The 144,179-nt window shown below is 46.4% G+C and overlaps 1 protein-coding gene across 1 annotated transcript; it reads right to left on the bottom strand.

The window, feature by feature from the left end:
- Positions 1 to 66,407: 66,407 nt before the first annotated feature.
- Positions 66,408 to 139,330, bottom strand: KLHL11 (kelch like family member 11). Its single transcript, XM_069634499.1, has 2 exons — positions 138,764 to 139,330; positions 66,408 to 71,511 (listed from the first exon to the last, which is right to left on the bottom strand). Exons 1-2 carry the CDS (start codon positions 139,225 to 139,227, stop codon positions 69,930 to 69,932), a joined length of 2,046 nt encoding a protein of 681 aa, XP_069490600.1. The 5' UTR covers positions 139,228 to 139,330; the 3' UTR covers positions 66,408 to 69,929.
- Positions 139,331 to 144,179: the final 4,849 nt, after the last annotated feature.

Below are 144,179 nucleotides of genomic sequence, written 5' to 3'. Positions count from 1 at the left end.
GTCGATACAACGAGACACTCGGCTCCCCAGGACGTCCTGAAACATGTCATTGTTGGTTCTTGGTTTGTCTTTCGTCGACGAAGGGTAGGCACTCGGCCGTCTGGAGGTTTGGTAATCCCTGCCTCTACGAGAAGATTGGGCCACACGCCTGTAGCCTTGGGACGGGTAGGAGGGTCTGCTGAAACCTCGGTCTCTAGATGACCCAAACCGGGAGTTACCAGAAGCCCCTCTGAAAGGGCAAAAGGAACGAAAATTCCTACCACTCAGGAGGGCTCCAAGTGACCACGCCGTGTCAGTATCCTCTTTCATGCCCTTCAAGGCCTCATCAACTTTTTCACCGAACAGTTGTTCCCCTTCACACGGCATATCCAAGACTTTATATTGCACCTCCGGTCTGAACATAGTGCACTTGAGCCAGGTTTGTCTACGTAGAACTACGCCATTATTGATTTGCTTAAAACCGGACTCGGCTAGGTGAACGGCGATGTTTATAGCATGGTTAGAGGCCTCCTCTCCTTCCCGTACTAGCAACATGGCGGACTTTCTATGTTCCTCGGGCAAATGCTCCAAGATAGGAGCCAGTCGGTGCCACATTTCCCTGTCATACCTAGACATAATCGCCAAGGAGTTGGCTGCTTTAACTGTAGTCGCGCCGACGGACAGCACCTTCTTGCCGAAAGCGTCCTGTCTCCTGGCCTCGTTGTCTGGCGGGGTCGTGCATTTATGTTGAGACCTGGCCTTTCTAGCCACCACCGCCGCAGATACCACCGACTCCGGCGAAGGTTGAGACGTCAGGCACTTGGGAGTCGATTACGGAGCCTTGAACTTCTTCTCCAAACAACCTTTCACTGCCGGTTCAGAGAACGGGTGACGCATGGTCTTCAGGCCCTCTTGCCAGACATGGTCCAAAATCGGGATGGCGAATATGGATTTCCTTCTCTTGCCCATATGATCAAAAAGAAAAAACAATCCTTTTTCTCCTCTTAAGGGACTAGGCCAAACTCCGAACATGCCTTACTCATCATGGCATGGAATGCACCCACGTCGTCAGGTGGTGATGGCTGCGTCGGGCTTCTCAGAGCTTCCATCTCTGCTTCAGAGTCCCAAGTTGGGTCCCTTGAGGGGGATAGTGAGATGTCTGAACCTGATCCTTCACGGTCAGAGTCCTGTAGTTCTCCTTCTTGTGGGATAGGGCAATCTTCTGCCGCGTGGGAAGCGGCCGTAATCCTGGTTGTCGAGCGAGGAGCCGGGCCCGGCTCATCGACGAATGGCGTAGACTGTAGCCGTGCCGGGGCCCTAGGCTGGGGCATTTGTGTGTCCAAACGCTGTAACAGCTTCTGTAGCGTATTTAGCACCTCCAAGGACAGAACCGCCTGGGGGTTCAGTAATAACGAGGTTGTAGGGATGGTACCCCCACCCAAGAGTGACATCGCGCTGGTCGGCTGCAGCCCCAGATCGGTTGGGCGCACGACCGTGTTGCGTTCCTCGTCAGCCGACGAGATGGAGAAAGTCGCCTCTGGTTGAAGCAGGGCCTCCGGCGGAACGGGATCGAAAACCTCCGGTTGCCATCCCATCGACGGGACCACCGTCGACGATGTTTCCTACCGTCACAGTCCGAAACGTGGGAGGAGCCGCCGATGACGCAGGCGTCGACGAGCGGGTCGTCGACGAAGCCAGTGGCGCAGGGCCTTGAGGTGTTCCCGCCGCTTTTGGGGCCGACTTGCTGGCCGCAGCCTCTCGACTCAAGGTAGACTTATGACGGTCTCCTGAGGAGGATTTAGATGGTTCTTTTCTCTCCTTTTTAGATGAGGAAGAAGAAGACGGCGTCTTGTGTGAAGAGGAGGCCTTCAAATGTTTCTCCGAGGGTCGTTTTTCGGCAGACTCCGAGGGTCGTTTTTCGGCAGCACGTGCCTTCTTCGTCGGGGGTTCCGACTTACTTCTTGAGGCCGTGGAGCCCACCTCCGATGCCGGGTACGCACCCGCCCCGTCATTGAGCCAATCGACAAGGCGTCTTTTTCGATCTTTGAGGGTTTTCTGGGAGAAACCGTGACAGATTTCACAAGTGTCCGTCGTGTGGTGAGGATGAAGGCAGTAAATGCAGTCCATATGACTATCCCCTTCGTACACCTTCTTAAGACCGCATGTAGCACACGGATGAAACAACGCCTTTCCAGACATTCTCTTGAGAAGAACAAACAGTCGCAGAAGTAGAAAGTACAACCTAACCAAATACAAGATACGCAAGGTAATCCCACCACTTAAATCGGGAGCCGCGGGGCGGAGCTATATATATACACCTCAACGTCCTAGGGGCACCGGCGTGCGCGGCCCAAAACGACGTAGATAGGACACAAAAGTGTCGGAATTTTTCCTATGGAAAATGTCTATATAACTTACCGAGGATTTCCAGCCTGACGACGGGGAATATTGTAAGCATGTGAATCCATGAAAGATCCAATGCTGGAGAAATAGGTTCAATGGATTCAATTAAAAGAAAGGCTTAGACATGCATTCAACTGATCATCATAAAGCACAAGAACTAACAAGTTTAGCGTAATCACTAAAAAAATGTGGACAAGTATCCTGTTCTGCCTCAGAGCAACAAGAAAAACAAACCCACGTATTTCCCATGTTACAAGTCATGCACTAATGACATGAATGTGGGACCATTTTGCTACCAAACGTGAAACCGTTTGAATTCAACAGTACTAGACGCGTCAGTTGTTCACCATCTAAAACTATTTAGAACAAATGGCAATTGCGCAGCAATTCAATAAGCATTCATCCTAAGTGACCCAATCCGCAATAAAGCTATACGGCTGTAAGGTACTACAAGGTGAGCCACACCAAGATAAACGCCTCCGGCAAAGGCTATGTCAGCGGAAATAAACAACAATTTCTTATGTGCTGCTTGCTGTTTCTAAACACTGCATACTCAATCCCTTCATACATTTCAGGGATGTCATGCACATAAATCTCAGTCCGCTAGCATAAACACAAAGAATGTCACTTGCCTGCATATATATATTTTCAAGTCGCATATACTGATTCATGAAAGCAACAAACTCTTAGACTATGAACAGACAGCTGAACGTGCCATGCGATCAGAACTTTCTCAAGGCACTTCCTCGAATGCGCGCACAAGAATGCGCGCACACACTGATTTTAAAGGGGGAGTTGCTGAGAGAGCAAGGCGGGGCCAGTTTAAAGGATCTGCAACAAACAACAGGAGTGAATGTTATAACTTGTAAGAGCTCGTAAGGGCTCGCAGAAACTATCAGTCCGTTAAATGTCCATTAGGGTCCGTAACATGTTGTAGCAATAATTATGTACCAGTGAACTTCCAGCAAACAAGGACTCCAGAACTCCGGGGCTCCAGCAGCGATCAGCACTTTCTCAAGGCACTTCCTCGAATGCGCGTCAGGGTTTTGCTCTTCTTCCACATTCCAAGTATCACTTGCTTGCTTGTGATAAAGAGGTTCAAGTTCCGACCGGGAAACTAGTTTCTTTCTTAAATCAGTATAACATGGTAGTCTGAGAATGTTCCCGTTTTGTCTTACTTAAGTGTTCAAGGTTAGTGCAACAACTCTCTTCATACAATGTAGCATGGTATTCTGGTGATCTTTCGGTTTGAATTTACTAGAAGAAGTGTAAAAGTTCAGAGGTAGAAATAGAATTCCAGGGTCATTCAAAGCATTGGCAGGTGGATTTTTCTCCCGATGCCGTGATTCCTAGGCTACAACAGAGCTTGAAATTAAGATTGGATAAGCAGGAGATAAAAGCAGCTCCTGGGAATGCAGCATTAACCATTAACCAGGCGCTACCACTAGAGAACAAGGAGCTGGTACATAGTGTTGCGCAAATGTAACTTCCACACAAGATACAAACATTTCAGGTTGTCAATCATTTATGACCCCTTATGCTTTAAATGGTGTATAGATGTGTGCTAATGTTTATTTCTAGATTGTCCCAAATGTACACAGTTATATTCACATATGTGCGTTTCGACATCCGCTGGCCGGGCAGTCAAAAGTAGCTCCCGATAGCTGTTACAGTCAAGCTAACCAGGGTCTTCAAGGCTGCAAGCAGGAGCTTCCAGCTCCAATTTCAAACCCTGAAATATGCCAGTGAGCACGGGTAAACACAACATGCACAATAGCACACAGTAAAAGATTAATCAATCGTGCTACTATGTCAATGATGTGAGCACATTGCCAATATGCCCGACCCAAATGCAAACCACGGTTTGAACAGACACTTCAGTCAGTCGAAGATTGATTGTGAAAGCAGAATCTGCAAGTTAATCAATTCTTGATCGCCGAAAGATCTTTCAGCCAAAGTATGTGTGTATGTTGGAAATGGAAGAGTAACCCTGCACCAGGTTTCATAGAAAAGGACCCCCTCCCCCGCACGACTAACCAGGAAAGGGAACCAGCCCAGAGATTAATCTAGGATCCCCACAGGCAAACAATAAATGCTAGCGAAGGTCAAGAAATTCTAGCCAACCCACTACATAAAGCCATACCTCTAAGGAGTCAGATGAAAACTTTAGCTAAATTGTTTAGTGTATAAGGGTATCTCTTATGATATCAGAGGCACCACTGGAACAGCTACCACTTACCTGGCAACCTCTGAAAAGACCTTGCCCACAGGAACAAGTGGCGAAAGGGAGCAGATACAAAACCAAGCTGTGATGCACGCCAGGCTGCACACGAAACAAGATGGCGGGCCAAAACAGGGAGGACCAACAGAACACAAACCGCAAGTAAAGGACCCCAGTATAAAGGAACGATACATGGCATCTATACAGCCCGACGAGCACACATGAGGCATACTCCTTTGTAAGGTTTGAACCCATTAATAGGACCTTTGTGGAGCCAAGAACAGCGTGACCGAGGGATCCACTCCTGTTAATACGCTGTACGGGGATTGAACCCTTCATAGGAACACAAGACCTTACAATTGCAGAAATTATGGCGGTTATGTTACTATGCCCAGATTTGAGAAAGGCTCAGATAAGCCGAAACACGCGTCATCTGTGAGGGCAGTTTGTTAATGGACAATTAAAGATTCTAAGTTACTACAACTTGCCACAAGTCCCCAGGAGTCTCTTCCTTTATTTTGTGCATATAAGGGGCTCATCCTTTCCCCGTCACCTACTCCAGGAGACGTGACAACAGCTTGAAATATCATTTGTCAATAACATTGACAGCACAGCAGTAACAGTCAAATATCTGTCGCCGGAGGAAGACCAGTCCTAGGGAAAGCAAACCTTTTGTTCATTAATAGGGCCTGTCCTCTTGATCATATAATATGATAAACTCTAAACTCCCAAGCCACATCAGCCTGTAAACACATAAAACATTTCTGTGTGTGTTTCAACTATTGACTTTGCTAGCATTCTCTTTTCAATCACAATTGAACTATACAGAACATGTAACGCTCACCTGATTCCCACGGAGGCGCAGGTCTGGCTTCGAGTGCTGATGCTTCTTCAATGGTGAAGCGCAGGACTCTGAAGATGGACAGGAAGGGCCCTCTACTCTGGCTTCTCCGGCTCGCAGGAATATTCCCCTGTGCGTGAAAAGGGAGTATTACCTACTGACTGAGTTATGATCAAGCCTCCCACTCTCTTCCAACCCTCCACGATACCCTTCCACGATTCCCCGTGAAGTCTCACCTTAGGGTCAGGAAGGATGAGCTCTCCATCCTCCTTCTGATGCAGGGGCGCGTTGAAACCCAGTTACTTCACTGGATTGAGGATTGTTGAGAGTTCAGGTAAGCTTGATTATTCAGGTAAGGCTCTGTAAAAGTTCTGTTGCAAGTTCAAAAGTCCAAGCTTAATAATAATGTTCATTGTCTTTTTGCAGCAAGCGCTACTGCTTATGTCTTTTTTCCCCTTAGGGGCCGGGGTTCGGAATGCCGGAGATATGGCACCGACCCGAAGTGAAACGTGCAGTTCCAGTTCCAGTAAATGGCAGGTTAGTTCTGGATGAGCGCTCGGGAACTGACTTTGCATACGCTCATTCAATGTCTTTGTCTTTTTTCCCCATAGGGGCCGGGATCCGGAAAATGCCTGGAAGCGGCAAGACCCGAAATGAAATGAGGTAAGTCTTATTCCCTTCCTTCTCTCACCTCTTATTCTTGTCTTTTTCTCTAGGCTCTGCGAAGTGGCTGTGTATCCGGATGATCGCTGCTGTAGATGGAGGAACCCAGGAAAGGTGAGTGAAATGCAGCGCTGCAGCGATCGTAACGAAATGCTTTTAAAAATAATGTCTTCCCTTTCAGGATCGTCGGTGATGTCTCCGTGGTGCAGATTTAGCTGGTAAGGTCTCTTGTCTCCCTTTGCAGGTGACCCAGGATGCTGACAGGCGTGGCTGAAGTCCAGATGCAGGAGCTGACACGGTGAGCGTCCAGCTGCGAGGAGCAGAACAACGCGAAGCGTGAGTTGCTGATCGGGTGTGGTTTAAATAGCTTTGGAAGAAGTCCCAAGTGTGTATCCTTCCTCCGATCAGGTATGTATCCTTCCCCGACCACACCCGGGTGGAAAGTAGTCCCACAGGTAAAGTAGTTCCATTCAGGCCTCAAGAGGGCCTGGATGTGGCAGCATGGTCTGCATCAGGTAAGTGCACATGAAAACACTTGAACACATGTCTAGCTTTATGAGCCTGGCACCTAAGGCGCCAGGACAGAGGTCCAACATGAGCCTGGCGCCTAAGGCGCCAGGACTGCGTCCAAAGGGCCCCAGCTTGGGCCCGCTGGCACTCCCCTGGGGGAAATGATGCCTGCCTCTGGGGTCGCTGGGTCGGACCTGGCTCCTTGGAGGTAGGCATCATGACAGTACCCCCCCCTCAAGGCCCCTCCCAAGGTTCTGCCCTCCGGGGGTTTGGGCTTGTTCGGAAATCTCCGGTGAAACCTTTGTACTAATCGGGGTGCGTGGACATGGTTACTAGGCTCCCACGATCTCTCTTGAGGTCCATATCCCTTCCAGTCAACAAGATAGAAGAGTTTCGACTTTACCACCTTGGAGTCTAAAATGTCTTTAACTTCGAATTCTAATTCCCCTTCAATTTGAACTGGATCTGGAGGCTTGGACAATCGGGTTCCTGGTTGTACTGGCTTCAAAAGTGATGCATGAAAAACTGGATGAATACGCATGTTGGACGGTAGATCCAGTTTAAAGGCCACTGGGTTGTTTATAGCTTTGATGGGATAAGGTCCTATGAATCTGGGATTGAAGGTTCACGGGCCCTTGAGGGGTAAATGTTTAGTTGCTAGCCATACCTGGTCTCCTACTTGGTAAGGAGGAGTTTTACTTCGGTGCAAATCGGCGTTTTCTTTATACTTTTTCTTGGCTTGCTGTAAATGAGTTGCAGCTTCTTTGAAGGCTCGGGTTATTGTGGAATGCAGATGATTTACTGCGGGCATTTCCAGGGTCAGAGGTGGATCTAGGTCAGAGGTCCGAGGATGGTGACCATACAAAGTATAAAAGGGGGTTTGTCCGGTTCCAGAATGCACTGAATTGTTGTATGCATATTCTGCGATCCAAAGGATGTCTTTCCAATTTAACTCGGATTGGTGTAACATGCACTGAAGATATTGCTCGAGAGTCTGATTGGTTCTCTCGGTTTGTCCGTCGGTCTGGGGGTGGTGGCTGGTGGATAACCGCACATCTATTTGTGCTAGTTGGCAACACTTCTTCCAAAAATGTGAGATAAATTACGATCCGAGCCTAATATGGAAGGGAAACCATGTATGCAAACTATATTCTCCAGGAATTCCTTGGCCAAGGTGGAAGCTGAAGGCAAACCCTTTAAAGGGATAAAGTGGGCCATTTTGGAGAATAGGTCCACAATTACAAGGATTGTGTTGTAACCAGCACAAGGAGGCAGATCTGTTATAAAGTCCATTGACAGGGTGTGCCATGGCGCCTGTGGAATAGCCAAGGGTTGAAGTAGGCCGGCTGGCCTTTTCTTTTGAGCCTTGTTTTGGGTGCAAATTCCACAAGACAGTACAAAAGACTATGTCTTTTCTCCAAGAAGGCCACCAGAAGTGGCGTTTGATTTTTTCCTCCGTTTTAGCGATACCAGGGTGTCCTTCCATTAAAGATTCATGATGATGGGCAATAACAAGTTCTTGCAATTCTTTACTTGGCAGAAACAACCGCTCCTGGAAGTAGGGTAAGTCATCCTTAACGGTGTAATGAGGACCCTTTTGACTCCATTCCAGTAAGGTTGAAGAGTCTAGAAGTTGTTTTACTTGCGTTTGGATATCCTCAATAGTTTGCAATGAAGTTAAGCCTAAGATTCTTTGCTCAGGTATGATGGGCACAGGTTCTAAGCTCGAATTAGGTTCTTCCATGCCAATCCGGGATAAGGCGTCCGCTTTTCCATTCTTGCAGCCAGGGCGATAGGTAATTACAAAATCAAATTCCCCAAAGAATAGAGCCCATCAGAGTTGTCGTGAAGATTGAGCTTTTGCCGTTTTTAAATACTGTAAGTTTCTAGTCCGTAATTACGGTGATGGTGTGTCTTGCCCCGAGAAGGTAGTGACGCCAAGCCTTGAAAGCAGATTTGATGGCCAGTAACTCTTTATCGGTGATTGCGTAGTTGATTTCAGGAGGAGAAAATTTTCTGGACCAAAAGGCCACTGGGTGTAGTTGGTTAGTTTTTGGGTCTCTTTGCGACAGGACAGCTCCCATGGCCGAATTGGATGCATCGGTTTCCACTATGTACGGGAGATCTGGGTGCGGGTGCTTCAATACAGGTGCAGAGGTGAATTTGGTTTTCAGGTCCTGGAAGGCTTGTTCGGCCTCAAGAGTCCATTCGAAGCGTTTGTTTTTCTTTAGAAGAGCGGTGATGGGTTGGACTGTTCGGGAAAATTCCGGAATGAATCTTCGATAGAAATTGGCAAAGCCGAGCATGCTCTGAACTCCCTTCACCGAGCTTGGAGATGGCCATTTGAGGATGGCGTCCACCTTTCGCGAGTCCATTCGGACTCCTTGAGGTGTCAGGATGAATCCGAGAAACTCAACTTCTGTGGTATGAAAAACGCATTTTTCGAGTTTTGCAAATAATCTGTGCTGGCGCAGTTTCTCAAGAACTGCCCTAACATGTTTTCTGTGATCAGATTCTGAAGAAGAGTACACCAGGATGTCGTCAATGTAAACAATGACACAGACATCGATAAGTTCCCGAAGAACATCATTCATAAAGTACTGAAAGGCGGCAGGTGCATTGCACAAACCGAAGGGCATCACCTGATATTCGAAGAGCCCAAACTTGGTGCGGAATGCAGTCTTCCATTCGTCGCCTTCTTTTATGCGCACCAGGTGATAAGCTCCTCGGAGATCTAACTTGGTGTACACACAAGCGTCTTTCACCTGGTCGATAAGCTCAGGGATCAAGGGCAGAGGATAACGATTCTTAATCGTTATTTGATTTAGGGCGCGATAGTCTATACACGTTCTAAGGTTGCCTTCTTTTTTCGGCACGAAGAACAGAGCTGAAGAGACAGGAGACTTGGACGGGCGAATAAAACCATTGGCTAGGTACTGATCTAAATACTGACGCAAATGCAGGTTCTCAGGTTCCGTAAGAGCATAAATCCTACAACAAGGTAGTTGAGCATTGGGTACCAGATCGATTTGGCAATCATAAGACCGATGGGGAGGTAACGGGTTAGCCTGTTCTTTCTGAAAAACGTCTTGGAATTCTTGGTATTCTGACGGTAGCTGTACAGGGGTGGAAGTTGCTGAGGCTAGACCCATAGCTGGATTTCTTAGATAACAAGTTGGTTCACAATCAGGAAAATGTATCTTCTTTGCTTGCCAGTCAATTCTGGGATTATGTGTTTCTAACCAAGGAATTCCAAGAATTACTTGAAATTGTGGGGCCTTGATCACATCAAACACGATTGCTTCCCGATGTCCATCCTGACCCACCAGTGTCACTTCAACAGTGGAATGCGTTACAGGCCCTGAGGCTATTTCGGTTCCATCTACTGTAGTAATGACATCTTGGGTTACTTTCGGGCGGAGAGGAAGCTTAATCCTGAAAGCCAATTCACGGTCTATGTAATTTCCAATAGCTCCACTGTCGATGTATGCTTTTATAGCATGCAACTGCTGAGGCTGTTTTGGGTCCACGAGCACCATTAGCATGACAAAATGCGAGGTCAAAGAGTTAGTTTTCAAGCTCGCCAAGCGGACCCCTACGCTTGCCGGGCTAGGTCGTTTCCCGAATCAGGTGTCGCTAATTCGTTATCAGTAGCTCCAACCACCTTCTTAAGTGGTTTAACTGGACAATTTCGAAGAAAGTGACCGGAAGTCCCGCAATACAGACAAAGTTGCATTTGCCGCCTTCTCTCTCGTTCTTTCTGCGTTAATGGTCCTTTAACCCCACCGATTTGCATAGGTTCAGATACGTCGGTACTCTTGGAGTTAGCGTGGGTTTTGATCGGTGCTCGGTTTTCATACTTGAACCGATCTGCTTTTCTATTTTGAAGTCTGTGATCAAGTTGAACCACCAAGTCAATGTAGTCTGCTCAGACCTGGGGTGGGTTTACTATCTGAGCTAGAACATCCTTAAGCTCTCCGCGCAGGCCTCGGTGAAACAATGTGATCCTTTTGCTTTCTGGCCATCCAGTTTCCACAACCAGTCTGTTAAAGGTGGCTATGTAGGACAGAAGATCCTGATTACCTTGTTGTAAGGATAGCAGTTCGTTATCAAGGGCCTGTCCTTGAGAGTGTCGAGCGAACAATCTTTCCATGCTGGCCTGGAAGCCCTGAAAATTCTGGAGAATGGGATCATCCTGATTTACCAATGGAATAGACCAATCGGCAGCACTGCCACTGAGGTAAGATAGTATAAAGGCTACCTTGGTCTGGTCGTTAGGGAAGGCTCCGGGTCTGCATAGAAAGTGTAAACGACATTGGTTCATAAAGACGGCATATTTCTTGGGATCCCCCGCAAAACGTTCAGGCGGGGCCAAAGGCATGTGTCCAGGTAGATTAATTTGTACCGGGTTACTCAAACCCATTGATGTGGAAATGTCTCCCGAATTAGGTAAAGGAGTGTGCCCTGCCTGGGCCTGTAATAACCTTTTGGCTAGGTCATCTGTTCTTTCCTTGGATAAGATCAGTTCTCTTTTGAGAGCGTTAGTCTCCTGGCGGGCTGAGTGCACCTCTGCCCGTAATTCCCCCAAAAGCTGGGCCAGCTGGTCAGTCTCGGAAGTCTCCATAGCGCCCGGGTGGGAAATTGTGGGTAGGCTTCACGTTCTGTAACGCTCACCTGATTCCCACGGAGGCGCAGGTCTGGCTTCGAGTGCTGATGCTTCTTCAATGGTGAAGCGCAGGACTCTGAAGATGGACAGGAAGGGCCCTCTACTCTGGCTTCTCCGGCTCGCAGGAATATTCCCCTGTGCGTGAAAAGGGAGTATTACCTACTGACTGAGTTATGATCAAGCCTCCCACTCTCTTCCAACCCTCCACGATACCCTTCCACGATTCCCCGTGAAGTCTCACCTTAGGGTCAGGAAGGATGAGCTCTCCATCCTGCTTCTGATGCAGGGGCGCGTTGAAACCCAGTTACTTCACTGGATTGAGGATTGTTGGGAGTTCAGGTAAGCTTGATTATTCAGGTAAGGCTCTGTAAAAGTTCTGTTGCAAGTTCAAAAGTCCAAGCTTAATAATAATGTTCATTGTCTTTTTGCAGCAAGCGCTAATGCTTATGTCTTTTTTCCCCTTAGGGGCCGGGGTTCGGAATTCCGGAGATATGGCACCGACCCGAAGTGAAACGTGCAGTTCCAGTTCCAGTAAATGGCAGCTTAGTTCTGGATGAGCGCTCGGGAACTGACTTTGCATACGCTCATTCAATGTCTTTGTCTTTTTTCCCCATAGGGGCCGGGATCCGGAAAATGCCTGGAAGCGGCAAGACCCGAAATGAAATGAGGTAAGTCTTATTCCCTTCCTTCTCTCACCTCTTATTCTTGTCTTTTTCTCTAGGCTCTGGGAAGTGGCTGTGTATCCGGATGATCGCTGCTGTAGATGGAGGAACCCAGGAAAGGTGAGTGAAATGCAGCGCTGCAGCGATCGTAACAAAATGCTTTTAAAACTAATGTCTTCCCTTTCAGGATCGTCGGTGATGTCTCCGTGGTGCAGATTTAGCTGGTAAGGTCTCTTGTCTCCCTTTGCAGGTGACCCAGGATGCTGACAGGCGTGGCTGAAGTCCAGATGCGGGAGCTGACACGGTGAGCGTCCAGCTGCGAGGAGCAGAACAACGCGAAGCGTGAGTTGCTGATCGGGTGTGGTTTAAATAGCTTTGGAAGAAGTCCCAAGTGTGTATCCTTCCTCCGATCAGGTATGTATCCTTCCCCGACCACACCCGGGTGGAAAGTAGTCCCACAGGTAAAGTAGTTCCATTCAGGCCTCAAGAGGGCCTGGATGTGGCAGCATGGTCTGCATCAGGTAAGTGCACATGAAAACACTTGAACACATGTCTAGCTTTATGAGCCTGGCGCCTAAGGCGCCAGGACAGAGGTCCAACATGAGCCTGGCGCCTAAGGCGCCAGGACTGCGTCCAAAGGGCCCCAGCTTGGGCCCGCTGGCACTCCCCTGGGGGAAATGATGCCTGCCTCTGGGGTCGCTGGGTCGGACCTGGCTCCTTGGAGGTAGGCATCATGACAGAACATTACTGACTCTTGAATGCGTTATGTGGTGAATATGTTCATTAAAAATCTAAAAAATGGATGTGTTTAGAAAATACATTTATTATTTTCTATGTGGCATGAACAAGAGAAGCGATTGCCTAAGCAACAAGTGTATCTGCTAACCTTATCCCGTTTGCTACATTGTTTTTCAAAACAAATCCTCTTGCTATGCCTTAATGAATGCATTGTCACTTTATCAATATTGCTATTACATTGTACATAGCAATGTCCTTGCATTATTATAAATGGAAACACCACAAGTCTGGGCAAACATTGATAAAACACTAACCAAAGTTGGATAATTAGGACAGGCTGACAGTTTAAAGGTTTATGAAAACAAAAAGCAGTCTCATATCATTTAGAAAAGCCCATCTTGTTGAAACATGCAAGTTCATATGTATGCGACCAAAGATGACAAGATTGGCTTCAATTCATATATATACAAACAAGATGTTCTGTTTCACTGTTCCTACTGGTTACATGAATTGCATCATTATCAGTTATAATGTGATTGGCTTAAAGGGAAACAGGGCCTTAGCCTTTAAAAAGAAGCTGTGTTTGCAGCCTGGAAAAAGTTCTTAAGATTTCACTGAAGGCTCAGCTATGCTGAACCATGAAAGAGCAGGATGCACACAACAGATCTTGACATGCGTAGGTAAGATAAGCAAGCAGAGTAAATGAGTAGGCCACCACTGTAATTCTAGTCTTTGTACCTAATTTGGCCAAGTCTTGCTATCATTTTCTGGAGGCAAAACTAATTTGCAACGCTGAAGTGCTTTTGAAACGAGCAGCAAACAGCCTTCAGATGCCTTTACCCTGAGACAGTTAACTGCTCCTGGGGCAACAATTTGGCACTTTGCAATTTTTTTGCCAAATTCTCATTTTATGACCGTTTCAATACTTTGGGACCTGAAATAAGCCATTTTCACCCATTTTTTAAACATAACTATTATGGGACACCACAGTGTATTTTGATTAGGTTAGACTTTCAATCTTCCCTGGGCTGGTGACACACTGAGTTTACGGTGGTACTGAGTTTCAATACTGTGTCCATTTATAACCTGTTGCCCCTGATACTTCTTTGGCCAGGATAAATGGATCCAACAAAGCACAGAGGACGGGAGATTGGAATACTTTGCATGGGGAATTTAATATGTTTTAAATTACATCTTTTTGATCCGTGGGTTTCAAGGACTGATCTTTCGGGGACCCTGACATGGAAAGGGGCAGGAGAATGGTGGGAACAGAGGTTTAAGAGTTCCATTTTAAAGGATTAACCTTCCAGAAAGATGTAATCCAGTCTAGAGCAGATTTGCAAAGCCCAAGCTCTTGGATGCGGAGGAGGAACGAGGGGTGGTAGACTGTGTCAAAAGCATCCAAAATATCTAAATAGATTAGAATAGAAAAGAGTTTGGAGTAGTTAGTATCTAAAATGACCACCCTTCCATATTTATTATGGACAGTGCATAATTTAGGGCATTGGCTCTATGTAAATGTCCATAACAGACACTAGGCCTCATTACGAGTTTGGAGGTAGCCATGCCCTTTAAAAGGCATGGCTACCCCCAAACCCGGGTCCGGGTTCTCTGAATGGGGAAATACCAGGCCATTCCGACCTTGGAGGGCCCGGTATTTCCCCATTCAGGGAACCCGGACCCGGTCCATCCCCATTCCCATTTGAGCCCACATAGGGCTCAAATGGGAATGGGGAGCATGCCAATGACGGGCCCATTAGCATGCTGGGCTTCTCGCGGGACCCGCTAAGGACGTCTGGTAAAACCAGGCATCCCTAGCGGGTCCCGCGAGCTGACCTCTTAATGGGAAGGTAAGGGGTTAACGGCTCTGGCACCTTTACCAGCGCTGTTAACCCCTTACCGCCCTCCTCGTAATGAGGCCCACTGTCTTTAATTTCAGTTGAGGGTGCATTTACACAGACTACTGGGACCTGATTGGGCTGAAGAAATGGCAAGTAAGCCCCATCATGAGAGGCACTTCATTGTCAACCATTTTTAACAAAGAAGTGCTAAGAACTACTGAGGACGGTATGAATTCTATGGATCCGATTCCATGTACGAATCTTGCTGCAACAAAAATTGCTGTTCCAATACATAGCCGACAGACAACTAATCACCTACCGAAAAATAATGCATTATCTGTAAAAGACATTTTGGTGCACCACTCAGACTATAAATTGGAGAAGAAAAGTTTATTGGCCACTCCACAATTTCACTCTCTCTGGTGCTGAGCAGTCTGCTGTTACTGAGGCAATTTGCCTGAGGTGTCGGCCCACCTCCCAAATTAAGGGCCGAGCAAAGCGAGAGTCCCTTAGCGAAGGCTGAGGTGGCGTTATCGACAGGGTCAGCCCACCACCAAATGGCATATTGCCATTATCACCCATGTAGATCACTACATGTGTGCCAATGGTGTCTTTTAAAAAAGAAAATTAAAACACCTTTGCAGCATGGCCCGGTGCAGCGCACTGCTGTCAGTTTTCAATGACATCGAGAACGAACTTCGGGGAAAGCACTGTGCAGTGCCGGGCAGCAAAGGTAAGGTTCTTTATCTTTTCTATCATTTTTAAAAATACACAATTAGCACCCTTATAGGGAACTACTCGGGTGTTAAGAGGTGAGTAGGGGGAGCAGGAGAAGGGGTACTGGCAACCCAGGCTGCTCAGAACACAGGCTTGTACCATACAATACAGCCCACAATCCGAGCATCCAGATTTGTCAGCACCTCCTGTCAGGGTGCAAATGGAATTTTAGGAAACTATAGAGAATTCTGGTGAAAGTGTTGGCATCACAGTTCCAAGCCCTCTATCATCTATTGGCGTCACTTAAGATTATGCAAAGACCTCCACAAGACCACCAACACTTCACTCTTGAATACTAGTATCTAAATCCTTCTAGACCATCACAAACATGGCTTGTGTCCCTTCAGATTCTATTTATTTAGTGCCAGATAATCCTGTGCTTTCTCCTCCACTGTATACTTCCGGAGAGGACTGCAATCCCTATAAAAACAATCAATATTACAAATGCACTGCAATAATAGATATTATTGAAGTTGGAGGACCCTCAGTTTTACACTTATTGATACAAGTCATTTATAATGCGCCTGTACACAGTGTTTCTAGGTGCGACAAGACAAGATTGGGAAGACAGAGGGAGGACAAATCTTACTAGGCCTAGTGTCCTTCAGAACATGCAAATGCGAGGGGGGAGGGGGGAGTGCCAGGGGGAGGCAGGGGAGGGGGCAATCAGGGCAATATTACTCTGAGAGAAAGAGAAAGAAAAAGGAAGGTCTTGAGCTGCTTCCAGAACCTCGGGTGGCCCAGCTCAAGTTTGAGAGGGGAAGGGAGGCCATTCCAGAGGGAGGCACCTGCAGAGGAGAGAGATCTACCACCCACTCTCTGCCTGGAGAAGCATATGACCCTCAGAAAGTTGGAGTTGGCCGAGCAAAGGTCTCGAGAAGGTAGGTGCTTGGAAGTGAGAGTTGGATGTAGTGAGGGGCCCCAGCCTCAGAAAGCCCTATGGATGAAGTAGAGGATCTTGAACTTGATCCTTGCAGCCACCGGGAGCCAGTGGAGAGAATTCTGGGCTGGACAGATACAATCCCTGGGCTTGAGGCCAAGGACAAGTCTTGCAGTCCTGTTCTGGATTAGTTGCAGAGGGCAAACAGTAGAGGAAGGCAGATTGAGAAAGAGGCTGTTTCAGAAGTCTAGCCTAGAGAGAACCAGGGCTCTGGATACAGTATGAGAAGGTAGAGATGAGGTGGTCCAAGTAGACGTTGAAAAGTCAGAGTGAGAGGTTAGAGCCCTGGGGAACAGCACACGTGGAGAGAGAGGTGGTGGAGAGACAGGACCCAAGTTGGACCTGGAAGGGTCAGTCCAGGAGGAAGGAGGTCAACCAGGCCAGGGCCTGATCCATGATGCCCAGGTTCTCACAGAGACGATTAATCAGGATGGCATGAATGGCCGTGTCGAAAGGAGAGGAAAGATCAAGGAGGATTCGGACAGAAGGAAGGCTACAGTCAAGATTAGTGAGCAGATCTTCACGGGTGTTGTTCAGAAGAACAGTTTCCATGCCTCTGGCTGCTCTGAAGCCAGACGAATGGTCATGGAGACACCCATTCGATCCAGTGTGGAGAGTAAGCTGGGAGATGGCAAGCTTTTCCAGGGGTTTGCCCAGGAAAGGCGCGATAGTGATTGGGTAGCAGTTATCCAGATAGGAAGGATCGGTGGAAGGTTTTCTAGGAGGGGGTGCACAAGGGAGTGCTTTAGGGGGAGGGGAAGTTCCAGGGGCAAAAGAGTAATTGCAGAAATTTGCCCAGGCTGGAGCAAGGGTGACAATGTGGTCCTGGATGTTTCTGGAGGAGCAGGGAGCATCTGCTTGGACGACACTTTCATAGATCAGACTGGTCTAGAAACATCGCCAGGTGAAATCAGAGTGAAAGAGGAGAAAGAAGGAGAGAAAGGAGGCAGCCAGGGGTGGGGGGGGGTCGAGAGAGGAAGTGGACAGAGGAGAGGATGCCCTGGGTTTTAGTGGTGAAGTGAGAGGCCAGAGCCGTGCAGAGGGCCTGGGAGAGAACTGGGAGGTGGAGACTGCAGTAGGATTGGCCAGCTCCTTGCTGATTTTGAAGAGTTCGGCCGGGTTGTTAGAGGCCTCAGAGACGAGGGCTTGGATGTGGGATCTCTTCTTGGACAGGACAGAGAATCTGTATTGCCTATGCAGCAGGCGGCAGGCCAGTTTGCCAGAGGATGCCCCTGATGCACTCCACTTCCTCTCTTGACGTGAAAGCAAGCTTAATCTAAAACACCTTTTCTTTCATATCTCATGTGGCCTGTAACCAGTGAAACAATACAAATAAGAGATTTTTCACATCTCATGCGGGCTGCAGCCATTCATACCTGAAGAATGTTCAAACATACAGCACAAGTTTTCACAGAAGGATAATGTGCACACTTGCTAGAGGGATATATTCTTTGCCATACCAAGGTCCAGGAAGTGTCACTTTCCTGTTCTGGCAGATGAGCAAACCACAAACAAAAAAACAGCCTGTTTTAACTGCACACCAGTAGGTGCGAGCGTTGACTTCACACCATTTAGTGTTATAACTGATAAGGATTCAAGAACAGGAAATTGGCAGACACGGACAGAAGCATTGTGCATGTCCACAAGGTTAAGTAGTAACAAGTGAGAGAAATGTCTCTTCACAAAGCCAAGGGCCATATAGTACAGTGGGGACATTCACTGGATGGGTACAAAGCTCACTGGAGGTGCGAAAACCCACCTAATGGAGTTTTACATAGGAGCCGTAAACTCAGCGAACACAGTGACACACTTGCTTAGGCTTTACTCTTCCAGATCACAGGTATGACGCACGCAAACAGGGAGGGAAACCAGGTTCTTTCATAGATATAAGCAAAAGGGGAAGAAGAGGAACAACAGCAGCAGACGTGTCTGTGCATCGAGGCCAGAGGGGCTGGGGAAGAAGGCAGGACAGAGGAGTCCAGAGCAGCAGCAGGAAAGAGACAGCCGGGCCCAGCTAAGCAGAACACAAACCCCAGAAGGCGCAGTTACATTTGAAGAAGATACGGCTCTAAACGTGAATGAAGGATGCAGGCTTTCCGAGAGCATTTAGACTGATGGCATAGCATAGCTTCATGAGACATAAAGGTTACACATGCTGTTAGTTTATCTATTCAACATGATCTTTGCTCACATGGCAATCTTGTTCATAGGTGAGGTTATATTATATCTGCTTTTGCTTCAGCCTGTTTAATGAAAATAAGAGCCCTCAGAAGATAGGGGGTCATTAAATACATCAACATGATAACTCCTGTGTGAAGTGTATAATTCAAAGTAATGTGTCAGAGTGGTATCTCTTGGAGTCCAGAGTCCAATAACTTTACAATTCCTGGCTGTATATGTTTAATCATGTTGGTAAGCACACAAACCTAGGCAGGCATGTCTTTTAGCGCTGAGACACAGCCTAGGGTGAGTGTCGACATGAAATGACTGATGGTCAAGGGTCTATTTTCATAGCCTCAAACTAGGTGGAAATAAGAGGCTCATGGTCATGCCTAACTCGTAGGCAATCAAGTCAGGTGGCACCTCACGCAGATGCTGACTGTAGCATTGCTAATAATAAAATAACCTCATGCCCCAGTCACGATTATCTGGGGGAGACTAAACGAATTGCATAGATTGTTGCTTGCATAGCTTGCCCAATGCAAACGCATTACATACTAATTGGATTCAATGGTCAGCATCTCAACATGCACCAGATGTAAAATATCATAATAAAGCAGAATTGCAACGAATGAGTGGATTGCCTTGGACAATGGGTACAGAGACAATGGATACAGAGCCAGACACCTCACTGCCTTACAGATATTTTTCCAAATAATTTACTGCGATGGCTCCGCCATACCAGCCGTTGGAACACGTTCCGATATGCTGCTCCATGTGCAACAGTGGTATGATATTTTACACAAGAAGTATTTATACCCAGTGATATTGCAACAAAGCATCTAGGAGACTGCCCAGACTGCTGAATTGCATGGATTGCTGCTTGCATTGTGACAAGCCGACCCAGGGAAGCCCACACTAGTAGTCTCAGATTCAGATTACATTGTCAGGGTTTATAACAATGATTTGCATTGGTGGATTCAGAATGACTTCAGAGACATTAGGCATAAATGTGCTCCATGTGCTCAGCAACTGCAATGGATGAGGAAATAAAAGAAGCTTGTTTAGGTATTATACCTAGGCCGAAAGGTTTCCCCAAGTAATTACATTTATGACATTGAGAATAATAAAGCAGTAGTCACAATTCCTATGACAAAGGGGGATCCTATTCAAATATTAATCCCCAATAGAGCAGACATGGAAAAGCTAGTTGCAGCCACACATGCTGAACTTGCATATACCCATTGTGGGGTTACTGCAACTGCACAGTTACTCCTTGATCAGAATTGGTGGTCAGGACTAAGGCAACAGGTTAAAGTATACATAGCAAACTTTGACACATGTCTACAGACAACTGTGGATCATAGTAAAAAACCTAAAGAGGCTCCTTTAAGAAATGCAACCTCTCCTTTTGAGATTCAATATCTGGATCATATATGTACACTACCAGCAATAAAGAAGTACAAATATATTCTAGTAATAGAGGATTCTTGCACTTGGTTCACCTGGATGATTCCTCAAAAGAGAGAAGACTGCAAATAGATCATACAGACACTCCAAGGTGTAGTAGCCATGACAGCAACTCAAACGCTCCATGCTGATAATGGTCTGGCTTTCGCAGGGTGGGCTCTGAGAAAGGCCTTAGAGGCTCGAGGATCCGAGATGCACTTTTCTAAAACCGTCTCATCCATAGATGGAATGGGCTCCTAGGAAGGGTGAACCACTGAATAATGTTGTGCCTGACTAAATGCATCCTTTCAGTGGGGGTTGGGGGGTTTACTGGGTAGACCATGTGCATCTAGTTAGCAGAAGTTTAAATAATTGACCACGCCAGTCTCTATGCAACGGTAAGACTCCACTTGAACTCTTGTTTGGGAGAAAAATGTTAGGCCTGCTCGGCACACTCTCCCCCTCTCTGGGCAAGAGCAACTGCTGGCGACAGCGCTGCCGAGGGAATCCCTCCAGGTGGAAGCTGCTGAGGCTAGGTCTTGAGACCACTCTCAAAGCAGGAGATTGGCTCTTGGAGAAGATCCATGATAAAACTCAGTTTAGCCCTTCCTACAGACCAACAGTGCAAGTAATCAGAGTGAAAGATTCCAGAACTGCTGTCTGCCCACAATACCACCCAAGAGAGGTACCAAACAAGTTTCTGTGGATCCCCAGAAACCCGCTCCAGATGGTTACTGCAATGTGTCCATGCAATCCTCCACTTCCAGTTGAGGAGCCCGCCCGCAGAAGAAATGGAGATCGGCGTTCAAGATGAGGAATAATATGCCACTCTTGACTACAACTCCACAATTCAGGGAAGTACTGCAGGTCTACCAATTTGGAAACCGAAAGCCTTTCTAGTTGCTAAAGTAATGAAATCATTCTTTTGGACAGACTTTCTGAAACGTCCTATATAATGCTGGCAGTATATTTGCTTTTACTGTTGCTGATCCTCGCTGTGTTTCTTATCTCACCGACTTCGGGGCAGTTTTTGAGCAAAGTTTCTACTCCACCTGAAAGCAAAGAAGTTGTTCTAAAGCCTTTAGGTTCTGCCCACATGTTAGAGAAAGAGAGAGCTCCATGAGCCAGGAACTCCAGCCTCAATACAAATGTTTCCTCCAACCATGGGTCATGTGTGGATGCCATTGTTCAAAACATTTAATGGCCCAACCAAGCAGCTGCAAGTTCACACTTTCTCTGTGATTGATGAATCCAGACTGTTTGCACCCAGTAATCCTGTGTCCAGAACACAGAGAACTGTTAAGAACTAGGCTCCAGACATTTGCGCAAAATGCGTCGTTTTATGTTTTTGATGATGTTGAGGACCTCAATGAGATGGGATCCCATGTGTGTTATGTGCAATATAACAACGCATTTTTACTCGTCAAGCATGAGCCCATCCTGTGACCCAAATTCACTTTCTGGGAACACTGTGCAGTGCCTTTTCAAACCGATAGACCTGAATTCCAAGCACAGTTCCCATACATTTCACTGAGACCATACCAAGCAGGAGATTACATGTTGGAAAACCAATATAAATTCCCGAAAGACCCACATGATGCACAGCACATGTAAGTTGCAGATTCAGTCGTTTTTGACAGGGAAAACTTTTTCAAGCATGACTGAACAAAGATGGTGGGAAACTGTCCCTCTATGGTCTACTTGGGGTCAACGGATATGGCAAATCAAAGGTGTTCACAAATTAGACATGGCATTTAGATTGCCACATTTTATGTATTTTTTAAATTATACGCAGTTCCAGACCACTTGCAGTAATAGGAACTTGAGCTTCTACCCAGAATGGAAGAGGGAAGAAGGTGAGTTCTGGAGTGCGTCCTATCGAGAAGAAGAACGCAATGGCAACAAGCATATTACCTATGCATCAGGGAGGCCTGTATTATGGGTAGTTCAAGCAAATGAATGCAATAAAAGAAAAGCAGGAACCAGTGTGGGCCCATGTAGGGCTTGGAATTCCCATAGCACTTACCTGACACAAGCTAGATCAATAGGTAAGCTGTGCCAAGGAATTCTTTCGCAGCATCACCTGAGTGAGGTGATACAATCTCTAGATAACTTCATAAAAGAGGAGAATTGGACAGCTACCATGAAGTCAGCTACAGTTCTGAGGCCATCACAAAGTGTGAGGTGAGAATCGTCCATAACAGATAGAACTTACGCTTGTCACAAGCAACAATGCAAATCCTGCAGAATGAAAGTGAGGCAGTGCGGCTAGGATTTCATGCATCAGATTCGAATGATCAAGCGCTAGAGCAGGGCTTCTATGCACTAAGAGTTGTCATTACAGATGTAGTGAGATTGGTTCAAAATGACCGGTCTATGATTAGAAGTGACCAGGAAGCCGCAGTAAGTCTTTCTATGGTAACAGATTTTCTGGACACTGTTAGCAGAGGAGTCCCAGACTGGAATGTAATTTCATGGCCAGAACAAATAAATGCACTTAACTTGTTCAAGGTTGCAGTACGCCAGGCGATGTCAGGCTCTATGTTCATGTTGCTTAGTGTACTTGCAAAGAGTTGTGCAGCATCATCTGCCTGGGTACCAGGCTTGACTAACTGGATTGTACATGGTGTGTTAAATCTTCCCTTACAGACAACACCTTCCATGGTAAGTAAGGAACTGCATTCCTGGGGTAATGTGAACTTGGTTGATGACACTGGATAAGGGAAGACTATGTTGTGGTGTATTCACATGCATGTGTGTCCCCTTCAAGTCCCGAAATGACACTGTACTCATTACGAGAATGCAAAGGCTCTATGCGCATAGTTTGTATGCATGCTGTGCCAGTAAATTCCTGGGACAGTAACACTAAATGCACACTTCATATTGCACCAATTGCATTTTTTCACAGTCAAGTACACAGCTGATCTAATGGCTCATATCTGGTGCAATTTAATGAGTCCTGTTGTCATGTTGCGATGGGGATTCCAACCCTGGTTACTTTGAGTATACAATTTAAGTGCTGTGGGTTTATTCTGAATCTACCTGGGCCATGCCAATTCAGATTCCTACACTGGCCGAGTTCCAAAATAAGACAATTGAGCTTGCGTATGGCACGACTGCAAAACATGAGTCTAAAAGTAAGCAGCAGAGAAGAGTCTTATCTTGAAGCACACTCCACAGTGGTCAAACAAATTGCATCTCTACTAACCTGCGAAGATACAATGAAGAGGCCATGCACTCTTTAATTGACAGCTCACAGTTGACAGGGCTCAATACTTGTTTTTCTGTGGTTACCATGACAGCCACAAAAGGTCTTCAAAAAAGGCTGACACGTTCATTATAACACCGACTTATTCACCGAGTGCTTGGGGTTGTGGACTGCTGCTAATATTTGGAACATATCTTTTGTGTTGCTGTAGAAACTGAATCATGAATATTCGCAACATGAAGAGCCTTGAAGCAACTTGTTTTCGGTTTAGAGCTGAGCTATGCAGATGCCTTGGGTACCAACAATGTGCTAAATTTCAAAAACATTTAATTTTCTCATTGATCAGGAAGAAGTTGACGGTATCAGTTATTGGCAGATGCATGGTGTGTCCCAAGGAATCACTTCTTGCCAAGAACATGGGGGTCAGAATAATCATCCAGACCTGCATTGTGGCATACCAGACTGGTCAAAACGTTGTCTGTGCACATAGATGTGTGGGGCATCCAGAGATTCTTCCCTCAAGTGTTCTACTGCGATTACATTGAAACCCCCCCCCCCCCCCCGGAAGCCACACCTCGCCATGGGCGCATGTCAAGGAAAAGGAAACCGCTCAGAGAACGACAAAAGCAACAACTTAGTCCAGATGTCTCCCGTGAGACCAACACACCGGAAAAGGAAACAGCTCAGCCTCCAGTCGCAAAGCCGGATTCAAGCCAGACACAAGATGAAACATGCCTACTCTCAAACCCTGAATCCCAAGGAGTTTCCACAGGCGAGATAAGTGATGGATATTTTTGGTTCCAGGAGCGCATGGCATAGTGAGCCAAGCCCATGCCCTTGCAGAAATCTGACATGCACATTTTGTTTCCTTCACCGCTTTGCTTCCTAACGCACATCAAAAGGTTAGCAGCAAACCCTTAATTCCGAAAGCCTGAAATTCTGTGAAATCCACCACTGCTGGCATCACAATGGGGGGCAATAGAACTGAAAATATACTGCATTATACCTCAAGGTACAAGTCTGTGCCCACAGCATATGAATGTATCAGATGACCTCCACTTGCAAATCACTGTGGGTAACAAAAGGTACTCACATATTAATCTACTTCAAAGAACACCAATTTAAACTGTGGACTGTTTACATGTGTGGTCACGCGCTCAAGGCCACACAGTCTAAAGCACATTGGGTCAGAAAGTCTGGGGCCAAGCTATGCTGGTTAATCGCCAATAGATTCTCAAAGAATCCCTTGTTCTTCCTTGAAACTATTGCCAGTAAGGAGTTTGAATTAACCTAAATACATGCATTAATTCATGCATTCTTAGCTAGGTCCAGTTACAATATATTGGACTTCTGAAATACCTCACTGTTAAATACATGTATTCATTTATGCTTGTGTTGGCCATAACCGCTAACTGTTCTGAAGTGCGATGCAATTACTTATTTGATTTATTGTAGCACCTGTATTTATCAAGCAACTCATTTTGCATGCAGTAATCAGTACTCACCAGTGCTAGGATGCGTAGGCTTTATTTTTTCCACCAAAACAGGAGGCCTGTTTTGCAAACATAGCTCCTAGAAGGGTTAATGACAGCTTCACAGTGCTACAGATCTTTGATGTATGACATCTGTCTTCAGGGGGGTGACATGAAAACAAGCCTAATTTAAGACAGCTTTTCACATCCCATGCGGCCTGCACCCATTGATAGCTGAAGAATGTTTATCAAACATACAGCATACATATTCACAGAAGGCTAATGTGCACAATTGCTGGATGGATATTCTTGGCCTTACCAAGGTCCAGGAAGTGGCGCTTTCCTGTTCTGGCAGATGAGCAGACCACAAACGGAAAACTGCCAGTTTTAACTGCACACCACTAGATGCGAGCGTTGACTTCACACCATTAAATGTTATATCTGATAAGGATTCAAGAACAGGAAATTGACAGAGACGAACAGAAGCGTTGTGCACATCTGCAAGCAGAGGAGGGAGAAGGAGATGGCAGAGTAGCCAGAGAGATGCCGGAAGGAGAGATACAGTGAGTGCTAACCCCACTTTTGCCCCTACCTAGTCAGTCTCAGAAGGTTGACTGCTGCTAGCTTCCTGCTTCCCCTGCTGACACTGACAGACGCCATCTGGAACTGCACCTGTGGGATTTGTACTTAGCGCCTCAGGGTCCTTCGCCAGAGGGGCTTCCCTGTGAGTGTCAGTAATAAGGTGTTCAGGCACCAAGTGGTGCAGAAGCCCCAATCAGCAAGCAGAGATGTAGGCTGAGCGAGGAGGGGAAGCAAGGGCAGCGGGACAGCAGGGAAACAAAAGAGTAGCAGCGCAGCAATAAAAACAAATTTTGTTTCAAGTAAAACAAAAAATGGGAGCGCTCTGCTAGATGAAGCCACTCAACACTATCCTGGGATATCAACCCAAGGGCCTGAGCTGCAGAGTATTCCACCAAATACCATCCCTACTGACTATAACCTCTTCCTACGTTTAGGTTGTTGAGATACTGGATACTCAGGCCGCCACATCGTGCATCAATTATTTTTCTCTGAGTCTTTCATTGATTGTCACTTTATTCGATGCAGAATTTGGTCGACTTGGTTATGACCATCACCTTGTATAGCAAACACATTAATGGCAGTACGTGGAATATCTGCGGCAAACAAACACACAGCAGCTTACTGCATGATCACAAAAAAAAACAATTGTAAGCATAGCCAAAGGAGTGGTGAATAAGTCTGTTACTTGGTAATGGCTCCCCTCCATCCTACAATCTAATAACATGAGACGACCCCAATTGTTTTAACCTAATATTTTGGAACACTCAAGGTTATCCCCACTTGTTTGGAGACAATGGTTTTATTATGAGTTGCCAGTGAATTTAGTATTGTTGCTCTACATGAGACCTAGTTAACGGAAGACTAAGGATTGACAGTGGAACTACAATCCAGAAGGCAGACATCAAAGGCAGTAAGAGACACCCCAAGGGTGGCCTCTTAAGTGCCAAGAACTCTTCTTTGATTAATATGGAGGTACCCTTAGAATCAATACTTGCTGGTATTACCTGTTTATCAATACAAATATATGATCCACCTGGAAGCTCACTAAACTATATATTAATCTCCCATGTTAAAGATTTTTTATTTTTTTTTATTTACTTGTATATAATCAAGAAACAGATTTTTACAAGGACTGATTTCAGGTGAAGCAAATCTCGTTTGCAGTTTGAAGAGGTTTGTCAGCAATATAAGCCACAGATTCAAGTTTCTCTCGTTGATGGATCAGCGACCGTGATGATTCTTGTCTTTTCGATTGCAAGTTTTAGAAGTTTGGCGGCTGCCGTGTGCCATCGGGTCTTTTCGCCATTGATGATTCGATTCCACCAAATATCTTCGTTTCCTGCGAAAGAGGTGGCTGTCAGAGAGCTAAAGTAGGCGATTCTGGGTTGGTGCAAGGCGGGGCAGCACATTACTAGATGCCTTATTGATTCAGTCTCTTCAGAGTTTTGGCAGAGTCTGCAAAATTTTTCTTTAGATCTCGATCTAATGGCTAAAATTTCTTGTGTCGGTAACACGTTCAAACGAGCTTTCAAAAAGGTTCTCATGAGTGATTTGCTGGGATATCTTTTGCAGTAAGCCATTGGCTCTTTCAGCTTGTTTGTATTCGATGGCAGGTTGACTGGAAGTTTATATGAAGTCGCTTTGTCGATGGTAGAGATCCAGTCCCAACAGTCTAGTTTGGTTTTGACCCTGGTAGGGTTGTTCTTCAGATCCTCTTCCGTACAGGCAATTAAGTGGAGTTTTTGTTTTTGTTCCATAGCCCACTTGTTCATGAAGTGGTTTTTGCCTATTTCAATTTCTTCGGCTATCATGTGGTAGATTTCCAGGCTGTCTGGGTGGATGACTTTCCTGTAGAGCTGTAAAGTACTGTGATCTACCATTGCTTTGAGGGATGTAAGGCCAAGTTCTCGTCTTATTGGCGCTACTGGTGTCGAATTGGGAAGTCCTAGGACTGCTCTCCAAATTAGACCTTCGAGTCTAAGCCAAATATGAGAAGGAATTGCTGGTGTGGCGTCCATGCCGTACGTTAGAGAAGGGATAATTTTTGCTTTGTAAAAATTGATTGCTGGCTGAAGTGAAAATTTGCCATATTTTCGATCGACAGCTTTTAGTTGGGCGGCTAGGTTCTTTGCCTTAGCCCAAAGGGTTGCTTGCATATTCAGGGCCTTCTTTGTAGTATCCAGTTGGACTCCTAGATATTTAAATGAGTCGACCACTTCGATTTTTGTCTCGCTTAGATGCCAGCGAAAACGATCTGTCTTTTTGCTCCCTGGTTTTTGCAGGATCATTATTTTTGTTTTGGATTTATTGATCTCGAGGTTATTGTTGATGATGTAAGTTGTGAGATTATTTAGTTGGCGTTGCAGACCGACCTGAGTTTGGTCGAGTAAGATCAGGTCGTCCGCGTACAGGAGTCTGGGGACCCTTGTAGAGCCTATTTTGGGCGGAAACGACCGTATCTGTTCCTGGCTGTCTTTAAAATCACCGAGGAAGGATATAAACAGGGCGGGGGCCAGCGGACAACCTTGCTTCACTCCGCGAGATGTTGGTATAGGCTTCGAGGTGAGGCCTTGATTGTTTAGCCAAACCTTTATGCTAGTGTTCGCGTGGAGACTGATTATTGGTTCCAAGATGTTTTCCGGGCAATGCCAAGATCTCAGTTTCGACCACAATTTGGGCCTGTCCACTCTGTCAAACGCTTGGGACAGGTCGACGAAAGCTAGGAAGATTTGAGGGGCTCCTGCTAAAACTCTTTCCTTTAGTATATTCAAACACATTATGTTGATGCTCGTACTTGCATTTTTTTGAAATCCTGTTTGCAGGAAATCGAAGCACGTCGAGGTAGAGGTCCATTTCTGGAAGTGTAGAAGGAGGAGTGAAGCGAACACTTTCCCGATGAAGTCGAGAAGGGCTATTGGCCGATAGTTCAAGGGGTCCTCTCTTGCTCCTTTCTTGAAGATCGGGACGACCACAGCAGTCGTCCATGAGTCCGGAATCGTTCTTTTAACCTGACAGAGTTTGAAGATTGAGCTAATGAGGATTGACCATTCCTCCGGATGTTGTTTTAGATCGAGGTTCGGTAGGCCATCGGGCCCGGGCGCTCTTGATGACTTCAATTTTAAAATTATGGACTTGATGTCACTAATGTCAGTCAGGTCCACCCAGGTTGGGGGCTCTGAACGCTTTGTTTCTTCAACATAGCCTTCTGTTGGATGAAATAGGTTCATAAAGTGGGATGCCCATTTTTCTTCTGGGATTGGATTTATCATGTGCGAGTTTGGAAACTTGCTAGATTTGTTGATGAGTGACCAAAAATCGCGAGATTTTTTGTTGGTGAGAGCCTTCAGCATGTCTTCGGCATCCCGTTGATAAAGGCCGCTTTTTTCGTTTCTTAGCCATTGCCTGAAGTTCCTCGTTTCTACGTTGAGGGCTTCCCAATCTTTTGGTAGGTTTGATGATGCTGCCACTCTTTTCAATTTTCTGAGGAATTTCCGTTTAACTACTAGGGTCGGATTGTATTTATGGGTGTGTTGTTTATTTTGAATTTTAGAGATCTTCCCTGGTTTTTTGAAAGCCAACAGAAGGGGAATGTAGCTTGATCTGGCCACTCTGTAATGAGATGCGGGTTCTGAGGTCAGGCTGGCAAATTGGTCTGTTAGTTTGCGGATGTCTGGAGCAATCAATCGAAGACGGGTTCGTTGCGAATTGGTCTCGATTTGAGTTTCATAGAGTTGCGCAAAGGTCTCTTTATTTCTGCAAATCAGGTTTAGTAGGTTGTGATCACTGTGCTTTGTTTTAATGACGTTGAATGACACTAGGTTGGAGTACACAGGATCAGAAACGAAGATATAGTCCAGGGTGGCTGATGACGAGCCACGTTCCCAGGTTGGTATCAGGGCGTCGGGGTCTGATTTGACGGCTGAGTTAAGAAGGTTTCTAGATTTCATAATGGCGTTCCAAGCGGAACCTCTATCTGATGCGGAACAATTGGTAAGATCACGTCTGGTTGTGACGTTAGCTGTAGAGCAGTTCGCATTAAGGTCACCGCAAATCACAATGTTCGAAGATTTATATTTGATGGTGATTTCGTCGATTGTGTTGGACATCTTTTCACACATGGTCGCTGAAGAGGTCTTTTGGGGGTTCCAGTAGACGTTAATAATTGCTACCGAGTCCTGGGTTATAGGATTGATTGATGAATTTTCGGTGTTCCAAGTAGTCAAAATGGCCAGAATTTCATAACTGCGGGCAAGGACTTTTGTGATGGTTATACCAGATCCAATGCGGGTTGCTATTAGTAGTCCCGACGAAGGGCGACCCAATGGTCCTTTAGAGGCTGGGGATATTTCAATGCGGTAACCGTCAAGGGCCGGTTTTTCACATAGCCACGTTTCTTGAAGGCAAATGATGTCGTACGGACTCAGATCTTGACTGTCAGACTTAGTAAGGTGGACGTGGCCTCTAGTGTTCCATGAGGCAATGCTTATGTTTATTCTCGACGATAGTTGCTGCAAAGATTTGGATGTGGGTGACGTCTCTACAACGTCGCCCAATGGTTGCTATTTCTTCACCCCTGGAGTCAGGACGTTGCGGAACCAGTTCCATTTGTTTACCTTGGCTGAATTTTCAGGCTCGTTTCGGGTATGCTTTGTGGTATTTCTCGAGGTTCTGTCGATCGAAGGAGCCTCTTTGTTGGCGTGGTATCTCGGCCGTGTAGTTGCGGAGTGACCATGATGCCGTTCAGAATTGTGTTTTTGTCTACGATCTTCACTGTGCTCCACTCTCTCCTCTCTCCTTGAAGTTAATCTTCGGCGTGTTGTTGTAAGGCGACCATCTGAAGGTGATCTGTTTGACGAGCGCTTTTTGGATGGTGATATTGGGCTTCTTCCCCTTCTTGCTGATCGATAGAGGTCTTCAGTGCGTGACTTGAATCTATAGTTTTTTTTCGGAGACATTCTGTAGCTATCTTTTAGTGGATCTTTGGGGATCAAGGAGGGGATCTCGTAGAGGTTGAAGCCCAGTAGGGCTAGTTCGGCAAATATGTCATGTTGTAGATTGTCCAGTGCAGATTTTTTGATGTGTAAGTAAGCCTTCGCTTGATTCTTTCTGTGGTATGGTTCGATTAGTGTGAAATCGGCTGATTGTAAGTGCTGAAGAGTTTTCACCTTTTTTAGTGTTCTCAAGACCGTGTTACGGTTTAAGATCATGTACCGGTCGTCGGACGTTTTTTGTTCGATTTTGAACAGACGGGTTGGAGGAGAGGTCTTCCTACTCGAAGTGACACGGTTTTCCAATCCCTGTCTCAATATGCTCGGATTCAGGTTGGTACGGTTTGATTCTGGAGATGGTGCTATTGAATGGTTCGAGATCGTAGTGGCCAAAGGAGGCTTGTTAATTTTATGGACGATTGGGATTGACGTGGTGGATGAGATCTTTTCAGTTCTGGTGGCTTGGCTCGGTGAGGGACCATCAGTTTGGTCCAGATGTTGGCTTATGTTCATCAATGAACTCTGGGCCAAAAATTCGTCGGCGGATTTTGGGGAGGAGGAAATACAGATGACTGAATTGTTTGAGCTTGGTTTTTGCTGTGGTGTGGTTGGTATGTCTTTTGAAGATTCTTTTTGTTTTGTTCTTACTGCCATCAACGGGTCAAGGGCCGATACTGTTTGAGCCGCGGGGGAGAACGTTGCGTTTGTCGCAGAGATTTTTAGCAATGGTTTACTGTTTATGCTCTGTGTTGTCTTCTGTTGGTTTTCCTCTGGTCTCTGATATTTGGGCACTGCTCGGTTTGATTGTGTATGCTTTTCCGTTTGACTTTTGAAAATCAGGGCTGGTTGTGGAGAAGGTGCCACGATTTCTGTTTGGGACTCTTTATCTAATGCTACTGGCGAGGTTGCTTTGAGACGGTTTGAGAGCTCTTCTAATCTACTCAGCTTTGAGTCCAACATCGCGCTCTGTTCTCTGTTTCGTTGTTCAAGGGCTGTTATGAAGCCTTCGATAAATATCATTTTGGTGTGCATCATTGCAGTAAGAACGTTGCTGTCCTTCAGTGAGTCGTTGATGGCTTCGTAAAGCTTTCCAAATGGGGCTAAAGCTATTGTGATTGCAGACATGATGACTGGGAGGTCAGGTTTTTTCAAAGGTGATGACTTTGCTTCCGAAATTGTGATTTCGCTCAATCTTCTATTTTTTGGCGGGGATCTGGATCGTGGGGTAGAGTGGGGCAATGGGTCTGATGGTTGTTGGAGGTCATCTATTTGAGGAGAGACCTCGTCTGGACTGAAAAGGTGATCTGCCAGAGGTCGAGTTGCACAGGACGTCGGCGGTGTATTATTTCCCAATTTGTGCACTCGTATGGGAGTAGAGGAGGTTTGGTTAGCCTGAGGACCCGGGGGTTTAGGGGAAGGGTACTTGCTTACTTCAATGATGTTGTATTCCGTGGCTGAGGAGGGGTGGGTGCCCCTTGGAATCGGGCTCGTTGGATCAGTGGTCGCTCCCTTTGCTTCGGAGTCTTTATTCACGGGGACGCCTGAGAGCACTTCGTTAGAGCCATTTGATGTTTGCCTTTGAGGATCGAGGGTCACTTTGTGTGGATCTAGAACAGCGTTCGCTTCTTTACGTTGGGGGACCTCGTTGTTTGGGTTGGTCGGAATCTTTTTCGGCGTTGGTTCGCAGCTGGGCGGACTAGTAAGGTCACTTTGAACCATTCGTTGGTTTTGAAATGGTAGTTTGTACTGGCCGTGGGTTGGAGTCCCCGGCATTAATTTTCTTGCTTTGTTCATGGGTTGGAGGTCCTGAATGGCCTCCAAGATTTCAGCATCAGAGAGTTCTTTCGACTGGTCCAGTTTCCTTTTGAATTGTTTATTTATGAAGTCTTTCAGTGCACTGGACAAAAGGGGGGCGGGTAGAGTCCGCTTCCCTGTTTTCGTTTCTTTACTTGTTTTTTTGTTCGCGCTTATTTTAGACTTTTTGTTTCTTTTATTGGTTTGTTTGCAAACTTTCTTCGGATCGGGAGTTTTAGGATCGGGCGTAGAGTCGGTCTCTAAAAGGATGTTGGGGTTGTCTGACCGCCTTTCCGGGGTGAGAATAATGGAAGTAACCCCCGGTTTCAAAGAAGGGGATTTGCTGGTGACGTACAACGCTGCGTCGACTGTTTCCACATTGAACTGTGTAGGTATGGAATCCCAGTCGGCTGGTGGGGGGGCCCAAGTGGTCCGGAGAAGGGCACTGTTACTTTGCGCTAGGGATGGGGCGTGGACTAGTGCCTCCACTTCAATTGTCGTTGTGATCGTAGCTGAGGTTTCGTCCGTAGAAAGGAACTTTGTAACACCCTCCGGAGCAACACACATGGTTGGGGCGGAGGATTGGTCTGACTGAGCGCCGGGAGCTGACGCCGTAATGATGTTCAGGTGCGGCTTGGCGAGCTCCTGTGTCGAAGAGCTGCCGCGCTCATTTGAAGGCCCTGCCTTAGCCGAAATCGACTCGCTCCTAGAGAAGCCGGTCCCAAAGCCCTCGCCGCTGGCGGGCGGTGCAGGAGCCTGGCCTTGCCGTCCTCCGACAGCCGAAGCCAGGGGGTCCCTCGTCTCATTTACGAGACGGTGGGGCAACGCCCGCCAGGCGGGGGATGGGTCGCAGAAGGAACTGGAGCGGGGCGCCGTGTCGATAGGGCAAGAGATCTGGCGGGCCTCCGTTTGTTGAAACGCTGCAGTGGATGACAGCAGACCGTAAGTCCTTAGTGCGGGGGAGGACACGGGAAAGGAAGAAGGTGAAGGTTCAACCGTGGTACCGGTCTGTGTTGTTTTAGTCCGCCCGAGGTTGGGCACTTCGTTTGCTGGGATGGGTGTAGAACCATCCACAGGATTTGTGGGGTTTTGGGGATCGTTTGATGAATGAAGTACGGCGTTAGATACTGGGATCGTGGCGCCGGGGAGGTCTACGAAATTTTGGACCTTTCGGTTTGTGTGGTTTAGAGGCCGGCTCGGAGGAGGTGCGGAGCCGGCCGTATTCGCCTTGGGCGCTGTGGCCAGAGTGCACAAAGAGATGTTGTTAATTGCCATCGAAGGGGGCCTGGGCTCCTTTAGTTTATTTGTGCATTGCATTAATTTGGCGTTCTTACCATCAGATGTTTTTGAGGAACTCCGTAGTACTCGCAAAGAGGCCTCTGAAGTGAAATCTGTTTCGGACTGTACAGGAAGGATTACGCTTGTGCCGGGGGGCTCCATGGCGCCTGCAGAAGACTGCAGACGACTGCTCACCCTCAGCTCACGCTCCGCTCACCGCTCTGCGGTGGAATGGGTGTTTTTAAGCTCCAGTAGAAAAAAGAACAGGGTAGAAAGACTGCAGACGACTGCTCACCCTCAGCTCACGCTCCGCACAGTAATTTAAGAGCAGGCTGCTTGGTACTATGCGGCCGACTGACAAACTCTGCGATTGGCTACTGAGCACGGACCAGACGTGTCGCATTAACGTGTTGCAAACAGAATACTGCACAATCCAATACTGCACATATATGATCCACCTGGAAGCTCACTAAACTATATATTAATCTCCCATGTTACAAAGATATTGGTGTTACTCTGCTCCTCACCAACATTTGGAACTAACACATTTTAAAGTCAAGATACCCACGGACCACTGCCCTTATGATGGGATTTCCACCTGTGCACATAGGCAAACTGCTTATGATGTTCAAGGTATTGCATGCCTAAACTACTAGGCTCTTTCAGTCGTTGTATGAACTTTGCTTTGGGAACTGACCTGGAAATGTTACTAGAATTTCCTCTATCGGCGATTCTACTATTGATCACATATTTGCTTTCCACAGAATCTTCACACATTGACTTGAAAATGTTACCTCATCATGAGAGATCATTTCCCACCGCTTGCCTTCTTTGGTCTTTCCCAACCCAAGCTCAACTCTGATAGAATTGGGTTCTTCAAAATCCCCGACAGGTAATAGAATTAGACAGAGCTACCAAAATCTTAACAAGGCCAATTCCATTCTTGCTAATCGTGAAACAAAATATCTGCATTTGAATAGTTGGAGGCTAGTCTCCAACTCGGGAATGGGCACTAATCAGGTATTGTTGGCAATCAGCTCATCTGGTTTTATGGACAATTATACTCATGCTGCTAGCAATAGCCTGAATGAATTGTTTAGCGTAAACCTGAAAATATATAAGTGGCCATTTAAAGTGGCCAGTAGCAACAGAGAACCTATCAATACTGACAGAAGGTCACATCATATTGGTAAAGCACTGCATTCACACTCTTTTGATCATGATATAAGAACCTTAGACGGGACCTGAGTTTACATGGAAAGTGCCCTTTTAGCTGTCTAGTCTAGATTACGTTAGTGTCAGGATCCGAGTCTCCAGACTCGCAGCACACCCGTTTGTTTCTTGTGGATCTCTTCTTGGAGTTCACGGGTTTCTTTTTCCTGGATGAGCGAGCCTTGTAGAGGTAAGGTCTAGAGTCCTCTAAATCCAGTCTGCTGAGCTACAGCGAGCACACAGGTTCTGACTCCCGGCCGCGGCGGCTCCGGGACTTGGAAAACGTTCAATGTTCCTGAGAGGATACGGGAAGGGAACGAGGCTCTGAATACGGATGTCGAGAAGGGGAGAGGAAGGAGACCCGGAAGGAAAAGAGAACGGGCACCAAAGATTAAGGAGTAACGGCTGGGAAACTTAGAACACCACTTGCCGGGACGAAAGTGCAGGCAAGCAAGCGTTGAGACGTGCGGAAGCGCGGGGTGCGTCTGTTTTCAAGGAAACATGTGCATGAATACAGAAAGACTAGACTGTGCCTTTTCCTGGCGTCGGCCATGTTGAACGGAGCGGAGTAATGGTTATTGACTAAGGGACCAGGCAGACCAAAAGGGTCGATATCACTGATTCATGACAGCTAGGGCATTTAGAACTAGGACGTTTCAATCTCATAAATGGCAGAGTTATCATCATTCAAGAAAAACATTAATGGTGGCAAGCACATACCACAAGATGCAACACCACACAGGCCACCTGGACACTTGTCAAGCCTTCTGCTATTTCCTTAGCCCTAGTGGGGGGTGCTTCTAAGAATGAATCAGAATAATATATTGGTGTGACCATTGACCGTTAAATTACATCTGAAAAAGAAAATCAACAACAGAAAATGTAACAAAACTGAAATGTGAAGTGTGTCTAATCTACAAGCTAGGGGGTTTGGTCTCGATTAAGACTTCAGTCCCATGAACCTGGCCCCAATGGGCAAAAATGCCTCAATTATGATGAATCCGTTCTTGTGGACACAACTGTTACAGGGCTTGTTTAGTGCCATCCATTTTTCAGGCATGCTTCCCAAATCTTGGCACAAAAGAATTATTGATCCAGTTTGCTAAGATTTTTACACAAGTCTTAATTAGCTGGATAATCGAGCATTGGCTTACAACATCATTCCCGTTAACCAGACGGGGTTCCACAAGGGTACTGGTATTTATGCGGATGTTTTGGCCCTGGTATTCATTGTGGAAGATGCAGCAACAGACTCCGCAGGGTTCGCAATTGAGATTTGTTGAGCAGGAGCTAAACCAAGCTCCAGGTTGTCGGGCATCACCCTGTAGGCAGGAGCTACCACAGGGGAACCAGGCGCTACCAGAGATACTACTTTATCTTGTCCATTTTGTATGAACCATTTTGCTTGAATGTGTATTATACGTGTTCTAATTCTTCATTAGTATTGTCAAATACTCAGTCAATGTCACATCTATGTGTTTTAAAGGCACCAGTAGGCCCTAGGAGCCAAAAGGTAGCTCCTGGTAGCCGTTGGTTTCAAGCTAACCAGGCTCTACTATGCTAGAAACAGCAGCTAAATAGCTCCCAGCTCCCCTCAATTTCGAAGCCTGCTATGTATGTCGAATACATTGCTTACAGAGCTGCCTTCAACATCGTACAGCAGGAGGTCCCAAGACAAAAGCTGCATAATCGGTGTATACTTTCAGGCCTCCTTAAAATGACGATTGCACTGCACATAGGTACCTGTGTCAAAGTAAGAGTGCCTCCTCATCTCGGGAGGATAGCTCAGCGGCAACATGCTCGCCTTGGAAGCAAGACGAGACGAGCAACACCGGTTCGATCCCCGGGTCCGCGCTTAGAAACCTCTGGGTATTAAGCACGTTATAAATAACCTATCATATCTTTCTGGGAAAGTAACCAACTCCCTGCAGACATTTGTGGGATTACAACAGGGCTCCAACCTCGTCCTATTCTAACTATCTTTCTGTTTTACTAAATAAGTTGATCAACAAGGCATGTGGCCCACAAATTGGGCAATAAGAGAATACAGTGGCATAGTTATGCAGATGACTTGGCGCTGCTGGTTTGTGCCCTCCCCACCCGCACCTCCCCCCCCAAAAAGCCCTCAGCAACAACTCAACATATAAAAAACACAGCATCAAATTATTTCGCCTGTAAAAATGGCCAAACCATTAATTTAACTAAAACCAAGTTCGTAATTTTTTATTATGGAAAAAATAAACTGAACAAAAAGTATTCTTGGAAAATTGGCCCACAAATCCTCAATACAGTTTTACAATAGGACTATTTAGGAGTACCAATTGATGATACAACACAATAGGTGGATGGAGGGAAAGCCTTTTAATTAGTGAAGTCAGTAGTTGGTGCCATCTTACTGGAACTGACCCTATGAACACTCTTTATTTGCACTTAAAAAGAAATGTTTGCACTTGATACTAGCCAGCCGGTAACCTAACAGCAAATCCTTAAGTAGAGAATACCTTCGCAATCCCCAATGACTGGGAAACGTCCACTATACATGCATTCGTTTTCGGACAACTGGGATCATACGTAAATATTTTAGACTAACATTTAGGGCCAGATTCATAGAATCCAGGGCAGAAGCAGCGCAAGCGCTGCGTGCCAAGAATGAGCGTGCGCCACACGTGCACCTGCCGTGCTTCAAACCAGCAATTGCGCGGCACGCATATTCATGGATTTCCCGAGGCACCTGTAGCCGTGGCGCAATGAACAGTAAGCAGCGCCAGTAACACCCCCGACACAGCCCGTGCGCATAAAAAAGCCAGTGAAACGCCAAACACGGTGCAAGGCCCAGCACCATCCATGGCCCAGCACACATTCCCACCCCCCACATCGTAATTGTGTGAAAAATCGGAGCGTACCCCGCTTGCACCAGCCAAATGGCGTAAAAAAGGGCTGCACGTACCCCGTGCACCCCAGTGAAATCGCACACCCCGCTCGCAACAGCCAAATCGTGCAGCAAGGGCCGCACGTACCCGAGCAAAATAGTGTACCCTGCAAGCACCAGCCAAATCGCGTGGAAAGGTGCACGCCTACCCCAGCGAAATCGCGTACCCCGCTTGCACCACCCAAATCGCGTGGGAAGGGCCACACATACCCCGTCCACACCCCAACAAAATCGCGTACCCAGTCCACACCCCAGAAAAATGGCGTACCCAGCTTGCGCCAGCCAAATCACATGGAAAGGGCTGCGCGTGCTGCCTTCAGCTGAGAACACACCCCGCAGGCAACCCACACCACATAGGACTCCCCCAATCACCCATGACCATACCCTGCAGCAGCCCACACCACAAGGGACACACCCCCTACCCCCCCAACACCCATGGCCATACCCCGCAAGCAGCCTACATGGGACCACACCCCCACACCACATAGGACCCCCGCCCAATCACCATGTGTTTTTTTTTTTTTAAAGCGCTCCCACAGCCCGTGGGCATCGAGGCGCTGTTACAGGAATAGTTTGGTTTTTTTTGGTTTTTTTAGTTGCGTAATTGTTATTTTTTTTGTCTTAGTTGCGTATTTATAACGCGCTTAAACACCCAGAGGTTTCGAAGCGCGGACCCGGGGATCGAACCTGTGTTGCTTCGTGTCGGCTTGCTTCCAAGGCGCACACGTTGCCGCTAAGCTATCCTCCTGGTTGCCCCTGTGTGTCACGTACCCCATTTTCAAGGTCATACATGTTCCTCACATATGCATTTTATGTGTTGCTGGGTGCCACAGCGTACCGCAGGACATTTTTTACTCACACGTGGGCTACCGAGCGGTCACGTACACGTTGATTTTTGTTTTTGTGGTGCCCGAGCGTTGTACAACCCAATTATTTTTTCACCAGGGGTCAGAGCCTTACTTTACTACAGTGATACGGTTTCCATCACATACCCAGCCCCCTCACTCCAACTGCCCAGGACAATTGTTGGCTGCACCTCGCATTGCGCTAGTCCATCAGTACCATGACTGGGAGAGCAACAAGAGGGAAGGGAGGCAAAGTTGGGCGACCTGCCAGAGGTGGCCAAGGTGGCCAAGATGGGCGACGTGGCCAGGGTGGCCAACGTGGCCAGGGTGGTCAAGCTGACCAAGGTGGTCCACGTGTTATGTTATTTTTGTAGAGCGCACGCTCGCCGAAGCATCTTGGTGTTATGAAGGTGAGCAACGTGTCCAGGCCCATGCAGGGATACATCCCCAGCACCTGTGGTCCCAGACAAGCAGTGCCATCTGCTGTCCAGAGCAGCCAGGGTGTGGAAGCTGCTGGGGCAGCTGCAGCTACCACCACCCAGGCTCGGGGTCAGCCAGCCCAGACTGTAGTGATCCCAGCCCAGGCACAGGGTGACTCAATGGCCGATTTCCATGTCCTGAAGGCTAGGTCACATGTGGTGCAGGGTCCTGGCAACAACACCCAGCTACCAATAGCTGCAAGCTGACCTTCTGTAGTAACATCAGTGGCTGATTCCATAGGCCAGTCCACCTGTATTCCAGCCCCTACTGACCAGAGCAGTACAAGCCACTCAGGGTCTGCACCACCTCACAAGCGGCAGAAGCATGCTTCAGCGGTACAGGCTGTGTCCCCAGACATGGCACAGCAATCCCACATATCTAGAAAGAGGAGTTTCTGTGATGAGGAACTGGACATGCTTGAGGACCAAGTGTTGGATCACGGCGTGACATGCTGGTACAGACGCCTTTTCAGGGTATGGCCCACCGGCAGTGCCTCGCGGACCAGATCAGCACCTTGGGCCATGAGAGGCGCACAGCTGGTAATGTCGTGAAGCACTGGAATGACCTCCGGCGCCAAGCAAAAGACAAGCTGTCTGCCAAGTTTGCCTCTGCTCTGGTGACTAGTGGTAGGTCAGCACCAGAGGACGATGAACTCACTGGACATGAGGAGATCGCTAGTGATTCCATTGCAGTGGAGCAGGTCAAAGGCGTGGGAGACCTGCCAATGTATGAGGCACTGTCCGGTGAGTGGTGATGCGTGCGTGTCCAGGCCATGTGTATGTTGCTTGGGTGATGCGTTAAGATTGTCTGCCAGTTCAGGCTACATTGACATGACTGCCATGTGTGACCCATCTGATGTAAGACTGATACGTGCGTGTTGTCATGCAGACTGCATACAAACCATGTGCTGCACACAGAGGCAATCCTCATCACACCTGCTTCCTCCTTCCATGACACTCTGTCCAGCGTCTCTTGGCCCCATTCTTGCTCCAACCTGTGGTCGCGGATAGCCTGTGATGATATTCCACTCAACACTCGCCTTCTATCGTCACATGACTGACATCTGTGAGGCCACCCTGCAAGCTACTCCTCAGAGGCATTCTTCCTTTCCTCTCCATCCCCCAGCAGCTCACTGTCTCCAGAGGACTGGTAATTCCTTTGGTGGACTCCTGCAACAGGCTTTACCAGGATTTATGAGATTCTACACTCTTCCCTCTGCAACTTTGCAAGACCTAGACTATGTGGAAAGTCCTTTGGGCTTGGTGCAAGGCAACTGCCTAGAACTGTGTTAATGGCACAGGCTCAAAGTGGCTAGGAGTATTCATTCCTGAACCCTGTGCATTCTCATTAAGTCCCTATGGGTCCTGGGTAAGCAATTCCTTCTACTCCATCTCCAGTATTTACGTCCTTCTCATGGTCTTTCATCATCCCTTTCATTCTCCCTCAGGGTGAGTTCCTCCTCATGGAAATTAGTTTGTGGTTCTCGTCTGTGTTGAGCTGGGCCCTCCCTCTGGTACAGCCTCCCTGCCTCTATGTAACTGGAGGTGTAGCTTCTCCGGGTCTGGAGGCACTTCTGATGCTTCCTCATGTGTTGTGCTTTCTGTCCTATTCTGCCCTGCTGTAGTCCCAGATGACTGAGCCACCTGCCCACACTGTCTGCTACAACACGTTCTGACATGCATTATACATGGCTGATGAACAGTAGTATTCAACTTCCATCTGAGGCTGGCTGACCGTTCTGGCATGGCTATAGTACGTGCCATCTGTGTATTGGCATCAGTCATTTTTGTGGAAGGACTATGCCAGTGACATGTTTGTGTGTGATACAGGTGATACGCTCCATGCAATAGATATGTTTTTGTTGCCCTTTGACATGCATCCATGTCTGCTTTCAGGCTCCCCTTGAATTTCATTGACATTGAGTGCGCAAGTTGGTGTCATGCGACATGGCAGGTTAATGTGTTGGCTGACAACATTGTAATGCCCATGTGTGTGGCCTTTGCTATTAACATGTGTATTCATGTCTCTTTTTTGCATTTCTGCAGGTGACAAGTACACCTCTGAGGACTCCTATGCCTCTGGTGCTGAATCAGACATGGAACCCTCATTGCTGTTGCAGGGGAGTGATTCTGCTCTGGATGTTGTTCTGTCCCAAACACCTGCAGAGGGGTAGACCCCTCACGGAGCCAGTCAGTGTTGATATGTCCGTCTGTGGTGGTTATGGCTGCAGGGTCACACTCCACATTATTGGCTGCTGTTCCTGGGGCAGCTGATCAAGGGAGGAATGCAGTCCTGCAGCCACAGGCAGCGCCAGCGCAGCAAAGGCCAGATATCCTTGGGTCCGGCAACGCTGTGGCCGTGTGCCAGTCGGAAATACTGTGTGGGAGCAATCCATGTATACTATTGCACAGCAACAGGGGGCATCATGTGAGATCTTGGCACAGGGCATAGATAGGGTGGCCAGTTCCATGCTCCCCCCCTGAAAGACCGATGGAGCTCCAGCAGCAGGCATTGCAGTCCACATGCCGCTCGCACAGGCTGGACATGTCAGCCAGCAACAGGGGCCAACGGGCTGAACTGGGGGCTCTGCGCACAGCTATAGTTGCTGAGGCCCACAGGGCTGCCCTGAGGGAAGAGAATACCTCCCTCAGATCTACTCTGGCTGCACTCGAGTTGGCCCGCAGTAGACTGGCAGAACAGCAGGTGAAGCAGGTGATGCACATCGTCTCTGTCCAACTCCATGCAACCCGTGAGGTCTTGCAAGCCGAGATCCGCGCATCCCGTGACATCTTGCAGGCGGAACGCCATGCATCACATGAGGTGCTGCATGCGGACCTCTGGGGCATCACGATGCAGAATCAAACCTTTCAGACCCAGATGCTCGCTACCATTGAGGAGCAGACCAGGGCTATACATGGTCAGCCTCCTTTACTACGCGCACACCCTAATGCTACACCAGAGGGTGACGAAAACATTGACAACTCTCCCACTCTATGCTAGCCGTGCAGGCCATGAACCCATGGAGGGCTTTTTTTTTTAACTTTATTTTTTTGTCTATTGTGCATTCATGTGACAGTGTGTTGCTGTGTGTGGCATCCACTGTGTGTTCCAGCTGGGCCCATTCAGGCTTGTCTCATGTTAGTACACACCTTGTTTGTGCCTTAAGGTCCAGACACATATGCCACTCCTGCTTCCCATTTCCATGGGCTTGCAAGGAGGGCAGCGTGTGAAAGTAACTTACACAGAGGCATAGGCCTTCCATCAGTTCTGTGGTCAGCCTGAAGTCCGACCTGTGTATACACCCCTAGCGGGGATTCACGATTGCTTGTCCAGTGCATGGTTAGCATACCTTTTTGTTTGGACATTGATTAATGTGCATTTTTTCATGTGACATCGTCATGTATTACCTTGACTGTCTCCATTATTGATGCCCTTCCTGCTGTATGAGTTACCCTGGCCCTTTAGCCAGCCGAGACCCACTCAAGATAGAAGGGGTCCATATTGTAAGTTTGTCACTTTGAGGCACTTGTGTTATTGTGATTAGTCACTGTGTGACATTATCACTGTTGGTTCCTGTGTTTATGATACGTTATGCTGGAAGGTGGATGTTCATGTGTATGATTTCACTTTGATGTGCGAGTTATTTCTGACCCAGTTCCATTTGTCAAACGGCCCTTTGTGACAGTAGCGTTGGTGTTGGCCATTTGTCACTTTTGACATTCAATGGCATGGTGTGGCAATTGGGTGACATGAAGTTTGGGTGGGTTTAGGTGCCATGGCAGGATTTAGATGTGCTGTTTTCCATGGGGTTAGTGACATACAGCATCTTCAATGTGTTCCTTTTGTTCACACAGGATTGGGTTAGTTTAAGTAGCTAGGGATGCACACAATGTAGCACTTCCAAGGACACAGGGTGGTAAGGTTGGGACAGTTGATTGTCCCTTTGTCATCGATTGTCACCTGGAATGTGCCAGGCCTGTGTGCACTCCGCAGGGGTGGGATTTTAGGTGAAAAATTGCACCACAAGCTAGGTACGGGCTGCCTCGCCACGTGCCCTTTCCCCTCCCATGCACAGCAGCCATGCATGTGGTTGGGGATGTGGGGGCACCACCATGTCCACCGGTACACCACGCCGTGTTGCAACTTTGTGCAGGACACATGCTGCCACAATGATCCTGCACACTACTGGTGGTGCATATAGTAGCTGTCCACCGGAGTGGTCAAGGGAACGGAAGTGTGACTTTAGCACTCCGAATGTCCGCTCCACTATGGCCCTAGTTGCAATGTGGGCTGCATTGTATCTTACCTGGTGTGGTGGGATTCCGTATTGGCGTCATCATGTAGCTGCTCAGAGGGTAGGCACTGTCCCCAGGGGAGGTGAGAATGGTTGTCATTAGTTGGGGTTGTCTATTTCTCTGTGTCTAACATGCATGCATGTGCACAGGCATTTATACTCACCAATGAGCCATGTGTTGCCATGCCTCCCAGCTTCCAGGTCCCGGTGTAAGGGTGACATTCTGAATATGAAACTATCATGGGTGGACCCTGGATAGTTGGCATATACAGAGGTGATGATTCCCTTGGCATCACATACAACCTGCACGTTGTCGGAATGGCAGTGCTTGCGATTCCAATAAATGTGCTCTGTGGACATAGGGCCACATGGGTGCAATCAATGGCACCAAGCACTTTGGAGAAATGTGCAACCCCATAAAGTCCGGGACCACAGCCTGCCTTTCTGCAGTTGTTCTGGGCATGTATATGTGCCTGCAGACTGAGGCAGCATGACTCCGTGGGCTGTGAAACACAACCCCCACCCCCAACTATAGCAGTTATCCGCTGAAATGACCCAGTGCCCAAAAAAATGCAGTACATTGAGCACCTTTTCCAAGGGGCTCAGTGCTTGGGAGCACAGGGTGGATGAGGTGAGGTCATCCTCCCAATCAGTGACCAGGTCTTGGATGATATGAGATGGAAACCTATACCTGCCATAGACCTGGTTACCAGGCATCCCAAAAAGGCTGGACCAGGGTAAAATAATTTTTAAAAATTAAAATGCGGGTCCTCCTCCTCCTCCTCCTCCTCCTCCTCCTCACAATCACCGCTGCGAGGAATGGTACATTGGTTGTAGCTGTATATGCGCGTTTATGTTTCGCGCATGCGCTTTTTATGCATTGTTTTAAGTGCGCAGTGACACTTACGCCTGCTTTCGCTTGGCAGACTGTGTGGCACTGGTGTATTGGAGACTGTGAAGCACCTCTTGAGTGTGGAAGTATCATATGGATTCAGAGAATGTTTAGCATATGGCAAGCCTATAACTACAACTGGTCACTCAGGGTCAGTATGGCAAGGTTATTTTGGTGGAAATTATATCACACTAACATATCATATGACTAAAGTCTGGTGCACATTAAGTCAATATTAGATTTAATTACATAATTATATATATATATATATATATATATATATATATATAGAGTGCGCCCCGCTCCGCTTTCGTTTTTGTCATATCTCCAGGATTTCTGGAGGGTGTAATCTTCAGAATCTGATAGGGTGCTGCACCGGGGTGACACATGCCCTGCTTTTGAGTGCCTCACTGTAGGCTACTCCCCCCCCTCCCTTCCCCACTGTGGGATTGGGTGTGAGCTTGTTCCTTGCAAACAAGATGACTACAGCTACCAGAAGTCCTTAGCAGCAGAATCATCATTGATTGTCAACACCTGCACTTGCTGTGAGCTGCTAGTTAAGACTGCCTCCCTGATGATGTGAAGAGCATAGAAACCGGTAGGAGGAGAACACCAGTGGCTGAGAAGGTTTACTGTGCAGGGAACTGGAGCCTATATATATATATATATATATATATATATATATATATATGATACATTACTCACCGTAATCGTATTTCTGATGCTTGTATCTGCTTAGATTCACATGCTGTGCATAGGCCGACATCTAGTGGAAGCTGCGGAGTATTACAGTTTGTTTTTCGAAACTCGAAAATGGGCGTCGACACAGGGCGTGCCAGTAATAATATCACTAGTGTGACGTCCACTGTTCCCAAGATCCCTCACGCGTCTAGGATCCTCAGATTGTATTTTTTCTGACATGAGGTAGCATGAGGAGTAGCGCGAGTACAGATAATCCAAGCAGATAGATAGACAGGTAAGACTACAAGCAACCATGCGCCTTCTCTCAGAGGGGAGGAAGGGTGGGTCGCATGTGAATCTAAGCAGATACAAGCATCAGAAATACGATTACGGTGAGTAATGTATCCCTTCTGAGGCTTGTGGAATCTGCTTAGATAACATGCTGTGCATAGATTAGCAAGCAGTACCTGAAGAAGGAGGTGGGATGTGAGAAGGGTCATGAGCAAATAAGTGTCTTAGAACCGCTTGTCCCACTTGTGCATCTGCCTTGGAATGGGTGTCAATGCAGTAATGCGGAGTAAAAGTGTGAATAGAGCTCCAAGTAGCTGCTTTGCAAATGGTGTCAAGGGGTACATTTGCAATGAAAGCCAGAGTGGCCCCAATGCCTCTAGTAGAGTGGGCTCTTGGCGTGAAAGGCAGAGTTTTTTCAGAGAGTGAGTAACACAGCTGGATACAGTTAATAATCCACTTCGAGATGGCACCTTTAGAGACGCGATCCCCCTCTCTGCCTGTAGCTACGGAGACAAACAGTTGATCTGTTTATCTTAGCGGTCTGGTTTTATTTCCATAGTAGAGGACCGCCCTACGCACATCTAGGGTGTGTAGTTTCAACTCAGCCGAGGTTTGAGGGTCCTGGAAGAAAGCCGGAAGCTCGATGGACTGGTTTACATGGAATTTTGATTTAAACTTAGGTGAGAACCTAGGGTGTGTGCGTAAAACCAGTTTGTCTTTATGTACAGTAAAGAAGGGATCCTGCACTGACAGAGCCTGAATTTCACTGACCATTCTTATAGAAGTAATAGCTACTAAGAAGGCCGTTTTATAAGTCAGGTGTTTGAGACTGCTTTTATGCATGGGTTCGAAAGGGGGTCCCATGAGCTTGGCTAGCACCACATTAAGGTCCCACCCTGGTGGTGGGTTTGAAATAGGAGGGTGAAGTCTCTTTACTCCTTCCATGAAGGCTTTAACTACTGGTACTTTCCACCACAAGACCTTGCTATGGGAAGTGGTGTATGCCGACAGGGCTGCTAGGTGTACTTTGTGAGTTAAAAACCAATCCTGCATCTAGCAGGTGGAGCATGTATGTAACAATAGTGGAAGGAGTGCAATCAACAGGGTTGATTTGTCTACTCTGGCACCAGATAACGAACCTCTTCCACTTGTCAAAGTAACAGTGCCTTGTGTTTGGTTTCCTAGATTCCTTTAGGATGTCCATACACCTCTGTGGTAAATTGAGATGTCCAAACTCTATGACCTCAGGAGCCATGCTGCCAGGTTCATTGAGTTGGGTTGCTGGTGCACTGTTTGACCTTGGTGCTGGGACAGTAGGTTGTACCAGGCTGGACGTTTGATGGGCTCGCACAGCGCCATCCTGCGTAGGTGTGGGAACCACGGTTGTCTTGCCCACATGGGAGCAACTAGGACGAGCGTCATCGGCTCCCTGTTCATCTTGTTCACCACTTTCCTGATGAGGAGTTGGTGGAAAAGCGTACGCAAACATCCCTGACCAGTTCATCCACAGGGCGTTCCCCTGGGAGTCTGGTTGGGGGAACCTGGATGCAAATCCTGGGCATTGTCTGTTTTCGCTTGTGGCGAATAAGTCTATAGTGGGGAAACCCCACAGAGAAGATATCTTCTACGACCTCTCTGTGTAGAACCCATTCGTGTTCCTCTGGGAGGGAGTCTCTGCTCAGAGCATCCGCTAGGGAATTGAGCTCCCCTGAACATGTTGTGATGACAGGAAGATGTTCCGTCTGAGTGCCCATATCCAGATTTTCTGGGCAAGCTTGGACAGATTTGGCGAACGAGTCCCTCCTTGCTTGTTCAGGTAGAACATGGCTGTCGTGCTGTCCGTCTGGATTTGCACTGACAGGTTTAGTGGGTGGGGCTCGAACGCTTGAAGCGCTCTGAATACTGCCAGAAGCTCTAGCAGGTTGATGTGGTTCTTGGCCACTGAGGGAGTCCAGAGACCCTGAGCTGTGTGGTGGAGATGGTGAGCTCCCCACCCCGTCAGACATGCATCGGTAGTGACTACTGCCTGTACTTCGGGATCGTAAAAGGGTTTCCCCTGTGCGAGATTCTCTCTTGTCCACCAGTGAAGGCTTTGTACTAGTGTTGGCGAAACGACCACTAGATCGTCCCACTGACCACTTGCCTGAGACCACTGTTTCGCCAACCATTCATGCATGGGACGCATGCGCAGGCGCGCGTGGGGGACCAGGTAAATACATGACGCCATCATGCCCAGTAAACGCATTGCTTTGCGTACCGTTATTTGGTGACCGGACTGATAATGCGGAATTTACAGTAGTATATTCCGAATTCTTTCCTCTGAAGGAAAGGTCAACCCCTCTTGAGTATCTAGGATTGCTCCTAGGAACTGTTTGGAGGTGCTTGGCACCAGGCTTGACTTTTTCTCGTTGATTGAGAAGCCTAACTCGTGTAGGAGGTCGATAGTCCTTTGAATGTTTGTCCTGCAAATTACTGGGGGTTTCCCCCGTTATGAGCCAGTCGTCCAGATAAGGGTACACCGGGATTGCCTCCCTGCGTAGGTGTGCAGCCGCCACCGCCAGTACCTTGGTGAATACCCTTGGTGCTGAAGCTATCCCGAAGGGCAGTACCTTGAATTGCTAGTGTCGACTGTCCACCTTGAAGTGCCAAGTACCTTCTGTGCGCTGGGAACATGGAAATAAGCATCTTTCATATCCAAGGTTGCTATGTAATCCCCTTTTTTAGGAGGGGGATTACCTCTTGTAGCGTAGTCATACGAAACTTTTGGGGCTTGGCATACTTGTTGGCAGGCCGTAAGTCCAATACTGGGCGCATTGTCAAATCTTTCTTTGGCACAAGGAAGTAAATTGAATAAATACCCTTGTTTACCTGGTGTCCCGGGACGAGTTCTATCGCGTCCTTTTCTAGCAGAATGGCGATCTCCTAGAGGAGAATCTTCTGATGTTCTAAAGAGTGTACTCTTTGTCGTGGAGGATGGTTCCGGGGACGCTGCAGTAGTTCTATACAGTACCCTGTGGATACTGTTGAAAGCACCCATCTGTCTGATGTGATCCCTTCCCAAGCCTGGGTGAAGTTGGAAATGCGTCCCCCTACTGGGGTTGCGTGAGAAGGGACCCTGAACTGAGCGTCACTGCTTTGGTGGAGGCGTGCCGCCTCCTTTGCTGGGGCTGCCTCTGCCTTTACCACGACCTCTCCTATTACCCCTGCCGTAACCCTGGGTAGACTGTTGGCTGTTGTTCCACTGTGTACCCTGCCCCTGGGAATAGTTAGATCCTCTCTGGGAATTGTGGCCGCGTGGGCGACGAAAATTACTATTCCCCCTCTGGTTAGGGGGTTTATTGGTTAACTGGCCAAGGGACTCGAGTGTCTCGTATTCGTCCTTGGCATTCTTCAGTGCGTCTTCGACCGCCTTACCAAACAACAGATTGGCTTCCACCGGTTTGTCCAACAATGATGCCGGGGTTTCTGCCTTAAAACCAGACTGCCGTAACCACGCATGTCTCTTGATAACAGTGCCTTCTGCTATCAATCTGCCTGCGTTGTCCGCGGCGTCAAAGGTTGCTTTCAAAATGCAACCAGACACAGCTCTACCCTCTGCGGAAATCCGAGCTAACTGGCCCTTTAAGGGTTCAGGAGCAGAGGCTATGAGTGCCGCGACTTCTTCCCACTGATGGCAGTTGTAGCTGGCCAACAGGGTGGTGGAGTTTGCAATCCTTGCTTGATAGGCGGACGTTGAGGCTACTTTCCTGCCGAAACCATATAGTTTTTTGCTCTCCTTGTCGGGAGGAGCTTCGGACGATGACAAGGGCGTTCCAGCCCTCTTACGAGTGATAGTGACAACTAGGGAGTCTGGCTTCTGATGTCCTCTTATATAGAGAGGGTCAGACTGGGCTGCCCTGAAAAGTTTTTCAACCCTGGGATTGACTGCTCTGGTGAGGTTCGGGTTCACCAGGGACGGGTCTATTCTTCGCTGAATAGACTTGAGGATAGGGATGGTCTGGGCAACAGGCCTCCTTTCTCCCACTAACTCCTCTGCGAAGTCCCTCTCCTCCTGGACACCGTGGGTGTCAATATGGAAATGTTCTGCTGCACGTGCGAGAACCTCGTTTAGGAGGGGTTGGTTATCGACAGGGGAGTCGGTAACCGGGGCTTCGTTTTCTACCGGGGAATCTACTCTGTAGGTTTCAGGGTCTTCCTCTTCCTCTTCTTGGTCCTCATCATCCCCATAGTAGCCCACCGCGGTTTGCTCTTCTACCATGCCAAATTCTTGGTCCTCACCAAAGGAAGCCTCTCCTTGATACAGTGAGTATTGTCTTGAGTATGGTTGTACCTCGAAGGGGTCTGTAGACCTCATCAGTGTTTCAACCCGGGGCTTCTTACTCGAGGGGGATAGGATCATTAAAGCCTGAGGGTGTCGCCCCTTGTGGATCATACGAAAGGAAATGGTCTGGATTTTTATCGTAAAAATCAGCCAAAGAAGACATCCTTGACATGACCCTATCTAGGTCTTCCCTCGACCATTTTTTGGAACTGGGAATGACTGTCAGCAAGTCTCGGGGATTTCTGCAGTTCGCTTCGGGGTGGTCCCTCGGCAAGCAGAGATTGCACGTGGCGTGCCTGTCGACCCAAGGGTATTTGCGATTGCACTTGGGGCAGAATTGAAAAGGGGTACCCTCCATACGCACCTTGAGGCAGCGGGCTGTTAAGTGTAGGAAATGTATAAGGTGTACCTATATACCAAGAGTGTAGAGTATGTACAACCCCCCACTCTCCCTACTTGCAGGGCCAAGGCCAGAGGCCTTCCAAGGCCCGGGCCGAGGCCAGAGGCCTTCCGAGGCCCAAATCCGTCGTGCAGCAGCCGACGGTCGATTTCTTCTCCAGCCGGCGTCGAGTGTCGAAGTTGGGATGGGGAAGGGTGTAAATAAATTCATATTTTAGCAAAAGTATGGCTAAGGCCAGGGGACTCCGCAAAATGCTTCCGACCAGTATGGCGGAAAAAACAATCTGAGGATCCTAGACGCGTGAGGGATCTTGGGTACAGTGGATGTCACACTAGGGATAGTATTACTGGCACGCCCTGTGTCGATGCCCATTTTCGAGTTTCGAAAAACAAACTAATACTCCGCAGCTTCCACTAGAGGTCGGCCTATGCACAGCATGTGATCCAAGCAGATTCCACAAGCCTCAGTGGAAACCCCTCCAGGTTGCCACCGACGAGCTGGCTCGTCGCTGGCACTTAAGGGGTTAATAAAGGAGAACATTTTGGAAGGATTTGCTTGGGGAAATACTGAAATCACTAAAAAGGCCTTGGCACGGGGGGGGAACCCATGGCAGTAAAGGGGTTAAAGTATCAAACCCATAATTAGTCAAGGTGAGCCGATGCTTACCATATGAATAACTCGGGTTTTCGTTATATCAAGCCTACAATCAGTTCATTTCATACGAGTGAAAAACACTGATTAATAGGAAAACTGACTTAGTCTTATAAATAAATAGAATGTACTGATAGATTTGGGAAGATTAGCCATGCGCCACATTGGATAGTTTTGTGGAGATTGGTCGTGTGTAACATTTAGATGGATTTGTGAGGCTTGGCCATGCGTCACTTTAGCGGTTTAATCTCGCTACACCCAGAAGCACACTGTGTCTGGTAATTATTACTGTGCAGAGATGCGCCAGTGGGAGTAGCCAATGTATTGCACTTGGAATTTGCGGGAGTGGCTAGTGTGCTGAACTTGGATGAGTGGCAGGTCCGGCCAGTGTATTGCACTTTGATTAAATCTTTCCTAACCGTACCCTCCAGTTCTTCCATGTGTAATTTTACCTCCATTTGAGGCCACCCCCCCACCATTAATCATTTTGCTTTCAGTGGACAATCCTGATTTTTGCCAGTGGAGCAAAGCCTTCAGCTGCGCTCCCCTGGGCTTTTGCTCACTTGTTATGGAAAAACTGACACGTCCAAAAAATAAAAGGTGTGGACCCCTACATGGGCATCTGGGGTGAGTTCAATATATAGTAAACAGAGAGGATGCCCTATGTGCTGAACAATTCAATAAATGTGTTTCAGAAAGCGCATGCTGAGGACCAGAGATTGTTCTTATTAAAAATATCATTTTATTCTGTTACAATTTCATTAATACATCATTTTTCAACAATTACAAGACAATTCATTTCCAATCAACATTTTTGTGAACAAAAGTTTTTTGTGCAAATAGCGCATTTTTGTGTAAATATATCTCCTATGTGTATATCACTAACACACCATTCTACCATTCATCTTCACAATCAAATCTAGTTTGTATAGAGACATTCTAAATAACTTTTACAGTAGTAATATTCCTACTTTTACTTGTATCACATCCTTCAGACTATCAGTACCGGGAAACTATGTTTCCGTTAGTCTTGGACTATGTTGCCATTTCTTGGTAACTTTTTAACAGTGCACAATGTACCTACCAGTACCATGCGCTGGGGTCCTTTTTGTTTCGTGACCCTAGACACCCTCGAAGGATTTTATGGTGATTGTACAAGTGTGCCTGTGGCGGACTGGTGGCAGCGTTTCATTTCTTTTTACAAGATCACATCGCGATTAAGGCATTTGGTCCAAGACTGGTCAGGTCCGAAAATGGCAGAGACACAAAGTCTTTTGTTCTGTCCCATGGCCATTTTCTCACTTGCCTTCACCCAGGTCGAGTAACACGGGTTTTCCTTATTTGAGCTTGCAGCCTCCAGCGAAAACCATGTTTCTCAGGCTTCTGCATGTCACGTGTACGCGCCCAGGAAGCGGGTTGGGACTATCTGGTCCCAATCCACACTACTGGGGCCAGGATGTCTGGAGCGCCTGAATGACTGGGACCACTGTGGCCCATGACTGGTCCACAACTGGGATGCCTGGATGACAGCAGATCTTTGATTGTAAGTGCTCTGTTTTGGCACAAAGGTAATCTTGGATAAGAGAACGGGCTCTGCATCTATCCCAGGTCGATCACCTGAGTTCTCCCCTACTACAGAAGGAGCCCCGTATCCTTGTGAAACCACCGGAGAAGCATTAGAAGGATTTAGCACCCTTTGCCATCTGCCATCTGGTCGGACCCCTGTTTTCTTCATCGATGAAGGCCTGTCGGGGCGCTCCACCCATTTGGAGTAGTGGGAACAACTACTCCCAGCACCCCCTGCTTACCTACCGAACGAGCTCCTTCGGAAGTGCTCCTGGGCCATCCAGTGAACTGTCCAGCTCTACCTCTGGGATTCCCGCAGAATCGCTGCTGCCTCGAGTTGAAACTAGAGACGTGGGACATTGCTTACTAATGTTCCCGTGCCAAGCCCTCCTCTCTGGTTTCATAGAACTAGCTCCTCTAGATACTGAATTAGGAGAGTGTGTAACGCTGCACACATCGGTGATCCCTGTGTGAATACCTGGTGGTGACAGTCGCTGTACATGTCTTTCTGACCTTCTCTCCTGTACCCTGAAGCCTGATGCACTGGAACTTCTCGTTCGGAAGCTGAGAACTGTTCAGTCACGGACGATCGTTCTATACCACAGCTGCGTAGAGCCAGAGCGTTGCGAAACTGCAGGACTCAATCCTACTAGCAACCTTGGCTAAACTGGCAAAGTTTGGTCCAGACTGTGGTGTATGTCGATGAGTAGTTGCATCACTTACCAGTGGCCCTCTGGAACAACTCATCTCTTTTACGCACCAATATCCCTGAAAAGGTATTTGCTTTTGGCTGAGTTAGCCTGCGCTCCCTAGCTATTCTCTCCTTTTGAAAACAGCCCCTTCCTGACTTGCTACAGCTCTCCCAAGACGACCCGCACACTGTACTGTTGAGCACATGGCTCCTCACTTCTTAGGGCTGAACTCGAAAGATAGGGAACGACTATGAAGAATGGTCTAATGCTCCTATTGTATTAATTCACCCTTCTCTTTACAGGTTGTGGCTGTGTTTTACTGCTTTGTCGCATTAGGAAACATATTTTATGTCTATCATCTAGTATAGTATTTGTGTGGTAACTTTTTAGAGAACTGAAGTTTTACTTGTGTCAACTGGTCCGGCTGACAAATGTATAGATATTTTTCATATACACTTGTCTAAGAGTAATTTGTGGTTCGTTACTGTGTGTGCTCATTGTGGACTTCCGATCACTCTCACCCCTCCTGAGACCTAGTCTTGACTGCCTGTCAAGCTACCTAGATTTGTCTGGTTGGTCCAGAATGTTCCCTGGTTTCACTAAACTACGGTGGCCTCCTAAACCTCTGCCCACCAGGTCAGAGTTTAGAAATCCATCTTAACAGGTACCAATGAGTTGCAGCTGGATGATGAGCTCTGAGGACACGCGTGGAAGAACCCGAGAGCAGCCAACGTACTAACCACCCTGCCCCTGCCCCCTCTAACATACCTCACAAGTACCACACATGCCCTATGGGCGAGCCAAACTACACACAACCCAACCCAACTAACGTTAGCATACAACAAACAATCCCAGACACTGGACTTTACCCTTTCAGATACGACAAGCCAGTGCGCACAACCATAACTACCAACCGAACTACACACAAACAAAATTCAACTAAAAAAAAGATTTCCTTAACCTCACTAACCCTCCCATACCTCCACCCATTACCTCACCAAGTACACACATCAACTCGTTCACCTTCTCTAAAACCACCGCCCTGGAGGTTGAGAAAATCATCCTTTCCCTTAAACCATCAAACTGTAAAGGCGATATCTGCCCCGCACACATAATAAAGGACGCAGCCAGAGACCTGTCGCCCTTTATCTCTAAACTCATTAACGCCTCTTTCTCCTCAGGTAGCATCCCCGCCAACTTAAAACAATCTTGGGTGCTCCCCCTCCTCAAAAAACAAACGCTTGATCCCCTCATCCCCACTAACTACCGACCCATCACCACGGTACCCTTCCTACTGAAAATCTTGGACAAAGTCGCCTATGTCCAGATTCAAAAATACCTAGAACTGCACAAGTTACTAGGCTCCAGACAATCAGGTTTCCGCCCACTACACGGCACGGAAACAGCCCTCATTGATCTGAAAACCCAAATTGATGATCTGAGGGACAAGGGCAAGACAGCACTCCTCCTCTTACTTGACCTCTCCGCGGCTTTCGACCTCGTCGACCACAAGGTCCTCTGCAAACACCTTGACTCAGCTGCTCACTTCTCCCCAGAAGCTATCAAATGGATTGAATCCTTTCTGAGCGAGAGAACCATGAGAGTCTTCTCCCCTTCAGCAGCAGCAGACCCCTCTCCTATTACTTGTGGAGTCCCGCAGGGCTCATGCGTCTCCCCTACACTATATAACATCTTCACCAAACCTCTGTTTGACGATCTGGACCATCTGGGTGTCACCTACACTAACTATGCTGATGACACTCAGATTCTCCTCCCACTTTCAGGGGATCACAGTAAGGACAGAGAGTTGGTGAATAGGGTATATCTCATCATTCAGGCATGGATGGCATCGCATGGCCTATGCCTGAATGATGACAAGACAGAGCTCATCATCTTAGGTTCCCCCGCTAATATCAACAAAATAGGCCTTGATTATGCCGAATTCAACATAGATGGCAATCTCATTAGAGTATCCAGGGAAGTAAAAACCCTCGGCTTTTATCTAGATGCCACTATGTCATTCAATAAACAGGTCAACTCACTAGCATCCACCACTGCGTACACCTGCAAATTAATAAGGGCAGGCAGACCATTCCTATCCAATGACAGCTGCTTGATCCTGGCAAGAGCACTCATACTATCTAGGCTCGATTATTGTAATGCCCTCTATAGTGGCGCTAACAAAGTCATTATCCACAGGCTTCAAATCCTACAAAATAATGCCTTGAGAGCTGTCCTCGGCATTAATAAGAGAGATCATATCTCTTCCACCAGACGCCAACAGAAATGGCTCTCCACAGACAACAAAATCAAACTAAAGTTGGCCTCCCTAACCCATAAAGCCCTCAACAATGCCGCCCCCAGCTACCTGATGGACAAGGTAAAGAGAAAGTCCTCCATCCGACAAACAAGAACTATCTATTCCAACCGCCTGATAATTCCCAGATTCAAACTCTCCACCATTGGTGGGAACAGTTTCCCGGTGAAAGCTGCCATGCTCTGGAATTCTCTGCCACACAACCTAAGAGCTGACCAACCATATCTACACTTTAGAAGACACCTCATCAGTCACCTTAACTCCAATAACCCTAGTATGTAGCTGCACTCTCTATACCTAGGCACAGATAGTGATACCTTGTTCGCGACTTCGCCCTCGCCTCTAACAGCCCTTACAGCACACATCTGTACACTTACCTCCTGTATAGATATTGACCTTTTATGTATGAAGATATGTATACATTTCCATACCTGCTATTCCTATAATCCTGAATATTTTTTCTCAGGAGTACCCGCCTCTAACAGCCCTGTACATATTTGTATATTTACCCCTGCATAGATATTGACTTTGTATGTATGAAGACTTGTACATTTTTTATTCTGTAATTATGATTATCTCTTTCACTACCTCAAACTGTATATTTCTGCAACATTGTAAGCTTCGAATTATCTTCTGCCTGCGCCCTGTTGCCCCTGGGTAAGGTGCGCCATACAAATAAATAAACAAACAAACAAACATTAAACGCACACCCAACAAATCAATCACCCGCATACAATAACCTGGACACTGGACCTCCCCCTTACAGATACAAGTCAGTCAGTGCACACAATTACAACTACCAGCCAAACCACACATCCAACATAACAAACATTTGCATATAACAATCCAAGGAACTGGGCCTTACACCCTTACGGATACAACAAGCCAGTGCACACAATCAACTTATCTGCAAGCCAACACACACAGATGCCAGCTTCTCCTGGATCTTGATCTATCCTATCATACTACCCTCTCTTAACCCACCCGCCGTCTTTCTTTGCAGAGCCATGTGAGCGCCTGGAGACCACCCCAATGGTAACAGTGCGCAGCATAAAATATAACACATGGGCACATTTATACGATACAGTTTATTAGAGCAAGACACAAACAACTTCTGAAACTTACAATATGGGGGTGAGGGGCATGATGACATACCATCACATTAAGAGAAGGTACAATGATGACAGAAACCAATACTAGAAGGACCTGAAAGAAAAAGAAAAATCCTGCAAGTTTTGTCAAGACTCTGCCAATAACAAGTTTAAAAGAAGCATCCAGAAACCGCTCCCTTAAGATGTTGCCATTAAAGCTAGTTTTTTCCCCCATTTTTACTTCTAGATAGTTATTCAAAGGAAGATGTGAAAGCGAACGGCTGTGAAATGCACCAAATTTCTGTTTTTCTATTGCTTAATGTAGTTCCCAGGCACATCACCCCACCACAAACCTACCCAACTTCTGAATTTATGTCCTGTTCAACGCAACTGCAAGATTACTCCACGTTGGCAATCTACAGTGTCATGCTCTACACAGCACCTTTTCAGTGTTCCTCTCAAGCACATGGTCAGACCAGAGGTCTTTGAAAGCGCTTTGTAAACATCACTAGCACTAAAAATGGGAGATTTTACCAGCAACTTCGAGTTCGCACTGCTTGTTCCTTTTTAAGTCAGAATAGAGTCTTCGCCTCAGAATAAGACTTCAAAAAGGACCAACCCATTTAGACTGTCATTGAGAACACGACCACATCTACACTGAAAAACTGAGCAATTCACTGATACGAAGATAGCTGAACAATGATGTACTTAGTGGGAATGTAGTTTGTCGTGTTAAACACACCAAGTTAATCTCTAAAGCATGCGTCTACAGCACCACCAAAACTAGCTGTGCTAGAGGAAAGTTGCTAAGGTGGGAAATCTCCTGAGAAAAGCCAACCTCACCCAATACACATTTGCGCAAAGAGCATTGCATGGCATTTGGGGGGTGGGGGGGGGGGGGTGGGGACACCGAAGATTTTGCCAAAACAGATTCCTATAAATTCAGTTAATTCAAGACATATGTTGGAAAACACTGTGGGACATGTAGACATTGCTGCCCATAGAATGTGTCAGGACCACTGAGAGGCTCCAAGCTACTGCCAGAGGTCTAAGAAAAAGTACACATTACCATTTGATGGTACTCAACTGTTCGAAACCTTCACCAATTGTACTAACAAAGCACATGGCCAGTACTGACAGTCAAGTCACTGACTGATTTCCAAAGCTGGAGGCAAAACCATGCTCCAGTTTAAAGGACATGGTAGGATTAGATCAGCCCTTCAGGGGCTTAATGAGCTTACCCGCTATCAGTCATTCCCCTTTCTTACAACCTAGAAAGAAACAGACCAGTTAACCGATTCTTCACAGGCATCTGACAAGTCTAATAATTGACTAGATCACGTTCAAGGAGCATACCTCACCAGTGGGTGGCTATGTAGCTTTCTTTGGAGCAATCTGGAGATTGATGGCAGAGGATGCTGGGATCGTATAGGTGATAAGCCGCAATTTCAGTCTTCCCTCTGCCCACTTTTCAAGCTCCTTCTCCCTAAAACGGTCATCTTTATGGTGAAATCCTGAAGCTTCTACTTCTGAAAGCAAGAGATAAGGTGTCCACAGAAGAGATGCAGACGCGGTTTATTACAGATTTTTGCAATCCCGAAGGTAGAGGACTGCTCCTTTTGTGGGCCTTTTCAGAGTTGAATACTTTACCTCCACAAAGCTTGAGGATGGACAGGCCAGCTTGGATTCTAAAGAGTTTGGAGGAGTATGAGGATTGGTTGTGTGCATTTCATCTCCAGGATGCTAATATGGCAGTCAGCCCAGCATCAGGGGGTGGACATGGCAGATAAGGGCCCGCCAGCACGAGCCTAGGCAGGTCCGAGCGAAGCAAGGGCTCTAGGCAGTTACTGGTTATGTCCGCCCTCGGACGAGGGGGTGATTGCCATATTAGTTTAATCCAGGGTGAAAATACTGGAGATGGGCTGCACACATATTGCCCTATGAGAATCTCCCGTAAAAAACAAATAAAACAAGAAGCCTGCAGTCATAGGAAAAGGGACTTGGTCCCTTTACCATTTCTATGGAGGCAGCCGTGGATGGGAGGAGCACCCGGACCAGAGCAGAAAGCTCTGGTCCAGCAGGTAAGTGGGGAGGGAGGGATGGGAAAAGGGCATCATGTTTTTGGGTTTAGGGGAGAGGGTGGAGAAGCAACAGGGAGAAGCTCCCTGTTGCCTCCCCACAATCAGTGTCAACCGGGGAAAGGACTCAGGTGGTTGTATGGTACACTGTGTTCTGACCCGCTGTTCCAGCCACCCGACTGGCGGAGCGCCCTTCCCCAGGTGCGAATCTGCATATCCCCATCTCGGTCCTGTAAATCAGCCTCTGCTAAGCACCCCGTAGTAGTCACATAGATGTAGTCTGCAACAGATCACCCGAAAGGAACACACATTTAGCCCTACCTGGAAATATGCTCAATGCAGCAGCATGCTAGATAATAGAATTGGAATACCCCTATTCAACTGGAGGAAACAAACATTAAAACCTCAAGACAAGATGCTGCAGTACAGAGGGCTTCTGTGGTACTAAGGGCAGGGGTTTTTGCCCTTAAAGGGGTTTAAGCTATTATATTGTTTAGCTATGCAAAGCAGCAGGCAGATATGGTCCTGGCCATAGTGTTCCAAAGGTTTCTTGGGCTCATGTCTTGTGATATTCTGCCAGACTGCACATGAGGTTCACTCAAGATACAAACTGTCGAGCCAGAACCAAGAGCAGCAACCTCAAAAAGTCTTGATCTCTATGCCAGAAAATGTGAAAGATTTTTACAAAATTGCAGTTTCAGCATTGGCAAGTGAAGACCTCCTTTATGGAGTGGGATTCCAGGATCACAACTTCAGCAGACTGGTGAGTGGTGGTGGATGGAGAGCAGGGCTATTACTACAGGTTAATGATATATGGACCCCTCAGTATCAGAACCTGTATGTAAACCCTTTAGAATTCAGGCCATTTTCTGAGTTGAAAGAGCCTCTTCCCTCAATAAGAGGCGCCAGTCCTAATCCTCTCAGACAAGATGATATCCATTTTCTACCTCAACTACCAGGGAGGCACCAGATAGTCCAGTCTGTGTGATCTGGCAGTGGATTACTGGCATGGGTAGTTCAGAATGGAAACTTCAGAGGCCGCTCGTCTAGCAGGGGCACTCAATATAAGGGTGGATTCATTGAGCAGACTCACTCAAGGCACACACAAATAGCTCTAGTGTTCTGGAGCAGATCTTTGTGTAAAGAGGTACTCCCCTTGAGGATCTTTTTGCCCAACAAATACAAGATCACATATGTGCCTGGAGGAATTTGACACAGATTATACATTTAGAGAAGCATGTGTACTTCATTGTGTGGGGGTGGGAGAGGGAGGGGCGATTCTGCGTTCCATCCTCTCATTGATACTAAAATAAAAATAAATAAATAAAAAAGTACAGAAAATGCAGGATAATTGTGGCGATTAATTAATGTGACCTCCCAAAGGATATGGCACCCAGACTCTCAATAGCAGTCATCCTAGAAACAAACTCCTTTGTCCAACTGGAAATCTATTTACTCAGCAGGACTGCATAGTTTTTCACCACGTTCCACCAGTTAATGGCCTCATCAACCGGGTTCCTGGGGACCAAACTTCCAGTTATTTGAATACATCTGAAAGTAATAAAGCAGCGTGCAAAGCAACCAGAAAACAGGCTACAAGAAATCAATATAGTTGTAAGGTTACTAACTACTATGTTTTGAGAAGACATCAACGCCCCCATGAAGTTATCTAAACAATGTTTTGTCTAACTCGGATATGGCAGATTCTTGGATCAGGTTAGACAGATACAGGACACGTGTCTGCCTCAGTGCTCATTTTGCGTGGGCTCAAACGTTTTTGTCCTCAACAATCCAGGGATTAAGAGACATTTCAATTAGCTTGGAAGGGATATTTCCACGAATAACATAACCAACCATGTCCAGCATGGGAACTCTACATAGTCCTTTCAGTCATAATCCAGGACTATTTGGACCCCATGTTATTGACCGACAAAGTAGGTCTCCTTGAATTATTCATTTTTAATTTCTCAGACCTCAGCTCATAGAATCTGAAAACTACAGAATTGGCTCTCAAAGTCCCATTATCTGATTTTTAAACATAGACGAAGTGGTTCTCGAAGCACAAAGTGCTTGCCTCTGGTTAGACTTTTTTTCCAACCCCATCTCCAGTAAAAGGTCGACCGAAAGATTGTCAAAAGCCTTCTGAAATAGACGAACAAGTTACTTTCTTATCTGGTAACGTTCTTTCGATGGGATGGTCCGACGACGTATTCCATATCTATGACATATAATCACCACAGCTGTGCTGCTTCGGAAACTTTTTTCGGCGTCTGCGTCGATGACGTCGATGCGCCGTCGTCGAGGGCCTCCTCCGACGTCATCCGATGTGATAAGTAGGACGCACGACGCCTGTAGCCTCAGTTGTAGTTTTTCCCCCAGAACGTGTGACACTAGTCAACTGCCAGTCAGACACAAAGCCTTGCGGAACGTAAGCTGCAATCGCAACAGAAATTCTGCAGCGGGGAAGGCAGGGCGGGAGCGATATGGAATACGTCGTCGGACCATCCCATCGAAAGAACGTTACCAGGTAAGAAAGTAACTTGTTCTTCGAGGGGATTGGGTCCTCCGACGTATTCCATATCTATGACAGACTCCCAAAGCAGTACCAGAGCAAGGAGGAGGGAAAGAATTTAGAATCAAAATTTAGAATAGCCAATCAAATAGCAGAGCAAAGGACCGCCTTGCCAAAGGCCAGATCCTGTGCTCGGATGGAATCGAGGGAATAGTGACGTACAAATGTATGTACTGAAGCCCAGGTGGCTGCATCACAGATGTTGCGAATAGGAACACCCCTCTGCAGGGCAGTAGACGCAGCCATACCCCTGGTAGAATGGGCCCGCAAGCCAGCCGGTGGGTCCTTACCCGCCAAGCGGTAGCACTCCGAGATGGCCAAAATAATCCAGCGAGACAGTCTGTTTCGTCACAGCTTGCCCCAAACGCTTTCCAGCGAAACCAATAAAGAGTTGATCGTCCACTCTGACCCGGGACATGCGTGAAACATAAAAGCTTAAAGCTCTCCTAGGATCAAGCCTATGGAGCCTCTCCTCTTCCTTACCAGGATGCGGAGGAGGATAGAATGCCGGAAGAACAACCTTCTGGGCCAAATTAAATTCCGTCACTACCTTTGGAAGAAAAGAAGGACGAACTCTAAGGACAACCCTGTCCTTGTGAAATACAGTGAAGGGAGGCTTAACTGAAAGTGCCTGTAACTCACTCACTCTGCGAGCGGAAGTTACCGCAACTAAAAACACAGTTTTCAGAGTTAACAGCCTCAAAGGGCAAGAATGTAAAGGCTCAAACGGAGCACCCATAAGAAACTTAAGAACAAGGTTTAAATCCCAACCGGGCACCAGGAAAGGTGACGGAGGGAACACATTAGTGAGCCCTTTCACAAACTGCGAAATCAAAGGGATTTTAAAGTAAGAACACTCTTCAGACGAGCGCTTAAAGATGGACAGCGCCGCCAGGTAACCTTTAACGGTACCCACTTGCAAGCCCCTGTGGGCCAAAGAAAGTAAAAAGGACAGAACCATGGGGATGTCACATGCAAAAGGATCCACATTCTGAACTCTGCACCAGTCGCAGAACTTACGCCAACGGTACAGAGACTTTGTTGCTGGCCTTCGGGCCGAAAGCAACACCTCCATCACGTCCTCAGGGAGGTCCCAATCCTTATACCTCAACCTTTCAGAAGCCAAGCGTGAAGGTTGAGGGATCTGACCTCTGGATGGAGAACCTGACCCCCCTCCCGTGAGAGCAGATTGTCTCGGTAGGGAAGACGACGTGGAGGGCAGATGGATAAGTCGAGAAGGTCCGGGTACCACGTCCTCCGAGCCCATGCCGGGGCAATGAGGATCATCCGGGAACCGAACTTCCGTAACCTCCGCAGCACTTGCGGGATGACGGGGACTGGAGGAAACGCGTACAGCAGCGGGAACGACCACTCCACCATGAACGCGTCTCCTAAGGCTCCTTTTGGAGGAAATTCCCGCGAGCAAAACCTTTCGCACTTCCGGTTGACACTGGAGGCGAAGAGATCCACTTGAGGGGTCCCCCAAAGGGCGAAGATCTCCAGGAGAATCTCCTGAGCCACCTCCCACTCGTGAGAGATTGCGCTCTGCCTGCTCAGAGCGTCCGCCGTCACGTTCTCGTCTCCGGCCAGATGAACTGCCGAGATCGAAACTTCCTGCTGGATGGCCCAGAACTCGAGCTGCATCGCCTCCCTGCACAGAGGAAGTGACCCTGCCCCCCCCTTTTTGTTGAGGTAGTGCATGGCCACTGTATTGTCCGTCAGGATCAGGACACTCCTTCCTCGTACAGTCAGCAGAAAAGCCTTCAGGGCTAGCCTGATGGCCCTCAGCTCCAACAGATTGATATGGAGTCTGGACTCCGACGGAGACCAACGACCGCTGACTGTCAGCCCGTTGGCATGAGCTCCCCATCCCGTGAGGGATGCATCTGTCACGATCGTCACCTCCGGCCAGGGAAGCCAAAATGGAGCCCCCTTCATCAAGTTGCCTTCGACGGCCCACCACAGAAGATCCCGGGCGACCGAGGGCGGCACCTGAACCGGGTCCGACATCCTGCCGGAGGACTGCGACCATTGCGTCTTGAGTGCCCACTGCAAAGATCTCATCCGCAGGCGAGCCTCTGGCACCAGAAGAATGCAGGATGCCATGAGGCCGAGCAACCTCAAGAACTCAAACGCAGGGAGCGTCTGGGCATGCTGAAACTTGTGCACCATCTGCTGAATGTGAAGAGCCCTCACCTGGGGAGGAAAACACTGCCCCAGGGAAGTGTCGAGCACTGCTCCGATGTACTGGAGCCGCTGTGTTGGCGTCAAATGGGACTTCTTTAAATTGAGGGAGAAGCCCAGCCTGTGAAGGGAGCGGCAGGTGACGGACAGATGATCCAGGACTTGCTCGGGAGAGCTCCCCCTGATCAACCAATCGTCCAGGTAGGGGTAGACGTGAATCCCCCCTTGCCTGAGATGCGCTGCCACCACCACCATGAGCTTGGTGAAAACCCTCGGGGCGGAGGTCAATCCGAACGGCAGGACCCGAAACTGAAAGTGCGAGTCGCCAACCGCGAACCTCAGGTACTTCTTGTGCTTGGGATGGATCGGCACATGGAAGTAAGCATCCTTGAGGTCGAGTGACACCAACCAGTCCTGAAGCTGAAGGGCCTGGAGGACTTAAGAGAGAGTAACCATCTTGAACTTGTCCTTCCTGAGGAGTTTGTTCAAACCGTGCAAGTCCATGATGGGTCTCAATCCCCCGTCTTTCTTCGAAATCCAAAAATAAGGGGAATACCATCCCTTGTTCCTCTCCGCTACAGGCACCAGTTCTATGGCACCTTTCTCCAGCAGGGCTTGAATTTCCTGCGCAAGGAGCGGATCGGGACTCTGCAAAGAGAGGTTCCCCGGTGGATTGTCGCGAGGCCTGTGCCGAAAGGGAAGACAGTAGCCGTGGGTTATGATCTCCAGAACCCACACATCTGAAGTAATGGCTTGCCACTCTACAAGATGCTGCGCCAGCCTTCCCCCAACCGGCGAACCATGGGACATGGCCTCACGACTGAGCGGGAGCGGCTGCGGCGTTACCTGAGGGCAAAGAGGCAACTGCCCGAGCGGCCTTGGCACCAGGGGTACCCTGTCGTCCACCTCTGGTACCCCTGCGTTGGCCTCTTTGACTGCCAGCTCCTCTCGCTTTACTGAAGGATGAGTAATAGCGAAAGGAACCACCCCTCCACTGCTGTCCCCTAGGACGAAAAGGCGGAGGTAGGCGAACTGCAGCGCCCAACGACTTCGCTGCACCTTTTGAGGTCTGCAACCTCTCAAGGCTCTCGTCAGCCTTGCTGCCAAAAAGGTGTTCACCGTCAAAGGGCATGTTGAGGAGCCGGGACTGCACATCAGGAGCAAACCCCGACTTCCGCAACCACGCAAACCTGCGTATCACGGTGCTCGCCGCCATGGACCTACTGACGCATTCAGCTAAATCCAAACCCGACTGAACGGACTCACACATGGCATCCTTACCATCCTGGACCATAGCAAGGAAACCATCCCGTTCGTCCCCTTCGGGAATATGTTCAGCCGCCAACGCAACACAGTTCCACAGAGTGTGCATGAAACGAGACAAGGCACAAATAGAGTTGGCCACCTGAAGCGCCATACCACCAGAAGAAAACACTTTCTTCGCCCAGCCATCAAAACGTTTGTCGTCCCTATCAGGAGGGATGGTAGGGTACGACGCCTGCTTTGCCGGGGCCGTGGCCGCCTGCACCACCAAACTCTCCGGAGTGGGGTGCCTGGTCAAGTAGCAGGGGTCGCTACTGGCTGGACTGTATTTTCGCGACAAGGATCTGCCCACCGCCGGGAGACTCTCCGGAGCAGTCCAAGCCGCCGCCACCCTTCTCTGTAAAGCCATATGGAACGGCAGTACCGGGTCAGTTGCGGGACCAACATCAAGGATGTCCGTCAGATCATCCTGCACAAACTCCCCTGGGGGAGCAGACCATCCCAAGTACTCAGAAACCCTAGCCATAAGGCGCAGGTACGAGGAATCGGCATGAGAGCCAGGCTCAGGCCTACAAAACTCCACCTCCGGAGAGGTGTCCAGTCCACTGGCATCATGCAGTGACTGTCTCAAATCGTCAAACTGACTATAGCCCGAGACAATTTCATCTTTATTATCATTTTCATTTTTATTATCTGGAACCTGACTAGGAACCAGGCCATCAGAATCCTCATCCGCCTCAGAAATATAGTCCAGGTGGCGAAAAGAAGGCACCCGAGAGTGCTTGCTCTTAACCAGAGCCTTCCTAGGGGGTTCTCCCGTGCCACGGGGTACCTCCGACACGAAAGGCGTCGATGGCGTCGAGCGAATCGGCGCCGGCGTCGAGAGAACCGGCATCAGCGCCGAGAGGATTGGCGCCGAGGAAATCGGCGTCGACGTCAGACGCAGCGCCTCCAGCATCGGCGGCGTCGACAGCCCTCGAGGCCGGAGCCCCGAGCGTGTCCCTCGACGACCCGAGCGTCGACGGCCTCGACGACTTCCTCGAAGCCGGAGCCTCGAGAAAGCCTGTTGACGCCCTCGACGCCTCAGACGTCGATGTCTTCCTCGAAGACCTCACAGGTGCACACGGTCTCGAACGCGTCGAGGACCGGGACCTGGAACGGGTACGGCGAGAACAAGTCTCCTTGTCCGAACGGGACCTCTCCGGTGACTCGTGCCGACCACTCATGCGAGCGGTGTCTCTCGACCTCTCACGACCGACCCCACTCGGGGGCGCGGACGGCTTAGTACCCTGCGACTCAAGAATCGCCAGCATTTTCTTCCCGAAGGAAGCCCATTCCTCCGGCGTCGCACGGCTGGTGGGGTAAGCGACGTGCCGGGCAGAGTCCTCCGAGGAGGACCTGGAAGACGACCGGTGTCGGCGCTTCCGAGAACGCCTCGAAGAGGCTGAGGAGTGGCGAGACCGACTCCTAGAAGGAGACCCACGAGACTTCCGACGATGACGCGGAGAGTCACCCCTCGAATCATCCGTCGAAAGCCCCGCAGACTTCGACTTCCTGGGCTTGGACACCCGACCTACCGACAACTTCTTCTTACGTTCGCGTAAGGCTTTGGACGTGAGCGACTGGCAGTCGATACAGTCATCCGTGTCGTGGGCCTCCCCGAGGCACCAGAGGCAGGCGTCGTGCGAGTCCGTCACCGACATCTTGGACCCACACTCCCCGCACTTCTTGAAACCCGGACGCGGGGTCGAAGACGAAGTAGAAGACATCTTCACACGAAGGATTTGCACAAAACGAACAGGTTCGAAGAACCGAGAAGAACAGAACTCCAAAGAGTCGAGGCGTGAACCGAGAATCACGAAGCAACACGTTCGCGGAAAAAACGGAACTGAGGCTACGGGCGTCGTGCGTCCTACTTATCACATCGGATGACGTCGGAGGAGGCCCTCGACGACTGCGCATCGACGTCATCGACGCAGGACGCAGAAAAAAGTTTCCGAAGCAGCACAGCTGTGGTGATTACATGTCATAGATATGGAATACGTCGGAGGACCCAATCCCCTCGAATAAGCACTTTATATGCCACCCAATCAAATGGCAGAAGTCTAACGCTCATACCACTCGAAAATGTTACAGTATTCCAAGATCTGCAATCCTGCGTGCCATGTGCTATTAACATAGCAAGAAAGAAGCAGCACTACCATGCCCTGGTGAAAAGTCATTCACCCAACATCTAGGGAGACCAGGAAGCTGACTCGCATCAGTAACAATTGGTTCAAGGCAAGCAAGTGCTTAAGAACACTTGGTGGAATATTAAGAAACATACTGTTTAGAAGAACTATACAGTAAAGTTTGTCAAGTGTGTCATGATTTCCAAAAACAAGAGTCGTTTGATTGGAAGAAAATTGAAGGTGGCAGCAGAGTGCCCCTGCGCCTTTACTCTCCCCCGATCTACATTTAACACAAAAACACAAGGTTTGGTTTATATTTATTTGGTCCATCAATGTCCTGTTACAGATCAACCGATTAAAAAAAATTAAAACACTTGGGAAGGTAAGAGATTAAAAGCATGGACGGGGAGCATACGAGGCCTATAACTGGTGGCTTGCTACCCTTTCACAGCAGCATCAGGATATGTCCAAGCATCAGCAGGCAATACTAAATTTGAACATGCACCCAAAGTAGCAGACATTTGTAGATGCCATTGAAGAGCACAACATAGAATACCGAAATATTGCATCATGCTCCAATAACCAAATGCATTTCTCGTAGGGCTGTACATAGACCAAACCACCTCTTAACGAATCCCATAATTATTTTCCACTAAAATCTGTTTGTAGACAAAACATGTTCTTAGCCACAACCCACAGCTCTGTTAGTGATATTAGTGCTGTAATGATTGTTGAAAGGGGAAAAATTACAATGTGTAGTTAAGTAGCTGAAGTAAATGAGGGAACTGGAAGAGATCAACCCAATTTCAAAGACATTTCCTCACCACATTTCAGTACTTTCTGAACTGAGACAGTTTGCAAGACACTTTACAATCAATGGGAGTGCTCCTGCCATAATAGCCTTTGGTTATATTTCTCTGTTCATTCTGTACAACATTTTGAAAGCGTATGAAAAAAGCTGACTAATCAACGCCACAACCTACACATTATCTGTAATAAGCGAAGTACTGGAAGGATGGGGGGTGGTGGGGGGGGGGGGGGGGGGGAGTCAGACACCTTTCTAAGAGGACTGTTGATCAAATAAAACATTTGGTTTAAGAATTACGAGTATGCTAGCTGGAGGAACCATTTGGGATTGCGGTTATTAACGTACATTTAAAATTACATACTGCAGTCAAATGGCATAGGAGTTTTCCAAAAATGAAATACACCAACTGTTATCTTCAGTCACTGCTGAACTCTGCAATACCTAGCTCACTGGAAAGATAACATAAAAGTCTATGGGTTATTTTTGAAAAACCACTCGTCTAGACGACTTGAAATACCGAACATAGCTAACTCAGTCTGGATTGCCGAACATTAACGTGCTTCCACTCCGTTAGTCCATGCTTCTGAACAAACAAATCATTTAACACATGTGCTTTGGTAGTAACTATGGTTGCATGCTTGGAAACCAATAAAACACAACCATGCTGCATCTCACTTACCATTAAAACAGGAAATAGCCTATGGTCCCTGTAGAGCTAAAACAAAAGCAATGTTACTCCACAATGCTTTGATGTTTATGGAGAGTGAGCAAAACAGAATTACACACATTTCAAAGTGCTTCAATAAAAGACATTGATTAATACTGAACATTTCCAAGCTAAGGCCCTAAAAAGGACCATCCGCCTATGATGGAGTTCATCTTATAAAAGGAGGGTGGCCTTTTCAATATTGAAATATTCAGACATGGCAGGAAATGCAGGAGGGCGTGGAAGTGGGGAGGGATATTTAACAGTGAAACACTTGCGTGTCAAGCCCTGTGGAGATAACACCACTACTGTCATTATGAGCAAATAGAGATTAACACTAGGTCATTGCTTATAATAACCATTTGCCCATGTCAAAATAATAAGAACAAGATGTTTGCGTTATGAACCGCTTGTAATAATCTAATCCAAACCATCTATATGTAACTGAGCACGGCACCCAAAATAAAACCATCATTAAATAAAAAAAAAATTTAAAAAAAATCTAAAAGCAACTTTCACTTTCTTTAAAGGCATTCTAAATCTTTGTCACGACGGCGGACTAACCTACATAAAAGCAACAAGGAGAAATACATATAACCACTCAATCGCGTGGGTTCTACTATGCACAACTCAGTAAACCCATGCTATAACCATTTAAAGACAGAAGTGCTATTCTTAAGATATTTGTGATTGTCTGTATGCACACCCTGAAAGGTAGGGTACTTTAAACATGCCTTCGGAAGATCACTAAACAAATACAACAAAATGATTGGAACTTTGGACAAAAACACTGAAATTTTGCACTCTGGCAGCCTAACACTCATCCAAGGAGACCAGGTGTAAGAAAGAACAGATGCAACATTATGCTGCATTGGCAGACCTTGCCATGTGGGCCCAGTAGCCAAACCACAGTATGCGCAAGACAAAGATCTATTACATATTTACAATTCACCCAGAGACAAACAATAACAATGGTTGCAAAATAAGTAATGTGGGACCTACTGCTCAAAGCGCTGCAGGACCTGGACGCTGCTATTGTGGAGATCTACATGCCATGTGCCAAAGACTACAAAACCTGAACCTAAGTGCCAGAAACGGACCTCCCTTATGTATCTGTAACGTAATTTAGCTCAGATAAATTGCTTGCAGGAGAAAATACCAAACACACCACAGATGGTCAAAAGTAGGAATGCTATGACAATCAATTTTATGTGCTGCTGGAGTGTGGTTCCAACTTCTTACTCACATCCTTTAGGTTACTCATCTCTAAACGGTTTATAACCGAGTCCTTGGTAAAGATACAGAGATGCATTTCGAGAGTGGCGGAAGGCGGAACAGACAACCAACCGGTGGGTTAAGAAGAGTTTAACAGAAAAATCTTAAAAGGTTAATTTCACAGGAACCGAACACCCAAAAGGTAAACTGATGGGAAAAGATCATAACCTATTGTGACCATTTGCAACAATCTTCCTTTTTGTGTAAAAGTCGTCATTAATGAAACGGGGAGTAACGTTTCTATTTGCTTTCAGTTATTAACGAACGCTGCATAATAACAGCATATTTATCCTGCCAGATCACTCCAAAATAAAGCCAACTGCCCCTGAATACAAAAATGTAGTTCTAACAAAGAAAGCAGAATCATATGAAACTACCCCAACATAATTACCAAAGGTCAATGGTTCTAAAGGAGGCCTACGAGTAGGTACAGGAAAAAGTGCTTACTAGCCATTTAAACATTAAAAAAAATAACTTTGCATATGCAAGAACAACTCAATTTTGCTAATCTGCAGCGCAGACAACTTCTAGAAAAATGGGACGGGTCATGGCAAACAAATGTACAAAAATAGATTAGCAAGCATGTTTATCAGGCTACAAAGAAAATATTTGTTCCACAAAACTATGCATTTGTGTTTGGTTACAAGCAGTTTGAAAACTATAATGTGAGAAGTTACTAACGCACCAACTGCTAAACCAATCTGTGACAAGTATTTTGAGGCCCTAATGAAGCAGATTGACCCTTTTAAATTAATTTACATGCTTTAGAAATAATCTAGTGCTTTGTGCAATTATCTGGTATTCCCCATTTACTATGGCCACCTAGACAGGTTCTTTGAAAGCTTTTACACATAGCAAACACAGTAGCTATATATGGTAGTTGAACTTAAAGAGTACTACAGGCCCCAACCATCAGGCCTACTGAAGTAAACTGTCAACATGCGTTAGCCGAGCAGACAAAAGTGAATTATTTTAAATGCAACAGAACATATAAGATGTTGCTCAGTGTTTTAATAGATTTCAGAATTCAATTAAGAGTTAGCACTCAATCTGTGATCGTGGCATTCTTCTCAAACTCAAAGCGTGACGATGTATTTCTTGCATCTGACGTATCCTATCTTTTTGCCACATCAGATTTTGGGGCATTGGGTATCGCTGTGTGCCATGCAAGCACCTGTATGGGATCCGGACGTGACAGGCGGTGGCTCTGCAGCGAGGCTGCGGCATGGGAGGAAGCAACATCCACCGTTTTCTTTCAGCGCAGAAGCGGTACGCTTCCTTCCTGTACTGTTTGTCAATGTCATCACTGTTCTTCCAGCCACCAATGATGAAAACGTCATCCTTGTGATAGCAAACAGCTGCTCCTTCAATGCTTATCACTTCTGGTGGCAGGCTTTCAAGGATCTCATCTGGGACTTGCCCAGAGATCTTTCGCTTGGCCTCCTCGTTATCAATCAGAAAACTCTTTGGACAACAGGAAGCAGTATTATAGAAGTTTGTGTTGACAACAGACATCTGAAAAGAGCAGTAATTATCAACAAGGGGTAATGACTCTACATCCTGCCACTGCCTGGTATCAGAGTCATACCTGGAAATTATTGTTCGAAGCCCATCTTCGCTATCCCCATCAACAGGAGTACGGGCAGTTAGGTAAATGAAACGGTCCTCTACACTCACCACCTTTACATCTCGAAGAATCTTTGGTGCCGACTCAAGGTTGTGCCATTTGTCCTGTTCCGGATCGTAAACTGAGACGTCTTTGAAACCAGGGCTAAAATTTCCATGCCCACCAATGCTGTAGAGGTGGCCCTTGACAACTGCCAAGCCAAAGGAATGCTTTCTTGTTATAAGATTACTAACTTGCTCCCAAGAATTTCTGTTTGGATTGTACCTTTCAACTGTTTTGGCAAAGCCAGGTTCCATGGAGCCAGCCACATAAACGTAAGACTCCGTGACTACAACAGCATGGCCATCCAGATGGTTATGGATATGCGGCAAATTCACCCACCTGTCCTCCTCAATGAAATATCCTACACATTCACTTAAATAATCACCTCCTTCTGAGACCCCTCCAATAACCATGATAACGTCCATATTTTGTCCATACCGTGGCATTGATGCCAAGTGGGATGGCAGGGGATGGAGGTTACCTGCCTGCATATTCTCAGACCGCAGAGCATGACTTTCTACAGCATCTGAAACTAGCTTCATGCAAGCTTCGCTGCTGGCTACAAGCTTTTCAGATTTGACATGCCTAGTGAGGTAAGTAGGCTTCATTTGTGACAGACGAAGTAATTTAAACAGTTCCTCAAAGTATCTCTCCCTTTCCTCAGCATTACGCTGGACCCACTTTAAAACGGTCTCAAAGAGGATCTCTTCTGACTCCACCGTGATTTCAGCATCTGAGAGCCAGTCTCTAATGAGGTGGAATGGCAATGTATAGAACTCTTCATCCAGAATCACCTTGTAGAAATTCCTCCGGATCATGTCGGCAGCTTTCAGGGCTAGCTGGTTCAATGTGTACATGTGTGCCAAGCTATGGATCGCAACACAGTTGCTGAGATTGAGCTTTTTCTTCAGAAATTCTCCACAAAACTCTTTCAGACGAACCAGTAAAAATCTAAAAAAGAAGATTAGTGATTAGTCAGATGCGCACATAAGAGGAAATAAAATTGTGACAATTTGCAGCTAAGCAGAACATTTGGCAGCAACATACAAAATATAACTATTCAAGGTTTACTTGGCTTAGAGAATCCGAGCCTTGGTGCAGCAGGGTACCTCGTTCTTGGAGAGGGGGGGGGGGGGGGGCCTGTAGATCTCAAAATATAATTTATTAATTTTCATACAGCCCCATGTGACCGGTCACTTCAGAGTCAGAAAACGTAAGGTATACAGACTGTGGGGAAACAATGAGATTCACAATAAATATGCAAATCAGTCGCACACGACACATCAGTTGATTGATTGTCGGAAGTCAACGCATCTCCCCGTCCCCATTTATTTTCAGAAGTCACCACTATACAGAGGAAATTCTAAACTTGAGTCATACGAGTTGTAGGAGCAGTGCTATATTTCAGTTTCAGGTACAGAGTAGGTGTGGGTCCCATAAAGTTTAGTTGGCACAATGGCTATGAGCTTTGTGTAGGAAAAACAGTGTTTGAGAACCAGCTGCCACCATCTCGTCTTCCTAGGGAGGTCAGATTTGTGACACAAGTGAAGGAAAAAGCAGCAATAACGTACTCATGACAGTTCTAAAAGGCAGGTGTAGTCAAGAGAAGAGGGTCGATGTATTTCCTTACTTGGTGGTATTCATTTGCCGATCGTGGACACGTGCATACAATGGGAGGGCAGCAAGAAGAGTGGTGAAACCAGAATGTGAAACTGCCAATAAGGAAGCTTTCAACATGTGCCACAAAGCACAGACATGGTTTATCCATTTCCGTTTTTGTATTATGGACAGGGCAGTTTTGTTTTGTCAAAAAACTCAAAAGTGCCAAGATATCTTGAAAAGATGAAACGTTTGCTAGGCAACCCCATTTTGCATTAAAAGAAAAATTAGCATACAATGGGGCCCATTAGGCAATTCTCGAACCTGAAGCCACCATTTCCATCTTAAGGAAAGCTCTTACATCTTCACAGTTTGAAAACAATGAATTTCAGATTTTGTTGAAAGAAAAAAGGGCAGTAACAAGATATGCAAGAAAGATGCTCATTGCTTTTTTTTCAATTAACTTTTTCATATTACGTAGAAAAACCTCTAAGAAAGTTGCTTTAAATTCAGAAACCATTATGCCAAGTCTGTACCATCCGACAGAGATGCCCAGCCATTCCTGAACCACTCAAGTGTCTCCACTAGCCTCCATCTCCTGGCTGCCGCGCGTATGTAAATCAGTTTATGTACTCTCAAACCTTCCAAATAAGAACACTGGCCCAACTCGCTCTTTGAGAGCGGGAACCTACAATAAACCTGACCCCAATCTATCACAAGACCCACTAACATTAGCATAAAACAACTGCAGAAGCGGTTTCATAGCAATACAACATCGCTCTTTCGTTGCTTCTGGTCCCTTCCTGTCCAAGCCACGGAAATACTTTGTCAAAAGTATTTAACTGAATTCAGTACAAACAATCTAGCACACAGTATACTCCATATAACTTTGCAACTGTCTTCCCATGTAACAGAGCACACCTGTCACATCCCCTTCTCGCAGCCACCCCCAGCCTACCCAAGTTTCTCTACATTCCAACCTGCTCACGGCCCCTTCAGGCAATGTACCCTAAGAGGACTCATACTTCAAACAAATTCTGCGGGGGCACACATGCACCCTGTAGTCCGAAGTCATACATTTCAGTAGCAAACCCCACTTTACCATAAATGTGTGCATTTAGAAAGATTTGCGGCCATTTTCGCCATGGCCATTATCCACCATAGCCTCGAGCACCATAATTCAGTTCCTGGTTGGTCCCCATCTTTTCAATGCACCACTGCTACCAATTTTGCTGCTAAAAGCATGGTTGCGATTATTTTCCATTTCTTAGCACGAAGCTGGTATGCCCCTTTGATTAGGATCCACAACAGCACTCTCCTCTGGTTGAAAGGGAAGTCCTGTTCTCCCACTTGTGTTACAAAACTCAGTACTTTATCCGCAGAAGGGACGTATTAGTGCAATCCCACCAAACGTGCCTCTTGGCCCACAGCCCCTCCAGCAGTCCCCCGATTTGTCTCCATTTGCTTTATGTATGAGCGCAGGTGTCACAGACCACCTGAAAATGGTTTCCTTCCCCCAACCGAAATTCCCGTTTGCATTGCTCGAACAAACGATCACGGGAATACCCTTCATGCAGCCATACTGTCCAGCTAGCCCTCCAGTCTTCATACTTTCTAAATGTATGAGCCAAACATTAGCATCTCTTAACCGGGCTCTTTAGGGTCTCACCGCCCTGTCAGATCCATCTTGTGTAGCCGACTAGATCACCCCACTTTTCGGTGATTGAGGTCTTGCTTGGCCTCCTTCAAGTTTGTAATCCTCTCCTGCATGCTCAATCAACAAAAGTTGACATCTTTGTTCTAGAAGCAAGGACATCAGGGGGGTTGCATGCTCTCATTTTCTGGAGAATCAGTGCCGAAAAGATCTTGAAAAATCTGGACTTGGCTAATGTACCTCAAATTCCATCCAAGCACTCCGCTCTTGTCATGGCAAGTGTCACTTCACTATTATACAACGTGGTTCTTTTCCCCCAAACTCTTCTTTGGACTCAAACCCCCATAAATCCTGAAAAACTAAATTTTCGTTGGTATCTTTAGCCTTCATTTCTCCACCATTACATGTGTCTCTTCTCTCTCAGACTCCAGGCCCCGGAAAATGCATAAATTACAATATTTTTCTCAGGTCGATATCAAATCTTTAGGCGTAATTCTGTTTCTCTGGAACCAGGTCTCAGGGTCATGCCTCATATTTAATTTAAAGCAGGTTGGTGGATAAACTATTCTTCTCCAATGGTCCTCAACCATATGTAGGTGGCCTCATTTCATCTTCAGAAGCCTGGATGTCCGAGCGTAGTGGCTCAATTTCAGCCAAAATATCCAGAATAGGTTTCTTCATCACTCTCTCTGACCCTATTCCATTAGCAGGCCTTTTCGGAAGCCATTTGATAAGCTATTTCTGCTGGTCCTGAAGTTCTACAAAAGTACTGCAGGGACTAGGTAAACGGGCCGCAAGCCCCTCCCATTATTTTAGCTTGGTCGGGTCGGTCCCCCTTCTGGCTTCTGATACACCAGGGACCTGAGCTGATGTTAAATATGGGGCGACATCTGCTTCAACTCTGGTGCCTCTTGGAAGAGTTTGCACCACTCCCGAGTGCTCATTAAGACTACCACAACACTGACATCAACTCTATGCCTCTGCTTTACCACTAGCCTCTCCCCACCTTAGCCCTCCCACTGTGCCTCCAGTCAGACTGTCGATCTGAGTCACCCATGGATGGCAAGCGGATCGTTTCTTTAATGTGAATATATCTGCTCAGTCCCTTTTCTTTTTCCCACCTTTCTTTCCTGGTGGCGTGCCCGGGGGGGGGGGGTGTGGGCTTCCTCCGGCCTGCGGGCTGATTTACTGCCCCCTTTTGATTTCATACGAGCCTTAAGGCTCTTGACCTCCTCCAGGCCCTGAGAAAAACAGAGCCAATCCTCCATCAGCACCCTTTGCTGAGGATCATATCCCAGTGAAGCCCCCAGGGCTTTGTGTAAGACATCAGTCATGGCTGTGTGGCTCCTCTTTTGGCCAACACTAGCCTTCCCCTCATCACTGGAGGAACCCATGATTCTCAGTCCCTGGGGAGTTATGAGGAATTGAATGTATATATATATATATATATATATATATATATATATACACACACACACACACACACACACACACACAGTCTCCAAACTCTCTCAGCACAGAGAAAAAACCAAATAGTAAAGTATTTCCCCCTGGTTCTGCTTATGTCATCGATATGACAAATATTAAATCACAGGTTTTACCTGGGACTGTGCCTGTAAAAAAGGTGCGGTATCAGCTGACAGCCTGCAGGGGCGCTGTAGACCTCTCGAACAGGACGCTACATTCGTACGATGCGTGCTGTTTAGGTTCGAATGGGCAAGTATATATAAACTTTACTGTAGTAACACCACTCGTGTAGACACCTCAAAACAACTCGAATATGGAATGAAAACGAAGGAGAGAGCGCCGGAACTACGCGGTCCCGTCGCGCTTTCCCTTCCGTTATGCAGTGCCCTCTGTGACGGATCGGAGGAGCTGCGGCCGCCGGTGCACCAGCCCCGTCTCGGCCGCAACTCCCTGGAGCCGACTCCCCGTAGCGGATATGCTCCGCCTGAATAGATAAACACTTGCTTGTCAAAAGAACTTCATAAAACTCATCAATTCACACACACAACCTTCACTGAATAAAAGAGAAAAGTACTTAACTCGCTGCCTAGCAGCAAAGAAAGAGGAAGAATAGAAAGAGGACAAGAGCTTTTATTTGAGGACTGTTTTTTGATTGGTTACTTGGAACACATGGTCAGTTTGAAGACCAATGGGGATGGACTACAAAATCCAAAAACTTCATGGTTATTGCAGTTTTTATTGGTTTTGTATGGTTATTGCATATTTGTTTTTTCTTTGCTGCGGACAGTAAAGATGAAGAGAAAGCATAATCCTTTGCCTCCGTGTCTTTAACAGAATTATGACTTTCAGTACCGAATGTATTGAAAATCAATTATATTGCTAGTCTTCTGTTTATTTTAATTTCAAATAATGGACTGATCGTTTTAGAGACACCCCTCAAACATAAAATGCAATGTATTTTACAATGTGCATGGACTCATGAGAAGGTTTGGCACGAGTACATGCCGGCATGCTCGTTTGTAAGCAGCTATTCTCTGTGATTCAGGTCTTTCTTGTTTTCAAATAATTAATAAGTGTCAATGAACACATCTTTCAGATACTTGCTACTCCTGAAGATGCGTTGAAGCTCTACACTGATTAAGTTAATTTCCAATATCATTCCCAGTATAAATCGTCATTGTTGACTATAAGAAAAGGATCATAAATGCAAGACTATATGGACATATGAAGAACAACCACCTTTTTCTTCACTAAGCAATCAAGATTTCTCTTTCTAAATATTGAATTTTAGTCCATCGTCTGGAATCCCTCCTTATGTTAATTGTTCAGCCCTACTGGTAATTCAGGGGCACTTTCCCCTTTCTACAACCACCAGCAAAAACTAAAAATATTATTCAGTAGAGCCGTCACATTAGCATCATGGGAAAACCTTGTCTCGAATCTGAGCATGTACTGGTGCAAATATAACAATATTCCCAGCTATGGTCAGAAAGTGAAATGAAGGAGCCATCTGGATATAAGTCGCCCAGAGTGTTAAAACATGATTTGTCTTGATATTATTCCGAGCAACGAAGCATGGCACGACCGTAGCTTTTGTATGTCCGTTTTCTATTTAGAAATTCTGCCAGTCACGCATTACTCACTTAGCCACATTACTTTCCCTTGCTTTTATTACAGGCTTCAAAATGTGCACTTGGCAATAGTTGTTGGGGAGTACGAAAAGGTGTAGTGTAAAGTGAAAACACATGTGTAGACTGTGTACTCTACCACTTTGTAAGAAGTGTTTCAAAATACGATGGTCGAAGGGGCGTGGCCAGCCAGGCAAGCCATCAGATGTTTCCCTGGTGAGCTCCGTTGCCCGTTTCTCCGGCCTTCACTCCCCCTAGAAATGCACAAAATGGGCTGGAAAGCTGGGAGAGCAATCCAAAGTAACGTGTGAATATCCGCAAGTATAGAGCAATTTGGCGAGCAGATTTATGAGCGCGTACGACCGAAACCTTTATGGCCTGCAGCAAGTAAAATGGCGGCCAAACTCCACTGCAGTAACGGCTGCAGGGCCGCACTTGAGACTGTGGCCGCCGGACATAGGCAGTGCTGGCAGAGCTCACGTGCAACGAGGGGAGGTTGGGAGTCCTGCCTTCGACTCCAGACATTGGAGGCGGACTGGAGAGCCTGACTGGGCACTGATGCCAGAGGTTCCCGGGCTGACGCTGGGCCCCTGTTCTGCAGCGTGTTGAGATGCCGGAGGGCCTGCGGGTATGCAACGAGAAGCACTGGAGGGTCCGGCTGGACAGCGGAGGCTCGCCGGCATGAAACTCTGGTGCATGCCTTCTTCATTTGAAGGAATTGGAGCTAGCCCCCGCTCGTGACCAGTGAAGGGATCTCCAGGCAGCAGGAAAGACTGGCACTATTGCGTGCGAACCCCGGAGTGGTACACACCTGGTAGGTGGCCTGCAGCATATGGAATACAGCTATTGCTGCATGGTAGAGAGTGGGGGGTCCACTGCCCCAGGTGTCAGCAATAAAGCAGAAAATTCCCTAAACTGGCACTCGAAAACATTCACAGGCACAAGATGACCCTCTGATGAAACATTTGCCACACACAGCTGGAGCACACCATGGGGTGGAAACCTGAAACCCATCAGTCGCAGGGGCTGAGAAACTTGAGCATCATAGCAGTTCCTGGGCATCACAATTACGTGAAAGAAGAAAGCCAAGCACCGCTACCCTGTTGAAGACCGGAGCAGGGGGTATGCAGCAGGAAGGGTATTGGAAAATAATCCTGTATTAACTGGGTGCGGAGATATAGCCCAGGAAGGGAACTGAGGTTCACCAGGTTGAATTACAAATGTTTAGGTGGTGCACAGGATTCTTGGTTGTACTGATGTTGGGGGGCTCTGATGGGCTTTATGAGATGTAAAGGTCTGTTAGCAGATGATGGCGGCTGACAGAGCTCGTTTCCCTGAATGTTCAGGGCTTGAATTTGCTGACCAAGAGACAATCAATACTGAGGCGGTTAATGGAGCTGTGCGCCTCGGTGGTGTGCATGCAGGGGACACATTTACTCTCCAAGGAGGAGGTCCGGTAGCGAGACAAAGAATTCCCCAAGCAATACTTTGCAAACAAAATTGCAACCCCCCACCCCGTTTGGTGCCACTGGATACAAAGGAAACAGACTTCCAAAAGCGATTTCAGTATAAGGACCCTGAGGGTCGTTACTTGATCTTGGGGGGACAATTATTGGGACAGTTGGTTACCTTGGTTGCGCAAAGACAGGACCAGTTCTTTATAGATCTATTGAGCAAATTAACAGGGTGGTGTTTGGGCAAGGTGTTGGTTGGGGAGGGAGGGGGGGAATTTCTCAAGAGAGCTACATCTTCTAGAAACATGGTGATTCTTTCACCCCCAGGTTAGGACATATACGCACTATTCTGCTGCGCACAGAGGATTCTCACAAATTGATAGGGTTTTAGTGTCGGAGGACTTCATACCACAAGTGACCGATCTGGGTGAGATACCTACCAACCACGCTCCGGTCATACTTGGTTTAGAGACTCTGGCTCCTACCTAGAGGACCCGTAAACCCTGGAGACTAAATTACCTGCTCCAGAGGGACCGCTCCCCGCAAGCGTATATGGAAATAGTTATGAAAAACTTCTTTCAGGAAAACGATAATGGGGAAGTGAACTGGGGAACGGTCTGGGATGCCAGCAAGGCGGTTGTAAGGAGGGGACTTATCGCTCAGGCTGCTGCATTCCTGAGGGAAAATGCACTCTTAAGGGCAGGGCTAGAACGGGAGTAGCAGAAAACCTACATAGGGCCCGAGGTTCCCAGAAAGCTTGGCGGCCATTGATAAAGGCATGGACAAGGCTGGAGGCTCACAGGGTGGATAAAATCAGCGCAACTCCTAATTCGAACCAAACAATCGTACTATTTGAGAGGGGACAAAGCGAACTGCTTCCTCGCTCGCACCAAAATTAAGAAAAAATGTGATCACTGAATTAAAAAGCCATACAGGGATCCTTGTAAGGGAGAGGGGGTGGGGGTAGGAGGGGGGTTGAGATGTAGAAATTGGAAGCTATGCAGACATTCTATGCTAGGGCTTTACAGAGGGAATCCCTCAGAGGCAAAACTCAGCAAGCCTTCTTGGAGAAAATAGAATTACCCTGAATAACAGCGGGGGATAGACAACTCATGGAGGCCTCCATTTACGGAGGAGGAGATGGGCAGAGCTATAGGGTCCCTCCCTGGGAATAAGGCTACGGGGCCGGACGGGTTTGGGAAGGCTTACTACAAAGCCTTCCATTGAATACTGATCGCTCTTCTGACAAAACATTTCAACTGAATTAGGGATATGGGCGTAGTCTACGGGGATATGGTACGATAGATCACCATCTTTATACTAAAACCGTGGAAAGACCCAACCGATTGCGTTAGCCATCGCCCGATCGCCCTGCTGAACCGAGATGGCAAGCTTTATGCAAAGGTGCGGGCCCATCGATTAGCAGGGGTGCTACCAGAAATTGTACATTCTGAACAGGCAGGATTCATCATGGAGGTATACCCAGGACAACATCCGTAGGGTAGTGAATGTGGCGATATGGGGACGTAGGACGGCACAAAAGAGGTCCATGATTTGGATCGATCTTTACATGAATGTTTGTGGGCAACTTCCGAATTCCTTCTATGAAGTTACAGATCAATGGGCAGTTCTCGACCCAGATCCTGAAACAGAGGGGCACCCGGCAGGGATCCCGCTGTCTCCTCTAACATTTGCCATGGAACCACTGGCACAGGTGGTAAGGGCGGATGTGGGAATTCAGGGATCTTGGTTAAAGAGGACTTGCATAAGATTGCATTGAATGCGGATGATGTTCTGCTGTTCCTCCGAGACACTGCAGGTTCACTCTCAAGGGTTATGAGGCTTCTGGAGGAGTTTGCGGTGGTGTCTAGTTTTTGCATTAATTACTCCAAGTCAAAAGCACTCAATATATCCAAAGATCCTGCTCTGGTGGATAGTTGGAGAGGGAGATTCCCCTTGACTTGGGAACAGGAGCATATGGAGTATTTGGGGGTAAAGTTGACTCTGACCTATGAGGGTCTGTATGCCGCCAATATTCTGGGCCTCTTGAAAGCACTAATAGAGGATCTTAAGATGTGGGATATGCAAGATGTGTCCTGGTTTGCCCGTATAACAGCCTTTAATATGACCCTACTTCTGCATTTTATGTACACAGTGAGCGCTCTCCCGATCCCAAGCCAGATGATTAAGAATTTACAAAGGGAGAAAGTACACCTCATCGGAGGATGTGGGTTAGGGGTGGCGGGGGTTGGGAGGTGGAAGAGCATCTAGGAGGTTTTTTTCCGGCAGCCGGGAACAGGGGGTTCCTCAGATTGCATGCCATCTCCTGGTGGCGCAGCTAGCCCCATGCTACAATGGTTTGTAGAAGGACATCAAACGGGCTGGAGCATACTGGAACAGGGTGCCATGGATATTCCCTAGAGTGTGTGGGGATTTTGGGGCAATCGGCAGGAGGAGCAGGGGGCCCTATTACTGGAAACCACTAAATGTTCTCTTCACTACTGGGACAAAGTCCAGCGGGATAAGAAATTAGGCCTGGGGTTGGGCGCATTCACACCAATGGTGTACAATGTGGATTTTTCGGTAAGCAGATTTCCAAAGTTTTGGGCCAACTGGGCAGGGCAAGCAACCTTAACCATCAGGCTGAGGTCCCGCTGCAGTTTGAAGATTGTAAAGTGAAATTTCTGGTTACGGAATGGAAACTATTCCATTATGCCCAGATTAGACATTGGATCAGGAACAGGCTGATTAAGGAGGTGGCCACTAGGGAGCCCATAGGTTTGGAGTTAATGAGAGCGGGCGCACCAAAACATGGGAGTGGCAAGATTGTATCGCTTACTGGATGGCTCTGTGTCTGCGGACACTATGCCATAAATGAAACGGGAATAAGAACTGGGAGTCACTAACGAAGGAAGAATGGGGCCCGATTTGGCACTGAGCACTTAGGAGCTCCAGATGTACGGACATCAAAGAATCGGCGTATAAGATATGCTTCTGATGGTAAATAACCCCTCACTGGTTACACACCATTAACCCCAACATGTTTTCTCTTTGTTGGCTTAACTGCGGGCATATGTGGTTTTCACCCTAAATTACTAGGGTAATCCAGGCGATGGAGAAAGTGTGCGCGCTGGCCAACGGCACGTACCAAAAATTCTTTGCAGTGTGGCTCCCTTTTCAAAAGCATGCATCGGCTAGAGAACAGTACTATTTCAAGCCTTCTCTGTTGCGGAATGTCCCAGTTCTTTGAAAATGGAGTAATAGCATCGACAGAAAAGAAGCCAACATAAAAAATGTGGATGATATGCTGCGCCACCATTCAGTTATTTAGGTTATCTGGTTTATTTGGTTGGATATATGGAGAAGGAGGGGGGAAGGGGATCAGGAGAAGGCGTTTTGATAGAAATGGGTGTGATCTAAGACTACAAATAGGCTGTATTACATGTTCTCTGGTTGTATGCTACAATGATTGTCTAGTGAACACCAAAATAAACAAAGCTTTGAAAAACAAAAAACACGGATGTCTAGAAACTGAGAATGATCAAGTGTCTAAACCTTAAATGTTACTGCCACAATTAAAAGTATTACCATGCAGCCTTTGAGTTCCAGACCTACAGAAGCTGAGGGGCGCTTTGATCTCCTGGGAGGGGCTGGTGGGGCCTCAAGGTGAACGCCTGCACTTGGGGAGTCCCGAGGCCCAGGGGGGCGATCTGACCCGAGTGGCCATGATCCTTTCTGGTGGTGTCTATTAGCCCACAATACCCAAGGGGGAGAAGAACCAGTTCAAGCTAACGTTTGATACCCAGTCACATAACAAGGAGGCCAGGTCTGCAGAGCTGCCCATGGCAATTGAGCAACCACCGGGGGCGACCGTCTCCAATGAGGCTCAATTGACATCCGTGCAATGTTCACGTAGGTCCAAGCAGGGATTCAACTGCTTTGGCACTAACCTGCAAAATGACCACATGCAGGTCTGATTGGACAAGCACTTGGAAAGACTGGACGAGGCAGAGACCAGACTGTCAGCTTTGGAGGATGAATCAGGCGCAGCTAGTCCAGGTCCGGGAAAAACAATCTACAGATTGCTGCTAATCAAAACTCCATGGAACTTCTCGCTGAATCAATCATACAGGAGTTGTTGGGCTACGAGGGTTTATCCTCTATTTATTGTGGAGCGTGCACACTGAATTACTAGCAGGGACGTCCGGTCCTGGGAGCTCCAGCTCGCCCCATAATTGCAGAGTTGTTGAACTATAGAGATAGAGACCTGGGCCTACATAAGGCAAGTGTGCAAAGGGTCCCGACTTATAAAGGGGACAGTATTAAACCTTTTCCGGATTTCTCCAATAAAGTGCAGGCCACACATTGATGTGAAGAAAAGGCTCTAGGACAGGGGCCTGAAATATGCGCTGAACGGGCATTCCCTTTTCTTCCAATCCCGGAATAGGTCAAAAGCTTCTTGGAGACATTGCTGAGTGTTACTCTGCAGCCGGGGAGTGGCAGTGATAGGGGTGCGTCCCCTCGGAGGGGAAATTACCGAGTACAGCAGATGTTGATCCATAGGGGCAGGTTTCTTTGGTGCGGGTGGCAGAGGTGGCAGCGTGTCTATACAGGGCTGCAGGGTGGCTGGGCCCATGGGGGATCCTCATGTGTTTGCAGTTGGGGGTTAACTGGTGGATTGGGGTTGCCGGGGCCTATTTCGCCAATGAACCTGGATAATAAGATACTGGCTAAGATTCTGTCCGCTAGGTCAATGCCCTTGATGTCTTGTTTTGTTTAATCTGACCTATCAGGGTTTATACCGGGTAGGTCTACATCGGACTGTGCAGGCCCCCTTGTGGCAGCGCTGTTGGATGCCAAGAAGGCGTTAGACTCCATAGAGTGACCCTTTTTGTTTACAGTTTTAAAATGGATGGGAGTGGGTGAGGGGTTACCAACGTTGGTGAATTTGCTGTATGCGTCCGACTGCATGGCTGAGAGTTAATGGTCAACTCAATGATTCAGCGACTGTGGGTAGGACTATGAGGCAGGGCTGCCCCCCTCCCACTCCTCCTTTTTGCCAAAGCCATCAAGCCACTCGCTGAATTACTACAGGATAGGCATGTACCGAGATGTGCAGTTGTTTTATTATCCATTAGTGGTCTCACTTTACACTGAGGATATGGTGCTGTGTGCATCTTCCCTGGTGGCCGATCGGTCCCCCATAATGGCAGATGTGCCAAGCTTTGGTGACCTCTCGGGGTTCCAGATTAACACGCTCAAATCCGTGCTGTTCCCACTTACAGAAGCGACTCAGCAGTTTTAGGACAGGCTGCGGTTTCAATGGCATCCTGTCAGCATTCGGTATCTTGGCATGGAGATTGCCTACAACCCGGTGGTGTTATTTCAGAAAAGCTATGCCAGGGTTCTAGAATAGGTGCAGGATGCAACCGAGAGGTGGATGAGACGCCCATGTCCTTATATGGGTGAATCGATGGTCAAGATGGTTCCCTTACCGAGATTCTTGTACACTTTCGTAAACGTGCCTCTGGCCATGCCCAACATGTACTTTTAGGAGGTGAGAGCAGTTCTGTCTTGGTTTGTCTCGAACGGCAATCGGCCTCTAGTTTGGTGGGAGGCTCTAACAGCCCCCTTAATAAAGGTCAGTTTGGCATTGCAAGGCATGGAATTGTATTACATGGCGCAAGCTTCGTTTGTGGCCTTCTGTTTTTCCCCAGATACTGATAGGCGGCATGTGCAGGTGGAAGTATCCAGACATTTTATTGCTAACAATGCAGAGTGGTACATAACAGAACGGACAATAACACTGAAAAGATAATATAAAGGGTAGAGGGGCCAGGGGTTAAAATGGGTCAGTGGCTCTAAAAGGGTGCAATAAAATAATAACAAAAAAGTAGGCTTTGGGGGGGTGGGGGGGACCCCGACCCCCACCAACACCCAAAAAAAGAAGGAAAAAAATAGTTTTTCGATGTTATGCACCACTTGTGGTTGGTAAGATCACATATAACCCAGGTGGAGCAGGCGTTGACTGCCCTGTTCTTGCGTTGCCGCTGACAGCGATACTGACTGCCCCGCGGAACATATGCAACCTTTAACATGGTGAAATTAACATGCAAGACCTGGGTGGGGATAGAGAGGAAGGGGAGAGCAGAGCTCCTATATTCTCCGAGCTTACATGTAGTGCATATACCAGGGATTCCGTTGACATGTGAGAAAGGTTATGTTCAGTGTATGACCCTGTTGGGTATCTCTGTTTCAGGATGTGTTCCTGCAGAAGCGGTTTATCTCAGTGGATAACTTCGGGAAGGGGGTGGGATCGGCTCTGGATTAAAATTTTATATTTTCGGTTGAAGAAAACTTTGAAATAGTCGATACCCGAGTTTCCTGAACCTCTCATAGTGGCTCAAATATTGCATGGTAGGCCCTCAGGTGGAGCAGAGGGCAGATTAGTGTCTGGTCTATATAGCAAAGTGATGAGTTAGGGTGTGCAGACAGGGCGCGGGTGAAGTGGGAGATATCTCTGGGCCAATCAATTACAGAGGAGGAGCTATTGCTGCACGCAAACCAGGGGGGGGGGGTGGCGATCAACAGTCGATATATCAATACATTTTAAATTAATACATCAGGTGAATTATACTGCCGCTTTGTTGCACGGTTTCAACCCAGATGTCTGTAGAAGGTGATGCTATGCTCTGCTGACTTCCTTCTCTTTGCCTCGAGTTGCCCTCATATTGGGGGCTTCTGGAATGCAGCGTTTCCAGTGGTGGCTGAGATCGTAGGGTTGAGGGCCGACCCGTCCCCACCAACAGCCCTGCTGGGGTACACAAGGATGGGGCTCCTGGCCACATGCGTAGATTGTTGGGGTTGCCGTTATTGGCTAGGAGACATGTGGCCATGACTTGGCGGGGAAGAGGGGCTCCTAATTTTGCAGTTTGCGAGAATGATGTATTGTAATGACATGGAAGTAGAGTTCGGCGCAATGGTGCAACCAAGTGCTATACCCAAGGACATATGGGGGCATTTGTTGATTGCCAGAGCACAAGGGGAGTCGGACAGGTCTATGCTTGAAGTCTAGATTGGAGTGTCGCGCTCTGCCCGATGATTGTTAGATTCGCCACGTTGTTAATAGTGTAACAAAATTCCAGATTACTGTTAAAAAATCTGTTTAATTGCTTTCACAAGGTCAGCCGACACACGTTTTGACCAAGTCGTTTTCAAGGCAGTCATCCAAAATTCAGTGGTACCAGACAATGGATTGGTACTGTCGTTGTTCATCAATATTGTATGTGTACAATAAAGTACGAATCAATACTGCTGTTGTAGCTCTCCAATACGCTTTATATGGGTGGTGTTGTCTCTGATGCTTTCATCAGTTAACAATTTGATAAAGGTGTCGCCGGTCTTTGAGCCTGATGCTAGCTAGTAATCCATGGGTTAAATCCCTTTTGCAGCGCACGTGTGGCGAGGGACAAGTCTATGATCTTCGTAGATCGTCGAGCCGTGGTGGGCAGCTGGGGGGCATAGGACTGGGGTGCAAGCTTGGAGCGAGATAGCTGTATATGAGGAAGGATAAGAGTTGCTTGGTGGAAGGGGCGGGTGGGATACCAAGTTGTTGGAGTGGAGAGCAGTCAGCAGGAATAGACCTATGGCGTTACCAGATATGTGAAGCAACTACGGGAACCCCCCCCCCCCCCCCCATTTGGTCGGAGTGAAGTTGAACTCAAACCCAGAGCTGCACAGATACTGTATACGGTTCAGATAATGTGGGTAAGAACTCCGTAGGTCGATTATAGTACACAACTGTGCTTGGAACAACTGCAAGGGGTGGAAAGGGGTGAACTGCAATGTTATTGTTTTGGAAAATAAAGTTTTCTTTAAAAAAAAAAAAAAAAGGATCACCATGCATATTATTATTATTTGTGCATTACGTCTTGGAGAGGACGATACATATAAATATTTTCTATCCTTGGCCACCAAGTGCTTCGGTCTGAAAGAACTTCCGGAGGGCCTAAAATCAGGATTCACACACTTAATGTAGGCATGCAGGTTTCACTTTTTCTGCTGACAAACAGGCAAGAGCTGCACTGGTAAAAAACACATTATGACAATAAGATGCGAACAATTGGTCAAGGAAAGACGCCCTGTATTTATTTCACATGGATTCAATGGCCTCAATTGGTCTAGTTCATAATTAGTGACTGATTTGAGACATCTGAAGTAAACACCTACTGTTCTTTGTATACATTGGTTAGGTGATAATTTGCAGGACTGGGTTTCATACTGGGGAATCTAGTCTTTTTCAAAATTAAGGTCTGTGTGTTTCACTCCGATTAAATGACGTAGTTGGTTTTTCACTTAGGTGCCGTTTCTTAATCCCAATGTATTGATGCCCAGTAAGAATATATGTGTGAGAACCTGCAAATTCTATCTTGGAACTGGGTTTGCTTTAACAAATTATCTACAACTCCGGGGTAAAGATATCATATTGGTATATTGTGTAGCCAACTAAAACGTACAAAAAAAATCAGTGAATTGGTGCAGATCACATACTTATTTTTACCCCAGCTTTCCCACTCCATTTTTTAAAGAAAATTCTCCAACACGGATTGAGATTTGTATCCCTAAATACAAATCGAGTCAGGAACGCAGGGTTTGAAAGAGAGTGGAGCCGATAGCTAGTTAGCTCCTGCTTATAGCCTAGAAGAGCCTGGTTAGCATGCCATCAACAGCTACCTGGAGCTACTTTTGCCCCCCCCCCCCAATGCCAACTGACACTGAACAAACACCTACATGAATTAATTTGTGTTTTTGGGGCAATCTATAAATAAGCATTAGGACACATCTATAGGACAAAGTGTAAGAAAGGGGTCGTAAGTAATCAATACAGTTATGTTTACATCTTATGTGGAAGTTAGATTTGCAGAAAGCCATGTACTAGCTCCCTGTTACCCAGTGGTAGCTCATTCTCACTGGCTAATGCTTTTAGCTCCCGATTATCCAATCTGAACTTCGACCCGTGGAGATGAAAAGTAAGTCGACAATGCATTTGGCTCAAGGAACCAAAAGGTAATTCTTCAAACTTAAATCAGGCATACCCAATAGCCTACCAAATATGTTAAACATTAGCAGCACCCTGCTCAAGTCTCTAAGTGGTTTAATAAAACAGTACTAGCATAGAGGAAGATCACTCATATTTCCTCAAAAGGGACCCACGTCATTTTGCTCTTATTCTATGGGCTAGTGGTTGCATTGGTAGGGCAAAAAGCAAGAGGCGAACAGTGGTATCCATAGAGTGTGCCTATCCAACTAAAAATCGGGGGGAGGTTATGCTATTGGTGTGAACTGCGCAGGGTCTGGGTAGTGTTTTATTAATTCTTTCAATATATACTCCTACCCAGGGGTGTTTAAGGAGGTGCAGTAAATACAACGAATGACACAAGAATTAAAGACCTTCTGGTTGTCCAGGATAGCCACCATGACCTGAAACTCTGCATCAGATTTGCACATCACTTTGTATAGCTGTCACTACGGGTATCAAAACGTGAACTCTCCAGTAGCCATTGACGAGTGACAATTACCTCCTGACAAGTAGTAAACTGTGGGCATGTGAAGAACTAAGTTGGGGGGATAAAGAGTGACTTTTAAGCCTAGCAAGTAGCTTGACGCATTTAATTTTAACCAGTGGTCTCAAGTTGTGGGCCGACTGCAGCCTATTCTGGTTCCACATGTTTTCTCATCACTGGGGTATAGCTCATTGGTATCATTTTTGCAAGTATTTTACTATCAATTTAGTGACAGTGCCCTATATGAGCCGCACAGCTGGGAATGCTCTCCCTGCGTGTGCAAGTCTATTATTCAGGTTTCTCTGAACGTGTTGTACTGGCTATTGCCGGTCGGCCTTAAAGAATTTAGGTGCTAGAATGGCTGTGAAGAGATTGTACATTTCTATACCTGGCCCATCAATTGCATGATCGTTCCAGAGCTGATGACATTGACAGCGGTGGTACCCTGGACTGTCATTTCAGTGTTTAACAAGTACTTTCCTCATAGATCAAACTGACCAACCCATGCCGTCCAGGTATAACCTCATCTCATCTGGACCAGGGTCTAAAACGGAGAAGGAAGCCTATATTTTAGAACCACCATGGTGCAAGGTGTCCTCCACATCCTCTCTTGCCTCTATTGCATGGTTATCTACTTCACAGTGAATTTGCCATACCAGACCTTCACCTGCTCTCAAAGCTTCACCATATTTTAGGCTAGAATATTGGGGTCAATCATGTTTTTGTCGCATGTTTGTTTGCATTTACTCTTTTCCTCTTCATTCATTTCTACATTGATCTATATGAGTATTTAAGTTTTTATCTTCTTTTTGGTGATGTATGATAAAATTAATTGTATTTTTTTTGGTTTACTTTTGTGAAAAGTTGTTTTGACTAAAACAATAAAAAAAGATTCATATTTTCCAACTTGGTCTCTTTGGTGACCTCCATTTAGTTTCAAATATCCAAATCTCACCCTCGGTTACTGCTTTCCCTACAGCCCAGTCACAAAATCATCTCCAAAATTCATTTTACTTCAGAACTGGCATTATTTTAATGGGTTATTTATAACGCGCTTAATACCCAGAGATTTCTAAGCGCGGACCAGGGGATCGAACCTGTGTTGCTCTGCGTCGTTTGGCTTCGAAGGCCAGCGCGTTGCCCCCGAGCTATCCTCCCGAGCAATTACTTTGTTTTCAAAGAAGCCTCAGATTCCTTTCTCAATGTAAACAAACCCTCCACGTCCAAGGCTGCCTGTGGCTAAAATCTCCACGAGCAACTCAAGAGCGTGTCAACTGCATGTTCTAACTTGCATTGGATGACTGAAAAACCCTTTTTCTGCAGCAACGAGGACCCAATAATTCTGGAGGAAGAGGTGTGTACCTAACATCATAGTGACCCTCCAGTAACTAGACAGTCGAATCCCAGGGTAACATCAATAAAACAGCATTTAAACCAAAGGACCAATAGAACATTAGGTGGGACCAGGTAATTCAGTAATTCTAAGGTTACCATTTAGAATGATTAAATATTTTAGCCAGCGTACTCAATTGCCACAAAAATTCCCCAATAAAGTGAAACATGGATAGAAGTGATGCGGTAACCTATAATGTAGCAAGGATATACCACAATCTGTACTATTATTCAACTGGTCCAGCCATATAAGAAATAAGACATAAGAAATAAGACACATGACTGTGACAAAGTAATACTTTATAATCTAATTTGCTGAAAAAAAAATCAATACCCAAAAAACACTGAACGCTATGATGTCATCACGCAAGTGTGTGATGACGTAAACAAAAAGTGGCCATTTTGGGTCAGCAAGAGCAACCTGCGAGTGCAATACACACGGGAGAGGCGAACAAGCACTACAGGGCAGGTAAGCAGATCTAGAATAGTCCTAGAATGTCATAGCATACTAGTGTAGCTTTTTGACTATATGTCTTTAGACATTAAAAAACGGCTGCATATATGCCGCACTTAACTGCATCTTAACTCAATTATATTGAATGTTTGTGAGAATGATCTTTGCCCATTTAGCCATGACGAAGTACATTGTAAAGCAGAGCGATGCATTGATGCCCGGAGTGGCAAGTCATTAAGATACCTGGCATTTAAAACCAGTGGCCATATAGGGTTATGAATAAAACAGCAGCAACATTTCTTTAAAAGGATTAGATGACTAATTGAATGGACAAAAGCCTTGCGGACCTGGTATCTAAAAAACAACATACTTATCTCCTCCAATAGGATCCTGCCGACAATATATGTGAAAGTAGTAACATTGGAGTATCACATGCTATTGCATGTTGAACAATATTATAAGAGGGTACTAGTACCTACCACCACATACAGGTGTTCCTTACTTACATATGATGAGTTTCTTTTTTAATACCAATTACTTGGCATTGTAAAGCCAAGGGGACTGTAGCAACCAATTGGGGTTATGTTTATTGATTTTTTTTTTTTAGGGGGACTAATCAAAGTGAGAAGCAATACCATCACATGATAATAATGAAAGCGGAAGGATAACATCCAGGTGATTATCACTTTGAGAATAATGACAGTAAAGTGAAATAATGGTAATCAAATAAACCAATATATTTTTTATCCGAATTAATAGATGTGAATGAAAAAGAATGGAAAACTTCTGAATGGACAGCTCCTAAAGAAGGGAACAATTATTTCCCCAAACGCGTAGAGCAGAACAACATATATGACGAAGTTATTGTGTTGATATGCATGAAAAGTGATGATGATTGGGTTTATTGAAATTCAAAAAATACACAGTGTGAAAGTTGTTACTAGTTGAGAGATTAACATATGAAATAAGTTTTTGTTTTGGAAATTGGAAAAGTAAAATGTGAGACCATTCAACTTATGTATAAAAATATTTTTCTTAAGAAAAATCAATTCTCAGTTTCTTACTTTATATAGAGTAAAAGGAACAAAGAAAATTAAACAAAAATATTGATTGGGATGCCAAAATAAATAAGTGTGCAGGGGACAGGAGTGTTACACAAGGTTGTGGACACCTGCTGTTCTTTTTGAAATATACAACCTTGTGTCAGGGTTGCTGTTCTCCCCTGCATCCTATTACATTTGATAAATCTAAAAGGTCTTGTACTAAATAGAAAAAGAACAGGTTGTGCAATTAGACAGAGGTGTGGCAATTAATCTTCAGTGCCAGACCATATCGATAAAGCATTTCCATTTAATCAGGCTTTGCAATTTCTTACAAATCCCACTAGACTTGCAGGGCGAGTTCCTTAGTTTCATACTCTACCTAAGCGAATACACTTGCCCCAAGGTGACTGGTGACAAAATACGCATCAGGGCTTTTTGTAAAATGGTGCATGTCGCACTTCATATTTGGTACAATGCTGTCAAGCATGCACACTGTAACTTGTATTTGCCATTTACTGCAAACAAAGTGTTTGCAGTAAATGAAAAATTTGTTTCAACATCCCCATACTCGCCAACAAGGTAGAGTATCATGCAAATGGTACTCACCCTTCATAAAAAACACTAGTCACTGATAGTGGGCTAGTAGATTTTGCGAGCCCTGCATTTAATAATTTGTGTTGTATCAACATAGCAATATACATTTCTTCCCCAAAAAAATCTTTAAAAAAATAAGGTGTGTGTGTTGTACTTAAATCTGGAATTTCCAATATAGAGGTATATGTGAAAATTAGGTTTGCTTGTTATTGCTGGAAAGCTTGCCTGGGCCATTGGATAGTTGGGGAATACTATACATGGATCCCTCTCAGCATTACTTCGTTTTATTTGAAAAACACTGCCAAATAACGACTAGGAGCTGAGTCTACGAATGGCTGGGTGGCGTTTGTTTTTTTGTGTATTAATTTGACATACAGGTTGAGTGTCAGAACTTACCCTATGCAGCAGAAAGTGATCAATGTTGAAAATATGTTATGAAGTTAAAACTTAAGCCGAATATTAGAGCGCAACCAGGATCACAACGGGTACCTTAATAGAACATGTGTAAGAATCCCTGAATGACCACCCGGTGTCCAGTCAACTGGTCGACTGCAATTTGGTCGACTGCAATTTGGTCGACACCATTTGGTCGAATGCCAAATGGTCGAATTTTTTTTTTTTTATATATATATATATATGTGTTTTGTGGGTTTTCGTGTGGGGAAAAAAAATAAAAAAGAAAAAAAAGGGGGTTGGGGGGGGACCCCCCCCAAAAAAAAAAAAAAATGGGTAAAAAAAAAAAAAAAAAAAAATTCGACCATTTGGCATTCGACCAAATGGTGTCGACCAAATTGTCTGTCGACCAAATGTTTTCGACCATTTGACTGGTAATCTGACCACCCACCAGTACTTATGGACTGGATGGAATACCCCCACTGGATCTAGTCTAGAGGCTTCAGAGGAGCAACATTCAGCCATTCCTGTTGACTGGAGAATGTCTTGTTACAGGTCATTTGCACTCGGTTCCATTGGTATGGCTGGGACAGTCCTCGACTTCAGGCTTGCACCAATCCAAGATCTCTCAGGACTGTGGTCTGACATGGTACACGAAAAAAAATGTTTTGCATTTCATAGATAAGTTGGCTGGCATGGGTTTTAACACTAGTGTGCGTGGCTTTCACGGCATCAATTAAAAAGGTAATGTATGATTAATTCCATTACAAAGCAGGACTATGCCTTGACCTTGAGTGTAGCAGAAGAAGGTGTTGACCAGCAAATAATGTGTGCAAACAGGCCAAAAATATTACCGCTCCTACCCCCCCCCGCCCAATCATCATTGACGAGTTACATCATCCCTGTTATTTGTGCCGGGTTGAAATGGGGTTGGTTGGTGGTGGTATGGGGTGAGAGGACGCATTAACAGGGAAACAAAAGTGAACCACTTATGGCTATTTCGCATTCAAGCAGACACTGCAGGACGAGAGTTCACTGAATTTAGCGTGCATGGAAGAGGAGCAAAATTTCTTTTAGTAATATGTTTCCACTGGTAGTTCTAGGAACATTATTCAATGATGTAGCTACATACAACTACACTACTAGTGGCAAGGTGCGTGGTTGCACATTGCCTCCCACAGTTGGCGTCTATAGCTCTTACTAGTTCTGGATGCATGCACTGCCAAATAGTTGAATAGCTGCGTGGCTTAATTAAGTACTTCAGCTATGGCGGACCATAGGGAGGCCCCACATCCAGCTGAATACACTGCAGGCCAAGCAGTCACGGGCACCAAAGCATTTCAATGCATTACCGCTATTACACAACACGTGGAATTTAACACATAAAATCATACTTGTTATGATGTGATTTATAACATGAAGATATTTAAGGGTATGGAAGGCATTATGGTTACGGAAGGCCTTCAAAAGGCACAACATGAATAAGCCATTAGCAGCACAGAAGGCAGTTTAGGAGACTGAGGTAGAGGCATTAAGGTGTTGATTAAAAAGCTGGCGAGAGGATGGGGAGGAAGGGGGAAGAGCAGAAAGTAATTATTTGAGTTCAGGTGAAGTGATGAATGGAAGGAGATGGGGCAGAGGGTAAAGAGCGGTGAAAAAAAAAAAAGAAAAAAGAAAAAAAAAAAAGGTACTCAGCTGGATGTAGAAGGGGTGAGAAGAGGGTGCGATGGCATAAAAGGAGGCATTGGAGGCACGAGACACAGAAGGCATAAACCTCTGTTTCACTGTTCTAATTCCGTGCGACTGCGTGCTGTTGCACCCCATGCTGCACCGTCTCGGCCAGGAGACCTCTAGCGGCTATTGCCACAGTCTGCTGTGCCACTGCTCTCCCATGGGGTGACCAGGGACTGGGAGCTCTGTGCGGAAGACACATGAAAATTTACTAGAATTCTCGTAAGTCGATTTCAGCTGTTTTCGTTCAGCACACTTCATGCCGCACCCTATCCCCCTCGGAACAATGTTTGAGTGGAACACCTGTTAATAGGAATTGGCTATCAGTTCATTGGGTCACAATAGATAACCTGGGGTGCATCTCAACTTCGGTCTGCATGGTCAGTGCCAGAGAACAGTGACATCTGTTGCTCCTACTCTTGGATGCTTTGTTTCCATTAATCCTACCCCTCACTTCCGCTTTACTCGCCACGTATTTAAGCGAGTCACCAGATTGTGAGCTAAGAATCTTTTTGAAACGATGTGGGTGCCTGTGAAGCTGTGCTCATTTTTCCTCCAGGGGCGCTTGTTTTGGACAACCTGTGAAATAATTCCTGAGCTCCCAGACTATATACTTCAGTCTTTGTTAAGTGAGATTTCACCCCCTAACCCCACCCACCCTGCAACACGTGATGCAATGCCAGCATCATGTTGTGCAAGGGCCTTACCTCATTTTAATTTTAAGTTCTCCACTTCGAATGGAAAAGTAAGGTACTTCGCACTTTCAAGCTAAATGGCAGAGAACGACAGCTCAGGGAGCGTGTGAATGTTCTTGAATATCAGTTGGGCCAGAGGATGAATTGGCGGGTGTGCTCCTCAAATCCATTTACGGTTAACTGGAATCTGTAACTATGTACAATAAAGAAGTATTTTTACATGCCTGGAACAGCATCATCGTTACCTGCAGCATCACCTTTGGACATTAAACAACCTTGATATGAAGACAGTCCCCCCCCAAACTGAAAGTGATCACAGGCCTCGGTCAGCAACACTCAACCCATTAGGTCATCTATCTTAGAACAAATGACTTTTGGGATTTTATATTGCCCAACAACAAAAGAAGGCAGTCATGGGAGAATCCATTCAAAGTGATGGATGGTCTTGTAAGCGGGAGAAGTGTCTTGAGCATACATAAGCCAATTCAGAGTGTGGGAGCCCCTTTACTGAGAACGAACATGGGTCAAATACCCTGTTCTATGGAATTTCCTACTCCCATGATGGCCTACAACCACGTTTTAGATCACTGCACCCTTCACAGTGAAGAATTAACCATTTGCATATCAGTCTGGTCCCACCCACAAGGGCAGTCCAGCATCGAAATTTTACTTTTTGATTGCACAAATTCAGGCTTTTAATCCACTTCCTAAAATGTCATTAGTTCGAAGTAAATTTAATCTAATCCACATCAAGGAGTCCTCAGCGGTAATTTAATTAGATGGTACCACAGGTCTTCTCCCCCAGCACCAAAGACACTAAATATCTTTTGACGTATCAAAGACTGTCTTGTAGTATACCAGTCAATGTCCCATAAAGCCTTTCTTGCGGATTAACAATTCTCTAGTCATATTTACGTCACTCAATCTCACAGGTATTTGCCTACACCACAACATTTTGACGGAATAGTTGCCTCAAAGAGGGGAATAGCAAATGAGGTGGGACAGTCCAGAACCCTGCGAAATAAGGAATGTTTCAGCCAGTTAATTTTAGCCCCAAAAGAGGTTGCCCAAGTTCATATCGTATTACAGAACAAGACAGCTCCTTAGCAAGTGATAGAAAGGTCTACCAAAGCAAGGCTTCAAGCCTCTGCCAAATAAGACATTTTAGGAGGAGTGAACGCCGCGCCATATAGTCGAGAGAACCACTTTTGTTTAAAAAACTTTCAGGACATGCAAAACTGAGAAAACCATATTTCAGGATGTTTTCACATCTGGGCTTCCAAAAACCAGTGCTCTAATACGTAGACTATTTAATATACACATTGTATTTGTCCCCCCCCCCCCCTTCCCCCGGATATGCAAACTCATTAACAATGTCTAGACTGGATGATCCAAGTTCCACAAAACAAAATGAATGTTTTTTTCCCTGAAATTCAAGATCCTTAAAATGTTTGGAAGTATTAATCTCTAGATCTTTTAATTTCATGCAAGCCTCTAAGAGCATTCAGGGACCGGTGCAGCGCAACAGGGGTTTTTAACCAAGAGGACCAAGTCATCCACATAAATGATCAACTTGCTAATAGAACCAAATTTCAGGGTATAAGAGTTAACCTTAAATAGGCATGCACATCTGATATTTACAAATTAAATAAAGCTGGAGCCAAAACGCACAGATGTGAGCGGCCCTCGTAAGTCCTCACTTTAGACTGCATTAGGCCCGAGGCACCCAGCCCAATTTGTAAGAAAGAATTAGAGTGCAGACTGATAAGTAATTATAATACAGAAACGGGTATACTGCATGAAGGCAACTTCTGCACAGTTTTAATCTATTAACACTATGGGAGGCTATATGAGTAAAACAGACAAGGTTAAGTATGTTGATTGGCAAAGACTTATTAAAAACAAAAATAGGGGGCAGGGAGGTTGGAGGAAATCGGAACTAACCCTACCTCTAAGAGGGGATTCCCTGCCTCAACAAAACTAACTAATGAAACCGTCGGAATGTCCAAAGTAAAGTTTGTCGTCCTGTGTCGAAATCCTAACCTATCACTCACAAGCTAATTGTCTCTTGGCCGCCAGCCTGCTGCCCAGCTTTGTAGAACAAGACAAAAGTTCCAAAAAGGTGTAGAAAAGCAAGCAAAAGTTCCACACGACTCAAGGGGTTGATTAACTTTTCCCAGTCTATTTCCAATTTTATCCAAAATTGTCTCTGTACTTTCAATTGTCAAGATAGGTCTTTATCTTTGCTCGTTATACCAGACTCCCAGGCCCCTCAATGAAGGATAGCCTGGACACCTTTTACAAGCAGTCTTGTGGGTCCCAGACCCAGTTTCGAGGGACTGAGATGAAGACTGGCCATGTTTTCTCCCCCAAGCTTTGCCGAGGGTCCCTGGCCCCGAGTGCCCACTCCTTGGTCCAATCTCCTACAAAGTAGGGCACCCCATGAGCTCGTTCTCACCATCTTCTCTCTCGGACTTCTCTTCCGCCCAAAGCCTTGGTTTACTCTCCTGCAGAGGTCTCTTATGCACGCAAGCTTCGCATTTCTCTTTACTACTGTTCAGGACATACCTCCCAGACCCCCCCCCCTTCACTTGGTTAATGTCCAGTTCACTTTATTCGATTTCTCTTTTAGCCAGAGCCTTGGTTTACTCCCTTGCCAAGGACTGCGAGTCTCACTTGCATACGCAAAGTTGGCATTATTACTGCTTGGATACGCTCTCCCCGATATGGGTCCCAGACCCCCCCCCCCCCCTTCACTTGGTTACTCTGCCCCGGTGAATATTCCTTCAGTACTTTGCTTCGGGTCTCATGCCCCTTCTGGGTCTCCCTAACCCTAGGATTAGCCACCCTAGTACCTGCAGGTTCTTGGCCGCCCACATCCGGTTGTTTGCAGGTCTCCCAGGAGCTTCTGCAGCTCATCTGGTTCACCAGAGCCTTCCCGGTCTTCTGTGAGTATCCTCTGCAGTGGTTTCTTTGAAATCCAGTGGCGAGAAACGTTTGGCTCCTCCGGTCTGCTTCCTGCATTCAGGGCCTTCCGCAAGTGCTTCTCTCTCCCTCAGACACCGTCTTGCTTTTCTGCTCTGCACGTACCTGGCCAATCTCGCAGCCTGTCGAGCCGAAAACAAAGATCCCATCATTCTCTTGCCTCTCTGCCTTTGAATGGCAGCTGATCAATTGAATAATTTAAAAGGCTAGAGCGTGTGCGTCTGTTCTGGTCAGTGATTTTCATTAGTCATGGCCTCTTCCTCGTCCCAGTAGTTCCTACTTGGAAATGTGGAATTGGAGAGGTTTTAAGGGAAGGTGGGAGGGTCAAAGGGACACTGCGTTCTCTCGAAATGGTCACTACTCTCAATGGCGTCCTCCCTCCCTATGAGATTCTCCCACCAAGTACCAACCCCCAGGGGGACTAGTGGCTAGCGGCCTCACCTCCCTGGCCTCATGGAAAGTGGCTTCCCAATCTATAGCAGTGACAGACACCTCCATTTCATAAAAACTACCAAAAGGTCATCGTTATATCGACAAACGCTATAAAGAGTTGTTACTAGTCCTGGTTTGTTACCAACACCCCTTCTGAATCGTGATTGATACACATCGAGCCTCTTTGTAGCTGTGGCCCATATGCTCTAAAAGAATATTTTTTACCACCCAAGTAACGTGCCTGTTCAGGGTTGTAGACAATCATCTTTTTTTTTTTTAAACTGGTACTATAAATAAAAAGGAAGAATGCCAGGACTATGGAATTTCTTTAAAATGTAAGAATCTTATTGAATACGTTTTTGATCACAAGAATGGGATTTCCTTTCAAAATAACATTTGAAATACCACCCATGCCTGCTGCTGTATAAAGGTTAGCCTTATTAATTTTCTCAATGACTTGCTTGGTTTAAAAAGTGACCTGACAACTTGTAACTTTTCCTGAAAGCAAAAGGAGTTATGAAAGTAATTTGGTTTGTAACTAGGGGTCCAAGTGGGTTCAAGAATGAAGATTGCCAAAGCGCAGGAATTCAAGACACGGAGGCAAGCATTATGCTTATTCTTCTTTATTACTGCCTCACCACAGCACTTCAATCAAGTTCATTTTCGTTTTTGTTTTCTACAACAGATAAAGAAAACCCAAAAAAACTTCATCCAACATGGATCCTTTAAAACCAGACCAAGTCGTGCCCCTACTACGTTTCCCATGAGGCCTCAGGTATCCTGTAGTCCCAGCCTCAGTCTGAAACACCAATAGGACTCCCTTTCTCAGTATAAGTCCTCCATTGACTAGGTGCTTTCCTCTTTTGTTGATCTGGCTGAACTCGCATTAAAAGTCTATCTTCTATTAACTGGTGCCTTTACTTCCGTCTTTATAAGTAGCGAAGGGCTGCACTCCCTCGGATACAACATTGCGTCACTCTCTTGAGTTTTTCTGCTCTTCCCATTAAGTAAAAACAAAATCGATATGTTAGGGTGGGGAATTCGCTGACTACTCAACAGAAATACCACATCAATTTCACAGTTGCAAAATGTTCATATAGCGACATTCCCTCAGGGAGGTATAATGCTCGCCTCCGTGTCTTTAATAGAATCAAGACTTCCTGCGCTATTTCATTCTATGACAAGACCGTAGGCAAGCATTATGCTTGTTCAAAGCTTTGAATCACTGCTGAGGCAATATTCGCTACTGGCTGCTTAAAATAGAAAGTTCTAAAAAACGAGTCACTAGACCAGTCTGCTGCTTTCAAGATCTCCTGCAGCGTAACTCTGGCTCCAAAAGCCCCCGAAGCCATGGATCCCCTAGTGGAATGAGCTCTGAAAACAGAAATATCTATGCCCGCCCGTTCATAACTTCTTTCACTCATCTCGCAATGGTAGCTGGGGCTACGGTTTAGTAAGGCTTTCTTTGCGCAATGAGCCGCTGTTGCCGCTTCATAACACCTAATGCACTGCGCTACGCAGAGCTTGCTGTTGTCTGGGGAATAGGGGTAATAATCACTTTAGAATTTGTCTTGGTACGCTGCGCCAGGTTAAACGCTATGCCCTCTGGATAAAAGATTTTCCCATCAATCTCTAAGGCCTTAACGTCTGATACTCTCCTGCATGAAACTAAACTGAGTAATGTGGCTATCTTTCCTGACAGTTGCCTGTTAGATAAGAGGTAATTTCTTTGCCATTGTTCGAATAATTGTAAAACCTTGTTGACTACCTAAAGCATTGAATATCTAGGCAATGGAGGTCTAGTAAGCTTCACTCCCTTCAGGAGTCTAGTTACTGCTGGATGTTCTCCCACCGGAGTTCCATCTATGTGCTCGTGCCCTGCGGAAATGGCCGACCTATAAACCCCTACTGTCCTGAACGCCTTCCCACTAGTCGTTAATGATGCTAGGAAGTTTAGAATATGTTCTATAGGAGCTGAAACGGGAGAAACCCTCCTCCCCCTTACACCATCTGACCCAGGCCTGCCAAGCGGAATCATAGCTCCAGATTGTGGATGGCGCCCATGATACCTTAATAAGCTCCGTAGCTTGCTCTGAAAGACCTGGCAGGCACCATCATCGCCTGAAATTCTGCACGCTATGAGGTGGAGCGTCTTGTTCTGAATCAGTGGATGTGGATTGCCTGTCGGATCGAGCAGGAGATCCGCTCTGTGGGCAATCCTCTGTGGGAAATCCATAGAAAGTTCCATCAGAACTGGAAACCACGCTTGCGACTTCCACTCTGGTGTCCCTATCACTAGCTCTGCTCCTTCTCGGCGAGTCTTTGCTAGGGCCCTCGCCAGCATCGCAAAGGGTGGAAAGGCATAGTGAATGGGTCCTTTCCAGTCGTGCATGAACGCATCTGTCCCTGTCGCTTCCGGATCCAGCCTCCAGCTGAAATACTTTGGCAGGTGTGCATTCAGTCTTGATGCAAACAGATCTATATCGAAGGGACCCCATTTCTGTTGCAAACTCTCGAAGACGGATTCGTGCAGCCTCCAGTCGCTGGAGTCTGTTAGGTATCGGAGTTCCAGTCCGCCACTGTGTTCTTTGCTCCCGGTAGATACTCTGCTTTCACCGCTATCTCCTTTTCCACGCATGCATGCCAAAAATCCTTGGCTAATCGGCTAGCATCTTGGATCTCGTGCCCCCTAGCTTGTTGATGTATCTCACTGCTGAGATATTGTCCATACGCGGAAGGATGCAGCATTTCGCTTGTTCCTTGGTAAATGCCCTGACTGCGAAAGATCCTGCCAACAGCTCTAGGGAGTTCATGGGCATTTTTAACTCTTCTCGTGACCATTTTCCGCCGGTCTCTATGAGACCGCATCTCACTCCCCAGCCTGACCCTGCTGGCGTCTGATTCTATGACTATCTCTGGTATGTCCCCGAATATGGCTCTGCCATTCCAGGCCTCCATGTTGCTGAGCCACCATTGAATCTCTGACCTGCTGTCCTCGTCTAAAGGAACTAGGTTATGATACCTCCATCCTTTCTGAAGGAATCTTAACTTGAGCTTCTGAAGAGCTCAGTAGTGTAAGGGCCCCGGGAATATCGCTTGGATCAAGGCTGCTAGAAGACCTACAATCTGGGCTAGATTGTGAAGCGATATAACCGGTTTCTTCAGAGCTGTTCTCAGATCTCGCTCTGATCTTGGAGCTGGGAAGTTCCAAGGAAGCCTTCCTTGTGTCTATCACAAAACCTAGGAATTCTATTCTCTTGCATGGCACCAAGTCTGATTTTTCGATATTGATGAGAAACCCCAGCTCTGCAATCAGTGTACTCGCCCATCGGACTTGACTTGCTTGTCTCTCCTTGTCCTCTGACATTTTATGTTGTCTAAGTATACGATCATTCGTATGCCCTCGTCCCTGAGAGCGGCTGCGAGGGGCGTCATTAGCTTCGTGAACGCCCACGGGGCTGATGCTAGGCCAAACGGCAGGGTTTTGAACTACCATATTTGACTCCTCCAGATAAACTGGAGGAATCGTCAGTCCTGGTGAGCTACGGGAACTGTCAGATAGGCATCCTTCAGATCTAACCGAGCTAACCAGTCCCCCTTCCTGAGAAGGTCCATCAGCAGATGACGCCTTCCATCTTGAAATGCCTGTACACGAGCCAGCTGTTCAGCTCCTTCAGATTTATGACAGGCCGAACTTTGCCTTTCCTGTGCACTAAAACCAGGTTGATCAAGAAACCCGTTGAATGAGAATGCGCTCTCTCCATGGCTTGCTTCTGCACTAATGCTTGCAATTCCTTGTCTAGTAAGATCGCTTCTGCCTCTGTACAATGCAAGCACGGAGGGGGGTGGGGAGGAGATTTCTCTGCTTGGGGCAACGTATAAAATCTAGTCTGTAACCCTGCGCTGACTGTAGTACCGAGGCGTCAGCCGACAGCTTTCGCCAATTGTGCATGAAAAGCGCGGTTCTGCCCCCCCCACGGGTGGATATATCGCCTTGCGTTTTCTCACCTGCGTTGTTAGCCTCTTCCCCTCCTCCCTCTGAAGCTTCTGTCTCTATTTGGAAAGAAGGTGTCTTGCTGCCGCGACTACCAGTACTGGGCCCTCAGCCCCTGTGGCCTTCGGTTGGAGTTAAATCGGCCGGTCGAGTGGCCTCTGTATCGACCGGCCCCGGCAAAAACTCACCCGGGGAAAACTTTCCCGATGGAAGCCTGTGCTTTCTCAATGGCTGTATAAGTTCCTACGAACCTGCTCATCTCTTTCACGAATGTGTCTCCAAAGAGTAGACCTTGAGTGCTCTCTCCCGCTTCATATGAGGCAAAATCACTTAGCTGGTTATCTATCTTTAGCAACATAGATTGTCTTCTCTCTTCAGATATTGCTGAGTTTGCATTCCCTAGAAGACATACGGCTAACGGCACCCATCCTGCTAGGATGAAAGGATCTACTGGTTCCCCAGTATCCTTGGCCCTTTCCGCGAAGTCCATAATCTTCGCAATGGGCCCTGCGAGGTCCAGCATTTTATCTTGGCAGGACCGCCAAGTGCGCTCCATACCTTTCCTCAGATCTTTATTTGCTTTGGTAACGAATGTAAGCATTTTCGGGTCCAACTCTGGAGTCGGAGACTTTCCCGTTGAGCTCTGGTCTGGGGCACTCTGATCTGAGCCGGAACCTCTTTTCCTTCTCTAGGGGTTTCCTTATTTTCTCAGCCATATAAATAGCCACCCTTGGTGAAGGGGTCCATTCTGTGGACCAATGGCGTCTGATCGAGTCCGGCTCGAACAGATCCGATATGTCCTCGTCTGGGGTCCCCTCTGCAGCGCTGGCTTTAATCCTTTCTGCTTTGGGCTGTTCAAGAGTTTTCCCTTTGCCCAAAATGCTCTCATCGTCTTCCTTCTCTTGACCGTACTCTGACCATGAGTTTTCGTTCCCCACATTATGTGCCCCTGGGGTCGGGGGTACGAGGCAGGGCACCGCGGATTTTGCTAAAAAGGCTTCTTTCAACCTGTGGAAAGCATCAGCTGCCTCCTGGGGCTTTTCTCCTAGTCCCCCGATAGAGCCCGGGAGGGTAGAAGAGTACTTCCTCTTCTGGGCCACTTTACACACCCTATTAGTGTTCTCCAGAGGTCTTGCGGAGGTCCCTTCACCTGGATATTCCTGACTGCCAGCTTTAGTGCCCAGTAAACCCTCCAGGACTTGGAGTCGGTCTTGTAATGGTTGCACTCCTTGAGCTACTGCTCTAACCAGTGACTCGCCTAACACTCTTTTAAAGCCGAGTGAAAGGTCCATCTCCTCTTCATGCATTTCTTCCTCCTTCTCTTCATATTCCTCCCAATACTCCTCTCCTCTGTCACTTGCCATGATCTTGGCTTGAGAGGCTTCGCTCCCTGAATGGGGTATGGCTTGTTAAGGTTTTATGGAGTCTCACTAAGATTGGTTACAAGCCTCTGAGGATTTGATCCCTCTCAGCTGAAAAGCCAGTGACCAAATATGGGATACATTACTCAGTGTAATCGTATTTCTGATGCTTGTATCTGCTTAGATTCACATGCTGTGCATAGGCCGACATTTAGTGGAAGCTGCAGAGTATTACAGTTTGTTTTTCGAAACACGAAAATGGGCGTCGACACGGGGCGTGCCAGTAATACTATCACTAGTGTGACATCCACTGTACCCATGAACCCTCACATGTGTAGGACCCTCAGATTGTATTATTATTGCAAATAAAGGAAGATAAGACTACAAGCATCCATGCGCCTTCTCTCAGAGGGGAGGATGGGTGGGTCGTATGTGAATCTAAGCAGATACAAGCATCAGAAATACAATTACGGTGAGTAATGTATCCCTTCTGAGGCTTGTGGAATCTGCTTAGATCACATGCTGTGCATAGATTAGCGAGCAGTACTAGAAGAAGGAGGTGGGATGTGAGAAGGGTCCAGAGCAAACAGATGTCTTAGAACCGCTTGTCCCACTTGGGTATCTGTCTTGGAATGAGTGTCAATGCAGTAGTGCTGAGTAAAAGTGTGAATAGAGCTCCAAGTAGCTGCTTTGCAAATGGTGTCAAGGGGTACATTTGCAATGAAAGCCAGAGTGGCCCCAATGCCTCTAGTAGAGTGGGCTCTTGGCGTGAAAGGCAGAGTTTTTTCTGAAAGGGAGTAACACAGCTGGAAACAATAAACAATCCACTTAGAGATGGCACCTTTAGAGATACAATCTCCCTCTTTGCCTGTAGCTACGGAGACAAACAGTTGGTCTGTTTTTCCTAGCGGCCTGGTCTTGTCTACATAGTAGAGGACCGCTCTTTGCACATCTAGAGTGTGCAATTTCACTTCAGCCGAGCTTTTGGGTTCTTGGAAGAAAGCCGGAAGCTCAATGGACCGGTTAACGTGGAATTTAGTAATAAACTTAGGTGAGAACTTCGGGTGTGTACGTAGAACCAGTTTATCTTTATGAACAGTAAAGAAAGGATCCTGCACTGACAGAGCCTGAATTTCACTGACCCTTCTTATGGATGTAATGGCTAAGAAGGCAGTTTTATAGGTCAGGTGTTTAAGACTGGCTTTATGCATGGGTTCAAATGGTGGCCCCATGAGCTTAGCAAACACATTAAGGTCCCAACCCGGTGGCGGGTTAGAAATTGGAGGATACTTTCCACCACGAAACCTTGTTATGGGAGGTGGTGTAGGCTGACAGAGCTGCCAGATGTACCTTAAGTGAATTAAATACCAACCCTGCATCCAGCAGGTGGAGCATGTAGGTGACAATATTGGAAGGAGTGCAATCAACCAGGTTGATTGGTCTATTGTGGCACCAGATAACAAATCTTTTCCATTTGTCAAAATAACAGTGCCTAGTGTTTGGCTTCCTAGATTCCTTTAGGATGTCCATGCACCTCTGTGGTAAGTTGAGGTGTCCAAACTCTATGACTTCAGGAGCCATGCTGCCAAGTTCATTGAGCTGGGTTGAGGATGCACGGTTTGACCTTGGTGCTGGGACAGAAGGTTGTACCAGCACGGGAGTCTGATGGGTTTGCACACCGCTAGTGTGCGTAAGTGTGGGAACCACGGTTGCCTCACCCACATGGGAGCAACTAGGATGAGCGTCATCGATTCCTTGTGCATCATGTTGACCACCTTCCTCATTAGAGGAGTTGGTGGAAAAGCGTAAGCAAACATCCCTGACCAGTTCGTCCACAGGGCGTTCCCCTTGGAACCTGGTTGGGGAAACCTGGATGTGAAGTCTGGGCATTGTCTGTTTTCGCTTGTGGCGAATAGGTCTATAGTGGGGAAACTCCACTGTGAGATGATGTCTTCTACGACTTCTCTGTGTAGACGCCATTAGTGTTCTCTTGGGAGGGGATCTCTGCTCAAAGCGTCCGCTAGTGAATTGAGCTCCCCTGGAACATGATCAGATGACAGGTAGATGTTCCGTCCGAGTGCCCATATCCAAATTTTCTGGGCAAGCTTGGACAGATTTGGCGAACGAGTCCCTCCCTGCTTGCTTAGGTAAAACATTGCTGTCTGTCAAGATCTGCACCGACAGGTTCATCAGGTGGGGCTCTAACTCTTGAAGCGCTCTGAATACTGCCAGACGCTCTAACAGATCGATATGATTCTTGGCCACTGTGTGAGACCAGAGACCCTGAGCTGTGTGGTGAAGAAGGTGTGCTCCCCACCCTGACAGGGATGCGTCTGTTGTGACTACAGCCTGTACATCGGGATCGTAAAAGGGTTTCCCCCTTGACAGGTTTTCTCTTGCCCACCAGTGAAGACTTTGTACAAGTGTTGGCGAAACAACCACTAGATCATCCCACTGACCACTTGCCTGAGACCACTGTTTCGCCAACCATTCTTGCATGGGACGCATGCGCAAGCACGCATGGGGGACCATGTAAATACATGACGCCATCATGACTAGCAAACGCATCACTTTGCGCACCGTTATCTGGCGACTGGCCCGATATAGAAGAATTTGCAGCAGTAGATTCCGAATTCTTTCCTCTGATGGAAAGGCCAACCCTTCTTGTGTGTTTAGAACAGCTTCTAGGAACTGTTTGGAGGTGCTTGGCACCAGACTTGATTTTTTCTCGTTTATGGAGAAACCCAATTCGAAGGGGAGGCCGATCGTTCTTTGAATGTTTGCACTGCAAATTGCTGGGGGTTTCTCCCCATGATGAGCCAGTCGTCCAGGTAAGGGTACACTCCGATTGCCTCACTGCGTAGGTGTGCCGCCACCAACGCCAGAACCTTGGTGAATACCCTTGGAGCCAAGGCTATACTGAAGGGTAGCACCTTGAACTGGTAGTGCTGACTGTCCACCTTGAAGCGCAAGAATTTTCTGTGCGCTGGGAACCTGTCAATATAAAAATAGGCATCTTTCATGTCCAAAGTTGCCATGCAATCCCCCTTTTTTAGGACGGGGATTACCTCTTGGAGAGTAGTCATGCGGAATTTTTGGGGCTCGACATACTTGTTTGCAGGGCGTAAGTCTAAAACTGGGCGCATTGTCAAATCTTTTTTTGGCACAAGGAAGTAAGTTGAATAAATACCCTTGTTTACCTGTTTGCCCAGGACAAGTTCGATCGCGTCCTTTTCTAGAAGATTGACGATCTCCTCGAGGAGAATCTTCTGGTGGTCTAAGGAATGTACCTTTTGTCGTGAAGGGTGGTTTCGGGGACGCTCGAGCAGCTCTATGCAGTATCCTGCGGACACTGTGGACAGCACCCATCTGTCTGATGTGATCCCTTCCCAAGCTTGGGTGAAGTTGGTAATGCATCCCCCTACTGGAGATGCATGTGAAGGGACCCTGATCTCGGTGTCACTGTTTTGCGGGAGGCGTACTGCCTCTGCTGGGGCTGCCTCTACCCTTACCATGACCCCTCTTGTTTCCCCTGTTGTAATTTTGGGTAGACTGCTGGTCGTTACCCCATCGAGTACCCTGCCCCTGAAAATAGTTGGAGCCTCTTTGTGAATTTTGGCCGCGTGGGCGACGAAAATTGCCATTCCCTCTTTGATTAGGTCAACTGTCCAAGGGATTTCAGAGTCTCGTACTCATCCTTGGCATTTTTTAATGCGTCCTCTACCGCCTTGCAAAACAGTAGCTCAGGCTCCACCTGCTTGTCTATTAAGGATGCTTGCGTCTCGTGTTTAAACCCCGATTGTCTTAGCCAAGCATGCCTCTTAATAACAGTGCTCTCTGCAATCAGCCTGTTGGCGTTATCCGCGGCATCAAAGGGTGCCTTAAGGATGCAACCGGAAACGGCTCTCCCCTCCGACACAACCTGTGCCAACAGGCTTTTTAAAGGTTTCCGGTGCAGAGTTGATGAGTACAGCAACTTGTTCCCACTGGTGGCAGTTGTAACTAGCCAGCAGAGTGGTGGAGTTGGCAATCCTTGCCTGGTAGGCGGAACTGGAGGCTACCTTCCTTCCCAACCTGTAGATCTTTTTGCTCTCCTTGTCGGGGGGAGCCTCAGACGATAAGGGCGTTCCCACCCTCTTTCGGGTATTAGTCACTACCGGGGAGTCCGGTTTCAGTTGCCCCCTTATGTACAGCGGGTCTGACTGGGCTGCCCTGAATAACTTTTCGATCCTGGGGTTTACTGCCCTGGTGAGGTTCGGATTGAGAAGGGAAGGATCAATTCTCCTTTGTATAGACTTGAGAATGGGGATGGCCTGGGCAATGGGTCTCTTTTCTCCCACTAGTTCCTCAGCAAAGTCCCTCTCCTCTTGAGCTCCCTGTATCTATGCGGAAGTGGGCTGCCGCTCTAGACAAAACCTCTTTTAGGAGAGGTTGGTTATCGACCGGAGAGTCAGTAACCAGAGGTTACTTGCCTAATGGGGGGTCTACTCTGTAGACTTCTGGGTCATCTTCGTCTTCCTCTTGGTCCTCGTCATCCCCGTAGTGGTCCACCCCAGTTTGGTCGTCCAACGTTGCCAAATCTGGATCCTCATCTAGTAGTGGATCCTCATTATACTGAGAGTATGGCTGTACGTAGAAAGGGTCAGAAGACAGACTTTGCATCGGTGCCTCAACTCAAGGTTTCTTACCAGGGGGTTGCGGGTCCCTAGACCCTGAGGGAGTAGCCCCGTCAGGGTTATAGGAGAGGAAGTGATCTGGATTCTTGGCATAGAAGTCTGATAGGGATGACATTCTAGACATAACTCTGTCTATATCCTCACTGGACCATTACCCTTTCTTGGGAGGGTTTCCCTGCAATATCTTCACTGGACCTATGGGCTTGTGCAGGGGTCTTGGGTTTGTTTAACTGAACTGTCCTTATGTTTCTGTGGTGCAGAAGAAGGCTGAGAATGTCTCTTCTGCCGTTTTCCCCCCCTCCCTGTGAGTGGAAGAGCGTTTCCAACTCCTCAGGGATTTTTCGACATCTGGCGTCGAGCTTCGGGATGGGACCCGGGAGCAGCAATCGTGCGGTCTGCTGACGCCGACTCCTGGCGTGCGGCCTAGGGATGGTGGTCAGCTTTGGACGATCGTACCTCCATTACTTTGGTGAGTGAGGCACTCTTGGCAACAGTGGATGGTTGCCTGGTGTCATGCGGCGATCTTGACCGAGAACGCCCAGAGGACACCGATTCGGTGGACCGTTCTCTTTGTGCCTCTTTCCGAGAGCTCGACACGCGCATCGAGTCTCGGTTGGACTTGAGTGTTTAGTGGAAATGGTATGGGGTAGCGCTCGTGTCGCCAGATGTCTTCCCCATAGCTGCCCTGCCGGACAACCTTCCGAGGTCAGGGACTTGCGCTTGGCTGTCTTTCAACGCCACGTTGCCCTAGCTGTCCGATAGTATGGCATCGCTGCCATCACTGAAGGCGCCCTCCGCTTCCATGGCCTCCCGTTGCCTGGCGTGGTGGGCCCAATGGTCCTTTAGAGTCTTAGCCTTGAATCGGCTCCACGCTCTGCAGTTCACCTCGGGGTGGTCCCTCGGCAAGCAGAGGTTACAGGTGGCGTGTCCGTCAACCCAAGGGTACTTGCGGTTGCCCTTGGGGCAAAATTGGAAAGGGGTACCCTCCATATGCACCCTGTGGCAGCGGGCTAGTGTGTAGGAATATATGAATATGAGTGAGTGAAGAGTATGTACCACCCGCCCACTCTCCCTACTTGTACAGGGCCAAGGCCAGAGGCCTTCCAAGGCCCAGGCCGAGGCCAGAGGCCTTCGGAGGCCCAAAGTCCGTCGTGCAGCTCTCAACGGTAGTTTTCTTCTCCGGGCCGGCGTCAAGCTTCGAACTTCAATGACTCGATGTGGGTATGGAAGAAACGGGGAAATATTTCAACTTGTAGCAAAATTATGCCAGGGAGCTCTGCGGAATGCTTCCGACCAGTATGGCGAAAAAAAAAACAATCTGAGGGTCCTACACGCGTGAGGGATCATGGGTACAGTGGACGTCACACTAGGGATAGTATTACTGGCACGCCCTGTGTCGACGCCCATTTTCGAGTTTTGAAAAACAAACTGTAATACTCTGCAGCTTCCACTAGATGTCGGCCTATGCACAGCATGTGATCTAAGCAGATTCCACAAGCCTCAGAAATATATATTATTTTTTAAATACACTCTTTATAGGCTTCCTTCTTCAGTTGCCTCTGGATGTGGCTGTAAAACGCTGCACCGCGGGGTTTCCGCGGACGCAGTGATTCCCGAGCAGAGGAAAATGCTTTAGGCGCGGAGATTCGACCGTTGCAGGACAGAAAATCACTGCTGTGCGCAGGCGCGAAGACACACGGCGTGTTCAGGAGGCCGGGCTCAGGCGGCCTCTGAGGAGGTTCGTATTATGCATGGAGAGGAGGGCAGGCCCCTCCGCCTTCCTCATAACATTACGAATGAATTGCGTCAAAAACATACCGACAGGTATTCTCCCACATCACATAAAATTAATGCGCGCGCTGTGAAAATACTGGCATTGTAAATACTTGCGCACGGAATACACTATGGCGGTCGCATGAATAATACCAATATAAATGAACAAAAAGAAAAAAACGAAAATGAACATGATTTGAAGTGCTGTGTTGAGGCAGCAATAAAGAAGAATAAGCATAATGCTAGACTCTGGTCTGGTCATAGAATTGGGTTTAGCTGTAAATTGGCTTGAATTAATCGCAGACCACCAATATTATTTCAAAAAGCATTTTCAGAAGCATTTGATGTATACATTTACTGTCCTTCTGCCAAATTAAAAACGTATGGGCCTTCAACTAGTTTCTATAAGATTGTTTCAGCCTTTTACCAAAGTAACTATCCGCACTTTCAATTAATTCAACTTACGCAACTAATGACTTAATTGGCTCTTTTAAATTACTATTTCATTATCAAATACATTATTACAAAGTAAAGTGCAATTAGGAATTCTAGAATGACTGCCTCCTAGCATACATTGTTTTAATAAATAAAACATATTAGAGAATTCTCATGGAGAAAAGAGATGTGACTTGTAACCATCGGAGATAGAATCATATAAGCCCCAAACATTCTTATTCTAATTTTAATGTTATTGAAGTGGGATGTATACATTTTTAAGTGAATGAATGCTGTGATGCAGTCCATCATGTGCATTTATCATAAAGATAATTAAATGGATTTAAGATTGCTCACCTTTAATGGATAATCCTCTCCGATTAGTGTAAAACATTCTGGCCCTTAATCTCATGAGTCACAATCATTAATTGACGACAATGCCTGGTGGAATCTATGAAAGTTTAAAAATAGATTTATGGTTATCCGGATTTTAAAATATTTATCGATTCCAACATTAGTTAGGCAGATATTAAACTCCTGCATTAATGTTGATTAGTAGTGTGTGAATTGTAAGCATTTCTTTCAATTTGATTTTTTTACTTGCATATTTGTCATCCCCATTTTCTTTCCTGATTATTTGCAAAGTAAAATATAATATAAAGGTTATGTATACTTTGCCGATTAGGTCTACAGATTAATAATCTTGAGATACTCATGTTGGGAATAGTTGTACTAGAAGTTGACTCGCGCGAATAACGGGAAGTTATGTATAGTATCAACAGAACATAACTGGTCCTGGAAGAGCAAAGCACTTGACCAAGTTAAATTATCACACAACTGTTTATTACTAGGGATACATATTGCCAATAGCAAGTTGCCCCAATAATCTAAGGCAGTGGATTGTACAAAAGACTAAACCAAAGAACATGTTGTTCATCTGTGATGGAACTTTACATATGGATCCCCAGCATGTTTATTGTTCGTTCTCTCTGTTGTCCATTTTCTTTGCATTTCCATGATGGACGCTTATTATGCATTTTTTGTACAGATGTAGTATGAACGGATTGCATCTCAGAATACCAATTAGAATATTAACAAATTGGTTACTGTTGTGTCATGCTGATTAGTACTTCACAAATCAGAACTTTATTAACAACTCGTCACTTTGTGAAGCCTTGAAAACGCCTGGTGGGCAAAACATGCATCAGTAGCAGGGCACGCTACTTCCTTGTCAATGTATTAGAGCTAAACTGTAGATTCTTGAAGCAGCCCATCAATTATTTCCTTCCATCGTTTTCCGCTCGTACTCCGCATTTGTTGTGGTAATTTTCTAGATTTCGTTTTTACGGATGCTCATTAAGGATTAGCTGTGTGCTGTTGGAGTTTATCTGGTTGCAAATCTCATGTTTTTCGGATGCATGTGCATGAACTCCACGATTTACTGAGAAAATGGGCACCAACAATGATTTCGCCATGCAAATGGGGAGCAAATCCCTTGGGTTTTCTGTATGAATGGGCGTGAATCCCATCATTTTACTGAGCGAACAGGTGCAAATCCCATGTTCGAGTGTACACCTGTGCCACTGAATCAGAGGAGTTTTGTTATGGGGTTGCATTAAACCAATGTTCCCACTATTTTTCGTCTAGTACTCGCCTTGGCATGCGTACCTATTCGCCCTTATGCGTTTACGGCATCTCACTTTGAGTGGCTATTTGTCATTTCACACATTTATTCTCCTTTGCTTTCATTTCATCTACTTAGCCGCGGAAGCAATTTACCCCCCTAGCCACCTGCCTTAAAATTCTGACTGCTCCCTTGCAACTTACATTTGCGTTTGTTTTTTTGGGAGGATGTGAAAAAGAAGCTACAATGTTTTCAGAACATGATAGGGGGATTAGGATATGCAAAGGAGATCAAGGAAGGTGCTCTAGCTATTTAGGTGTAGAGAAAGGTAGTTTTGGTGGTGTTGACAATGGAAGGTGTGGCATGTGGCACAGATGCGGGGGTCAGTGATGATCCTTCAGATGGCATCACTTCTCCCCAGTGGGGAGCCCCTTTCGATGAGGCTACAGAGGTGTGGCTACTAACCAATAGTCCTCCTAGGGTGGTAATATGCGGGAGGACCTCATGGAGGAGGACTTCCCCCTTTTGGGGATAAAGACGTGAAGGTTGGACATGGTCACTTTAACTACCGGCCCTATAGCTTAACCACAACACCAAAACCTTCTCCATCTATGATACAGTCAGAAACTTGTAAATGGTCAGATAATCCTTTTATGAGTAGGACAGAGAAAAGCATGCTGCCATCAACTGGAAGGAGTGCTCACCCAGCTTTTGTCAATCGAACCGATGTTACACTCGGGTCGACCAACTATTTAAACCCAACAGTTAAAGAAGGACTTGGTTCCAGTCCAGGTTCTGTTCTGAAGCTGGAAAGATGCAATTCCGAATCCGGAGGGAGATACAACTAGAGACCGGAGAAGGAGAAGGGGACGAGAAAGACCGGAGAAGAGCGGCGTGCAGGGTGTGGTTTGTCAGAACACACAAGCACAATGGGAAAGCCGACAGGGTGTTGGAGGTTGCAGTATAAAGTGGAGAGCGCGTCTTGCAAATCAGCAGTACGTCTGCAGTAGTAGAAGAAAGTGGAAAACTGAGGGTGAGCAAGAGACAGAGGAGAGACGAAACCGGTTCAGGGACCTACCAGCATGGGAGAGAGACCGAGCAAGATGTAGAGCAGCTCCCAGAACCAGGGGGTCTTCAGGCGCATCATTGGCAACAACAGTGCCCTCCTGCAGCAAAGCCCAGAAACTACCATGCCAATCTCCTGGGCAGATGCTTGTGAGCCAGAGGATACCTTTTACAACACACGACTGTACGCAAGACATGGACTGCATTTTCTGTCAACACCAGATCCCCCCCCCAATAGTCAGTCGCCTTTGAAACTAACAGCGGTGAACTTGGGGCCCTTTGCAGGTAGCGTGTCATGCAATTGGATGGGATGCAGAGTTAACTTAACACCAAAAATAAAATAAAACCAACTCAGGAAGATGGCAAACTCCTTGTACTGTTTTATTATCAACTGTCTAAAACAGGGAGTTACAACAGGCATCAGACATCGCACAGCGTTCTCAAAGCATTTAATAAAAAAATACTTATAGCAAAAATGTGTCATATGTGATATACTACATGTCAAATAAAAACCTACGGGGGTTGTGGTTGGCTCAAGGGGAACATCCAAGTATACTTTCTATAAGGGGTTCAGTTGTGGTTGGGTCTCTACAGTCAGGTGGACAACTCATGCCCACCCCTAGTGCAAGTCATCTTTAACAGTTATCAGAAACACAGTACCTCATTGGCTCTCAAACTACAAGGCCCTTCGTTATATGGCCTTCCACAACTGGTTGGCACGCTTGTGCCATGTCTGGAACATTGGATTCATTTAGTAGTACGTAAACTCATACCCAGGTGCTGGGAGGTGGACATGACTTTACTTCCCCCACTTAATTAGCCCAACAGCTCTCATCACCAATGCCTTCTGCCATGAAGATAAGTCTTTAAACTTGGCCTTGCAATATATTCTCATTTCTGGGAATACAAGGGAGTGCGAGCACACGCTTATAGTTCTGGAACTGTGTGCCAAAATCCATTTTCATCGCTGTGCTCAGGAGACCGCAATTCGGCCCATTTTGCAGCACTTATTGTTTTGAATTAATAAAGCTGGACACTCATGGTGCTCTTTCTTTGCACCTTAACAAGGGATGATTCAGCTTCTCACGTTCTCTGCCTTTAAGAAATAAATAACCAGTCTTGGCTGCCTTCAGTCTTGACACCAGACCAGACAGCCCTTCTCGATTCTTCCATGCTCCCAGCTAATTCTCTGCTGCAACACAGCTTTCATTCATGGTTTGAACTCACTAAAACTGTGACACCGACATCCAGCTTCTATATAAAATGGTGGCTCTGCCTGCGGTCTATTCACTACTTATAGCCAGCTTCTATGATTACTTCAACTTGCGTTGCTGCATCTGTACAGTTAATGAACGATTTACATTTTCTGCTGCTCTTCACACATGCAAACTTCGTTTCGCATATGAAAGTTTACTCAATTCTTTACTTTGTCATCAGTTTCTATAAGGTCCATATATTCTCTTCTTCAGCCAGTCTTCTCAGTGCGTCACGCTCATTTCTTGCGACATCACCAACTTCTTTTTTTCATATTCCTTCGGGGATCTCCTCCAAGAGATTGTCATCTCCTCAGGAATACACCCGATGGGGCTTTCTTAGTGGATACCTTTTCTCGAAGATCGACGCAGAATAGTCACAACTGCTGGTGTCAAACATGGCACAATTTCAGTCTGCCAGCATACAGGTAGTAGGGGGGGGGGGGCCTTGGACTTCCCGCAGGGGCAGTTGGCTGCTCCTATACACTGTGAAGGTGTGGTCGGTTAATCAACCAATCTCCACATTTTGATTTCTTCTCTTGAAGGAGTGCTTCTTCGGAGTCCAGATCTTCATCACTCCCTTCAGGGACCCTGTTGATTTTACATGTGCATTCATCCACACTCCAGGTCATGTAGCTGCACTGTCCATTCAGATTACAATCGCCCCATCGTCCCACGTACTGATTCTTTGGGTACAGGAACTGTGTTCCTTCAGGCGCTACGATGCTGGCCTCTATGTATTTTCTGATATCTTCATCGGTCAACTCCTTGGGTCTCAACCCTGATTCGACATTGCTCATGACCTTCATTCCTACTGCTTTCTTTGATGTCTTCTTGCACTGTGTAATCATTATCCTGATCACACAGGATACAAACATCACCATCCCCAATACTGCTCCAAGAAACTTGAAGATGTTTGCAATCCACTGTGGAACCCATGAGAAAATAGATGCAAACCATCCGTCATTAGTGATGTCTTCTGTCTCATCTTCCACCTTGTTATGTAGGTTTGTCAGCAACATTATGGCCTATGTCATGGCCCCATTCTCGTCATCGTGAGAAGGTATGAACGTGCAACAGGATGGCCAGATTTTGGTGCAAACTCCTCCATTCATCGCTGTGATCATATCAAGGACATATCTGTTCTGCAGAGTCATTAGTCTTCTGACCCTCAATTCTTTCCCGATCGCATTGAAGCACTTTATAGTGGTGTTGATGGTCTGCAGAAGTTCCCATCTGGTAATCTGTAACCATTTGGCGTTGGCCATCGTCTGGATCCCAAGCATAAAGAGAATCGTGAATATTGAGGCAGTGTTGCTGAACAATGTGTGCTCATATGGAATAGCATCAAAGGCTTCTATTGATTTTGCTGAGAAATAATTCTCCCTCTTTGTTCAATTGAGAAATTTGAGCGCTCTTTCTTAAAAGGGCACCTGCTTTCCAAAATTCACCAATGTTCAGGTCACTCTGAGGAATCACTAACGCTGGAACTTGGAAGAGCACCAAAGAACACGTACCTCCCCAGTCCTTGGCCAGCAGCTTCTTGTAGGCTCAGGAGCTTTTTGTAAGTATCAATAATGATCCATCAGGACGGCTGGTCCCTTGCTTCATGCCTGGTACATCAAAAATTCTACCACACTGGCGATTCTCTCAAACTTTCCTCGTACCATTATTTCTGAAACATACGGACACATTCTCCAGGGGGAGCATCTGCAATGGTCCACCTTTATCGTCGACCCATGTCAACATTCTTGCAATCTTCGGCCATTGATCTTTGCATTCTTTTTCTGCATTTGCCACAACTACTTCCCATTGTCCGGTTAATGCTGCTGCTTTACACACAACCAGTCCATCAGCACATCCTTCGTGATTAAGCACTGTTCCTTTGATCTGATGTTCTTTCCCAACATTCTCGTATTTCCTTCCCATTCTCGCGCCTTGACACACTTGTGTATAGGCGCGTTACAAATGCCAGATCATATCTTTGCATTACAGATTCTTGTTTTCTTCAATCTGGATTCCTGCTCCATTTATTCCAGGCTGTTCATATTTTATTGTTCGATGTTTCCGGCTTCACTCTTGTTTTTAAATCTTGAACATAATGGTCTTCTCTTTGAGAGGTCGATTTATTCATCCACACTATGAATGCGGTTCTGCCTTGGAACTGTCCTCTTGTCAGGCAAAGTGCAAGATGTGTCAGGCAATGTGCTTTTTTCACTGATACTTGTAGCTAGGAATATTTAAGAGGTTCCTTAAGTCTAAGGTACTAGGGAACACACGTAGCAACCAACCTTAGATACTCTCTCCCACCTTTTTCATGTGTTGATACCACATGTTATTACCCAAGTGTGATAAGTGTTTATCCCTTCATTATCTTCCTCTGTATTTCTCCCATATGCAAGGTTTGTGTACTGACTACAAAGTGAATCAAAAGTGGTTTTCATAGTGAGGAGAACCAACTGGACATCTGCTTTCTTAGGACTAATGTGATAAAGAGTGTGTACCAGGAGAAAGAAAGAGATATTGTACATGCAAACACTATGCATAAGACCATTGACATCCACCCCTCTCACCACCTGGTGCTGGTCGTGCTCACTCATTCCCTAAAATTGAACTACGTTCAACATTCCTCATTTCTACTGTGATCATTTAAGAGAGAAAAAAAAGAGAGAAAAAAAAAAAAAAAAAAAAAAAGACTACTTTACTCCTGCATTTACAATATCGCCTCTATCATTGCTATGAGATATCTTCTGATTACAGGGCAATTTTAGGATCCTGTAAAAAAGTGCGACTATCAATGTTTCTTCAAAAGCAGGATAAGCTTGAAAGACAACTACAAACACAGCAAATATAAGCTTGTGTACATCCCCGTCAGTTAGGACCATAGGGCCAACTAAATAGATACTCATAAGAAAGGAATCTGGATATTGCTGTTTCCAATCTTCAAATTCAAAATCTCGTTCAGGCATATTCGCAATACAAATATTTTTCTAAAGTTAATTTTCAAAGATTCCTGCGACTCTCAGCAAAGGTTTGCACTCCCGCTATAATATCTACAAGGGGTGTCCGAATGAGTCACAGTACAAATGCAAAATCTACATCATGAGCCGATTGGTTTGTCGTCCTTCATCGTCATCAAGCGAGTCTGCAAAGGCTGAAATTCTTGTCTTGCTTCTGGATCAGCAACTGTTGGAGGGGTGGTCTTACCATGTACAATTTCACATCATTCAAGTGAAGCCAAGCTCGCCTGCCTTGGAATTTTACTGAGGAGGTTATATTTTCAACGCAAAGGGGCCATTGAAACATAGCTTGTGCCACTTTCGGGTTTTTATACTCAGAACGGTGTCACTAAACAATTGAGGTCCCGATAGAAGTTCAGGAGATTCGGTTGCTGGATTGTTTTCATCTGTGTTCTGAGGCCGACCCCTCCGACTTGTGAATTGATCTGAAACGAGAGAGATGCTAGAGGTCATACACGTCAAATAATTGTGCAGTTCGTCACCTAACAGTTACTCTGGGCATCACTTCTACTTAAGAGGCGTTCTCATTCGCCTCCCTGTCACTAGTTCATGTGGGGTGAGGTGGTGGTCCAAACTAGGCGGATTCCTAGGGCATATAAAGCTAAGGGCAGGCAATATAGCCATCCCTTCTTCAAAGGGAAATTGATTTTGGCAATCCTTTCTTTAAGGCGGCTGAAAGTCTCTCACATATCCCCCCCCCCCCAATCTGCTTGCGGGTGATAAGCAGAATACTTGTTTAATACTCAAGTCCTACTTCTTCAAATAGTTCATTAACAAAACGTGGGCCATTATCAGATCTTAGCACTTCACACCACCCATCTTGGAAAAACTTCACGTTCTAAAAACCTCACTGCGCAAGTGACGTCCGGGTGTGTACACAGACCTGCCTCGATCCACCTAGAGAAGGGACACACCACCACCATCAGATACCTACAACCATTACATTCTTGCAGCAGGTCAACATAATCAATATGTAAATTCTGAAAAGGACCATTCGGTCGAGGGATTACTCCTCTAATCGTTCTCAGTGTATGTCCAGCCGTAAACCTTTGACACACAACACAGTTTACTACAAAAAATGCAACGTGTTCTAACAAATTTGAAATTAACCAGTCGTTTGGAATCGTTGCAGCAAGACTTTCCCTAGTTACATGAGCGGGATAATGCAGCTGTTCAAGCGCTACTTTTAACAACGCTACTGGCATCACCGGCTTTCCAGTGCTATCCTATCGCAATAATGCTTCTGTGGGGGGATAAAGAACACCCCCCCTGGTTTCCATAAATCTTGCTCTTCCTGCAATGCACTTCCTTGAATCTCCATTAATTGGGTCATCAGTAATATATTAAACCCTTCTTGCATCTCCATATCGGAACCACCTTCTCTTTTGCATTTGGAGTGTCTTTTGACTTCTGCATCTTCGTTCCCGCAAGAAAATAAATCTGTTAGCTTAGCGTGAGCGGCACTTTGAACAACCACTATGGCTACTGGCAGTGCTTTAGTAAGCCTGTCTAATAAAGATTTGTGCTGCACTGGGGTGCCGTCCGCTCAGAGGTAGCCCCTCCTTTTCCAACGTGCTAGCCCTGCATGTACGGGTTACATCACAGAGGTGGAGTCACTGTACACCGTCACTTCCTGCCCTTAGCGTTTCTCAAGCGGGACAATGAGCACTACCATATCTGCCGCTTGTGCTGAAAAGCGAGATGGTAATCTGGCACTTGCTACAACTTCAAATCCTCCATTAAATCTATGCCTCACTAAGCTGTGCCAGAATGCCTTTCTCCATTAGCATGATCAATTTTCGAAGAATCATCAATAAAGAGAATGTCTCTTTCCTATAAAGCATTTTCTTTCACGCAAGGAATATCATAAAATTCAATATAATTTGTAGTCATGTACATGATCGCCTTTGGTTACTGGCTAAGCTACAAATGTGGCAGGATTCACCATTTTACATCTGACCATTTTGATCATTGCGTTCAAAATCATTACTTCACAGGCTGAGGCGCTGAGAGGTCAATGTACCTTTGGGTTTCGCTCCACAGAGAGAGTCATAAAGCAGCCCATAATAATACTTACAGACTTCTCAATTGCGAACACGGCAGCTGCCAATTACTGTTCGCAAACAAAGTGTCCTTTTATAACTGGGTCTACAATCCCACTAATACGCTAAAGGCTTGTACCCCAATGTAATCGTCTGTGTAAGCACTGCTGTCCCGACTGTCCCATTTGTGCGCAAAAAGAAATAAAATTCCTTAGCTTAATTGGGAATTCCTAAAACTGGCTGTACAAATTGCTTTCTTTAATTCCTCAAACCCTTCCATCATCTCCTCAGTCCATTCTATTTTAACCTCATTCACCGGTGCTTTCTTAAAAGCCTGCAAAAAAGGGGTCTGGTGTATGAACTATGGTCAAACACCCAGGCTCTCACATAATTGCATAGCCACAAAAATGGTTGCATCTGTTTTACAGTGTGCAGTTTTGCAGTTTTCATAATCGCCTCAACTCTTTCAGGAGTCACCCCCCCATGTGAAATCAACTGTCCCTATGTATAACACCTCTTCTTGACAATATTGCAGCTTCTCCTCGTCTATCTTGTATCCTTTATCTGCTAAAATAGTCATCAACTGGATCGAGTCCTAACTGCAAGTGCTACAAATTAAAATGTCATCTACGTATTGTATCACAGCACTTTTCAAATCAACATTTCCTAGGTCCACCTGGAGAACCCCCATTAAAGATTGGAGATTCCCAGTATCCTTGAGGCAGCCCAGTGCGTTTGTCGAGTTTGGCGAAACGTAAAGGAAGTAAAGTCTTGCGACTCCTTGTGCAACGGGATTGGGAAAATTAATTTTTCAAATCTATCTCCAAGAAATATTGTGCTTCTACTGAGATACTGCATAGTATCGTCACTGGGTTAGGAACTAAAGGAAATTCTGCATCTACAATCTGGTTAATTGGCCTCATACCTTGTATGAATCTCCACAACCCTCCCTTTGGTATTTTGATAGAATACACCGTGGTGCGAATGTGGAAGTGCGCTGTTGGCCATGCTGTCCGTTGATCTCCTCGCAGGATTGGACTTTACTTCACTGCTATTAAGGTTCATAACTGCTTTGTTTCTCATCATTTGGATATATATATATATATATATATATATATATATATATATATATATATATATATATATATATATATATATATATATATATATATATATATATATATATATTTGGCTCTATTAGCATTTATATCCTTTTACAACACGTTATTTTTTACTTTTATCCCTAGCCCCACCCCCACAACCCAGAAGCAGTATTTAATCTGAACCCTGCGCGCATGAGGAATTGTGCTGGGAAGTGTGCACCCCACCCCTTCCCAGCGCCTTTGCCCAATCAGCCTCCAGCCCCCTTGAGTCTAAAGTCTTTGCTTGCATCGGTCGGCTAGCAGCAGCAAATGGTCTGAACCCCCCCCCAGCCTCAAGGTCGCAACCTATATTAAGGCGACCGAGTGACCACCGATTGTCGAGTGACCAAACGATTGTGAACACCTCAAGGGCTGCTTACTGCTTCACAGCCAACAGTAATACCCTTCGCACAGTTTTTTGTATTCACATAGAAGCCAGAAATACTTGTCGATATATGCGGTTTACCACTTTTTTTGTCAATCGTACAGTACGTGTACAGCATTCACTTGACACTACCTGATACCGTGCTAATACACGTTCTATTATATGCATACGAATGCGACCAGGTTCTGGTAGGGGACTCATTTAGTGAGGTAATCATAGACCATCTAGTATTTTTCATAGTGCTATTGTATAATAGTGGCTGCGAGAGAGCGCACAAACCGAAAACCCCGTTTATATCCATTACGCAATATTGTGGTTGCTGCATCTAATAGTAAAATCATTTCATTTTTGCAATCATATCATCCTTTTTTATTTCAACACTGGGTAAATATTACGTGTATGTGACGCAATCTCATTTCTATTACCATATAACTGGAAATAATATCACTTTTTGACTGTGTTGTCAATGGAAAGCATTGGGCCCCCTCCAGGATCTGCCTTTCTGCACCCCCTACCTGCCGACACATGCAGGGAAGTGAGGACCCTTTTATGCAGCCTCCCCCAGCCCAGCACAAGCAATTTAGAAAAATTGCTGAAATCGGCAGATTAATTTATTTAACATCTGCGACATGAATGCAGCAAGATTTCACCCTGCTCCCTGGCCACAGAAAGGTGTTGCCCCCTTCTGCAGCCACCAGATGTCATTCGCCCTTTGTTTGAAGCACGAGGCTTTTTGCCACTCCAAGATGGCCACCTCGAGTGCCTCTACCTCCTCACTAGGGATGTAACGGTATTACGGTATACCGTTAAAGATACCGTGAACCACTTAATTGAACAATAATAACCGTCACATTGTTTATACCGGTATACCGTTAAGTGTGCTTTTCAATCTGATTTGGAAAGGCTGCAGTAAGCAAGTGCTGCGCAGTCTTGGTCTTGCACTGTTGGATGTGCCGTCTGCCAAGTAGTTTCAGTTGGAGCAGTTTTTAATGCCATTCCATAAACCACACGTGCCTGACACAAAATCAATATGTTAGCAATAGGAAGAATAAATACAGTGCCAAGAAGGAAAAGGGTTTACTTTAGGATGGCGGTTTGGGGTTTATATATTTATAATGGATAATGTTTTCTAAACATATGACAATGGGGGATTTCCCTGGTTCCATCATTGAATTTACATATAATAAGTCACAGTGCGAAATTTACTCATCTCTGTGGGTATTCCCTGCTGCCATACCAAAGTGTAACATGTCCGTGATTACTGAACACCTTTTGGCCCACAAGTAAACTAAAGGCTGTAACGTAAAGAGAGAGTGCGTGTGTGTGTGTATGCGCACAAGCGTATACTACCATCAGACTCCATTGATCTGTGGCATGCAGGTTATCAAGATGGCAACAAGTTCATCTTCACCAGTAGCCAGTGGGGGGGATAAAAGCCGAAATGACCACTTAAGAAAAGCTATTCAGTTTGCTTTGCCAGTCGCAGCAGGGCTCCCCCCCTGCATCTCCTCCTCTCCACACGTGTTTTTGTGTTTGGTGGAAGCAAGGGGTGGCATTTCAGTGGAAAGTATGTTGAAAAGCCCAATTCTGGCCCTGGGTTCCTGGTTTTGTTTGTGATGATAAATCTAACAATGTATGACCTTTTAGAAAATATTTGTTAAGATTAGTTAACTCCACCTGCTATACCGCGATAACCATGATATACCGTCATTTGGCAAGAAGGTTATTGTACCGTCCTAAAACTAATACCGTGACACCCCTACTCCTCACCCCTTTGAAGTTGCACCTACAAGCCCCGATTGGCTCCCTCTTCTGCTAAGAGGCCAATCAGGACACCGGGCAGGCGTGAGCCGGCCTCTGTGAGAAGGCATTGTGAAAAGGCTCAGGTCCTGACTGAGCTGACCGAGCTGCAAGCTGCACCAGGACACTAAGCCTCATCACCACTGGTCCTGCCCACCACACTACTTGCCCCTACCCCTCTGGCACCTGACCCCACCCATAGCCTGGACATCGCCCTCGCAGCACAACAGACTACATTGGTGCTCCGACGCTGCACTCTACCCCATAGAGGTAATTTACATGTGATCACTGAGCGCCTGTAACGTGCAACTGTGAAACCACTTGCAGTAATACTTGATCACTGCTCCCAAGATTGTCACATGCCATCCATACCCAGCCATCTGCTGTATCAACTGTTAGCTATATTCATTGTATTGCCCTACAGGTGCACATGCATTTAGCCATTTGAAAGTGCACTACCATTGCAAGCTGCATCTAGCCTGCCATCACACTGTTTCCTAGTTGCTTTAGCCTGCCACTACATTGCGTTTTTAGTTGCATCTAGCCTGCCACTATATTGTGTTTTAGTTGTTTTAGCCAGTCACTACACTGCACCTTGATAATTGTATCTAGCTTAAATCTACATTGTATTTTGATAGTTGCACTTAGCCTGCCACTACAATGCGATATCATAGTCGCACTCAGCCCATTAGTATATTGCTGTCTGAATTACCTTCAATACCAGGTGCACAGTACCCACCAATGGCTCTACAGCTACTAACAGCCATGGATGACAACCCATGGCCTCTGCCTGAATGACGAAAAAAACAGATCCTTATTCTAGGCTCACCTAACAACTTAAAAAAAAAAAACTTTCCAACTACAGCTCTTTCAATATCGACGGCAATATAATCCCTGTCGCCAAAGAGGTGAAGACCCTTGGTTTCTACTTGGACTCTGCCTTCTCCTTAAGGAAACAAGTGAACTCCCTGGCCTCATCCACTGCCTATACTGGTAAACTCAAAGCATGCAGACCCTTCCTTTCACCAGCTAGCTGCATTATCCTAGCCAATGCACTGATCCTCTCAAAATTGGATTACTGCAATGCACTTTATGCAGGCATTAACAAATACATCAATAAACTCCAAACCCTGCAAAACAACGCGCTCAGAACGGCCTTGAACCTCCCAGTCAGAGAGCATATTTCAAATGCGCGTAGAGACTACAACTGGCTAAAAATTGGCGATAGATCACCTTCAAAATTGTCACACTAACAAATGCCTGAACAATGCTGCCCCGCCCCATACCTCAGGGACAGAATAATAAGAAAAACCTCTGCCCGACCAACCAGAACAGCCAACTCTTTCTCCAAACCCCAAGATTCCGACTAAAAAAAAAACCAGGAGGCAATAGCTTCCTCGTGCAAGCAGCTCAGTACTTGAACGCCCTACCAGTTGAACTAAGAAGGGACCAGTCCTACAACAGCTTCAGGCACCATACCCGCACCTGGCTCCGTCACAATGACCTTTGAAACCTGAGACCATGTGCATTGTGTTCTGATGCCATACGCACCCATCCACTCATGTAAAATGTACATAATGTATTTACTGTTTAGAATATGTTACCCTCTATTTCTACATGTAAATGTAAAGAATGTATATAATCTAATTACTGTATACAACATATGATACCAACAACCTGTAATCTGTAACCAAGTTCTAAGTATTCTTGTTATTCTGCTCGCCCAGCTACCCAATGGTTTTCTGGCACCCTATAAATAAACATCAAGCACAAGACCTTGTCTCACCCAAAAAACTGCAAGCGAGTCCCTCGCATTTCCACACCTCAAATTAGAACTCAGGCGAATGCTGCAGCATCTAAGCAAATCAAATAAGCTTACTGCCCATTTTTCTAAAGTTCTCCCAACGAGGAGCATAGCAGAAGAATCTGCCGCTCAGGAGCTGGAAGCTGAAATCAATGCATCCATCGGCTGCATTGGCTCCAAACTGATAGAATCAGTTCTGAATTGTGATGCTTCAACTCCATCTATGACCGATCTAGTTGTGGAGAGTGGAGATTCTCAGCTGAAGGGTGCCGAGACATCACTAAGATTGACAGGTTATTTTCCCAACTAGTAGGGAAAATGTTACCACATCTGCTATACATGTACACACATACCCTGCCGAGCCAGATGTTCCTCTAGTGGACCTCACCATACACACACCAATAAGCATCTCCCAGTCTGTTATCTCTAGTCCCATCTGATATCAACTATGATTCACAATACAGTTACTCATTTACCCCTTAACTCCATCGAAACAACCCTCGACCTAAAATATACACCGCCAGAGGTTGAATATCAGGGAGACTTGATGAACATACCAAAGTTAGATGATGCTTTTTCCATAGATTCCGAGTCCCCGTTTTGACAATCCTTGTCTATCATCGCTACCTATAATGCTGAATTCACCCACAGACACCAATACTGTTGATTGCCCCATTAACCAATCCTGTGTTCCCCTGTTCTCTCCTAGAATTGCTCTTGCAACCTCTTCTACGCAACATGATCCTAATGATTTGAGCACTGCTAGAATGTCATCCAACAACATGTTGCTAGTTTTTGAATACCTGCTTATGACCTTGATAACGAAATGTGAAAATTAAAAGGATCTAGAATCCGTCCCTTTACAGAAAAGCATAAATAAAGGCTGGAAAACAGTAAAACACGAGGGCAGTAACACTGTACGATCTGGTTTCTTTCCTACTACCCCACATGCCTTGCGGGAACTTCCCTTTCTTCCAGGGCTCTACAATCACTAGCCTTTTCTCAAATGTTTTCCCCTTGTACGCTGCGTGTAAGTATGTGATCATGTGTTGCAATACTGCTTTGACAGTGATCACCCTTGTGGCCAAGGCATGAACAGCTTATCTGCAATGCCTTTCACCCATTCCGCACTATACCGTTTGAGCTTGGGCATGTGCTTTGGCAATATCTTACATAAATGCATCAGATGAGTGTCTCCCATTGTGACGAGTTTCAATGGACTGTCAATACTTACCACATTTTATACAATACTTTGCCACTTTTCAATATTCTTAAAAAAAAAAAACAAATATGAGCGCGCTCCAATAATCGCAGCTCAAACCTCTACCTTTTCAATTATCTCCATCTCTGGATTGGTACCAACCAATTCCATAGATACTCTTTTTAGCTCCTTAACTTAGTTTCAATTCCTTCACAACTTGTGTCACTCTTCAACACCTTAACTCAATACATAACAGACGGACTAGTCGACTTTACACATTTACTAAAAATACTCTGATCACCCTTTTTCTCCTCGCCCCTATTCAAATATCCCGTCACAGGATTTAACTCATACTTATGTGAACCTGTTCACGCGTGGCCTAGTGACTCCAGCTGGAGTGTGAGACGACTTCTAGACCCCCCCCCCCCTTGGGTCAGGCTTCTGCGCGCTTCGTTCTCCACACAATATTTCCCGTTATTTTAAATTATCACAACCAGTCCCCTTAAATTTGCCATTCCCCTCAGTCTACTCACCATTCAGTTGTTATTTGACTCAAGGCCTTCGGTATGGTCTCCTACAACTGACCACTTTTGCCTTCCGTCCGCAGAGCACCCGCAGAAACCAGGTAGCGATTTCATGAAAGAGGTACCCCGCCCACCGTCGCTTTTCTTGCAAAATTTCTAGTCGGCTGCTCTCCACGGGAAACCCTGCGATCTTCTGGCTAGATGGCAGAGAATGTCCAATCGTCCAAAACTTGGAGCTAACTGATCGATGGGTCTGAACCATCCGACATTGCTACAACGTGAATTTAGGGCTCCTTGCGGTTAGCGTGTCATACAGTAGGATGGGATGCAAATGAACTCTTTACACCAAATAAATCAAACCAACTCAGGAAGATGGCCTTTTACTGTTTTATCATCAATTGTCAAACGGAGTTACAATGGACAAACAGACGTCGCACAGCGTTCTATTTTTATAGCAAACATTTGTCATACGCAACGTTATACTACGTGGCAAATAAGAAAATCTACAGGGGATTGTTGTTGGCTCAAGGGGAACATCCAAGTATCCTTTTTATATGGGGTCAGGTTGTGGTTGGGTCTCTACAGTCAGGTGGACAACTTATGCCCACCCCTAGTGTAAGTAATCTTTCACAGTTATAGAAACACGGCACATCATGGTCTCTAAAACTATAAGGCCCTTCGTTATATGGCCCTCCACAAGTGGTTGGCATGCTAGTGCCATGTCTGGAACAGGTTCATTTAGCAGCACCTAAACTCATACCCAGGTTTTACCTCCCCCACCTAATTAGCCCAACATCTCTCATCATCCATGCCTTCTGCCAACAAGAATTTTCTTTGAACTTGGCCATGGAATATATTCTCCTCTCTGGGAATATAAGAGAGTGCGAGCACACGTTTATAGTTCTGGAACTGCATGCCCAACTGTATTTTCATCCTGGGCTCACGTGACAGGAGACCGCAATTCGGGCCATTTTGCTGCATTCAATTATCTTGAATTCAAATTTGGCACCCATGTTGTTCTTTCTTTGCACCTTAACAAGGGATGATTCAGCTTCTCATGTTCGTTGCCTTTAAGAAATAGATAACCAGTCTTGGCTGCCTGCAGTCTTGACACCAGGCCAGACAGCCCTTCCCGATTCTTCCATGCTCCCAGCTGATTCTCTGCAATGACAGCTTTCAGCCCTTCTCTTCATGGTTTGAACTTACTAAAATCGTGACACTGATGTCCAGCTTCTATATATTGGCAACTCCGCCTGCAGTCTATTCACTACGTATAGCCAGCTTCTGATTAACCTACTTGCGTTTGTGCATCTGTACAGTTAGTGAGCGATTTACATTTTCTGTTGCTCTACACACACGCAATCTTCGTTTTGCATATCAAAGTTTACTCAAGTCTTTACTTCGTCATCAGTTTCTATAAGGTCCATACATTCTCTTCTTCTGCCAGTATTCTCAGTGCTTCGGGCTCGTTTCTTGCAACGTCACCGCCTTCTTTCTCTTGCATATTCCTTCAGGGATCCGGTCATCTCTTCGGGAATACATCCGATAGGGTTTTCTTAGTGGATACATTTTCACAAACATTCCATGCAGAATAGTCAACTGCTGGGGTCAAAAATAGGAACAATTTAAGGCTGCCAGCATACAGGTAGTAAGGGGGCAGGACATATGGCAGTTCCTCTAGAGAGGGACAAGGTCTTTTTTAAATTAAGGAAGAAGAGAATTCTTAGTTTCAACCCTATGCTAAGAAACATCCGCTTCAGAAGGCCCAAGAGCAAATGATAAATCTCTTCGGCGTCCCAGTGGGGGGGTAAGTTAAAGAAATTACAAGCAAATAGAGAGCGGAGTAAGCCTTGGAGGGAACGACAAAAACTGTTTAAGTTAAAATTAAGGAGGTACAAATAACAGGGATCAAGCTAGGAGAAGCGAGTCAATCTTCTAGCCCCAACTGAGTGTTGTGGAACCTTGTCCTCTTGGATTGTGAATCTCTGACATTTCGAGAAATGGACAACACTGTACCCTGAAGACTTATACCCAGGAGAAGGGAGTAATTTGCCTGGGCTGTAGAAAGAACTTTCATTACATTAGAATGTATGGTTAAGTGGCAGGGATAGAATAGGAGTTTGAACTAGGATGGTGAACTTTTGATTTGTACTACTCGGATTTCCTGAAAGTTTGTTTGAGGTAGGGAAACCACCTCTAGTTAGGGATAGGTAGTTTTTTTTGGTTGTTAATAAATGTTTATAGCAATCAATATACCTCGTTTGGTAAGACTTCTCATTCCATGCTACCAAAGGTGGTAGGGCGCTCCAGGCTCAGGGTGCCCATCGAGCACAGGCTTGTTTTTGGGTGCAGGTTAGGTTCCATAGTGGAATATGCAGATTTTAGTTGGCTTGTCAGTGTTTGTGTGGGTGATGGGTTTCAGTTTGTTGTGAAGGTAGAATGGGGTTTTGTGGCATTGTATACGATGAGGAGTCCTTTCAAAGCAATTCTCAGGGTTATTGATAGCAAGTGGAGGTGGGAGAGAGCTGGGGTGATGCAAGTGTTTGGATGGTGTAAAATCAGTCATGCTGATATGTGCTGTACCGCTTGCAGAGGGCAAGAGTGTTGGGGGACTCCAATGAGAATTGCATAAGAGGTTCAGTTTCAGGTTGATCATTTTTGGTGATGGCCGCTATGTGGTGCATTAAGGATAGGTGATTGACAGGTGTGCAGAGGGATATCTGTGGGTTGTCTGTGATGCCTTTTCTGATCCAGGGGGGAATGGCAGGGGGCGTTGTGAGGTTGGGTTTGTACCAGGATGGGCAAATGAGGAGGTATTCCGTTTTGGATGGGTTAAGTTTGAGGAAGTGGGTGTGCCACCTGCATATTGGTGGAAGTGGATGTTGTGATTGCTAAAAAAGTGTCAGAGGGATTCAACATACAGGCTGAAGAGATGGGGACGATCCTTGCTGTACTCTTTATTTGATTGGGTGGTGTTACAGCAAAAGGGGCCATGGAGACAAAATACCATGTCAGGGAGGGGGTAAATGAGTTGAAAACAGTGCCTGAGGGTTACATCCTGTGGGCTAGGACGTTTAGGAATATGTGTGGTCGATAGTGTTGAAAGCTACAGGGAGGTCAAGTAGGACTTGCTAGTGATGTTGTGGAAGTTGTCCGGGATATGGAGTGTGGCAAACTTGGTGCTGTGTCCGAGGTGGAAATCTGAATAGTTTGGTTATTTGAGGAGATGTGTGATTTGGAGGTGGCTTGTGACAAAGTGTCAAATGATTCTGGTGATGAATGGCAGGATTGTGGTGGAGATGGAGTGTTCAGGCAACGTGTGTGTGTGTGATATATATATATATATATATGATAGTTTCTTGTGGAGGGGTAAGATTTTATTTTAGTACAAAAGGGGATGATGCTGTGCGAGACGCACAAGTTGATGTTGACCCAGTGCGGAGCAAGGGTGACTATGCAGAGATGCAGCCTGGGCACGCATCATCCAGAAAAGGCTCTGGTTTTGTTCTGGCTGCGAGGGTGATTAGGTTGTCTTGGTCTATGGGGTGGAATGTGTCCCATTGGTTGGAGAGATTAGGAATAGGGGCAGGGGGTGTGTAGAGGAGGGCTTATAGGATGTATATTTGCGAGTTGAAGTGGTCCACGGGACAGTTGCATCCTTAGGCGGGTGGGGTGTACTAAGGGTGGGAAGTGGTTTAGAGAGCAACTTCATTATGTTATGTTTGTGTGCGAATGGAGCGAATGGAGGTAGTGGGCTGCATTGGCTCTGCGAATAGCCTTCTTGTATTTGGATTGGCAGTCTGGAGAAGCATGGGCTCCTTTGACAGTCTCCTGCTAGGTGGTGAGGAGTAGTCACCATGGCTAGTGGCAGTAAGGTTTATGAGTTTTGAGGGGAGCTACTTTGTCAAGTGCTTGGGTGGTTCTGGTGTTGTAATTGCTGAAAAGCAAAGTGGGGTGGGTGTGGCGCAGAGTGTAGGTGGCATGTGTGGTGAGAGTTGCGTTTGTGATATATTTGATTTGTCTGGGGGGGTGGCAGGTGAGGGTTTTCTGTTGGCAGAGTGAGCGTGAAGGGAATGGCAACGTGCCCAGATTCGATTTTGCACAAAAACCTTTTTTTTCCCCAGGAAATCAAAAAGGTAAAGGTTGTTACTAGCTATATACGTGGGTATAGTGATGTGTTGGTTGATATTGAAGGGGCGGGGGAGGGGAAAGAGTGGAGTGTGGATACTGTTCAATACTGGGCTGTTGCAGGAATTGGATAAACAGGAGCCAAGGGCAGTCTCTGGGTATCCCCCCCTTATCCAGTGACCAGAAGATATCATTGGGAAACAAGGAGCTAGTACAAAAGCATTTTTGCAAATCTAACATTCACATCATCCCCATTATTTAGGTCCCTTATGCTTTAAGTGTCATAGATGTATCCTAATGTTTATTTATAGATTGTCCCAAACACAGTTAAATTCACGCAGGTGTGTTTGTTCAGCATCAGTTTGCATTGGGGAGCCAAACGTAGCTCCTGGTAGATGCTGGTGTCAAGCTAACCAGGCTCTGCTTGCAGCTCCCCTCAATGTTAAACCCTGCTGTTGTCAGTGTGGTAAGTGCAGAGGTTGAAATCGACCAGTAGATGTTTGTACAGGGGTAACTTCGGTTGTTGGCAGTGAAGTCTGACCATTCAGTGTGGAAGTTGGGGTTTTGTTGCAGGTAGGGGGGAGAAGGCTAAATGGGGTGGATAAATGTGAAGTGTGTGTGTGATGGAGGAGCAAGTAAGTGAGAGGACTCGAAAAGAATGTGTATGGTGGGTGGGGTTGCTGAATGTGAGCGAGTTGGTAAATTGTGGCAGTGCCAGCACTTTTGTATGGCCAGTCATGGATGAGGGAGGTTTCAGCCATATCTGTGTGAAAAGGAATACATGGGAGTGTGTGGTCAGGATGCATGCATATGTGAAAGTTTGCCACGGTGGAGTGCTGTGCAGAGTTTGATTTGTATGCTGGTTTGTGTGCTTTGTTTGTGTTATGTTTCTGGCACAGAGTGACAACCCAAACAGGAGGCACAGAAAAGGCATAGAAAAAGAATCCTATCCTTAACAGATGCCCCTAGGGACCCGGAAGTAGTTCAACAGGAAACAGATGAGCCTTGGCAATTGCAACATATTTGTTTTTTATGTAGGCACGGAAAAGGCATTTACCAGGTTCTCATAGTGGTAATGGCCACCGATGGTAGCAGCTGTAAAATGATGCAAATATCTGAGCATATAATAACAGTGATAGGAAAATAACTAAATACACAAGCCAAAAGTGTTGACTTTGACAACGCTGATTTGTAACATGACAATCGTCATTGAGCACAGACTTGCATTTTAAATGGCAAATGTGCGTTTTCTACATTAGCAGGAGTGAAAGATAACACTTGGATGTCAAACAAGTTATAGCAATATTGCAATAGCAAACTAGAATAAACCAAAGGTAGTATACTGGTGCAATGGAAGTATGTGGCACAATACCAACATGCAGTGTTGTGCACAGTAGATATGCGAGGTTCACACAGAAAAGGATCACATGAAGCTCAGTACTGACAAAACTCAATGTAGGCACATCTACAAAAGTAGATTTACCCGCAACGTAAAATCTCACTGGCTCCCGGTGACCGCAAGGATCAAATTCAAAACCCTTTGCATCATCCACAAAGCTGTCTGGAGACTGGGACCTCTACATCCAGCTTTCCCTACCGAAATACCTCCTGGCCAGAGCAGTTCTCTTGCTCAAACTCTGTGCAGGTCAAACATTCCTCCAAGCAGAGAGTGGGAGGTAGATCCCTTTCCTCGGCTGGTCCCTCCCTCTGGAACGGCCTCCATGCCCCCCCCCCCCCCAGGATCTTCTTAAGTTTCAGAAACTTAAGACGACTTTGCTTTTCTCCTCTTCCTTTGCCCTCCCGTGCTAACTTTCCCTCTGCCGCTGCGGCCTGGCCCCGTCACAGTCATACAGGGTCCATACCCCCTGTATCCCTTGCCCTTCAGGCTCCCTTTCCTGGACCTCCCTGTCCAGTCCACTCATCCTCCCTTCACCTCCACCCCTCTTCCCCAGTCATTTGCCGCCTTTGCCCCTCCTCCCCCATCATTTGCCCAACTCCTACCTTTGGGCACCCCACTCCTGCACGTCTTCCTCTACACCCCCTGCACTTACCACCTTGTCATGTACTTGCATGGTAGGATTGGCCCAACGCCAATATATCTGTTTTTAATTGTTCGACTTTTGTGGTTCCCATGCACCCTCTGCCCCAACTTGTCCTTTGGCCTATAGAAACACTTGTATATAGGCACCATACAAAGTCCAATAAAATAGAAATACAAAATAAATAAAATCCGGTGCTTACTGCCTGGACAGGGTTCAATGCCAAACATTTAATGAAGAAAATAAATTCAGAAAAGAGTGGACTGGTGGTACAGCATTCAGACTGAAAACAACCTTAGAAAAGGTATCTCACATCACACACAGATAGTGAGGGTATTGCAAGTCAGCAAAGAAGCGCCATGCAGCGAAGAATGCCCTGTAACCCGCAAGCGCAACAGGCCCTGAAGGTAGAGGTCCCAGGGGATTAAGCCAGTGTGACAGTGACATGCAGGGGTGTTTGGAGGCCTCAGCGGGGAGTGCAGCCAGGGGGGCCCTCGCCCACTTACACTAACAACTCAGCCCTGGGTAGTTTCGGTCAGGATACTCCTGGGCGACCAAGAAAGGGATTGGGCTGCTTTGTGCCAGGTTGCACATCCATGATAAGGTGTAGTAAGAAAAAACAAACTAACAAGCAAAAGAAGGCCACCCACTGAACAGATTGAGGCCTCTGCTGCAAGCAAATGGACACCCGAGAGGCAATTTGTCCTTGGACACTTTTTCACCCATAAAACAGAGGCCAAGAGAAAGCCCCTCATCACTTTCCCACTTGGCACAGAGCGGGATTTTGTCGAGCTGAGAACCGGTTTTAGAGGGGAGGGGAACACCCTTCCCTTCCTGCAAATTAAGAAACACAAGCAGAATATGTCTTTATTCTTGGACCATGTGTGCAAAAGAAAACCAAAAATAAAAAGGCAGCAGAACGCTGCCTGACAGCCCTAGCCAGGCACGGGTTAGGTTCGAGGAGACCCATTACTGACAGTGGCATTCTTTGGGGTATCTGCGTACCGCTTCTCACCTGACCACATGATGCCCTAAAGCATAGCCTGAGAATACTATATCGTTGTGTGTACACAGCGCTGGTCATTGGGCCGGCTCTCGCCGGATCCCAGATCCGGCACCAGATGTGTAGCCAGATCTCAGGATCCAGCCAGATTCAGCCCCCAAACCCATGCTGTGCGCTGGGTTACTATTAAAATAAATAATAAATAAAGGAAGAGCGCCTGCAACGGATGGGTGCAGAGCAGCTCCTTGCCTAGCCCGCGATCTAATCTGCCATGTACTTTTGTGCACAGTGATATGCTCGCACAGGGCAGATTAGATCTCTGACCCCCACCTTGGTGGGCTCAGAGTCTAAGCTGCACCACGCTGCAAGCCGTCTGTGCGCACTGCGCATAGCATTTTTGTTATTTTGTACTCTCCCCTCGGGTGCTTCAATTTTCATTGTGCACCCGTATCCTTTGTCTTGCTGGTGTTTATTCTTAGTTGGTTATACTTATTCGTATAACCAACTAAGAACAAACACCAGAGAGACACACAGAGCCAGCACACATGCAAATCTGACCTCTATAAAAAATGCAGCACATCAGATACGTTATAAATTATGTGATGTGTTGCATTTTTAAGAGGCCAGATTTTAATGTGTGCTGGCTCCGGTGACCCTGTGTAATGTGTTGCATTTTTTAGAGTCCAGATTTTAATGTGTGCCGACTCCGGTGACCCTGTGTAATTTGTCTTGTTTTGATTTGTTTGTGCGTGAGCGATGCTGTGGGCAAATGTACGCACCTGCATACTGGCTGCCAAGGTTGGACTGGGGCATAAACTTGTCTCAGCTCCAAAGTGGCCCACAGGTGCACATGGCCATTCATTCCTTTTGTGCCAGAATGTTTGATATTGCCGTTTTACACTTATTTTGGACATTTTCTCTGATCAGAGGGCAACTGCCAGCTCTGCCCCATCTAAGCCCCGCCTCCTCAGACACCACCCCCTCCCCCCCCAGATCTCCACCCCGGCCCTTGTGGGATCCCCCACCAACTTTTTTTCCCCCCCATCACTGCAGGCCAGTTTCTTGGCCCAGGCGAGGCAGGCAACTGCCCGGGGCGCAATTGCCCCAGTCCCTGCCCCTGGTTCACATGTCTGGGTTTGTGGCGCGATTGCTGAGATCAGAGAGTTCGGCAGCGCCGTAGCAGGTGCTGCCTCTTCTGACTGTAATGTCACATAGTACAATGTACTACGTGACATTACGGAAGTCAGAGCAGACTCCCAGCCCACCCCCTCCCTTGACTTCGGGCCACTTGGGGTGGGCTGGGGTGTGGGCATAAAAAGGCGCCTTTCCTGATGGCTCCCCACCTTTGCTGCTACTGTATCCTGTGCTCGAGACGGCAGAAACATTTCTTTGCTGCTCGGATTCGTTTGTGTGCACGGTGCACCGCTTCATCAAAAAGAAGGTAGGTGCCATGTTTATTTTATTATGCTTTGTTCTTCTAAGTCCTTGACCCCTTCGTTTGTGTTTTCCCTGTTGGAGACGTACTATGCACGATTGCTCTCGTGCGCATGTACTGAGTGTGTGTTTGTGTCAGCGTGAAAGTATGAGTGTGTGTTTTCACTAGACCCCTTTTCCCACTGTGTGCCCCCACTGTGTCCCGTGACCCAATGTGTGCCCCCCACTGGTCCCCGTGTCCCACTGTTTTGCCCCCACTCATCCCGTGTCCCAATGTGTGCCCCCACTCATCCCTGTGCCCCACTGGTCCCTGTGTCCCACTGGTGTGCCCCCACTCATCCCCATGTCCCACTGTTGTGCCCCCACTCGTCCCCATGTCCCACTGTTGTGACACCCCGTGCACTGGCAACCACTTCCTCACCATCAGCAATGGGCTCATCAAACTAGCCTGCCCAAGACACCATCCTATCCCCTGTCCTACCAGCTTCCTCCCTACCACACCCCCCTTCCCATCCTCCTCCATTCTTACTCTCAGGCCCAAGGACCTCTGTGAAACCAATAAGGAACACCATTCCACCCCGGCCATCCTTAATGATCCACGCGTACTCCCCAATCCCTCAAGCAATGGTAAAACACACCCTATCTTAGGATATGAGAGAACATCCCGATTAAGAGCACGCACTAGGTTACCACACCACAACCCCACTACCAGGACCCAGCCACCTAGATCACCCAAACTCACGGCCCACACAACAAATAATAAACCCACCCAGCCTATAGCAATTAAAACCACTCCACTAAGTATTCCACCAACTAGAAATACACCCACTAAGGATCCCAACCCTCCCATTAGTCTCAAAAATGCACTCATCAACGCCCGCTCCCAAGGAGCCCACGCCATTGAAATTCATGACCTCATCATCGAACTTGACCTAGATCCGTTAGTAATCACAGAAACCTGGCTACATCAAGCTTTAGGTCCTCTGCTAGCATTGGCCATCCCACCTGATTACACCATTCTCAGATCTGATAGAACCACCACTCCAGGAGGCGGTGTTGCCATCATTACAAAAAACACCATCAAATTAAGATCAAGTTCCATTGAAATAATCGCAGGGTACGAAGTACTACTCACCACAGTTAACATAGTGGTCATCTATAGAGCCCCTAGCACAAACAGCCACCCAGAAACAGACACCCCACTAATACTGGCGCCCTTCCTTAAACCTAAAACGAAATGTATCATTGGCGACTTGAATCTCGGTTTTAACGATAACCAAGACACCAAAGCAACCTCCCTTCTCTTGGCACTAAATGACATGAATTTCTGCCAACACGTCAATGTCCCCACCCATACCAAGGGCAGAACCCTCGATTGGATCCTCACCCTCAATACTAACATCACTATAGGCCCGATTACCCCACTTAGCTGGACAGACCACTATTGCATAGAATTTACTATCACTAGTGACAACCCTTGCACACCCAAGAACATAACTATGGACACCATTGAAAGTAGAAATCCCAAAAAGCTCAGCTGAGAACTTTGACCCCACCCTGAACAAAATGCTAGATACCCACTCAATCCTCAGCAACGATCCTACTACCATTGCTGAGTACTACCACAAATGCCTTTCCACAGCGATTGATACCATAGCACCTGTCACCACCAAACTAAGACGTATCAATAAAAAAATCTAACTTCTGGTTCAACGAGGAACTAATCGCCCTCAGAAGGAAAAAACGCTCTCTTGAGCATGCCCATAATAAACATCCCTCCCCGGACTCAGCCAAAGCATTCAAAGACTCAAATACCCTCTACAAAACAGCTATCATCACCCATAAAGCAAACACCTACAATGATTGCATTAGCAATGCAGCATCAGACTCTAAAGAGCTCTTCTCTATCCTTAAGAGAACTTGAAAATCTACTTCCGACCGACACATCCACCAACGCAAGCAAAGAATGGTGTACCACCATACAAGATGCTCCTGCCTCCAAAATCGCTATGCTGCAAAATAAAATCAACTCCAAAAGACTACTTCTAGCAATCAAAAACTCCCCCACCCCTAATCCCTGTACCCTTTCCAGTGACAACTCAAACCCCCCTTTCAATTCACACCCGTCACCCACACAATCACAATCTCCAAACTAAAAGCGTCCAACTGCAAAGCAGACACTGTCCCAGCCAAATTACTCAAAGCCTGTGCCCCTACCCCGACTCCCCTCATCACTAAATTTGTCAATGCCTCATTCAACTCCAACACAGTTCCGACCTGCATTAAAGAAGCCTGGGTTACCCTGCTTCTAAAAAAACCAAATCTAGACCCCACCATTCCAACTAATTACCGCCCCATAACCACGGTCCCATTTTTACTCAAAATCATCGACAAACTAGTTTACAACCAAATTCAAACCCACTTGGAATCCAACCAGCTCCTCGGTACCAGACAATCAGGTTTCAGGCCCAACCACAGCACTGAAACAGCTCTCTTGGACCTCAAAATCCAGATGGATGCCATCAGAGATTCAGGGAAACTCTGCATTCTCCTGCTGTTGGACCTCTCAGCCCGCGAGTTTAATTTCTCTAGGGCAGCCACTGCTTGGGTGAAATCCTTCTTAACCGACCGCACCTCCAGAGTGTCCATAGGCAATTAAGCAGCCAACCCCATCCAAGTCCCCATAGGAGTGCCCCAAGGCTCATGCCTCTCTTCCACGCTGTATAACGCATATACCAAGCTCCTGTTCTCAGCACTTGACGATATGGGTGTCATATACACAAATTTTGCAGATGACACCCAGATCCTTATACCTCTTACAGGCAACTATGACCAGGACACTATCAATAAAATTTACCGCATCATACAAAACTGGATGGCGCTAAACAGCCTGTGTCTTAACGATGAGAAGACAGAAGTCCTCATCGTAGGATCTCCAGCCAAAATAGCAACCCTTCACCCAGAATACTCAACCATCAATATCGATGGCACCAATATTCCAGTGTCGAAGCAAGTAAAAACACTAGGCGTGTGCATTGACGGCAGCCTGACTATGACTAAACAAATCAATGCGCTCGCCTCCTCCACGGCTTACACCTCCAAATAAATTGCGCTTAGCCGACAATTTCTGACCCCAGCAAACTGCCTCACCCTAGCCAGAGCACTGGTCCTATCGAAATTGGACTACTGTAATGTATTACTACTAGGCACCTCCAACACTAACCTAGCCAAAATGCAACTCTTGCAAAATAAAGTCCTGAGGGCAGCCCTAGGTATTAAAAAAAAAAAAAAAAAAAAAAAAAAAAACACACTAAATAAATAAATCAGACCATATAACCAAGACTAGGAAAGGCGCCCACTGGCTCCCCATCAAAGCCAGAATTATCTTCAAAACATTATGCATCACCCACAAATGCCTTACCAAAAAAGGACCCATCTACCTCAACAATACTCTGCATCCCAAAACTGACAAGAGATTACTTAGATCCAATGACAAATTCTTCCTGGGCCCCCCTCGATCAAAACCACAAGAGCAGGGGGTAGCAGCTTCACCACTTTAGCCCCCAAACACTGGAACACCCTACCCATCAATATCAAAAAAAGCATCCTCCTTCACGGTCTTTAAGAAACAGTTAAAAACCTGGTTATTCAACCAATATTAGCACCTAAAGATAGGACCCCGTCCATTGTATATTGCTGTGAATATTTTGTATTCTGTACCATGTAATGTAACTATTGTAATGTTGAATTTTACTAATTGCTAAGCTGTCTTATAACCACGCCGTGACACCCGAGGGTCTGGGCGTGTAACAAATAAATAAAATAAACTCTTGGTATTACAAATATTCTCAGAGGATAGAACATGGTAGGCATATCCAACTGTCCTACTGTAGAGGTTAGTTCTACTAAGTTATTGAATCATGATGTAATAAAACCGATTTCATTGGTTTAGCAGTGTTATATTGAGTTTGGGAGTGGCGCGCGGTGGGAGTGGGGCACATTCCTAGTGTTTCGCCCTGGGCACTAAATGGGCTAGAAACTGCCCTGCACCACTGTGTGTACATAATAAAGCCCACGGCTTAATTTTTCCCCGCACTTACCTCACTCGGTGCCTAATTATTAGTCTTCGGTTGGATTGTATAATTTCTCTTTACAATGCGTTGGTAATAAGGTTGCCACCTCATTATGCACTACCCTGCTTAAGAATATCCATGCACCTACCAATCATAATAAATAGATTAAAACCTGATCCTGGGAAAAAGAGAGAGTGGGGGTAAATTAACAACCGGTCCTCTGCACAACGATACCCACTCCTCCCTAAACTATGCATCTGCAAAAAACACAATGCCCCCATGTCATGACTAGTAATTCCACACAGTGTCACCCTCCGACGTTTCTTCACCGCCACCCGTATACCTGTCAGCCAGCTCCAACACCTCATGCACGTTGCCGGTGCAAACACGAATGCTGCCGGTATACATGTACTGGATGACGGCCTCAACTGTGTCCATATCGGGCCCGGCTTCAGAGCTCCACTTCCGCATCTCCACACGGCCGGATCTTGCCTCCTGGAATTGACCGGAGAGGAGTGGGCTGAAGTAGTCTGTAGCGGCGGCCAGCACAGATCGGTGCGCCCGGAACTCGCGCCCCTCCTCGCCAAAGGCCAGCGTCACGTCGCAGAAAAGACCTTGGCGCCGCTGTTCGTTTTGTCGAGCAGAGAGCTCGGCGCAGTGGCGTGGGCATCGCAGCTCCTCCGCCTCAGCTTCCGTGCACCCCTGAACTTCCTCTTCCTCGCCCAGCAGCACCGGGACATGGCCCTCCAGGGCCAGTGCTCCGGGACTCTGCGGCCTCGGCGCTCCCGAGGCCGCCACAACTGCCATGTTCTTACTCGGCTGTCACAGCTCGCTCCAGCCAGCAACGCTGCTGTCAGGGAAGTGACGTCAGAACGTCGTGCAACGCAGCAACAGATCCAAAGGTCAAAGAACAGTGCAGTCCACTCAAAACTCCAGAATATATGAAACACGCACCGTTCTACCAGACAGTAGAAATAGAAACAAGACTGCAATTGTCACCACACACGAATGCCCATAAAAAGGATCACAAGAATGACAAAACAGCCCTAAACGAAGTTTAACCCGCCCAGGGGCCACAAAAGGTTGAGAGCGATGCAGTAGAACACCAAGCCAACCCTCCCGATTTAGGCGTGAGACACCTGGGTTTTCTTTTACAAATGTAGCTATTTTAAACATTTTCCCTCTTTAAACAATTCTAACCCCAATGCATTCTAATGGGAAAATTAAATTCTCCCACTTTTCGTGACAGAATCTCCCTCCCTGGTGCAGCAACATGTTGGCATGTATGGAACACTATTTGATAATTTGTGAAAACTTCAAAATACAAAGGTAGATAATGAAAGCCAGAATGAGCAGTATAGGGGTGGATAAGAGGAGAATGCCTGACTTACTAAATATAAAGAAAGGGATAGAGAACAAGAAATGCAGGGTTCTTCTTGAATACCTGATGAAGACTGGGAAGTGGAAGGAGACTCATAGGCGGAGTCTGTTTCGATGAGTGAGATATAAAGGTTGAACATCATCTATAAAGATTGAAATCGCCGGCGCCTAGCTTCGAGGACCCACCCCAAGAAGAAGAAGATTTAGGTTATAAGTGTTATGGGCTCTGGGGAGGCCAGGCCCAACTCTACCGTTCCCACACAATGAGGCACCAGAGTCAGTTAGTGGGTGAAATAACTGGCCAGCGGGAAGCCGCTTGCTCCTTTTATTGGAACCACACGTGACTTTGCCACATGAAGGCACGCGCCCCCTTGGGTTATGTGCTGGCGTCACAACATCCCATGTCAAGGTAACAACAGGATAACATTAACACAACTTGTCATAAAGCAACAAGACAACCATTTTTTGCCACTAGCCTTGTCCATTCACATTCTTGTGCTGTTGTGCACAGACTCTCTGCACCTTCTTCAGCTTCTTTCATAATGCTTTTCTGGCATTTATTGCCGGTGGTCTTTGCACCTGCTCCATCAGAAGGAACACATCTTCGTCATGGTACTCGAGTAGGGTTGCAATGTCGACCTCGTTCCTGTACTCCCCGCTGTCCTCTTCGGGCCAGGCGGCATCTCTTCCACGATGTCCGCAATGTGGGCCCGCCTGTTTCTCCATGGCTCGGGTGCATTAGCCACAGAGATTGACGTCCAGGGGGCCTTGCAGAACTTAGCATATTGTCCTATCTTGTGGCACCTGCTGCACAGCCATCCTACCGCCGCAAGCGGTCCTGCATGGGCATCCCGCCCCCAGAGAACTCACACATTCTCTGGGGTGCCTCTTCCTTGCCCCTCTTCGGTGTGGTGCCGCTCTCTGCCCCTTTTGCCTGTGCAGTCTTCTTGCCCTGGGATTGGAGCAGGTGTTCTTCCCCAACTTACACCCCTCCATGGCCACCTCCATATGGGTCGACCACGCTTCTGCAAGCTCATAGGCTATCTCTAGTTCCAGGATCCTCATGAGGGGAATTCCCGACTCTTTCAGGACCTGGGTGTATAATTTGCTGGAATGGCGCTTTTGAATGATTTGACCGCACAACTCCCCTTCTTCATCGACAATTGCTCTCATCACTGCTAACTGGCGTGGCCTGGTATAGAATGCATTGATGGTCTCATCAGGCCCCTGAGCTGCCTACCGCAGTTGAAACCTTTTCTAATCGATGTTAACCACTGGTGCAAAATAGCTACACGTCGCCCTTCCTGCATCTTGTTATGATCCATCCCCTGGAGGCAGCACCCTGCATGACTTATAAACATCACTCCCAGCATAAAACAGTAGGAGCGTTTTTTTCTTCATGTTGTCTGTCACTTCAGTGACTTCAAAAAACATGTCCAGCCTTTCTAACCAGGGCTCCCAACTAGGGCCCAGGGTCGCCAGATTCCCTTTTGTGTCAAACTCAGGCACCTTGTGACTGTGGAAGAAAGTACTGTGAGGGGTCAGAAATGTGAAGCGGACTACTTTGTGAAAGGTTTTTCAAAAGATGCCATTTTATTAACTCAAAAGGTTGGATAAACGCCTCACTATGCCTACCCTGACAAGGATTTTCCTGCCTAAAATAAACTAAAGGAAACACTCTTAACAAAACGTTTCTGTCCCTCACACTTGTATACACACCAAATCAATAAGGAAATATATGGCAGTTTAGCAAAAACCAATATAACAGTATAATTCGCACCCCAATAGCTGCTTCTTCTGATAAACTGGATGAACTCCCCTTCCCCAGATTCAAGCAGGCTTTTCTTTAATTGTTCACAAAGGATAAGGAAATCCTGTGTCATAACAAAAATGTCTACTTTAGTTCTCTTTTTAATCCAACTTGACAACACAAAGTTCCAACTTGGATTCCAAGGGTGATTCACAATTGTTTAACAAAGCTTTTTTCTTTCCACTTGTAACCAAGGTCTTGAGACAGCTTCTTATCATCAACAATGTATATTTGAATAAAGATCTTGAAACCGTTTCTTGTCATCAACAAAGAATATTTCAGCAAAGGTCTTCAAACAGTTTCTTGTCATCAACAAAGAATATTTTAGAGCTTCATTAGTTTCAAAAGAAATGTCTTTGTCAGGATATTTTGGATCCACTTTTAGTTTCAGTACTACTTCCCCAAAACACTTCAGTGATTCTTCAACTGCTTCTTCATAAGCTTTACCCCAACACAGTACTTCATGAACTTCCACCTGGTTTACTCTCATGGCAGGTTTACTACTAATACCACTCTCTGCTCCGGTGTACACCTGCCAGAACAGAACCAATTGTTGCAAAAGTTCTTGGCCTGGTATACTCTCCTGCCAACCAAGACCAACTACTGCAGCTCTCTGTTCGGGTATACCCTGCTGCCCGAACAGAACCAATTGGTACAAAGTCCTGTACCCTTGTATACTCCCTTGCCAGGCAAAACTACTAACTCTAAGTACTTCCATGGTAAAGGGAAACTTCAAAGGTTTTAACAATGTCTTCTGCTTGACGCAATTAGGTTTCAGAATTTCTTTAAGGGAAACAAGAATCACACTGGTGCTATTTACTACACCTGAGTGTTTGCCACATGCAAGACAGGCAATGCTTCCTTCCTCCTGAACCCCTTTAATCAGAAGGGGAGCCCTCCTGCTAATCTTGTTCCACCTCTGTATTATTAACCACATGCTGATAATAACTCTTTCTCTACTTCACTTTTTTGGCTTTGGCAATGTGGGTTTAAGACATTCTCTACACCTAGGCAATGGACTTCACACACACTGTTATGCTCAGTTATTTTTCTTTGGCTTAGGCAACACTGGTTGTTTGTCAATTTCCTTAGTATGAATCCTTTTTGCTTTGGCAATAGTGGTTTGTGTTCCCTTCTCAAGGTATTGCCCCTTTGTGTGGTTGGCTTTTATTGTAACCCAATATATAACAGCCACTGCCTTCAGGTTGGATCTTTAAGTTCTTATTATGCCAACACGCCTTGAAACAATTGTGTATATGCACGCTATAAATGTCACTTCATATCTGCTTTGGTTCAAATCAGCTTGGTATGCGTCACAATTATTAAATTGTTTTACATCAGTTCGGTATTCAAAAAGGGGTCTGGATTCGGTCAGCAGGCAGTCACGGAGCCTTCCAGTGTCACAATAGAACAGTGAACTCACCGGGTCTGCCATGCAGCGTTCATTTATCTCGCTGCCTCCTGCTCGTCTGTTCAGTTTTCCTGTGCGGCCCTGCAAACTCTCCTGCACTTCTTTCCGCGGCCCACATCTGCTACTTTCAGAGCCCTTGCGGCTCCTGCCACCGCTCAACACTTTACAGTGGGGAAAGTTACAAAAAGGTGCGCTTGCCACTGCACGACCTCAGCAGCTGGAATCTCGGGCCCGTATGACACTCTCAGGGCCGGCATCAATTTCTCTCGCCACTCTGGTCCCGGCGTCCTGGCTCTTCTGCAACTTCTTCCTCTGCTATTTCGTGGATGGTGCAAAACTCCTCCAGAGACCACTATTACTGCACTCCTACTGCTACTTCGTCTGCTTCACCTTCTTCCACCTTGGCCTAATGGCGTGCACCTGAGGGGGCCTTTTATGCCTCTCAGCCTCCCTCAGGCGTGGGTCATCCACCTTAATGGGCTGCACTCTGCAACCTTGTGCCTCTGCAGCCCTCATCTTCATCCCATTACTCTGAGAATTCTGGGACTCAAAGTCCATAACATCATAAGTACTCATTTCAACAGCTTCTATTTAACAATAGGCTATTAGGAGATTGGGGTCTTTGGGAAAATTACCTAAGGGGGTGTCCCATTTCTCCTGACCTGTTTCCCCTCCCATGTGGTCCTCCCGGCTAACACTGCTCCGAGGGTCAGGATCTGAATGCGTCTGCCTTTCCCTGGCCGCATGAGAAGGGTTCCAGGTCAGGTTTCCTTGGTGAATCATCTCTGATTCATCACATACCCTTCCCCCAATGTTGCTGGCTTTTTCAGCATCTATTGGGAATCTAGAAAAGGAATGAACAATATCTTGTTCTTTTCCTTTTCAATGCTCAACAGAAAAACAATAGGGCTGTCAATATAAAAAACAGCGTTTGACTCTAGCATTGGTATCCTTCCTTAAACTTAACCACTTAAGGGGGGCATGATCAGTAACCAATCTAAATGTTCAGCTTGGCAGATAGTATTTTGAAAAGGTTATTTCCCATTTAATGGCAAGAGCTTCCAACTCTAGAGTGGCATAGTTCTTTTCTCTGGAAAATAATGTCCTACTGATGTAAAAGATTATATACCGTCATGTTTTTATGACTATACAGCTCCC

Source organism: Ambystoma mexicanum, chromosome 13 (genome assembly GCF_040938575.1).
Source record: "Ambystoma mexicanum isolate Mex_15411 chromosome 13, UKY_AmexF1_1, whole genome shotgun sequence".
NCBI lineage: Eukaryota > Metazoa > Chordata > Amphibia > Caudata > Ambystomatidae > Ambystoma > Ambystoma mexicanum.
Note: the sequence above shows the minus strand (reverse complement) of the source record. Positions and strands in the feature narration are given on the sequence as shown.

Bases quoted from the DNA above. Each gene is read 5' to 3' on its own strand.
- KLHL11 (XM_069634499.1), bottom strand. From the start codon at position 139,227: ATGGCAGTTGTGGCGGCCTCGGGAGCGCCGAGGCCGCAGAGTCCCGGA. The intron at 71,512-138,763 runs GTATACGGGTGG...CTTCTTTTTTAG, and splicing joins GTGTTGGAGCTGGCTGACAG to ATTTTTACTGGTTCGTCTGA.